Below are 144,179 nucleotides of genomic sequence, written 5' to 3'. Positions count from 1 at the left end.
CATTTTAATTCCTGTATTGTGAAATTCTTTATGTATGTTGCTGCCTCTGAATTTTCATGTATAATATGAGATGATATACAAGCATGTGTGTGTGTGCCTGTGCGTGTGAGTGCGCATTTGTGTGTGAGTGCGCGTTTGTGTATGCATGTGTGCGCACACTTGTGTGGGAGCGTGTGTGTGCTTGTGTGTGTGTCTGTTTATGCGCGCTCGTGTGTGTGTGTGTGTGTGTGTGTGTGTATGCACGTGTGTGCATGTATTATGTGCGTGTGAATGTGAGAGAAAGAGACGCACGGACGAGCATGCTGGGATAGCGAGACGGGTTAATTGTACGAGCGGAGCGGTGTAAGGGCTGAGGAGAGACAGAGCGAACGGCGCAGCAGCCCTCCTGCACACAGCCGTGCAGATGCGCAGAAGACCTCGCCGTCCACTAGGGCTTATTTAATATCACCTTGTCATTGAGGAGGTAATGAAGCATGGCCCCGCCTCAGACAGAGAGGGAGGAAGGGGGGCGGGGGGAGACACTCACAGAATGAATTCCTCCACTGACCCGTGCAATGTGACACTAACATCACGTCCCCCAACCAAACATATTTCAAAAATAAAAGGCAAATAAATAAAATAATTAATCGATGAATTACAAGAGCGTGTGCAGGGACGTTTACAGGCCAGATTTTAATCAGCCCTGATACTGCCTGGAGGCTTGTCTGAGTGTTTCAGTTCAGCGAAACGGCAAGATTTTAATGGAGGGTCTCTGCTGTGAATCTTTATTTATTTATTTATTTATTTATTTATTTTTATTTGAGCCACCAAGGTATGAATTCTGTGAAGCAGGGGCCTCCCATTAATTAAATCACATTTGCGTATCGTATGTTTATTTGCTTAAGATGTCGGCGGTGTACGGAATCAGATTAGGCAGAGATTCGCATGCCGCCTTCTCCAGGTTCGTTAGACTACCTAAGCAGCGATGAAACAATCTCTCTGGCCGCGGGGCACCCAGATGGCATTGTATGTCTGTTAATTTGCTCCTCTTTCAAGGTCATGAATTCAGTGCCGTTTGTCATGGCAAACTATCAAAAAGTTCAGGCGAGGATGTCAAGTTTGAAATGCCATTTCTCTTTTTTTTGAGAAGATATGTCAGCAATTAAAATTTACCCTCAAGTCATTTTATTTTGTACTCGGTTGCTGATTCTGTCAAAGCCGTAAAGTGACAGCTAAAGCAGTCTTTTAAAATCAGTCACAGAATATTCTAGGCAGTTTCAGTTTTAATATGGCTACATTGCAGTAGCTTTACTTTTAGGGGAAGTCTGCAGAGGCTATGTTGGGACAGAGCAAAGTTACCTGGGATTTTGATTTCGGTGTATCAGATTTGTGTTGACTAAATCAGCTTCAGAATGATTTCTGTCATGCACATTTCCTAAAACTCGCCCCGTCTTTCTCTCTTTCTGCACTCCCCGTTGTCAGTCATTTTATTTTTGTTCGTGTCAAGGTAATTTGCATTTTTATGACATCAGCATTAAAGAAAATTAACTACGAAGCAAAATAACCAAAAAATATGAAAAGTGACAAGTGGAATAAAAACATATTTTTTGCCTGCTGTGTCTGGCCTTAATGCTCGTTAACATATGGTTTTATTTGCTTCATTAAGAATTCCGGGACTAAAAAATACATATTTAACATCGAGAGAACTCACAAGAAAACAAAGCTATCACATACGTTTACACAAGACTTGTGTTTTACTGATTGTTTATTTATGTATATGTTAATATTTTTACATTTTTTACTGAAATAAGGAAAATAAATAGCAGCGAGCACTGTAAGCAATGTAAATATTACGATTACATGTGTTCCCCTTCTTCATGGAGGTCTAAGACTAAATTATTTCATTCTTAAATGCGCAATTTTCTCTGTGTTTTTTCTTCTCTCGCCTCTTTAGAAAGGGCTATTTGCTTTCCGAGGTACAGGAAATTGGTTTTGACATAATGGATTTTTGCCCACATTGCACAAACTCTTACACTGTTAACATAATGCAGGTGGCATTACACTCTGTTTGTTCTAAGGCTTACAGATACTCTGTCAGTCAAAATGTGGTAAAATTATTTCAGTTGCTTCTTTGGGGAATACACATTCATTCGGAATATTTACTTCCTCAATGCAATTTTCTTAATGGCTGCATACATTTTTCAATTTATTTTCTTTGTGTGTCTTCCTTGTGTGTTTTGTGTGTCTTATTTGTTCCCGCTGACTTATTTTGGGCTGGAGCTGGAGCCTATCCCAGCATGCATTGGGCGAGAGGCAGGAATAAACCCTGGACCGGGCCGCAGGGCACACACACCATTCACTCACACCAACGGGCAATTTAGAGCCTGCAATTCTCCTAACCCACATGTTTTTGGACTGTGGGAGGAAACTGGAGTACCCACGCAAACACAAGGAGAACACAACTGACTCCCTCACGCCACAGTGCTATCCACTGCACCACTGCGTCTCCCCTACACCAATGTACAGTAATTGGTGCACATCAAGTCAAACAGAAAACCAACAAATGTCTTCTCCCACATAATGAAGAATATCACTGTATCTGCACATAATATAATTTGCAGTGATTAAAAAAATTAGTCAGGGCTACTTTAATTACAGTTATACATTGGACTACTTGGAATCTGTAAAAAATGGCTGAGCAGACTACTTACCTGATTTTGAATGAGTGATCTTTGCAGTAGTGCGGAAATAAATGTTTTGGGCTACTCCTGTGTCAAATGTGTGCCTTGTTGGATTAGGGTATATTGGTCTTCGTGTGAAATTATGGTCGTTTTTTTTCAACATTTGCAATTCAATTCATTTTTTAAAATTATTATTAAATGGGGAATATAAAAGTTTTGAAGGGAAATTAAAACGTCCCCGATGCTATTTTGAAACTTGATTAATGACAGCTCTGTTTCATATGAATAGCAGATTGCAAAAAAATGTAAAATGTAATAATGTTTGCTCATTTTAATACATATTTTCCCAGGACTTCTGGACCAAAACAACCATTGTTTCACAAACTGCTGCACTTAATGATATTTATGATCACACCCTCTCCTCTTCTTATATGCGCTCTATGGTTAAGTTAAACAAAATCTAGAAGTGGGAGAAAACCTGGTAAATGAAATTCAATATATCCACATGTAAAAATCTACATGTAGGAAATAAAAACATATGGCAGGATTGTTTTATGGGTGAAAAATGTGCTCATTTTGAAAAAGCCTTGGGAGTAATGGTTGATCAAAGCCTTTCAGTTTCTGGGTACTGTGCTGTAGCAGTAAAAAAAAAAAGACTAACAGGATGCTGGGATATAAAGCCAAAAGTAATGAGTATAAGTCCAAGGAAGTTATCTTATATAATGCATTTGTTAGAACACAGTATTGTAGTATTGTGTGCAGTTCAGGGGACCGTACTACGAGAAAGATATAGAGGCTCTGGAAAAGGTTCAAAGAAGGGCAACCAAATTGATTCCTGGTATGAAAGATAAAAGCTAAGAGGAAGGACTTAAGATTTTTGATCACTTCAAGAAAAAAGAGATGCAGGGTGATTTGATTGAGGCTTCATAAAGGGGATTATTAACGTGAACTACAAGAAGTTCTTCAGGTTAAATTCTGTTAGTAAAATGAGGGGACATAAATGGAAATGAGCTAAATTCTAAGATAAATTCTGTACAGACATTAGGAATATTTTTTTCATGCAGAGAGTAGTAAATGTGGGCAATAACCTGCCAGGTCATGTAGCAGTGGCAGAAACTCTGGGATTTTCAAGACGAGGCTTGATAAAGTGTTAGATACTATCCAGTCTGTAGGTAATCAGAGTACTAGGTACAATTTTGTTAAGAAAATGGTGAGCATTGTTGGTCTGAATGGCCTGTTCTCATAATTTTGTTATGGTACAGTATGTTATGTTATATTATGTTAAATAATCAAGAAGAGTGATGGCAAAAACTATAGAAAACAAGATAATTGTTGAAAATAACACAAATTTTAAGGACAGAAACATTAGCTTAGCCTTCAAAATAGGCCTGTTACCATAGTAAGATTTACAGAAAGAATATATATTTCCTGTAAAGTTCACCTGCCATCAAAATTTGGTTCATTATACAGTAATATTTCTGTGAAAACTACAGAAATCATGTACAGTACTATTGTCCTTATTATTTTAAGATTTTTCTGATATCCTAACTAATGCTAAACTAAAAAAAATAAAATAAAAACAGAGCCTAACAATTATGCTACCAGCATAATATGTGCAATGCATATTGTATATACTTATGGATATAAGGAAGAGAGAAAGAAAAGAAAGGTAGGGACATTCAATACCATGTTTATGAATCATTAGATTTTAATGGTAATTCAATTGCCCCCTACTTTAGATTCTGTATTGCATTTACAATACACAACAATTTTTTTGGTCCTTTTCTAATGACACTTGAACTAGTTCCCACAATAGCTTTGTTTATACAATGACGTGAATGGAAAAAAAAAATGTTATGTATTTTACATAAGCTGATATTAGGCAGTATTTTACAGTACTGTTAATAAAGCATAATATTCTACAAACTGAAGTCAGTCATGGCCAGGGGCCAAACATGTCACAATCTTCTTCCTGATTTGTCAGCATTGTTTTTAATCTTTTTGTTCGCTATTCATTTATTAATGCACAGACGTTTGATTTCTATCTCGATGCCCGCTTCGCGTTTTGATTTAGGCTATTTCACAGCAATTTGGCCACCGTAAAATTGACATTAAACAAGGTGATAAAATCAGTCCTGTGAGAGCACTAATTTCACAGCAAGCTCTGATTGGCTGTCCCCCCCATCCCCGGAGAGGAATAATTTAAGACAGGGGGAAAACAGCATTCCACGATTTCCCTTGGTCATCGGAATCTGGAGATTTGAGAAGCCCTCGGACTTTGATCTAGTTCTGTGCCCCATACATTTCGACAGAAAACTTTGCGTATCATAAAAACGAAGCCCATTTGCCGCATTTATTTATTTGTTAAGCATTTATGTAACATTTCACTCTGAGCCTCGTGGCAGAACGGTGTTGGTAATCAGTCACTGCCGCTCTCTGGAATGGCCTGAATTCAAGCAACATGAGCACTTAACTCTGTCTCGCTACTACATTCAAGTGTTGCTGGTTTTTTTTTTTTTTCCTTCAGAAAAACTAGTCCAGAGAGTTCGTTTTTGGTGATTGCTGAACTGTGCTACTGAAGAAAAAAAAAAAAAAGAAGAAAAAAACACTTGAACTTAATGTGTGTCTGAGCTAGCGGCACCATGCTAACGGCACAGCGCTGATTGAAGCCCGGGCCAGTTTGCTGCTCGGCATCGTGGGTCGGAGAAAAACGTGAGCTGATGCTGACGTGCGGCTCCACGGGCCCCTCCCGCTCATCCGCTCACCTGTTTGTTATGAGATCGCTGATCCATTGATGGCCGCCATTTCCGCTACGGCCCCACAGGTCCATGAGCATGGCTGCTCTTCCCCACTGACAGCCCTCCGCCGATGCCGTGCTCTGCCATCAAGAACTTTCTAAAACAATGTTTTCTAACGGACGTTGCTATTGCAGCAAAAAGGTTTGAACGGGTGGTCTGAACCCTTGTCTCCAAACAGTTTTACACAAAAAGACAGTCTCCACTTAATATGTGCCAGCATTGACATATGAATTCAGTGAAGCATGATACGATGGTGGAACACGTTTGTTACTGTACATTTTTCTGCCGAGACCTCAGCCTACAACAGTGAATCTCCAGAAAAAGAAAAATTGAATTTGTTATAAACTATAACAAATAATCTGTTTTTGTACACTGCAGATTAACGGGAAATGCAAATGAAACTTCATAATTTCATATAATATTGTGACTAAGACATTTTATTATTCATATGCCCTGAAAAGTCTTTAATGAAGGCATCTGAAGATCTTAATATCTTGGGATTAGCACATTTTCTTAAAAGCCATTATTTAATGTCTACTAATGAATGTATTGTATTTGTGTTATTTTTGGTTGCATCTTCACACTAATTGGCTGTTTTCATATTTTTCTTTTCTTTTTTTTCAAAATAGGACATTGTAATTACTTCCATTTTCAGCTGCATAATTTTATGGTTCAGTTTTTAAAGTAACTTGGCATAATCCAACAAAGCAAATGGTTAGACCTCATGTTGGTGTCTGTACAACTGGGCTTATTGAGGGCTCAGAGGATTTCAAATGTATGGAAAGGTCAAGGCCTTGACCCCTCAACCTTGATTGTGTGCATGCTAATATGTGTTCAGATGTGCACGTGTGTGTCCGTGTGTATGTGTGCGAGTGTTCACGAGTGCGTGCATACCTGTGTTTGTGTGCCTGATCTTACCATATTGTTGGACTAACACTGCTGCTTGAAATTCATTCTTTAACCTGTTTATTTGGAATGTTTTTTTTTTAAATTCTATGTCAGTGTTTTAGAACTTAATTACCAGTAGTAGTAGTGATGTAGCCAGATTGTTACATCAGCATCAGAATGTTCAGTTTAGAACATTCTAATCACATTTGTGATCTTACAACTTAAAGGGTTAAGACGATGCATCTGATTGCTTGAATGCCCACACAGACCCCGTCTTCCGCAGTGCCACCCCCCAGTTTTCCACATGTCTCATTCTTTCCCCTTCTTCCTTGTCTCAGCTCCAAGTGGACCACACCCTGACAGCTGTGTGCCAGCTGATCCTGTTCGGAGAATGAACGATTGCAACCAAAGCTACATCTGCTAATTCCTCAACCAGCTCCAAATAATGTCAAACCCTCCAGTACCCATGAACATAGTGATTGACAAGTTCAGTTAATGAACAGGTATAGAGAGTCTGACTCGTTGTTGTGTTGGGTGACGGGGAATGTCAGGAGGGTGGTATGCCTTACGCAAAGCTTGTGTGGCTATTATACTCTAGCTTCTTTACAAGACAGCCAGGTTATTATATCTGATTATATTAATCAATCAAACTGGAAACATAACTGACAGGCAAGTGAAGAATCGTCTTACATCGTTTCCTAATCCGGTGGCAACGACTCCCAATGGGCTTGATCCTAATGTCCACCCGCTCAGCCTTTGCAATTTGCAAAAAATCATCATCGGGCACAGGAAATAGCTATCATTAGGGGGCCGTTCTGTTTTTCAGTTCGGGTCAAAGGTTAAGTGTCGTTCGAACTCTGCCGCTACGGGTTCAGACCAAACAAAGGAAGAGACACCTCGCGGAAATCCGCGCGGAGCGAATGAGCTCATGGACCTTAAAGAGATCTGATTTATATGTTTATTTATTTATGCGTTTCTGCAGAACGGCCTGCAGCGGCAGCTAGGCAGCCGCAGAAGCGGCGGGGGGCGCCGAGGCTGGGAGCTCCGAGGGTTGGGATTCTGGGAGCTCGCGGGCAGCCGAGACGCCGACGCTCCCCCCCCCCTCCGCCCGCTTGGCGGGAAGCGCGGGCCGAGCGCGGCTCCGGGGGGCCCCCGCAGTAATAAACCCCCTTCCCGCCTCCTCCCGCCGACGCCCGCGCCGCGGCGGGTTAGCGGGTCTAATGGGCTCGGCGAGGACGGGCCGTCCGCCGTCTCCGTGACAGCCGGGGCGGGACGGCGCGGGGCCGGCGAGACGAGACGAGACGAGCGGCAGCGGCGGCGGGCCCCGGGCCCCGGGAGAGGAGCGGCGAGACTCATTATCCCGCGCGCGGCTTATCTGGAAGGCGTCAATACCGCCGCATCTGCCGGCGCCGTCCAAACCGCTCACCCCCCCCTCCCCCCCCTCCCCCCACCCCCCTCCCCCTCCTCCCGTCCGCGGGAGAGCGGCCGGCGTCGTCCCCGCTGCCTGTCACGGCGGCAGATAATCATCCGTCACGCGGCGCGGGCGACCGGAGACCGCGGCGTCCTCTTAATGGCCGGTATTGACAGCGCTCGTCCGGCTTTCCCTCCCACCTCCTGTCAGGGTTTCGGGCTGGCAGCGGGAAAGCGGCGCGCGGGCGCTCCTCCTCGCGTAGTTAGAGAGCCAGCCGACACCCCTCTGAGCCGCGCGCGCTCGGATCAGACGCCTCGCGCGGACGTTTAAGCGCTTGTTTTTCGTTTGTGTTTGCGACGGCGTTTTGCGTGCGCGGCGCTGGGTAGCATGTTTGTAATGAACAGGGCTGAATGCAGGCTTTGCCATTCTTAGTATCTCTGGAAGGACCTCTGTGCCTCGTAGAGAGATTTTTCTGGTTGAGGTTTTTCTTTCCCCCTGGTTAATTCCCTAATGCTTCTATTTTTTTCTGGCTTTTTAAAACTGTCCATCAAAAATTATATCAGGCATGAACTCCAAATACATTGCTTCTTATTATCATGTTGGGCTAGACTAGAAATGTCTGTCTGTGTAATCCATGAATGATCTGTTTTATACTTCTTTTTCTAATAATTTATTACATTTGGTAATTTATTGTAAGTATATATTTTATAAAATAAAAGGTCCATTAGGACACATTTTGGAATATTGTGCTGTATATGAAACGGGTCGTGAACCTGTCTTTGACACCAGCACTTAACTCAGCGGGGTCGTGATGCAGACGCGCTGAAAGACGGCGGGAGCGGGGGAGCGAGTGAACGGGACGGCCGAGGAGGGAGGAGAGGGAGACCGACGGGCGACGGAGCGATACCCCTCGCCAGTCCGGCTCGGACACAAAGGCGCGACTGTGCCGCCCGATCTCCGCCTCCCGCGTCTCCCCCCGAAAGCTCGCCGGTAACGCGGGAGCCGGCCCCTCCGTGGGGACGGCTCGGCCGCGGCTCGCCGCGGGCGTCGGCGCCGCCGTGCTAACCCGGCCGTCCCGTACACGACGCCCGCGTGCTAATCCGAGGAGGATTAATCCCTCGGCGGGCGGTCTGCAGGTGCGCCGGGGCGTCCGGACAGGAGACGGGGGCAAGGCCGGGGCGGGTGGGGCGGGGCGGGACGGGGCCGTGTTTAAAGAGGAGTCCCGGGAGGTGGCGCTGGAGAAGCGGTTTCCCGGCTCAGGATGATTCTAGTTTCAGGTGACGCGCATCACGCTCTATTAGCAGGCTCTTCCGACCGCAGTTTTCCTTGGCAGCCGCCGTGCTCTGGAGCCGAGCGGCTGGACCGCCTTCCGCACGCCACCCCGCGCGCTCCCCACCACGCGTGTTCAGACTGCGGAAAACGTGCCTGCCTTCACACGCGCACGCACAGGCACACACACACACGACACTCACACGCACAACACAACCACATATATACACACATTATACACATGCACACACACACACACAACCACATATACACACATTATACACATGCACACACACACATACACACATACACATACACGTGGATACATGCTCTCACACACACACACACACACACACACACAACCTCATATATACACATATATAAGGATACATGTGCATATGCTCACACACACGCACACACATACACACAAGCATTCACACACTAATAAACTAATTTGCACTTCTACTCATTTACATGCAGAAGCACGCACACACACACACACACACACGCACACTGGCGTGCCTGTACACATTCAAACACACATGCACTGATATGCACTGTCCCCCACACACTCACCAGCACCAGCATGAACACACACATGCACACACACACACACACACACACACACACACACATATATATATATATATATATATATACCGCATGCACACTTTCTTCACACACACTTACACTGGCCCTTTTTAAGTCAGACATCTCATAAAGTGGGCAACCTCCTGACACCTTCATGGGAGAAAATAAGGTATTGTCCTGTGTGATTGATGAGCTCTGTGCTTGCTTAGAAGGCCATTTCCCATAACAGTACAGTATGTGGCTTTATTTCACATTGTACATACTCAAACATTTTTACTCAAAAAAGGTTTCTTATTAAAGAAAATGTTTTGCGTTCTAAAACTCGGAAGCCTCGGTTTGTGTCATTTCCTTTGGGAGGCAATTCATTATGCGAGATCCGCACACATTTCTCATTGACATAAAAATGAACTAATAGCTCTGAATCCTGTACCTGACGTTGTAGCAACAGGGGGTATTATGAACCGGTGTGTGTTTATGAAATTAAAAAATGCGCCCAAACATCCTGGATGGTTTTCCGTAAGAAGTGGTCGGACGTTGGCCTTTCTTGCGGTTCGGGCTGCCGGGTGGCTTGTAGGCTCACTTCACGGTTTTGCTTGAGCGAAGGAAGTTTCATGCCCGAGACCAAATGTGTGTTTGCGTCCCAAAACACTAGGCATCGAAAACAGACTCCGCGCATTGCCCAGCTAAACAGTGAACATCAGCGCCTAGTCCCGCGAATGGAAAGTTACAGCCGGAGGAATTCAAAGGCTTTTCCTTTCATTAGACTCACTCGGTCGAGCGGGCTTTGGGAAGGTAGCAATTTGTCCCCGCTGTACCCTGCCATACCCACCCATACCCTCACACGTATGTTGCAGAAACTTGCCATAGAAAAAATTAAAAATATTAGCATTTTTTATAGCCGCAATCCCTATTCTTAGTGTGAATATAAAAATTAAATCCGTAGTTATAGTTATACTCAAACAAACCTTGAGTACCAGTCAAAACGACAACCTTCACAAAAGAGAAATAGCATGGCGTTTAGCCTATGTGAGCTCAATAGCATGCAATCGATCCTGCTGTGAGCCCAGAGCTCAGTATAACACAACTGGTCCAAACAACGGGAGTCAGCAGCAAACAAAGAAAATGGCAACTTTTCTCTAAGGTGCTACTCGCTCTAGGTAGCAGAAGGGTATCTATTTAAACATGACAAAGTCTGTATTCTTGCATTGCGTGTTAAAAGCAAAGAATAACTGTGAATGAATGAGACTGTATTCTGAAAGGCATTGAATGAGATGTTTAGTCAATACACAGATTCCTAGCAACCATTTCTGAAGTTAAATAGAACTGAATTTTATGCTCTGGACAGTGCCCAATGCACACAGACTAGGGCATTGCGGTTGTGTGTAAAAATAATTCATTCTGGTTAGAAACTTTGGCGAGAATCTTTTAATCACTCAGAAGGTCTGTCAGTGAGACAGTTTTATTATTTTTTTTATTCAGTTGGATCCTGCATAAAATGGTCATGATAGATTTCCTTATGCTGCGTTACACGTTGAGGTATTATGAGATTTGAGGAGAAAAAAACAACAACGTTTGATTTCGCGGAAATTAAAATCACCTAAATTATTTGTGACAAAAGGTTTAGACCGTTATGCAACAGTTCCGTTTTTGGGGAAATAATATTTTGTAAAAATAAATTAAAAGAACCCACACAACGAGCATGGAATCATATGTTTTCAAGGATGTGATTTTATACAGGGCTACAGTTTTAATGAAGGAAATCTGTCAAAATGAAAGATATCCTAACCAGAAAGCTAAGCTAAGTTGAGGATTAATGTTTTTAATGTTAAGTTCTGAAGTTACAAAACAAAATCAAGTATATTGCTCAAGTCATTTATTTTTTCAAATTGTATTCTATAAATCTGGTTTTTAAAGACAGTATATAGTATAGTATGTCAATAATAACCCTTTTTGAGTAGAATCTGTCAAGAGTTATTATCTTTTCATGATAATACAATATAAATGAAAAAGGTGAATCAACATCAGAATCTCATTTTCATTGTACAAGAAATTTTAAAAATAAAACGATCATTGTGATACATGTACCGCAGAATGGGTTTTGGAACATCAAGTGTGTTGACTTGAAGATGACATGAGTTGGATTCATGAGCGCGCTGAATATCGTGATTGTATGAAAAAGCCACGAAAGTGGTCGGCCCTGCATTCGGGCTCATTAACCAACAATCCCAGCGCCCACAACCACCCCCCGCCCCCCCCCCCCCCCCTCCCCCCGCCCCCCACGCCACCCGCACACCATGTGACCAGGGCAATAATATTTACATTCGGAGAGCGGCGAGATGTTTGCAGAGAGGGATAATTTGACGGTCAGATAAACCCAGCAGACAGATAGATAAACAGTGGGCCCGGCACGAGCCACAGACGTCCCTCTGTCAGGTGAACTGGACACTTGTTTTCCCTCCATCATAACGGGCCCTCGGGCAATATTTGACCCGACAGTCAAAAAATCTTCCAAATATTGAACAAAAAAAAAAAGATGTTTTTATTTCTTGCTCCCCCCTCTCTCTCTCTCTCTCTTTTTTAAGTGCCCACAGAATCCCAAACAAACAAAAACTAGAACTGGATGTCTCTCTCTCTCCTCCGCCCAGTTCAATCCCCCGGACTGCTGACTCATCGGCCGGGTAAAGGGGCACCTCTTTTAAACCGCTATCGCCCGGAGACGCCGCGGAGCCCGGCTAACGGGCTCCGGTCAGACCACCCAGGCGCTCCGCCGACCCGGGGTTCCTGGCACCGGCTGGAGGTGTGAACCGGAAGGCCACGCCCACTCTCCGGCTTTCCCCACCCACCCCTCCCGCTGCTTTCCCCATTCAGCAGAGCTCCGTCTAAACTCTTACAGGATGTTATTGAGAAGCGGGGCGACGGGGGGGTGTGGCGACAAGAGCTCTGCCCTGTGGAGCACTTGGGGGGGTGGGGGGGGGGGGGGGGGTTGTGGGATCGAATGCCATGGCGACCTCGCAAATGGCTCGTGACCACAACTGCTATGGTAATAAAGGGGTCTGAGAAAGTGAAAAGGTAAGCTGTCCCAAAACAAATCTGCCTGCTAAGGGAAACCGGGGTGGGCAGACATTTCAAAAAGGCAGAGGTACATTCCTACTCTATGGGTTGGGTTATGCTGTCCTTCAGGAGTTACTACTAGGCCCAAATTCAATCAACATTTCTCCTTAACAGGCAATTTATCAGCATTCTCAATGCTAATGATATTGTTTTTGTGTAGGCCTAGACTCAATAAACATTTTTCTTGAACTTTGATTGTGACAAATGTGTTTTTTTTTTCTTCACTGACACTGTGTGGTGAGAACAGTATTTCTGAATGAGTCAAATTTAAGGATAAATGCTGATTGAATCCAGGCCTTAAAGCGGGGTGTGTGCAGTTCATATCAGTTTCAAATTTGTCGTGGGACTGCTGGATTTTAATCAGGACTTCTTGGTCGAGTGGCCCTTGTGCAGGGAGTAAGCCATCCTGCTGCCCATCCCGCTAACCCCACCCCCTCCCCCAACCCACCCACCCACCCACCCACATTGCTTCCCGCTGCGTTCCCAGGAGCGTAGGTCCCAGATGTCGCCGCGAAGATAAGGCTCTGATAACACGACGCCTTTCCCAGCCACGGATCCTGGGACCCGCTCCACAGGCTTCCAGCTCCCACCGCTGATGATCTCCGCACGGCTCCCACGCGTTAAATTGACCAAACTGGCAACCGGTGTTACATCATCGACTGCTGTTTGTAAACGCAACCTGTTGCGGCTGAAAGAGACTCTTAAAATAATCAACTGCGGTCTGAATTCAGCAGTCAATACGATACCAATCAGGGCAAACGCATTGATTTTATTACTTCCTACAAAGAAGTGTTTTCAAATCCTGGGACAGATATTTATTCTGGTGCAGAACTTTTCCCTCTTGTATTGTGCTTATGTTTAGTTATTTAGAAATGTCATTGGTATTCCTCTCTTTTATGGTGGTGGCCTTTGGGGGAAAGGCTAACGCCATCTGTGTCAATTCACAGCGTGAAAACTTTTAGATCTGTATAAGGTTATTCATTTCAAAACTTATGTTCTAAGAGAGCAAAAAAATGCATTATGTATGAACATATTCCCAGTCCATGGTTAATTGTTTATCTTTTCACAATTGCTTTGATGTAACAAGCAAGACACATACTATGAAACAAGAAGATTTTTAAAATCAAGTTTTCAATATAATTATTATATGCTGTATGTTATTACTGCATTGGTGTGTATATACTGTATATATATATATATATATATATATATATATGTGTGTGTCTGTGTGTGTGTGTATGTGTGTGTGTATATATATATATATATATATATATGAATGCATATATTGTAAAAAAAGATATAACTAGTTAAGTTAGAATTGTTTTTAATTATAAATGTAGATGTAATATGAGTTTATTTATGCTTATGATAAGCCGACTCAATCAAAGCCTTAAACCTATCAACGTTGATTATTTGATAATTTCTGTTTAAGTCCTGTTTACTTCTTTTTCAGATGAAATTCATACAAATGGGTTGTGGACTGAGTTCTGATATGACATAACTAACCTTACATCTCCAAAATATAAACCAGAGAAAAAACCCAGAAGTGGTGAAATCTGTAAACGCACTTGGGCACTTTTACTACACGTTCTGTAATTAACTCACAGAAGCCTGAAATTCTGTGGTGAGCATTACAGACAGAAAAATGTGGGGTCAGCAAAGAGATATTTTGGGGCAGGATTTTGGGGTGGAAAAGAGGGGACGAGCCACAGAGCAAATGAAACGGGGAGGAAACGAACCTTTTATAATTAATATAGTTTGTCTGCTTGTCCTGTCCCTGCTGGGGCAACAAACAGAAACTGTGCTGAGGCCATCTCTGCCATGAAGAACATGACTTTGCACTTGCCCCCCAGTCTCCACCTTGTGCTTCTTGACCCTGACAAGCACCCTTTGTCTCTGAATAAAATTATATCCGATTTTGAGTCTTATGCCACAGTGACGTGCAATTATTAATACATGTTAAAATCAACATTTTATTTGATATGCAAAAACTAGCTACAGGAGGACAGCAAGTGCTTTGATTGAAAGATTGAATGCAGGCGGAGGCTGATAGCAGACAGACAAGTTGATAGCAGCAGGTTCTATATTGAGATTTTACTACAGGATGCTTTCAAGGGTGAGGTTTACCATAGGAACAATGCGAGATTTACATACTAAACTATTTCAAATTCTTACTAGTATGCTAGTTTTCTGTCAGTGCTCATTGATGCATTCTTTGTAACAAAGATGTCGAATCTCTTTTGTTTGAATCATCCTGTTAGCCACCGATGAACTATCCATTCTCATTTCTAATTGGTGTTTCCTGTGAATTTTCCTCCATGTCTGTACCAATCACTGATGAATTGTGTGCTCCTGAGTTTGTGGAGAAAGTGGAGCCTGGTCTGAATACGTGCTTTGGCAGCAGAGATGCTGGCCCCTCCCATTAGCAGACAAGCAGGCATGTGGCCACACCCCCCCGGCCCCGTCGCCCTGGCACCTGTGTAGACCCGAGCAGTTGAGCTGGTCTTTTCAGAGCATGCTCAGAAGGGTTTTTTGGGGGGGGGACCAAAAGCATTCGGGCCAGGCTTCATAGCTGGGGATTGCTTTACACGGGATCATGGCTTTTCGCCGTAACACTATCCCAGGGGAGTGGCAAAGTTAAGGGGCCCCCGCGGGTGCGAGAGGGAGAGCTGGGAGCACCGGTGACCCCCTCAAACAACCCCCCCCTCCCCCCACTCCCCCCCTCCCCTCAAAATCCAACACCCAACACTCCTCCTGCTCGCAGGCCCCCTGGAATTAACCCCAACAGCTGCGCTCCCCTTCCCCCCCCCCCCCCCCCCCCCTGACTTGTTTACGCGCTCGCCGGTAACCGCCCGCAGCGTCCTCGGAGATGAGAGCGGGGCGCGCCGACTCTGCCGAGCCCGGGAGCCGGGAGACGCTCCTCCTCGCTCCACCCGCGCCGTTTGATTCCTCCTTCCTCTTCATCTTCCTCTTCTGCCTTTTATAACCCCCCAACCCCCCCCGCCCTCACCCTCCCCCTCCACCACTTCACTTCTCCTCAAGGTATTACCGCGGCAACTCACAAAGTCGCGGAGCTGAAAGAGGCCTTTTTTAAGCACAGGGGCTCATTAAGGAAAAGTGTTTGGATATGAGCTGTACACAGTTTTAGTGTTGTTGTTTTCTCTCTCTCTCTCTCTTTTTTTTTTTTTGTTGCTGTCTGAATTTCCAGAATTTTGAATTTAAATAAAGTTGCCGAATCCAGCCCTAAATTTCGTAAGGGGGAAGAGCGCTCGACTCTTTGTTTCAACTGATATTGTTTCAAAAGTGTCGTGGCGCAGAATTTTTGTTTATATATTTGTTTATTTTTGATGGCGGTGTGCGCTATAGCTGGCCGGTCTTAAATTTGTGTGTTTGTCGATCAAGGTTTCTTGACAATGTGTGAGCGTTTGACAATGTTTATCGATATCCAAATGAAGCAAACCGTTTTGAAAAAGACGTCGGATCATCTGTTCAGATCGCATTGATTGGAATAGGGTGAAATGCAAACCTCACCCCGCTCACTAGTTATACATTTCAAAATGTCGGTTGCATTTTAATGCTGCAGTTCTCCGATTTATTCCTTGCAATGAGTGTGAGTGTGAAAGCTAGTATATAATTGATATAATTTAAGTTGATTATGTTAAAGTGGTCAGTCATTTGTTCGTCTCGCAGTGGAACATGCTGCATTCCACTGCAGTGATTGTTGAGCCTATTAATTATCCGTCTGAAGCGGGCTCTGAATCGGAATTGTGAACGCGTCGTGCCGGTCTGAGCCGGACCCGTGCGGAGTAGACATCGTTCGCCATGGAGACGCGGCAGAGCGCCCGCCCCTGGAACACGGGAGCGTTCGACCCGTTGACAGTGACCAGATCCACCGCGACGCCCCCATTCCTTTTTAATTGGTGGGCCTGGCTCAACGGGGAAGGCCAGACCGCGACGCCCGCCTGTATTTGGGGCGCGCATGATGTCACCACCGTAGTCTGGCCCTTATTGCAGAACGCGTGGGTGTGCGGCCGGGGTTTGGGCTGTCCGGGGCGGCCAATGGCAGCCCAGAACGAGCCCTTGTGCTTCTGCCAGACCTCTCTGGCCCTGTCTGTCAAAGTCGGTAATGAGGTTACCCCATTTTAGGCCAAGCAGTATGAGACAATAACATTGCAAAGCTGTATAGGGAAGCCACTATAAAAAGGCCTTTGACCGGACGCCATGTTTACATTGTGTATTAAAGGGAGATCGAGCAGGAGCCAGTGACCGTATTAAGAGCTGGCCAGCAGAACGTATTCTCGACTGCCATCGCATTATCCTGAAATAACAGATCACATGATAGGCTCCCCCCTGAACAGACCAACGTGGAGTGCTGGCAAGTGACCGGCCGGCTGAGGATCGTGGTTCTGACCAAAATGACCGTTAAATGCAGGCCTTGGATTTTTTTGAGAATATCAAATTGCTCATGTGGGGATTCCCCCCTCTACCAGTTTATAGATTGATATTGTGTGTGTGTGTGTGTGTGTGTGTGTGTGTGTGTTTGTCTGTCTGGCTGTGTTTGTGCGTCTGTGTCTGACTGTGTGTCTGTGTGTACATATACGGTGTGTGCATTGTGGCCCTCCTACTTAAAAAAAAATAATGCTCCCAGTTATTTACATGTGGAAAGATTATTTGGCCTATGCATAATTTACTGATGGATTTTAATTTTTGCATTTGTTCCCTAGGCCTTTCCTGCACTCTGCTCTGTTATTTCTTTCCTTTCTTTTTTTTTGCTTTTGCAGTACCCGCACCTCTAAAGCCATTCCTGATATCCCCAGTAGTACATCCTGAGTGAACACAACTTAATAAAAAATAAAAAATAAAAAATAAAAACTCTTCCTGAACCAAGAAAAGCTTCGCTTGCCTTGGGCTAGTTGCTTTTAATCAATACGGAGGTACTTCTCCTGCAGCTCTTTAACACTGCACAGAGGCAGTGCAAGTTTGGGAGCCTCCTGATCTTTTCTCTGATCGAGTTCCGGAGCAGAAAGACGAACGGGGTTACGACACCGCGAAGCTTCTCGGCCTCAGAAAAATCGCTCGTAGAAAGATGGGCTCGGAATGAAAGAAACGACAGCCTTCATCGTTTTGTGCTATTGACAAAGCTTTCTGCTCGAGTCAATTTACTGATTTCTGAGACAGGATCGAACAGCGAGGCAAAAAAAAATTGTCCATTTTACTTACATAGAAAGGTAAGAAAGCATTTAACGCAGGCTTTTTTTCCAAGAATGGCCCGTGTACCTACAGCTGACCTGGAAGAAAAGCCTGAAACTGCCTCTGCTGCTCCATGTAAGATTGTGGACTTGTGATTCATAGGAAACTTGAACTGTTCATGCGGTGTTACATGCATTACTGTTAACATAACTTTCAAATCAAATCTTACTGTACAGACCTTCATGTTTATATGGAATTGAACACACTGAATATTTGCAGTAAAATCAGAAATTTGGTATCTATGTGAATCTGATGAATGTGCTTCAGTCTTAGGCTCTAGGGTCTTTCCCATTTTCTGTTTTCCCATCCTGAAATTCTCCACTGTGATACAGGAATTATCGTGTTAGACGCTCAATGGTCATTTCTCCACTTAAGTTAAATCTAATCTTAATTTACAAGCCTTAAATGTTATGTTATTTTCCAATGAACACAAAGCAGGTCTTCAGTAAAAGCACAATGGTGGTCACTGCAGACATCTGATTACTGTGCTGTGATGGCCACATCTAGCTTTTTAATGCTGAGAGAGTGCTCTGTAGAGGCATGAATCCAATCGGCATTTGTCCTAAATTCTTCCAGCTTACCTTTTTTCTTGTCAAACACAAAATGGTAAATTAGCTTATTGGATTGTGAAATTTTAGTTAGATTTGATTGTGAGTCAAAGTTAAAGGCAAAATGTTGACTGGGCCTCAGGAATGAGGACCATCGGGTATGGTATCAGGACCAGTGGGTACAGGATCAGGACCAGCGGGTATTGTATCAGAACCTGCGGGTATGGTATCAGGACCAGTGGGTACAGTATCAGAATCAGCAGTATGGTATCATGACCAGTAGGTACAGGATCAGGACCAGCGGGTATGGTATCAGGATCAGTGGGTACAGGATCAGGACCAGCGGGTATGGTATCAGGACTAGTGGGTATGGTATTGGGGCGATTGGGTACGGTATCAGACATGTCTTCTGCAATAGAGCAGGGCTAATCTGTGTTCCTTCCTTTTAGGTCACATTCAGGAGAGCCATAGGTGGTCTTCCTGTTTCCACTGGCTCCAGCAAACAGCCTGTGAAAAGCAGGGGTGGGTCGGTGGAGCGCGGGGGTGGTGGGGGGGGGGGGGGGGGGGGGGTGTGGGCGGAGGATGAAAGGTGCCTATTGACATTTGGCATGGGTGGAGCCCGGATCAGTCTCCGCTCTCCCGCTGCGGCGGTGCGTGTTGCACGGCCGTTCGAGAGAGCTGTCTGTCGTTCCGCCACTCCTTCGCCTCTCCCCCGTCTGCTCCTCCTCTGCTTCCTCGCCATGGCAACGCATTTTTAAAAATATGCTGTTGTTATTGAGTGTTTATTTTTTGTATGTATTTTTTTTTTTTTTACTTTAAAGTGATTCTCAAGATGGAGGCTTAGGCATTAAGAGAGCTATCCAGAGCTTTCTCTTGGACCTGTGGTCCTGAGCGAATGTGTATTTGGAGTTTTGCGAATGTGTACTTGGAGCGTTTGCCACTGGTCCACGTGCGTTTCCTTATTCTAAGCTATATCAGCACTGCTGTATCCAAGCAAATCTTGACCATCAATTTAGTTTAGAAACATTTGCAGAAACTTCAGAAATAATATCAGTTGTTTTTTTCAGTATCAATTTTACCCGAACCACAGTATAAGTAAATTTACATTCAGTATTCCATAGACCCGCATTCAGACGTACATCCAGATTATTACGTAACGAGGCAGCTGAATGGTGAAGTGTAATAAACAGCACATCCTCCTGAGACCTGGTAGAAAAATAAGTTGGAGTGTCTGCATTTAGAATACAAGTGTCTTGGATGTCAAAAAACATGCTGCAATGAAATTTTCTAAAATTTTTTTTTTTTTTTTTATATTTATTGAATGTCCCTTGTAGTATAGGTTCCAGCATAGTAGAATATACAGTTTGAGGGTGGAAATTTGTTTTTATTATAGTATATAATGTATAATTTATATAAACTATTTATTTTGATTCTTATTAAATAAAATTATGCTATTATAAACATAATGCAACACAAAATGGAGGTCCAATGAAGAAATGTGATGGAGGTCCAATGAAGACACACAATGGAGGGCCAGTGGAGACACAAAATGGAGGCCCAAAGGATACACATGATGGAGCGGTTGTTTTAAGTCTGCACACAAACACAGCAAGCTGTCACGGTTGAGGAGGGTGGGACGCAATTGCGGACCGAGGGGATCTAAAAGTTAACCCCGAGGGGTAACCACAAAATCGCCGAGCGATAGAAAGGGAAGGGGAAAAACCAAATAAAGAGCCAAGTAATCGCTCCCTCCACTCACTGAAACTTCTGTCAGCGGGCTCAAAACTAAAAGAAATGAAACACTGCCGCAGCGTAGCTACCCTGAAAGAAAACCCCCACTAGAAAAACAGAGTGGGGTCACTTACAAAAGAAAACGGATATTCGCAGCCTGGCGGGTAGAAAACTAAAGAGAAGAGGGCAAAATGTCCTCCACAGCACGAAGAGATAAACAGCTTGAGAAGAAACTAAATGGTGATCAAATCTGGCAGATAGGATCAACACGGTAACTTCTGCCAATTCTCACACCCCTACACACCAAGAGTCTGACAAACAAAGAGTCTGCGCTGAACCCCAGAAATCAGGGGCTAGATATAGGCCTCCCACACCTGACCCTCATCAGGGACAATTAGCTCAGAGCAAATGCCTGTGAGGTGCCATCACCTCACCATAGCACTCACACACCTGCCCCTCGTCAGGGTCAATTAACCCGCAGAAATCAGAGTGAGAGGTGCCACCACCTCACACAAGCAACTCCACTGCTAGTTATACTTGAAGGTGAGACACATCACATTTGAAGCAGGGTAGGGGCCAGTTCCATTTTGATCAATCATGTCAGGAAACAAATTTAAACCGAATTCACTAATTCCCAAAATGCCCATAGTATCCAATAGAACAGTGGTGTCAAACTCGTTGCCATGGAGGGCCGTGTGTATGCAGGTTTTCATTCCAACCAATTAATGCTGCCTTAATTGAGTCCAATTACTCATTCAGCCATATGCGTTTAACTGCATTGAAGCACAGAATATAAGAAAATTTTTATTTAGACAATGCGGGTCACCATAGACGTCGGGTCACCATTGTGCACAAACCTGCATCCCTAATTCAGCAAATAATTTAACTAATTATATAATCAAGAACTGAGGCTGGAATGAAAACCTGCATACACACGGCCCTCCATGGCAACGAGTTTGACACCACTGCAATAGATTCTTCAATTCATTCGTTGAACTTGACTTGACCATGACCCTGAATTCTGACCATGTAAGAAACAAAAATGATAATAAAGCTTCCCCTGCGTAAGTAAGAAGAAGCACAGTCGTTTGCCCATTGTGACTTGTCAGAGGATTCCCATGCTTAAATTGAGTGATTTTCTATTGCATGGGTTGAATACAGATACATGGCATTGGTTGGAATGACAAAAAAAAAAAATCCACACTTTTGTTTTTTCTATGCCCAGATACTGTGAAATCTATGATAAACAGCTGTCTGGACTGTCAGTTCAGCAGGTTTTCACTTTGATTGTCAGATTTTTCTGTTCCCTTTTTTTTTTTTTCTTCTTCCCTCGATTTCACTGACTTGAATGAAAAGGGGAGCCTCGTTACACGGATTCCCGTTTTTTAAGGGAAAAAAAAAGTGCTGAAACCCCCCTCCTCTAACAGGAGGAAAATTATGACTGACAGCTCTGCTATTCTCTACCCATCTCTGCTGGCACTTATCTGGCCCTCACACACAGATAGATAATAAACACTGCGAGGGTGTGGCTATGTGTGTGTGCTTACATATGTATGATGTGTGTCTGTGAGTAAACTTGTCTGCGTGTTCTTATGTATTTGTGGGCACATGCATATGTGTGTACTCTGTGTGTTTGTGTGTCTGTAATTGCGCAACGTCGTGTGTTCTCGTGTGTGATCGTGACTGTCCGTGTCTGCAGATGTATGCGTGTGTTTGCATGTATGTGTGTTAACGTGTATGTGGGAGTGCGTGTAAACATTGTGTGTTAGCGTGTGCGCGTTCGCATGTGTGTGTGTGTGTGTGTGTGTGCGAGCATATGCACTGCCAGGGTACTTGGCATTTGAATCACCTTGAATGCCGCCATTTAAACGGAGCAAAGGGGCTGGCGGCTAGTGCCAGTCTCCCAGCAGGCCATCCTGCTCTTTACCTGCCGACTGCAGCCGTCTGCTAGCGCCCGCCCCCCCCTCCCCCCCCCCCCCCCCCCCCGGACACCTGCCTGCGCGCCGCGGGGACGGCCCGCCATCCCGGGAGGGCCTGGAAGGGGTGGGGGGGGGGAAGGGGGGGAGGCGGAGGGTGTGGAGAGCCGCTGACTGATTAGGTCCCGGGTAAAGCACCGCCCAGGGAGCCTATTACGAACACCGAGTCAATGACGGCGCAGACAGGAGACGCACCTGGGCCGCCGTTCGCTACCTGCGCTCTCCCCCCCTAGGCTCCTCCGACAGCTGGTCACCCTCGCGCCGCCTCTCCCCGCCTCGCTCCCGAGCCGCTCGCTTTCCTGCAGGCTGGGGGAGCGCGGGAGGAGGGGGGGGAGGGCGGGGGGGGGGGGGGGGGGGGAACAGAAACACAGCGCGACATTGGTTTGGCCCTGAAATTTTTTTTTTTACTTTCAGAGAGGGTGGTGAAAGACTGTTCTTTCACCCAATAAATTATTTAAATAGGGGGATCAGAAAGATACAAAACCCGAAAATGATGGTGATGTGCCATAGAGCGTACCGCGGAGGATTTTAGCAGGGTGCCCTTTCTTCTCCGGAGAGAGGAATCCAGCCGTACCGAGATCCTAGCGACAGTCGTACGGCAGATTCGGCGAGCGACACAACAGCAAAGCCCGCTCGCTTATTCGGAAACGCACGAAAACAGCAGAGCCTCGTTCTATGTTCCTCAAAAAAAAAAAAAAAAAAATGAGACATTAAATTGGTTAATTTGTGTTCACAGACACAGACCGGAAACCTCCGGGCTATTCGCAGCCACTCTGGAACCTGTTAGTATAACGTGCAATTAGAGGCCTAACAGCAGGCTTAATTCTAAAACAATATGGCATCCCCTTTTATACCGGGCGGTCAAACAACTTGCCCGCGCTTAGGGACAGCCACGGAGGGTGAGGACCGTTTGACAGGGACGCGCAAGCTGTAATTTTCGAGAGCCACTGCGCTCGGCACTTTAAATCTGCTCGACACTCTCCTCTTGTTTCTAATTACCTCCACTCTGGCTTATCAGCAGAATCGTAATGATGAAGTATAATCAAGTCTGCCCTCGGTGGCTGGGCGCGTATTTCACGGCGGGCTCACAAGTCAAACCGGGGAAGTCAAAGAGAAGGAAGCAAAAAACGTTTCTGCCACAGAGCGGGTCCCCTGGTTTAGTTGGAAGCGTGGGGAGAATGAAGTACAATGTGGCTTGTGCGTGATGGATTTGCGGAGGTCAAAGAAGATGGCAGGATGCTCGTATTTCCATTGTGTTTCGGAAGGTACCGGAATGCCGTAGGACACTCACGTTTCCGCGTCAAAATCCGGTGTTATTAAAGCCTATCCTTCCACTGCTGCCTACTCCCTGCGACTGCTGCCATATTATTTTTGCTCCAAAAGTTTTTTTTTGAAAAATGTATTTGCGCCATTTATCATGCTAATTTCCATTTAAAAATATGCACTGGGAATGGGTGTGTCTAATTTGAATGAACAAATCCTGTAGTATTAATGATCGTGCGGCATTTTTACATTATAAACCAGAATTTACATACAGAGTTTTTTCTTCACATGTATCTTTATATATTACAGCCTTTTGTCATAAAGTAGTTTGCGTAATGGCAACGACACAGTCTTGGAGCGCAATCAGACATAATGGAATACATTCGTACAATGAACAAAAAGCCCCACCAAACAGTTAATCACCGCAAAGTCTGTCTGGGAGTTAATGTATCAAACTGGCCTAGTTTTGGGCTGAATAAATACACTGTTCTTGTGCAGTGCATACATTAAAAGGTACATACTGTGTTCAGACTCACAAACTCGTAAGTTTCCTTCTTCAGGTCCAGGCTACAGGGCCACTGCACGCAGAGCGGATAACATATTGTCCAACCTTAGTGTAATCATTAGCAAATGACCTAATGGGCCATGTTAAAATCCTGTTAGGTTCCCTAAGAGCATAAGAGGCTAGATAATGCTTAACAATTCATTACTTTACAGATTTTCTGAGACTGCGCTCTCTTAGAGAAGAGCTGTTCTTCTGCAACACTTGGAAATATGAAAACAAAGGGGGAAAAAGCATTTTTTAACGATACACGGAAAGTCGTCCTTTGCATTGTACGTATTCTACCACCACGGTATATGAAATCTGTTCTCCAGAATTAGATTTCGCCACAATAAATGCTAGAAATGTGAGGGCAACCGCAGTTGTTTCCAGATTGAAAAGTGCGGTAGAAAGGGAGTTCACAACAACCCTGTCTTTTCGCCCCGGCAACAGTGCGGACTGCGGGGACGTTCGATTTAGCCGCTCACGATTCGAAGAGGAAATGACAAATGGCTATTTCAAGCAGAATGGAAAGGGAGAAAAGGGAGGCACGGAGAGGTAACCGGCTTTATGACAGGAAGCGTGGGGGGAAATAGGCTTCCACAAATAAAGAACTCTGTGTCTCTGGAACACACTCCAAAGTCACAGAATGCAGAGACTATTCAGTTAGAAATGTTGAGAGGGAACTGATGAAGGCCCTTTATGAAGAAGCCGGCTAATGATTAAAAACTAAAGGACCAAAAAATATTATTATTATTATTATTATTATTATTATTATTATTATTAGGGGTCCAAGTAAAAAAGAAGTGCTTGCACCTTATTGTATTTGTTGGAGTTATTATTATACCTTCCAATATTTAATTTCTGGCAAATGTTTCTGATAACTTTTTATGAAAAATTTCACACCTATTTGAAGGTTGCAAGCTTTACAGAATTAGTCATTTTGGACTGGAAAAACTCATTTTGAAAAAGGCATAATTCCCGACCCATTTGGCCCGGAGACCGGCCTACGCTAAGAGCTAAAGGCAACGGTGTGTTATGCAATCGATTTGTGTGCAGTCCCTGCTCACACAAACAACCAAAGCTGTGCATTCCCTGTGGAATTGATGAGTAAGAGAAAAGAGACAGTACATACGTAAAAGCTCAATCGAAATAGAAGAACCAAACAGAAGGGAGAAGCGAGCTGAATTTGTTATGACAGAATAATTTTAAATAAAATAAATTTTGCACTGTATATTTCTTCAACTACTTTCTCAATTTAGTTTTTTTTTGCTTGTTTTGCACATTGTAGCGCTTTTCTCAATGTGTCTGTAATACGCCTTGGTGCATTTTCCCTTACCTATATAACAAAACCGATATAAATTAGAAATACTAATGTTTAAATTGATGCAATCATGTCCTTTATTTCCTTTATTTCAAGAATTTAGTTTTGCAACATAAGGTTTTATAATCTTAATGAAATTAGGTCACTGTGGGTGCTGAAATCAATGCTGAGCGTCAGGCTTGGCGGTTTAAGGTAGTAAAAAAATGTGACCTTTCTAGTGTTAATGGAAAATCATATGATTTATATCAGTAGATACTACTCTTTCAGATGAACAACTTTGCCTCATGAACCAACATCTCCTACCAATTTGATTTTGATTAGGATGCAAAGAATCTGTACAGCCTGAAATGAATCGTGAACGCTTTGTCCGATCATTATGAAACTTGACGTGTGTATGCAGTGGTCACCCTTGAGGCAGTGTACTCATTTTGGTGGCCTTCTGCTAAAAGCTGGCACTATAAGACAAAAATAGAGAAAAATGTCTGTAACTCTTCAGTTGCTTGACCAATCAAGTTTAAACATTGCATGCTATGTGTTTGTGTCAGGCTCCCGTTGGACATACAATCTATACAATCATAAAGTTATATCTGACAAAAGTATGACCGCTATCAGCCAATAAGTTGTCAGTGGGCATGTGACAAGCTTAGCAATGACTTAATCATCATGACTATTATTATTGACCTCAGGGAATTGAAGCCAGGGAATACAATGAATACAATTTTGAAAATTTTTGCACCATTCAAACAATATGCGTGCTTTACAAACAAAAAAAAAATCAATATTTATAACAACAATAATAATTAGTATTATGATTGGATTTCCTCTTGTAATTATTTTTATTGCTTATGAAATGTGTTCATGAAGTTTTTGAATCCTGCCATCTTTCAAAAAGTATATATTCTATACATATACTGTATGTATACTATAAGGATATGTTCTTTGGTAGACACAATCTCTCCCTAGCTGGCTCTTGTTATCCAGGTGCACTGGGGTCTGCCAAGCTTGTGCTTCACCCAGGTCCATGCCATCAACGGATGAGTGGCTGACAGTCTGCTTTTTCGAGCCACGCTCCCAGAAGAGACTGCCACTTCATGCATCCAAGGGCTTACGCCATTTAATAATACGCTTATTTTCCCCTCCCCATAGGGAGGGGGTCGGGGTTAAAAAGTGGAGGAATTATATGGTGCGTTAACTTTAAAAGGAATCATTCGTCAGTATAGCATGTTGTAATGCGACTGTTAATATATTTAAAAAAATAATACTCCAGACTCCATACTGAAAGACGCTGGGATCTGGTTTGATTTGAAATGAAATGGAACCAAAGGGTTCAATCCCTGGTTCCACATTATCCTTCACAATCCCCAGTGGTTATCTGCACCCCCATCCCAGAGCTGGATGTACTCTGAGGAGGGTCTAAACATTTGTTGTCCGCTGTACCAGTTGTCTGTTTGCTATCTCCTTTAGCCAGGACTTTGTTCATAGTGCATATCTGTCCTAGGTAGCTGATACATTTTAGCACTATGTTAAAGCTACCATTTTGCTTTGGGGCAAAACACACTTCAAGTATGCTTTGAATATTCATGGTGTGAACTCGCCAGTTTTACGTACAGGGATGTCAGTGTGGATGAAACACATTTTCATTCCTTTAAGGTGCCTCTGTCAGTGCAGGCTTTGAGATGCGATCATTCCTCAGTTGTTCACTGTCTGTAACCCTCACAAACACGGCTCCTGACCCATGATCCATGACCCCAGGCCAAAGGGATCAGCCACCCATGACCCGCTGTTGGGATGCCTGAGATAGTGACCTTGTTGTCAGGGTTTCTCATGCAGTTGTGAGCCCTGCTACACTGTAACCTCAGAAATACAGTCAACTGATTTAAACCCCATTTGATTTCCATATGTCGAAATACACTATAGTATCCATTGACCACTTATATAACCAAACATAAAAAATATAGCAAATTCACATGTTGACAGAAATGTACTTAATAATCCAATATTGCCTTTGCCTATAAACTGGATATGACAATTTGTAATTTGAAATTTGTATATTTTTGTACATTTTGGAAGGCAATTTGTTATGACATGAAACATAAAATGATATCCCATGGAAGTTTGCATTTCTCTGAGCTTGGTCTAAGTTTGGTTCCAGCCTGCCCAAAGTTTATTTTTCATGAAATGAGAAATAAGGTGCACTTCTTCCAAAAATGTAAATTCTGTCAAAACTGGTTGACTCTTATGCATAGTGCACAGAGTACATGTTTACATTTCACTTTTACCAGGATATGATTGGAAATTTAGATTAAAATTCAATTATGTTCCACTCCACATAAACTTTCAACGCTTATTTTTCCAATGTATCAATTTAGCACTGAAGTAATGAATAAAACATAAAAAAAACAAATGAAAGATGTAATATCCGTGCCGCTGAGCTTTATTTATATAAAAATGCATAAGGTACAACCTGATCTTCATGAGATGTCACTTAGGTATCACGTCTGCAGTAATTTCATATTCTCACATCAGCAAATATGCTGGTGGCAAGGAGGGAAAATGAAGGCATATAACTTAAACAACTTCCTCTCAAAAGCTGCAGAAGTCTGAATTATGAATATGCTCACCACACTTTATGGCTGCTACTTTCAGACAAGTTTGAAGAATTGTGTTGAGTTGGAAGTAGCCAGTACATTACTGAATTGGACTTGGTACTCCAAGGTTTGGGGCTCAACCTTTGTACTCTTGGGCAAGGTTCTTATCCTAAATTGCTTCAATACATATCCAGCTGTATTAATGGATTATATGCAAAAAAATAAAAATTAAATACATAAAAAGTATGCTGTGTAAATTGCTCGAGACAGCATTGTCAACCAGACCTGGGTCAAATACATACAGAAAACAATTAAAATACTTTTTTTGTGCTCTATTTATCTTGCCGGGTGTAATTGAGCCTGCCAATATGACCAGGAGGTGGGGTTTGCCATTTTTGAGAGTATTTCATTGGTTCCAATACACCAGACAAGATCAATAAAGCATAGAAAAGTATTTGAATCCCAAATAAATACGTATTTGACCCAGGTCTGGTGTCAGCTAAAATGTAAATGTACAACAATAACTTAGGGGGTCACATACTAGAAAAATACTGCTCAGAATAACATGACTAATATATTTTGACATTTTTGTTTGGTTTATGAATTGGAGAGATTGTTGTGCTGGTTACAATGAGAGCTTTTCTTCTAGATCTTTAACACTGCATATATTTTAACCTCCTATTTTGAGACGTATGATGATGGAGTTTCAAAAACAGGTGAGCACAGATGTTGTACATGTTTTTAAATTCTTTTCAACACTTCTCAAGGCTGGCTCACCCTTGCATGCTTCTGTTTATGTCCCTCGCTGTAACATTGTGAAAGGGCAAGTATTAAAAATAAATAAATAAATAAATGAATAAAATATTTAATAAAATAAATAAATAAAGAAATAAATAAAGAATTTATTTTTGGCAAAAACAAAAGGTAAACATGTGGTTCACCAGAGAGCAATCAATTCTTGAGAAAACAAAGGAAACCACAACGTCTTCCACCTGGTTTTGTTTTAGTTTTTTTTTTTTTTTTTTGTCTGTTTGCTTGCTTGCTTGTTTTTCCTACTTGCAAGTTAAGGCTTCAAAATAATTGATTCAAACTATCCCCGTGTGATTATGTAATGGGTTCATAGTTTTCTGTTTTTTCAGCAAGAAAACAGCAAAAATAGTCAAAAAGAAATTCTGAAGAGGGCAAATATATAAAAGAGAGGAACTGACAGGAAGTAATTTGTGGAAAGATGAAAATTTCTCTCTATGTCAAAGTTCATTTATTTTACTAATATATATATATATATAATTAGCAAATTCAACAAAAACATAGCTTCTTTTGTCAAAGCCAACACTCCCTGTTGCTTGAAGCTAGTAAATCAAGTCTGGTATGTAAGTGTGTAAAACACCAGTGTTTTTCCCAAGTGCAAAGATTAAATAAAAATAAAACCATCATTAATGCCTAGTGCATTTAACACGTATTTCAAGCCAGCTTCAGAAACGTGAGAAAAATATCGCTGGAGTTCACATCTCTCATCTGCTCCTGTGAAATAGCAGGGCTGCAAAAATGTCAACTTGAGAAGTGTTATTTATGTGTGTCTGAACAGTTGCAGAGGGCATGGTTGTTTTTAATGAGGAGAGTGAGATGTGGCCCCTGTGTGTACACGCAAGTGCAAGTGCATCTCTGGGAGCGTCTATGGAGTTGAGTTTCCGAGGCAACCGGGCAAGTCAGAGAACCAACCGTATCGCTCGGCTTTGCAGGGTCATGGTCGATGCCAGGTGCTGATTGGTCCTACGAATCAGCCGGTCACCTGGTTGCTCTCCGGATCCCTTGCGGATGATCCCGCATGTCTGGTGGACCGGCGTGATCACCCCGTGTAATGGGCGACAGTTTTGAAATACGCCTGCGTCCTTTCTCGACTTGGCACAGCGTGACTGACCCGCCCACAGTGAGGGTCAACATCCAATCCGAGTGTTCCTCATCAGGCACATAGCAAAAGCAATACGGAGATATTTTGGCAAGCCACAAGCGAGACCTGAAGCCTCTGTCTTCAACATAGTGTCACGCCTCCTTGTCAACTGTAAGATCTGCCATTGGTTGTTTCATCTTCAGTTGAGGTAAATTAAGTTCATATTCTGTTGTTAAACTTATAACAGTGAATCTGTATTGGTGATGCTTCCTAAAGTCATTATTAATAAATAGTGCTAACACATTTTAGGCTAAATACAATTTATTTGAAATAAACGATGCCCAATTCAAGAAACAACATAAACATACTTTAGATTCTGTGGTACACTGACATATGAATACAGTATATCCTAGGAGCGAGCAGTGCATGTTTCTGTGGAGGATGTGCAAATCAAATGCCTTAGCACTAATCAAACACAACTGGTATTTAAAGAATTTATTTATTATTGCAAGATTTAAAAGAATTGCTAAGAAGCAAATTGAGATCATCCCCCATGACCACCAAGGATTTGCAGATAGGAGGCAGAACTAAGTTTATTTCCAATCCAGTGCTTTTATCCCTGTTAACGAACCGTTTAAAAGGATAAACCATGGAAGATAACCACGTACTGCACGCGTCTCCTCTAAAGATTCCCAGCAACCCCCCCCGCCAATATAATTGTACTAAAGTTCCCTCTGGGTTTTAGAGTTTGACCCTGCAAAATGTGCTCATATTCCCCACTGCTCCTCACTTACCAGACACGATATCTTAAGAAGAAAAAGGATGTATGTCTAATTCGCAAAATTTATCGTTCGGTAAAGTGGTGCATTAAATGTGAGAGGACACGCTCCCGATTTGAAATGCTGACTTTAGAAAAGTACAGATTTTTCGAAAACGAGTTTTGGGTGGTTCCCCCTCCCCTTCCCTCCCTCCTCCACCCACATATCTTCCCACTGTGTTCTCTCTTTCTCTCATTCACCCCCCCCCCCCCCCATTACTGCACTCTGTTTCTCCCTCTTTACTTTTTGTATTAAGGGGCTGTTGGATGGCTGCCTGGAGCAGCAAGCAGGCACCTTTTAGCATGTAACCCAAATGGAACTGAAATTACACCCTGTGTGGCGGATCAAAGGTTATATTTCCTCTTTCCTGTCCTCCCCTGAGCCACGTGAACTACCTTTCTTGAAATAATATATTAAAGGACGTTAATTACTCTTCATATCTCTTGGCAGTGCCATCTCTTGTTCCCCGCTGTCTGCGTCCTCGTCAAAGTTCAGCACTTCTCTATGTGGCTATTCAGGTTAGTGCCACTTAATGCACATAATGATACAAATATATATGTATAAAATAAATAAATACATAAATAAATGAATAAACAACAGCAACAATGACAACAACAATAATAATAACAAAAAATAATAATTGTAATTATAATAACAATAACAACAACAATAACAATAGCAATAATAATCATCGACAACATGGACAATGTGTGAACATTTCTGTGATTGTGTGTGTGTTAGGAAATTAAGGTTTCTGTACGAACTACCTCAGTCACGTTGCAATTTTCCGATGCGGTTCTTGCTGCTGTGCTGCGGTTGTCTATAAGAAGGCGCATCACAAGAACTGCTAATTTGAAGTGACATCTTGAAAACGTGAAACAGGTCAGTTTCAACATCAAGCTGGTTTTCAGTTTGAGGAAAAATGTGTCAGTCAATTGCCCATCACTCAGTCTTGCATTCTGTAATGATGGAATACTTAAAGAGGTTCTGTTGTACATGGCTAAAACATGCTTAGGCCTACAGATGCTTCCAGAAGAACGCAGCGTGACAATCCGGTTCTTACCTATTCGCAACCCATGCTGTTTAATGGACTCTCCCCGGAGAATCCATGCAATCTGTTGCGTGGAATATGTAAATAATGTCTGCTGCCTATGAAAAGTAATGTACACTGAATGCACACATCTTATCTGTTATACGGAATAAACTCTAGTTATCTACCAGCCCAGAATTGATGCATGCTCATGTTACATCAAGGTGGTTCATTTGTGATGATAAGTAAAGTGACACATTTTATGATGTATCTATTAGCACACCCGGCAGGGTCATTGGCAACAGAAACAAAAATGATGTGAATGTACTGGTGAATGAAACATCCCAAGATTGCAAAAGTATTTGTCTTTTCGTTGGATGCAGTATTTGGATTCCAGTTTAATTGCAAATTGTTGATTTATTCATTTAATGTGGTAGATCGGGCCATGTGTCGGTCTACAGGCTTGTAGCATTTGCCACAAATTCTAAATAGGGAAGATAATGAAAAAAAAACAAGCATAACAAAACCTGTTTACCTGACAGATCTTCTGTCTTCCCAAAACATCACTGTGCTAAACACTTTTCTCATTATTCTGACAGTTCAAACAAAGTGGAATCACATCAGCACACAAGCTCATCTGTCAAATATACTGAGCTCAAGTGAACACAAAGTTCATCTCTTTTCAAAGGGTGCAAAAAAATCATCCTCTTGCATTCACTAACATGAACAAAGTGCAAGAGGCCAATACGTTGTTTCATTCCACTTCCACTCCATTTTTTGTTTGTTTGTTTTTTGGGATGGTTTCGCGATAAAAAAGTACCGTTCCAGTAGAACCTGTTCGCGTTTCAAATGACACTCTGGGTCATTTTGATTTACATTACATTTCTTTTCAAAGCTTATTCCACTCTGGTTTCATTATCATGGATTTCAGGCACGTTGACTGTAAACATCAGCTGGTTGTCTTACCAAGCATGCATCATGGCCAGGGTTCGAATTACACTGTGTCACTGACTGGGGGGGGGGGGGGGGGGGGGGGGGGGGGGGGGGGGGGGGGGGGGGGGGGGGGGGGGGGGGGGGGGGGGGGGGGGGGGGGTTAATGTGGGAGATTGTGATTGTGGACCATTTTCAGGGGGCTCAAGTCACTTTTTGGGGAGCTCAGGTCTGTTTTGGGGGTCTAAGGTCCCCCTGGCTTCCTGTATTTCTAACACCTATCACAGCCGTCTCATAGATGACCACCATGGCAGACAATACAAGGTAATTTAATCTTCTGTTCAGTTTAACCACAATGGTCTTTGACTTTGAATTTCGGCAACGTGCTGCACTGTGTTCTGTTCCTTTGCTTTTTCACAAGTTTTAATGATTTCTTCTTTAGAGCACATAAGAGCCTGTCAGTGTCCCTTTTAATTGAAAAATTGGTTTGATTACAGGAAATATAACATGATTCAGAAGGCTAGTTTGTATCTGCCAAGTAGAAAAGAAATTAGGCTCTAAATTTATAATTTATAAAAATCATCAAAAGTGACCACAAAATCTTGTTCATGGGAAGTTATTCAGGCATTATCATAGTTTAAATACTTAAATACCTGTGCACAGTGGTGTTCAGTGGCCTCTACTCTCTGCACATGCTCGTGGGAAGAGGAAGTAGTGTAACTGTATCAAAAGGCAGTATTGGCTCCTTCACTTTAAGCCTCTAATCCAGATTGGCCGGAGCGCAAACCGGCAATTTGAAGAGTGCCGTTTTTATTTGGCAACCCTGGAATTACAAGGATTACAAGGAGGCCTTCCTCGCTCCCCTGACTCTAACAGAAGTCCCCCTCCTTGTCCCCCCCAAAACCCTGGCACGAGTCAACCTGTAAAAATACGTTCGGCGGAACGGGCCGACGCCCCAGGGGAGCGATGAGAACACGGCCGAGAATTGATTCGATGACAAGCGTGTCCTCGCGGGCCCGGGGCCCGGAGAAAGGGCCGCTCTGTTTTCCTCTAATGGGGCGTGGGCCCCGGAGTGCGGCGAGCTGGTTAGGGCCCGCGCAGCAGTTTCCGCGCACCCGAGCGGGTACGGGTCACGTGTCGTTTCGAGAACCTCCCTCCCCCCTCGTCTAGTCCCCTCCGCGGTCGCCGGACTGCGATGAAACAGCGCCTGCCTTTTAAAGCAGACGGGCCGGGCAGGAGGACTAAGGACCGGTGCTGTGCTGTACGCTCGCCTCCCTTCCTCTTCCTCGCCCGCTTTCATTTGCCGCTTCGTGGCGGCTTCCCGCCCAGAGGCCTCTGTCGCTTGTTTTGGGCGGCGAGGTTGCGTATCGCCCCGGAGGAGCGTGGCCAGCGCGCGTCTGTTGCCAGAGGCGATGCTCTGAGCCACAGAAAGAGAGAGAGCGAAGCCTCATGGGATATTTCATTGCTCAGACCAGAAAACACGGGAGTACTGCAGGTCATCCGGCAGTATCTGGGCTCTTTGTGCTAACATTTTTGTTGCGCTGACATTGTGAGTGCAACTGGGGTGAAGAGTAGAGGCTAGCGGGCTGGATTTGTGACTGCATCATAGGGATGGTGACTGAGGTTGACCTCTGAACCTCTTGCCCCACCTCATCCCTGCTCCTCTTGTTCCTGCAAAGAGCGTTACAAGATTAACCTCTGAACAAGACGGCCTGGTTGAAAATGACCTCTTTGTTCTCCCGTTGTGTGTTCTCCTGGTGTGTCTATCATTTCAATTATTATTTTGCTTTACTCCATGATTGCAGTATGGTTCTTGATGTAGGCATCTCCTGAAGAAACCTTAAACAAAGGTTCAGCAATGTCCTGAGAAGAACTGTAACCCACAGTTCACTGGTCACATGCACTGTGAATGCTTAATTTTAATTGGACGCAATAATGACACAGCATATGATTCCTAATTAAGTGAACATTATCCATTATTGTTTTTTCCCTTGTTTACATGGAAAGCAATTCTCCAATCTCTGTACAATTTGCAATTACCAAACGCTTTAACCCTGAACCAAATTATTAATCTGACATATGCCTTTTACCAGTGGCACGTTCTTAGAAAGGTAAAAAAAAAAAAATAACCAAAAAAAAACGTTAATTGAAAGGCATTAGCAGAACTGCTCTCTGTCCTTTTAGTCCTGTCTACGAAACTCACATGTACACAGAGAACAACAGGGCAGTCTTTGGAAAGGGGAATGAACTCTGATTTGCCGATCTCTTTTTCAGAGAAAGCAAGGTGCGAATCCGCTTAACGGGAGGAAAACAATAAAGTGTTTTTGTTTTTTTCTTTGTTTTGTTTTTTTTTTTTCAGACTGTTTTCTCCACCGGGAAGGTCCCGGAGGGCTGGGGTCGGCTCTCACTCCTGCCTTTCTCGCCTGTTTCTCAGCTCAAAGGCCTGGGCTCTATTTAACTGCTTCTCTCTCTCTCTCTCTCCCTCTCCCTCTCTCTCTCTCTTTCCCTCTCTCTCTCTCCCTCTCTCTCTCTCTCTCTCTCTCCCTCTCTCTCTCGCTCTCTCTCTATCTCTCTCTCTCTCTCTCTCCCTCTCGCTCTCCCTCCCTCCCTCGCTCCCTCCGAAGGAGCCCGCTCTCATTAGCCACGGCACGCTCAGGCGGCTGGGCTCACCTCAATTATAGGTGGCGATGGAACTGCGACTGCTGGAGGTCGCGCGGCGGGGGTGCGATCAAGGTGAAAATTGATGTCACCGCCGTCCCGGGGACACGTTGCCGCGACGATCCTGCGCGGGTAGGCCCTCCCTGAAAAACACCCCCCCCCCCCCCCCCTCCCCCCGCACCGGGCCTGAAGCTGTTCACCTGTTAATGTAAAGTGCTGGGTAACACTTCCTAATTCTACCTGTTAGATCCATGGGTTAAACAAACGGCAAAATCAAGCCAAAGGTCTGAAGCATTTATGGTGGGTCGGCGGAGCGGGGAAAAGGAAGAAAGAGTGCAGTAGATTGCAGTTCAGTCTACTGAAGTAGCAGTTTATTCTTCAGGATTTTGGATTAAAGTTTTTTTTTTGGCTTGGGGGGTGGGGGGTTGGGAGTTAGGAAGTGATCTTTTTGAGAGAGTTCAGTAACCAGAAATCATGACCTCAGCACTCCCCCGAAAATAAAAGGAACCACATTTTGTATGAACCCCTATAAAGGAGAATTTAAATACTTGCATGAATTCACTATTCAGAGTCAAGGACGAAGCACCATAGGGGGTTAGATTGAATTCACCCCCTCTCTCCCCCCCCCCCCCCCCATTCTGAACTGAAAATGGAAGCCAAGCAAATGTGCTTTTTTTTCAACTTTTCCCCTCCAGCAAAAATAGGGTTTCAAATGGGAGGTGGGTTTAACTCCTGTTCAGTTTCCAACATAATCACTCATGCCTTCAGGAGTATCGCTTGCTTCCTTACACCCGAGTGACTTCCTACTGTTTTCTAAGAGACGCGCTGAAACATCTGAGCTCGACTGTGAGCTTGCAATGCCAGTTTAACTCCCTCTCATCCTCAGTTCCACAACCCTTTGAAGCTCGTATTCACTTTTTCCAGTACAAAAAAAGAAAGCAAAAAAAAGGAAAGGAAAGGGGGGGGGGGGGGGGGGTGAAAGTGAGATTAGGCGGGTGACTGAGCGCGGAACAGTCCCATTTAAATTAAGTTCATTGTTCCTTCCTGCGAGTTCAACAGCTCGAATCTGAGGCCAACCAGCTGCGTGAACAGACAGAACGGCGGAGACAGGCAGATAGGCTAATTAGGCAGGGCTAACTGTGCTAAATAATATCCTATTTGTTTGTATCGGAATTCATCTCCTTTCATCGAGGCCGAGGGGAGGAGCGACGCGGCGCGTAATTGCTACATTGCACTTTTGCCGAGACACCGCCGGAGTCTTTTCTGAACGCGGTACGGGGGAAAAAAAAAAAAGTATCCCCGGCAGTTTGCCACAGGGACGGGGGGGAGGTATTTACTCCGCGCGTTTCGGTCAACGCGAAAGCTCTCCGGTGAGGCAAAAGAAAAACGTTGGCGTCTAGACGGTAGTTTAAGCTCCCGGCGGGTGCTCGCACCTGGCTAGCCGGCGCGGCCTACGCGCTAGCCTGTGCGCTCCTGACAGATCCGCAGCATCACTTTAGAAAACGATAAAGGAGGGGAAGAAGAGAGATTAAAGCTATTTGTTGGGGAACTCCAGGGCCGCCTGTTTTTCTGAGCGCCGTCCGCAGGTCGAGCCTCGATAGCCGAAAGGCCGCGGGGCCGCGCGGTTGTCGGTAGCGCTTAGCGCCGGGTCTAATCCCGCCTTAACGTTATTTTATGTTATTTATTCCACCGCTGAGCGGAGAGCGCCCAATGCCGCGGCGCTTCGGTTGCGAGAGCGCAGCTCTGGTTCCTTCCCTGAGAGCGGCGAACTTCACAGTCGACGCCGCGACGCGGAACGCAGGTGAGCATGCTGATTATTTTGCCTTGCGAGGCTGCCGCGTGTAGTTCACATAAGTAAGCGTAAAAAAAAGAAGAAAAGCGTGTTGACAAGACTAAATCTAACAACCTTCTCGGGCTCTGTTCCCCCCCTTCCAAAGCAAAAAAAAAAAAAAAAGAGAGAGAAAGGGAAACATTCTCCATTTCTACATTGTGGATAACATAAAATGGCCTTTTGAAAAAAAAACACAACAAAAAAAAAAAAAAAACAGAACAACTTATTCAGAACTTAGTTGGACACTTTGCCAGGGTTGAGAAAACACGCTTGACGAAACTTTTATTCCTTAGCCTAGTTTGTTTTGCTGGTTTATTTTTTCCTATGAATAGATCACCCTGCATGATCATGCTATGTTGTGCACGTTTTTTCTGCTTAGCGTCAGAGACTGAGCAGATTGTCTTCAGAAGCCACGGGCATGTCAAGTTCACAAACTACGAGCAAAGCCGCAAAATACACATCTACGCTAGCGCACGCTGGCCTGTTAGCCCTACGCCCAAACCATGGCACGGTGTTCAGCAGGGACGGATGCAGAAGCTTCGTGTGGCTTTGCAAAGCCAATAATATCTCGCTCTGGGCCGGGCCAGCGCTCCCTCTGGCTGCGGCGCTCCCGCCGCTGTGTCTGCCCCTGCGTCTGGGCGGGTCGGGGATCGGGCCTGCAGCTGCGGGGGTTCTGAAAGGGCTCGGCCCGGAGGAGCTTTGTGTGAATGTCTACATGCTACGCCAGACACACACACCCCACAGATCATATTAAACTGTGATCCTAGAGAGAGAGGGAGAGAGAGAGAGAGAGATAAAGAGAGAGAGAGAATAAGTATACACATTTTTCATAAATGTCACATCAGTATGCAGGTTAATTATTATTATTATTATTATTATTATTATTATTATTATTATTATTATTATTATTATTATTTGAAAGCTCCTCTTTCATAATTTTGGAAGAGCTCAGGACATGTGGAATTCAGTGGGAGTACAAAAAAAAATCTAGTACAGTTTAGCTTTGGCTCTCTTAACCCTTGAACCCAAGCTTGTAGGCTATATTCCATATAACTTTATCACATTGGCTAAGAAATCACTCTTGTTTGCCACTCAGTCTTACGCAACATCGGCATAGATGATAGATTTAAAGTTCAGGTCAGTGTTTGCAAACCCGTAGACAGACAGCGGTACAGATGGACCATGCCTCCCCCTAAAGCTGTGCCTCACATTTTTATGTGATGCATAATTGATCTACTGACCACAGAAGTCCACCATGTGCTGTCAAGCCAGTCCTGTTGCATTCGGATGCCACAGATATGCACTGATTTTCTACAAGGCGCTGTGAGTAAATCCATTTTCATGTGCTGCTACCCCCGACAGCACAAATAGCATGTGTGACATTTTTCAAGCATGGCTGCTGAGGTTTTGGTAGTTGTTGATCACTTGGGAATATAAGAATTTCCACATCTATTTTTCTCAATCCTCATAAGTCAACTCAGCAGTCTACAAAAACCTGTTTCTCTCTCTCTCTCTCTCTCTCACTCTCACTTTCTCTCTCTCCCTCTCTCTCCCCCTTTAGATATGCATTGTTGACATCATGTCCTAGTTTGAGGATTTTCGGTGCAAAACAACTCCACCTTACAAAACAGGAAAAATATCTCTGCCCGTGCACACGCATGTGCTAATATCGGCGTTAGCGCGCAAATGCGACGCGCGAACTGGGTCTCAGCGATCTCGCCTGCCGTGCAGTAAACCCACGAAACGCCGCGAACGTCGCAAAATGACATGTGAAACAAGCCCCTCGCGAGACGACGCAGAACATATCAGGCGAGCAGTCGAGCAAGTAATTAGGAGGAGTTAATTACATCTTTTTTTTTTTTTTTTTTTACCCCGTGTGTTTCCAACAGGAAAGGAAAGAGTGAGCATGTAAAATTATCCCGACAGGTGTTAGCTGGGATAATCTGCACGTACACCATTCAGCCCCGGTTGGAGAGGATGCTGTGACACGGCTGTCATGTGGGATTTAGCCGGAGAGCGCCAGCCCGACCGCCCGCCTACGCCGACGATTCGCCGGGCTTTCTCCTTTTGCCAGGTCGCCGGGGAACGCTCCGCAATTCGAACTCTCTCGGACGCTTGAGCCGAACGGGCATTCCGGACTTCCGCGAGTGTTCGCGAATTCTGTTAAAATTCACTGTCACAAAAAAGAGAGAGGACAAAAGAAGATGTGGTTCATTGTCAATACAGTTTCTTTTTCAATTCCACTGCGCTTTAGAGGGCCTCAAACAGTTCAAAGCAATTGAATTGAGTTGTTTGTAATTCCTTGAGTTGAAGACTAAGACAAGTAGCCTCTAATATTTTGTTATTAGACTTCAGAGTTCATTTGGTGGGCACCGGTTAGTACATGGGGCAGCACGGTGGTGCCGTGGGTAGCACCGTCACCTCACAGCCTGAGGGCCCTGGGTTCAAATCCGGCCTGTGCCTTTTCTGTGTTGAGTTTGCGTGTCTTCCTAAAATGTCTATGTGTTTGCTCCAGCTCCCCTGTGACCCTGCCCAGGATAAGCGGGTAATATAATATATCCATTGTTAAACATTAAGGAAAATGACCCTTAGTGGTTAAACGGAATGCTCTCAGTGGCTTATCTGTGAAGAAAGCAGACTCAACGTGTGAATGTGAATTACACAGTTCACAGTCTGTCTCTCACAACAATATGCAGGTATATTTTGGATGTTTGCACGATGTTCCATGCATGTTGTTTTTTCGACATGATGATATTAGGCCATCACCAGTTTACAAGAGCGCCATAGTGGCCATTTGTATATCCATTAGAAGTGTAATGAGTGGTTTTCGAGGCAGTTTCACTAATACTATAGATGGCGTGGGTGCAGTTGTGACTCATTTAAATTGTACTAGATTACAGTACGTGCAATGCAGAATATTAACTGATATTCTCAATGTGCCATATCTCTTTAAAATAGGAATGAAAAATGAAACTGCGGCTTCTGAGAGAGAAAATGAACCAGGAGTGGCACACATAAACTCAGTTGCTCTTGCAGTGAATCACTGCATATACATATGAAAGGGGTTGGTACAAACAAATAATTACTGTACGCTGCCAGTGTGTATTGGCTGCTGGTTGATTATAACTATGGTTCATTTCAATCACACATTGCATTCCTGTGTAATTATTCACAGCATTAGTTTGACAAATATTTTGTTTCAAAAAAGGGGAAAAAACGAGGGTTCATCATGCTGTTATGCATTTCTTGTCAAATTACTTTTTTGTTCTTGCGCACAACACATAATTACAACCATTTTGTACGGGCTCGAACCGTATCAAAAATGAATTAATACCATATTATATTTAGGTTATCCATCGCTAATGCAGTTTTTCTTCCCATACTAATGCCGAACGTTTTGATGTATCCCTGCAATTTAATTACTTGGGAATATCATTAAAGGCAACAAATTTACAGTTTAATTTGTGTAAAATATTTTAGTCAGTCCCAAGCAACAGAATGCCCCCCTTGGTAAGTGGATTAATTAATAGAATCAATAGTCTCTTTTTTTTTTGCACAGCACTTGCCTAAATAACAGAACTCCGCTGTTATCTGTAGCAACAAAAGCCTAATGTTTGCTTTATCACACTTTGCTACAAGACAAATTAAAGACTTGGGATTGCCTGCTTTTTTTCCAGTTGCACTGATTGTTTAGACGGTTTTTTAAACATTCTGTTTTGTTGCAGCTCCTTAATTGATTTCTTGTTGTTAGTAAAATCAAACAAGGACAAGATTGTCTTCTTTACATTTGAAAACCAGAATTTAGATATTTTATATTCCTTAATTACTCATTAAATAGTGCAGTAATATATGGTTTGAAGGCTATGTCTCTTTAAAAATGTGACATTCCTTCATGTCACAGATGTAAGAAACCTGTTACATTGTAATGTGAACGGCTCATGCTGGCCATTGCAATTTTATCCTTTGAGTTGCACTGCTTCAGTGGTGTATGCATGAATGGAAATGTTCAGTTTCAACATTAATGGGAATAAAAATGCAACATAAAAGGAACAAGGATGTCAATCTTGATTCAATTCACTGAGACATTCTGTCCAGTCACCTTGCTCCTTACTACTGCAGAATATGAAAATGTAAATAGAACGTGTGCACCAAATAAATTATATGTTACGGACTAGTTGCACAGCACATGCTGTCCGCGTCACACATCCATGTCTTACACAAGCTCCTAAAGATCCTTAAGGTCTACGTGCGCACTAAAACGTGGTAGTATGTTAGCTTCTGTGAATTGCCTTCTTTTCATTAGCAAGCTCCATGCTATTAGCTCACTTCTCCAGCTAAAAAGCCAAAGTTAACAAAATCCTACCTCGTCGGGCCTGGATACATCTTGGCTGTGATCGTGACCTACTTCCTTCCCATTGTTAGCTCTTTTACATTGTTTGAAAGTCATTTGTTCAGACAACAATTACCGGCACCATCATGTGTGAATGTTATCATCAATTAAAATAATGGATAGTTGTTTTTGTGTGAAAAAGAGAAGTCACCAGTGTTGCTAGAAAAGCTATTGCTCCAAGCTCCACGTGCTACACTGTACTTGTAATACTGCTGTCCCATTAAAGAGGCAATTAAAATGTTACATATGTTTTGGTAACAATAATGTGTGCTTGTGCTTTAACATTACTGCCATTTCAAAAAAATGTAAAAAATTGTTTGACCAGAATATTTTGTAAACAACAAAAAATGGAAACCTTTGCGCAGTTTAAAGAAAATGCTGTTTCTCGCACATTCTCTGGATGGTTGACACAGTTATAGATTTCCTGCTAAAAGTGGTAAATGGATAGTTTCTTCATGTGGCAGTTGGCCAGAATTTTAAAAATATATAAAGAATTTTGACCCAGTGAACCAATGCAGTTGAGAGAAATGAATAAGTTGAACTTGAGGGTCTTGTTCTTTGGTAATCAATGATGTACTATCTGACTGTTTAGCTACCCACAGTAATAACTGTTAAATAGGAAGAAAATAGCCCTTAATAATGAATTACATTTCATCTTTATATATATATATATATTTATTGTTTTAATATTAATATTAATGTATGATTTTGTGTAATCCCTATACATACCCTATGTCCTTGCAGGACTCCTCTCTTTCTCCAAATGACATCATAGCGTGAGCATAATGGGATGATAAAGAATATGGATACCCCCCCCCCCCCGCGCCTGGTATTGACTACATTGTACAAAGTGTTCTGTCGGTCCTGGAGATGTATCGACAGGCCTGTGCATTACCCTGGGATATTAGCAGTCCCAGCTCAGCACACTCACACACTGTAGGTCACCCTTCACAGAACCCCGATACCCACATTCCGGCTTTGATCCTTTTTGGCTGATACGGTGACCCTAATGGAATAAGAAATGGTGGTTGGGGGGGTAGGGTGGGGGGGGTCCTCTTTAAGCCATGAAAGAGTCATTACAAAGATCAAAAACCGGCAAGCTTCTGGGTTCCGTGCAGGAGGCAGAAGTTCAGGGTGTGTGCAAAGAATAAAACGAGTTCTAGTACGAAACAGGTTGTTTCAATCCTGGATGGTGATTGGTTGAGAAGGTGTTCTACAGTAATTGTAAATCCAGTACAGTAGCAGTTAATTAAACTCCCTGTTTGTAATCGATCTGCACACAAACCATTCCTTACGAATAATATTCCAAAATAAATTGTATTGTGCCATCAGTTAATTGTTTCTATGTTGTAACCACTTTGCGTTGTGCCTAACAACACCCCTGTAGCCATGACTGTATTCACAATACAGCACAGCCCCTTGTTAATAATAATGCTTGGTTAATTATAATTCATATTTTTGTGATTTTCCATTGGAGCCCATTTGTAAAGTCAGGCCTCAGGCCTCAGTGGAGGTCATGCTGCTCGGAGAGTGGATAGATTTTGCTGGAGCCCCAGGCGCTTTGCCTCAGCTTATGAGGGGCGGAGCAGCTCACCTTCATGGCTGCCGTGGTGCCGTACATGCTATCTCATTACCAGAAGGAAATCACTGCCAAACACACGCGTATCCACCAAACGTGCATCTGGTGTTCCTCTATATACATGTTTCAGGTAGTGATTTGATGCCTTTCTGTTGTCTGTCTGTGCTTGCATTCTCCATAGACGGAGCTCAGGAGAGGAGTAAATGATGTGCTTTCCATTTCTCTCTCTCTCTCTCTCTCTCTCTCCATCTATCTATCTATCTATCTATCTATCTCTCTCTCTCTCTCTCTCTCCCTCTCTCATGCAGAGTGAGGAATTGGATATGGATGTGGGGATGTGGGGATATGGATGTGGGGCATTTTACTTTGGGTCTCTGGAATCTAACGCAGTCTTGAGTTAACTCGAGCAGCAGCAAAATTCCACATCTCTGAAAATCAGTCGCTCTGAATCATACTGACCACAATAACAGACCAGTCACTCATCTGACATTTCGCCACCGATCCCCAAATCTGGCTGAATCACCTCACTTGTTTCATAAAGTGCTTCAGAAATGATAGATGGTTTTCTTTTAAGTGGTGAAATAAACAAAACCTCTCAACACCGCATAAAGACTCAAACAAGTCTTAACTCTAACTAAAGACAGTAAAAGCCCATTCTCTTTAAAATGCCATCTATCGCTCTGGCTTAATAAATCAACATTCGCTCAGAACATTTATTCAAACTGAAGGTGTTCATTTGAATACATTAAAATAAAAATCATTTTAATGCATTAATAAATTAATAATTCATAACGAGAGATGTTATAATGGTGCAGGAATTAAATTTACAAATTCATAGAAAGTGGGGTCTCATCTCTCGAAATGTTGGCTGAATCAGTTTTGCAAATTACTCCGGGTCTCTTTTAGCACTAGCACTAGCTTTGAGGCTTGATTTTTTTAAAAGCTTGGGGAAGGGGGGGGGGGGGGGGCGGGGGGGGGGTTTATGTAAATATTTTAACAGTTGCAGCTGTCGAAACAAATAAATGTAACAGGTTGTGATAGTAATTAGTTAAAAATATATATGAATACATTTTCAGAAGTAAAATTTTCAGACAATAGAAAAATAAATTTATTTAAAATTCTGATCAAACATGAAAGAAAGTGAATATTTCTACAACAAAAGGAGATAATAATAATAATAATAATAATAATAATAATAATATCCTACTTTGGACTGACTTCAAAAATAACAGATTAGCCAGAAGCTAGAAGCAAGAGTGGTTCTGTTTTGTCACTTTGCTAATCCCTCCTTTGGAAAATGAATATTCAGTTCAATATAACTGAAAGATTAAATTACAGTTTCAACCAGTACCATTCCCCTATTGAAGGAAGCTTGGGTTCAGTTCTGCCTTTTGGATCGAATGAACTGAAACGACTGTTTATCATAGCTTAAACCCAAAGTACAGGTTTTCAGGAAAATGAACTGAAAAGACACATGCGTGTTTGTTCTCTCTCGCAACATCAAAGTGCTCTTTTTAAAATGGCTCTAAATATAATACTCTGCGTCGGTTAAAGTTGGTTTGCACATGGTTTTACGAGCAGAGGGGAGTTTTTGAACGGGGCAACCACAGTTTACATTGCTCGAGCTTCACGTCTGTGTAAAGATTTGGGAGTTTGGAACCAAACCTGCTAACTAAATTGAAAGAAAATCAATAGTGGATGCTGTGCGGTTCAAATAAGAAACTGAAACTGGATTCAAAACTCTGTGGGACATGTGGTATATATACGGTATAATGTTCAGTGTTAACTCAACTCCAGCATGCAGTCTATCAGAGAAACTATACACTGTGTTGATTTTACACTGAAAATTTTACTATGTACAATCTTAGCAGTGGTGGAAAAAGTCATAAAAACACTTCTTAGAGTGTGCAGATACGTTTATTAAAAAAAAGATCTGAAAAGTACATGCTTTGTGAGGACTCTGGTTTGACACAGAGGGAGGAGGCATACGTCACACATCCACCCTATTAGCATGGAGCCGCGGTGCAATTGGGCCCGCGAACGGAGTCCTGATGATGTCATCTCATTTGTTCACCTTGGCACGGGCCCGTCTCGAGAACCGATGGCTCGGAACAGGTATTTGGTCGAAAACAAAAATGCATCTGTTTCACTTCAGGCGATCCCTCAGATGTTTAATGAACCCGAACGTTAAGGAACGCTCGTCCAAATCCCGCCGTTTGATTCGCCAGGGGAAATGGGCCGTCGCGCTCGTAACGAGCTGGGATGACCTAATCGCCGCGGCGACGGGCGCGAGAAGCACGCCCCCGGCCCAGGGGGGGGGCCGAGGACGGCGGGACACAAAAGGAAAACGATCGCTCTCCGGAAAGTTCTGTCCTGTTTTATCTTGGACGCCCCCCCCCCCCATTACCCAGCACCCCCTACTCTGTATGTGGTGAATGAGTCACCCTCGTTGAATTCACCACAGAATCCAATTGAATTCTCATTTCCGTATTAAACTGCTGTTCTAAAAAAAAAAAAAAAAAATCTTTCCAAGGGGCAATCAGTAAGATGCGGGAGGAAAAGCACACATGCGCGCGCACGCACGCACACACACACACACACACACACACACACAAAGCTGTGAGATCATTATTCAGGCATGTTGTGTGCTTGAAGACACTAATTGGACCCAGACCAACCTTGAGAATTCAGCCACGACCCCATGAACTTCATTACTTCGCATTGCTTTTATGTTGTTAAACCATGAATACAGTGGTTTTCAGTAGTTTCTGAGAAAAACAAAGAGAAAAAAAAAAGAAAAAAACATAAGCAATAATTCATTTACGCTTCCAATGGTATTTATAGAAATGTTAATAGTGTCTTCATTCATTCTTTTAACACCCTCAGTATCACAGATGCATCTTCTGCACAAGAACAACTATCCTTTCACAGAAACACATGCCTTAGGCTGGGGCATCGTCACCATTTGCCCTTAATTTTCAATAAAACTCACTGTGAAGAGAAACATTATTGCTTTTAAGTTTGCTTTTCTTCACTGTGAGTTGCTGAACTTGAGTTTGTGAAGGAACAGTGTGACTCTTACAAGTTACAGAGCTCTTACAGTTAATTTTTTCTACATTTTTATTTTTAAATACATTTGTTTTTCTCTTCATTACATTTCGCCATCGGAAAGGTGTATAAAACTTTCAGTGTAACTTGAAATGTGACAAAAATCATGTGACTATGAAAGGGTTAAAAGGTATTCTGTGGGAGTTAAATGTATAGCATTAGAGTTAGTTAAACACTGGCTTATTGAATGTACATAAATCCCAGACACTTTTTGCACTGAGTTAAATTGAGAGTCTTTGATTGGCAGCTTTTGGTTACAGCATCGTTTGCATCATTACAGCCTGGTACAGCAGTACAACAACATAACGAGTGCAAAGACGTGAGCACCTGAGAAAAAAAAAAAACAAAATAAAGAAAAAAAACCTCACAGGATGGAGGTTTGCTGTTTGTGTGTGTGTGTGTGTGTGTGTGTGTGTGTGTGCATGTGTGTGTGCGTGTGTGTTTGTCTTTTTAAAGGGTTATAGGCACTTTTACCTAACAGACCATAATGTACCACCCTTAGGACACATAATTGCACTTCAGATCCATCTGCTTTGACCTTCCTCACCTTATCCGCTCCAAGAGCTGGCCTTTTAGTTCAGCCCGGAGGTGTTAGCACGAGTACTCCACTTCACACGGACCGAAAAAAAAAAAAATTAATAACAAGATTCAAAAATAACCTATTTAGACCCGAAAACGTGAGGGGAGCTGACACCGACAAAAGAGGCGAAACAAAACAGAGGCGATATTTCCCCCCTGCTTCCTGAGGTACCGCGAGATAGCGATCGCGCTTCTCCTCTCGCTAGCCAGAGCTCTCTGCCCGCGTTTAATTCAATTTCACCTGCGGAGAGCGAGAGGGGCGAGGGGATCGGGAGAGACGGAGCCCCGAAGATCAGTTTACAAGTACAGGACAGCCTCGACGGGCAGGCTGTTGGGGCGAAAGCCAGGCCAGGGGTGAGGTGGAGGGGGGAGGGGTGGTTAGCGGGGGGGAACCTCGCGGGGTCCACGGAGAGAGGAACCGGGACGCGCCGACGCCGCGGCGCGCGGGGACCCGAGGACGCCGGCCTCGGACGGGTTAATTTGTCGAACCCGAACAGGGCGGGGGGGAGCCGCCCCATGCCGGCCTCAGACAGATTAGAAAATGACTCAAATGGTAGGGCGGAGAGGCTGTAATTGGAGAAGGCTCGACGGGAAGACGTTTAAAACGGCTCCTCCGGACGATTAGAGGCGGAGGTGACGCCCGGGACGGGGCCCTTCGGGAGGCGAGGCCTTAAAAACGGCTGCGCTCTCTGACAGAACGCCGGGGCGGCGACAGCTCCGGCGTGCCGAGCCCGAGCGGGCCTCCGACAAACAAGCGGGGACTTAATCGGGGCAGATTAGCACGCCGAAAAACCATGACAGGGAATAATTGAGGGAACACAAGGCACCTCCTGATGAACGCCCTAATTAAAGTCATGTAGCACAATGCGCCCAGGGGAAACTTTGAGAACTCCACACAGGGGGGGGAACCACCCCCCCCCCCCATCCCGCATCCCTCTCTGACAGGGTCCTTCCTTTTAACGAGCGAGCGACTCCATTTACGCTCGTTTATTTATTTATTTTAATAAACTTCGCTGTGATGGCTGAATCTGTCGGAAATCACCAGGTACCGAGACGCACTGAAGCAGAAAGAAGGTTCTGTCTCACGATATGTGTTCAGAGCACTTCACTTCTTTACCCTAATAATTATCATGTTGCTTTAACGACACACACACACACACGCACACGTTTCTCGAACATTGGCAAAAGACTGTTACCTTACTGGCATTTAGCAGACACGCTTATCCAGAGCGCCTTACACAACTTTATACGTAGCATTTACATTGCATCCTATTTTTAAAAAAATCTTTATACAGCTAGCTATATACTAACGCAATGCAGGTTATGTACCTTGCTTAAGGGTTCAATGGCCTACATGGGATTCAAACCAGTGACCTTTACAAGTTACAAGACCAACTCCTCACCTGTTATGCTACACTGCCTTGTTAGTTCTGCAAACATTTGTTCAGCTTGCTGAAGAAGTTAGTGCTCTCAAAATAAGTTCTTAATGGTCACTCAGTCAGTCTGGGTTTTCCACGCAACCTTTTCACCGCAGTGTTCCAGCTCGTCTCCGTCACGTGTAAAATGAACTTGCCACTTGACTGCATCAAATAAACAGTCACAAAACATTTCTCATTATTGATTCAAAGGGTAGTCTTAATTTTATAAATTTTTCATTTAAAATGAGAAATTAACGATCTTGGGTGGGGAGGTTGGAAAATTTCATTTTTTGGTGCTACTGTACCAAAACACAAATGCAGTACATTTCTTTGTGGTCCCAGGGTGAAGTGTCTACTTTCATTTTAAACTGAGCTGACAGGGCAGCCAACACCCAAAACCTCTGTTTCAAACTTTTTCAAAGTTTTTTTCTTCTTTTGAGGTGACAGCAGCATTGCTTGACATTTAGTTATGTTACATTACCATACACTCTTTATATTTTATATACAGTGTCTGGGGGATGTCATTAGTTTCTTTTCAGGTCTAGCAATGTATTGCTGCAGTTCCTTTGGTTGTTTTAACTTTACATTTACAATTATCCATTAAGATATGAGAGTTCAAGGGAATAAAGTAAATATCAGTGGCTTGCTAGAAACACCATAATTAATTTTGTTCCTGGAATACACAACTTGGCTATGAAAAAGGCAGCAATTTGCAAGACAAAGACCATTTTCAGCTGAGAAGATCGCAACTTGTCAGTGCTGTGAGCATTCATTTTTATCACAAATAATCATATAATAGTGTGAAATTAAACCACCATGGAATCATAGCAAAACAGACATGTGTTCAGTCAAATTGAGTTGCCAATCAAATGAATAGCCTGTTAGCAGCTGGATACGCAGGAGAAGCATACAGTCGAGTGAGTTGCATATCCTACTGATATCTACTTATTACCAAGACCGTATTCTGGTTGTCTGAAAAAAACCAAACATGTAATGCTGTTTTAAAGACCAGCCTTCCCATTAATAGGGCCATATTGGAAAATGTAATCAGCCCAGTATCTCAGTTATGGTGAGTTCTCTCAGGCAATGAAATAAACTAGTGGGAAAAGGCAGACAATAATAACCTACAAGCATCGCTGTTAGCAGACAGTTACTTGGCAACCACCAGCACAGAGGGCTTAGTGAAATAAGTGCAGTTTCCAAGTCATTTTCAATTTCATGAATTTTCATATGCACACAGCGAGCGTGTGTGTGTGTGTGTGTGTGTGAATCTGTTTCAACTTATGGCAGAACAAGATCTGTGTATAGAATTGTATGCTCTATTGTCATTTAGTTGATGACATTAATAACATGAAATAGCAGCAAATAAAAATAAAGTTTTTGATATACACAAATTATGATTGAATCCAGGCCCTGGTCCAGTAATAATGGGGTTGCAGGTTTGAACCTCAGGACAATCAGTCTTTTTTTCAGAATTCCATGGTAAATAGCCAGGTCTATAAATGAACAGAATGTCAGATATTTAAGTATATTTAATTGCTTGATATTTAATTGCTTGTACATTCCAAGGCAACGAATGATGTTTATATTAATAATTATACGTCCGGCATTGCGTGACCTGTTACATGCATGGAAATGACATGCTATAACTGATATATAATGTGTCTGTAAACCCCATTCCTTTGGAATGTTTGAACATATATATGAACAATTATCATTGTGCTCAGTGTTCTATGTTCACTCTGTTTTTTTTTTTCCATAAGAAAACATTGTGTATGACCCCACAATAAATAAATGGCTTCATAAATATTTCATAAATAATTATTAGGTTTGAGCAATACTAATTATCACGTAAGGCATGAAATCGATTGAGTAATATTAAATCTCGGTACAGACCCTCACGTCTCTGAGGGAACATTAGAGTTCCACCATTAGTCCTCCAGGTAATTACATTATTATGCAAACGTAATATCAAATTAAAGGCATTCTAATTAATCACTCTTGTTCTGCCAGCCAGCTTGCAGGTAACTTTAAAATGCACACATATGTGTGAAACTTCATTAATGTCACAGGTTTTCCTAAAGTGTAATACAAAATTCCCACACTTCCCTTTTTGTTATCACCATTCAGTGGCACAGAGAGCCCTAATTAATACAAATGAGCAACAGTACATATATTTTGCGGCACCATCCATGTTTTCCCTCTAAATGGACTGCATTTATATAGCATTCATCTGCACTGTAAAATGTCCAGTGTTAATTCAACTCAGTGCATATGTTCTAATCAGGACCATATGCATTTTGCATATGAGTTGAGTTGATTTAAGCCTGAACATTTTACTGTGTAGAGCAAACCCCTGGGTCGAGAAATGGACATGGTTCTTTTTTTATTTAAAATTTGCCCTATTTAATATATAATTATGAATGGAGACTTTTTTAGCACTAGCTTTGTTGAAGGTAACACAAAATGTGTTGTTTTTAACTGGACATGTTAGGTGTGTTAAAAAATGAAATTTTATGAATGTTTTTAACTGTTTTGAGAGTGTATTGCTCACCCTTCTGAAAAGAGGACAGTTCTAACTCTGCACAAAAAATGCAAAAAATAAAATAATAATAATAAATAAAATAAATGAATGTTAGCATACAGGTTTCTCCATTGCACAGAGTTTGTATGTTTCAAGTGGGAAGCAGAGGGCTATTAGATAACTTTTGAAAAGGTCAGAGGTGTTTTGCTGACCAAGCAAACTCCTCTGCTGCTGCCATCTACTTACAGATGTCTCAGCTCTTTCTTAAACACACACACACACACACACACACCCACACAACCCCATTCTCTGTCATTGGGGACACACATCCTGAGTTCATAAGTAAAGGGAAAAGTCTGATCTCTCTATTGTGGTATTTCATTTTACGGTCATGCTTTTGACTTTAGGTCCTCTAAATATCAGTTTCTCCTGCAAGGTTTTTGAAATATTATCCTTAACGTTTATTGGTCACTGTGTTGCCATTCAAAATACTCTAGTGGGGACTGGGAAAGAATATAATCGCATTCTTTCCAATGATAAAATATGCTTCATTAGGTGTATGTAAATACTGCTTAGGCCAGCAGTGCGTGTTAATTGTACCATTTCTTTGTGCTTTCACATTAGTTTTCCATGATTCGTGTTTCATTGGATACTGAATCATTGTTTATTTTTATAAAAAGAGGCAAAAGAAAAAGAATGAATGAAATATATAGTTATAATAACAAATTTCAGATATGATTTACTTTTGAAAACAATGTACTGGGTTGCATTTTGATTACACAAAGAATATATGCTGTGAACACACACACACACGCACCCACAAACACACACACACATTTGAACATTAGTTTTTTGTATTATATTTTTAAAGTATTTATCAGTGAAGAAAATAAAATATTACTTGAGATATAAAGACATTGGACAACATTAAAAAATCTATTTCATAACTGCTGCAATGAAGCAAGATTTTATCATAATATTACAATGTAATTTCAGGAGAAAATTATACAGCTGAATCTTTAGTTTGTTGATGAGAAGTACTATCCACTTCAATGTGCTGTTTATCATTTGCTACACAGATAAATGTCCAGTGTTAATTCAACTCAAAGAGAGCACATATGCGTCCAATAGGTCCACACTGAAAATGTTACTGCGTATCAGTGAACACTTTTTAAATGCTTGGCTTTGTCCTCTGGACTTATCATGTTTTTGAAACAAAAGGACTCTTCTCTTTTTGGTCGGAATGCCATCCTCTACTCAAGGAATGCAAAATAATGGGCTATGAATAATAAGTTACCTTAGCTAATCTGAAGACCAGGTGACCAACAGGTAGGCTACAGAAGCTCTAACTGAGGTGACCTGTGTCAGCTGTAGTCAATTAAATTAGTAAACTAATAAATTATTGTCAAAACTGATTCTTATGTTAAAAGCACAAATTTCTGCTGGTATTGTCTCCAAAAGTGATGAAAACATTCAGCATCCAACATAATCATTTAACTTAATGAAGCACAGTGTGGTGACTGAATGGGAGTCTTCACATAATTAATATAAGCCTACGATGGACACCAAAATGAAGATTCTGCCACAAATGTTTAGTCATGGCCACATACGCCATGAAGATGTGAAAAATAAATCGATTTTTAATTTAATGTCACGGATATAATTATGGGCAATATTTAAAACTTTGAACCACTCCATTAATTGATTTCCGTATTAACTGCGAGCGTTCTTTTTGATTCCTTTATTAAAGCACAAAAGTTTCTTTTTAAATTGCTTCATGAAAGCACACAGAATTAATTTAATCAAAACGTTATCCCAATTTTTGTCCCCCCGATTAAAGGTTAATAACTTCAAAACGTTCCTTAAGTTGAGGTTTTGGAGCCGGGCTTTGCAATTGGCCAGGCCGTCGCTTGAAAGACTGAGCCCGAGGCATACGTTTCTCCGGATTGAAGTGTAACAATTGCTTCCATTATGGACGCCAATATAAAAAAAAAAAATGCAGCATGAAATGGACTTCGGTTCAGTTTTAAATCTCTGAACTCTCTGAAATCCTCCGCCGTCTGATGAATCGCGTCTTCGCTCGTTCTCTGAGAAGAACGGGCCCCGTTTCCTCGGTTACGCTGTCAGAGAGCGGCAGATGCTGTTATCGGGAGTTTGGTTCCCAAGAAAACTGCTAGCGGCTGCAGAGAAAGGATCCGTTCGGGATCATAAAGGTTGCGGTCCTTGAAAGTGGTGAGAACAGGTATATTTCATGGACTAAACAATTACTAACATTGGTTGTTAATGATGATAATAACGGATGGCATTTAGATTTTGTCTCATTTTCAAAGCTGGTAAATACCAGATCCTTTGCCAAAACTATTTGTAGCCAAAACCAATGTACAAATCCTATCCCAAGATGTCCTGCTGTGCGTCATACTACAGAAAAAATCATATTCAGATATTCAGTCCATTGGCTTTGTAAAATCTTCTTTTTTTATTTTTTAGAGAATAAATCAAGGGTAGTAAATCAAAACTCAATTTTGAAAGGCAACTACTGTGGTAGTTTTAATTCTGTTTGCTAAACCGGATCTAGCTTGGGTATAAACAAAGATGATGGGCAAGTTGTGATGCAGGGGTCAATCAAGGGCTTCTTTCTGTAGTCTTGAGGAAAGGGCCTTCTCTACACAGTCATTAGCCAAGAGCTACTCAAGGAGTGCCAATCCTGTGAACTGGAGAAGGGGTTCTGAGAGCAACGGTAAGTGCTTTAGGTAGTTTCCATGGACACCCAAAGATACATGGTGGTTGACCATTTTCTGGTACTCTGAATATAGCCCCCCCCCCAGCCCCCACCCCCACTGCCCCCACCTTGAAATGCTATAAGTGAATTAGATGAAATAGGTTAGATTTGTGTCCTCCAGGATGTGGATGTTTTTGGGAAGATACAAAAAATATAAAATCCCACGTTTTTGAGCAAAGCAACATTTGGGCTACACCTACACCCTTTTGGTATCAGTTTTAACACATTTCAGTAAGTGTTGTTTTCATAGGTTTCTAATCAACTTATTTATCATGATATTTTTTATTTATTTATTTTTAACGAAGGAATGTGTACATGCATGTGCATGTCTGTGAGTTTTTTTTTCCCTTACCACACAGTAGGAACATTTTTTCTTACTGAGTTTGGCATACAAACCTATATCAGAATTGCAATACTGAGTTGCCTGCCAAGTTTGTAATACAAGTTGTAATAGAGTTAGCAAAAAAAAGCTTTATCACATTCCTAGATTAAGAACATTAGCTCAGTAAATCATTAATATTTTTTAGCAATATATACACGTGTTTTAATGGCATACACTATATGACCAAAATTATCTGGACACCCCTTGGTCTGTGGCTGTTTTTCATGGTTTGGGCTTAGTTCTAGTGAAGGAAAATCGTAATGCTACAACATACAATCATATTCTAGACAATTCTGTGCTTACCCAGCAGTGTGGGGAAGGCCCCTTCCTGTTTCAGCATGGCAATGCCACGGGGCACACAGCAAGGTCCAAATAGACATGGTTTTTTCGAGAACAGTGCGGAAGAACTTCACGGGCCTGCACAGAGGCCTGACCTCAAGCCCATCCAGCACCTTTGGGATCATTTGGAAAGCCAACTGCAAGCCAGGCCTAATCGCCCAACCAGTGCCCGACCGCACTAATGCTCAACTGGCTGAATGGAAGCAAATCCTTGCAGCAATGCTCCAACATCTAGTATAAAGCCTTCCCAGAAGAGTGGAGGTTGTTATAGCAACAAAGGGTGAGCCAACTCCATATTAATGCCCATAATTTTGGATGAGATGTCGGATGTCTAGTGTCCATACCTTTGGCCATAGTGTCTATTTCAGTACCATTCCTAGTCATGGGATAAGGATATTCATTCAGGAACTAGACTATCTACAGTCTGCTTCTATTCAACAGGCACTAAAGCTGTGTGTGAGAGAATGTACCAGGAGCAGCACTGGATAAAAATAATACAAAATCACACATGGTGCCAGTCATAATCCAGCCTTCAAAAGGACCTGATGTAAAGACTTACCTTTCATTTAAGCAAAGAAAGAAAATATTGTTTTTGGAATGAGGCGTGCTGACACCCCCACTCCAACTCCAACTCCCCTCCCCCCCCCCCCCCCCCCCCACTTTTTCCCTCTCGGCCGTCTGGCTGTCTTTTATCAAGCCATGGGCCCTTCCTTGAAAACAAACAACATTACAACATTGCATGTGTGTGTGTGTGTGTGTGTATAAATATAGAACAATAATGAATAATTTTGTATTAAATAATAATAATAATAATAAATGATGATGATAATTATAATAATAAATTATTTATTACATTTGTTTGCATGCCATTGGTGACAATTATGTTCTCAGCAGTTATTATTTAATCTTACAGGTATAAACACACAAATACACACACACACACACACAGTGTGACCCTGTGCAGGGGGCAGGTAGGCTGAGGCTGGCCCATGCCACACGGACCCTTGGAGGGGCGGGGGGGGGGGGGGGGGGATCCTCATCCCTCCCCCGACACAGAGGAGCTTCTGTGAGCTGTGCAAGGATCCCAGTTTGATCTGAATCTCTGAACTTTGCAGGGGAAAAAAGGCAGCTGGGGACACTTGTTCAGGGCTGCTTAACAGCACCCTTTCAACACCGCTCCCAGCAGACCTTGTGAAAACACATGCACACTGTCAGGGGTCAGAGGTCACGTGAGAACACATACTCAAATAACTCCAGTGGCCTTTTCAGGATAATGAAACGGTTTCCTCTTTAAAGAGCCCCGGTTAACAGACAGTCAGTGCGTGACTCCGGCTGATTTTAGCTTAGCCCTAGCTTAGCTTCTACAATAGGCCCCGACGCTCACTTGCTGCGCAGAACCCTCTCTGTTTCCTGCAGTCTAGGCTCAGGGCTGCGCAGACCTGCACACATCGCCCCGGTTCTCTGCGCAGTCTCTCGTTGGGGGGGGGGGGGGCCCCGGGCGGAGTGCCCACGAGTTCCCGTTTCTGCTGCGTGCTCTGTGGGAGTCGGAGCGCGGAGCGCGGGCCAAACTCCAATGAGCCCACGGTGCGACGAAGCAGTTCGTTTACAAAGATACGGGTGTGTGTTTAGTCTGTGCGTATCTATTGTTAGGACAGCGGCTCCTGTTCTTTTCCTTTTTAAGTGGAAAATGAAGCAGGCGACCACTACCGTTCCAGCTCCTGTTGTTTTTGTTGTCGTTAGCTCTCCGTCTGTGCAACGCTACACATTTTAACTTCATTTGTTGATTTGCCTTCTTTAGCGTTCGCAAAGGAACAGATCCCAACACCAGTGTCAAAAAACATAACAGATCAGATTTTTATCCCGCAAATATTGTAAAGGAACACCAGCATGTCGATGCTAATGCGTTTATTTCGACAGAAAAGTGCAATTGGCCAAGCTCCAGGGATTGCTTCTGTGTTTGTCTCAATCCATAACAAAACACCAACTGCACTGAAATAAGGGTTTTTTTTTTAGTCCTGGTGGGTAGCACAGTTCACAGTGTATTTAGATGAAGCTGCTGATTTCTCAGTAGGTTGGGTGGAAACCTTAAACTAATATTGTACTTCTTTTCCGTGTGAGAGGCAATGGTCCTTTAGCGTTTCATCTTTAAAACTTCAGAATGCCAACACTGAAAAGTGTTGTTGCCATCTTGACAGCTTAAGGTAAGCTCCATTTTTTGTTTATGTGTTTTTAAATGGAAATGCCTGTACTGATTGTAGCAGCTAACTTAAACATTGTGCAATAACTTGACTATCAAGTTATTGCCAAGCTATGTACTTTGTTATGACTGTGTCCCCATTTGCCAGCCAGGCGTATTTATAGAAACGACGGGTCTTAGATATTTAGCCACGGGTTTTGGGCAGATTTTTAAAATGCCATTGCAATGCATTGCAATACCCATCTGTCTGTTGTTAAGAAAACGCTGTCCATTTATAATGGCTGTCATATTACATAATTTGAATTATTTTGGTTACCTGAATATTTCTTTAAATCCAAAAGATTACTTGACCCTCAGTGTTTTTCAGAAACGTGCCAGTACCTGTTGGAGCAGGAATGATTTGACCAGTAATAGCACAAGAGAATGGAATATGGAAGGGTTTAAAATCATAATCAATTCTGTTTTGTTTTTGTTAAGATTTGCATTTTTATGATTAATGGCTTGCCAAAGCTTTTATGGCAATTCATGCACAATTTGTTTATTTCCTGTTTAATCATGTATTATGCAGATTTATGTTACCTGTCTGCATGTCACTTTGAGCATTATATATTCATAACAAAGAAACAGGGTTACATTACATTATTTTGACTGTTTGAAGTTTAGAGGATTGTCCAAACTGTCCTACTAAAACTCATCAATTCAATCTATTGAAAATCATCTCATCTGAAGGTTTCAAAAGTAGCAAAGTTTGTGCTTTTCTTAAATGACACGAGCAAAACAATAAATAAAATCAAGTTTCAAAAAAATATGTTCACTGGCTCCCATGTTTGACAAATGTGCAAGAGTGTCACTGGATTTCTAATGCTCACCTTGAGTAAATAAAAATAAACTTGTGATTAGAAATGGGCATGTATGTGGGCACAAACAGATTTTAAAAATGCTTAAATATTGCCAGAGGCCACACATAACTCCACAGCCATTTAAAGAATAGCTTGTGATTGTTTAAGAGACCTCGCTATCAAAGAGGATGTCAACCTGCACTTTATAAAGAGGCCTACAGGCATGAGGTCAAACTAAATGATGGTAGTGATGAATACCTGTAATTATTCCACCATGCTCTTGATAGAGCAGGCAGGTGGTAAAAAAAGTAAATGGCTTCTTTCCCTAATGCCAATTTTAATTCAATGAGAAATATTACGGTGTCACAATAATATAGGTAAACATGTTATTTAAGTGAACGAAAAAGATGATTTGTGACCTCTAAACTAAAAATTGTCAGCTGTGTGGTAATTATAGGGTGAAAAAAACATCCCAGGATCAACAAGACAATATTTTCCTTTTATATTATATTATATATTTTATATTAAGCAGTCAAGTTTGCAGATACAATGATAAATACACCTGTTGCTTATTTAAACAACAAGGCATTTTCAGACTTTCTTTCTGAATAGATCACTTAGAGGTTCAGGAAAAAATGTTGGTATTTACTGTAAGCAATGTCAAGTGAGTTTAATTTGCGACGGACTTGGCAGTATCAGACTCACTCTGATTCATTACCATTTACCTGAAGCAGTAAAGATCAAAAAGTTATTCTGTTTCCTGTTTCCTGTTCTCCCAAGAATTTCATGTGTAAACAGAACAGGGTTGGGCGGAGTAAACTGGAATGAATTCTGTAGGAACCGGTGTGGAAATATTATGATATAAATTAGATACTGTAGCGATTGTGCTGACCTTGTAGTTTAATTACACATTGCCGCATAACAAAATATTAACTTAGATAAAATCCACAATTAATTTTTTTTTTAATAATGGTTTTAATAAACAATTTTTTCATGCCCCTATTAAAATTTAAATCGTGTCCACAAAGGCAGAAAGTCTCTTTTTAATTCCTTTGTAATGCTTTTAAAAATAATAGTTATTCAGTGTTTATAAGGGAAGTTCAATCCTTCGGTCGAATAGTCATGAGTACTCACTCACTCTGACCGCAAAAGAAAACATACTGTATGTTCTCCTTAATTACAGTGCGTACATTTGCAAATCCATTTCCAAATGGCCTTTTCAGGAAACCAAAGTCTACTAACACATTAAATTCCTATCAAGACGAGATGGGATTTTGAGATTTTTCGTTCCTCCTGTATTAATGTAGGCTATGTATTTTCTCCCAGAATAAGAAATAATTTGGGTCTAAGGAAATGATGTCTTTTTTAGATAAAGGGTTCTGAAGTCCTACCGTAAATGCGTTTTCCACTGTTAAAAGAGTGTTGGGTATGTGTGGCATTTTTTTTTCTTTTTTTTTTCCCCCTGTGTTGGATATCCGCATGCTTTCAGCAGGGCAGTAATCCTGGGTGCATGTGCTAACGCTGACAAAGGTCTGGGTGTTACTGATACCTCTCAGGGCTAAATATACCTGGGACTGACAGGGGCAGGTGGTTTGGGCACAGACAGACACTTGTGCCAAAGGATCACTGATCCTACGGGTCCCAGCTAAGTGGGGGAGAAATCGTCCCCGCATTCAGTGTGGAGACAGATCGGGACACAACACAACCCAAATCGGGGGTTTCTATTCAAAGCCAGCTGGTCTGGCTTTATTGATGCAGGCCATTTCTATTTTCTTTTTATTTTCTCGTTTCTTTTTTCTTTCCTTTCTTTCCTTTATTTTAATTCAATATTTTTTTTTTTACCTGTGATTGTTTGATAAACTTGGCCCACAGCAGGTGCTGAAGGGCGTAACTTCCTGGGGAAGCACACAACGGCACTGGTGAGTTTTACGGAAACATTTTTCTCCTCTCTCTCAGTCTCTCTTGCTTTCTCTATCTCTCTCTTTCTCCCTCTCTCCCTCTGTTTCACTCCAATGGTATTCTTCCGCTGGAGTTTGTTTTTTAGAAAACTTTTGTGCCTCATTCTGTACGTCAAAGAATAACAAACCAATGCTAGCGAAGCATGTAAGAGGCGGACGGCATCGGGCTATTTCAACGCGTCCGTTTCAGAAACGGGAACGCCGTTGGCAGAGGCCAATCGCGACAGAGGAACGCTTTGTGAGAAACGCTGAAGCCGGCTGAAATCGAGTCAAACAGCTGTCGCCAGTCACCTCTCGCGCATATCTAATGCCTCGCGGTTGCTAGGTATGGATGTCCGAGTTGGTTGACGTTCTGCCTTCAAGTGTAACTCATGCTGCGTGGCTACGTTACCAAGATAAAGGGCAGAACGTGGCGTGTTGTGTTTTTTTTCACAGTCAGTTCAAGTTATCGGTTCTGTCGTGGTTAATTATTTGGAGCGCCTGGCTGTGTGATGTGCGGTGCTCTCTGAGAAAGAAATGACACCACTTTTACATGCTCCTCTCTTCAAAAAACCTGCTCGCCCCCCTAAAGTACCCGCCTAATTGGCCACAGAAGGCTTCAATGCCAATTTACGTCTCGCTACTTACGGATCATGTATGGCATTAGGGGCTAAACCATGAAACAGAGGAAATTTGTCATTTTAAACCTGCCGAGGGAAAGGAATATTGAAACAAATTTTCTTCTGAAAACGGAATAAGGAACTCTCTCTCTGCTGACGGCGAATGTGCAGTAACGGAAAATGAAAATTGATTGAATGGGACAGCGTTTTGTGGGAAATACTTCCCCCGAAACCTTTCCAGTGAAAACCTGTGCTATCGGAAAAGGCCATTGGACAAGGAACACGTCGTGTGATTTTACATCAAACTGGCGAAAGTTCTCAGTGTCGTTCTCTGGGGTAGGGTGGGGGGGTACGTTTCGCAGAAATGAAAAAAAACAGCCATCTCCGAGGGCAACGATCACTTCCCCCCCCCCGAGCGAGGTGGAGTCGTTCGTTCACCTCTCCTCCCTCCCTGTTCACCCGTCTCTCTGTTAAAACACTCTCTGCCCTTTTGCCTCTTGCAGCTGGGTTCAGGCACGCACTGAAAACCTGGCTGTAATGAATAAATCGGGAGATTTATCCAGCAAACTCCAGCAGTAAGAGGCCCATCAGAGAATACAGTGTGGCCATTGGCATTGAGATAACTGCAGTGGCACCTCAAATTCCGTGACCAGAGTTTCAAACCAGAGAGACCCCAGACCTCATGATTCACTCATTCATTATTATAACTGATATAACCTATTGGAGCCAAACCATGGGGTTAATGTTGAGTAATGGTGGCTGATGGGAAAAGATTTATGTTGTTCTATGTTATGAACAATATAGTAAATGATACATAAATAAAAGACAAAAGCAAGTTGTTAAACAGGTTGATGGAAGTGCAAAGACCGTTATCAGCATGCAATAATTCACAAATAATCACACTTTGAATGACAAGTGAAAAGTGGCGAATAAAATATCTTTTCACGGTAGCTTTGATGCAGTCTGCTGGAGGCCAAACTTTTGATTCACAATTTAGTTCAGATGTTACTTTTCATCACTAAAAACTCTTTGCCAAGTTGAACAATCACCAAAATTTATAAATAAAACATTAATTTAGAAAATGGTAATTCATGTGCTTTTCTTGTAAGTCAAAGTTAAGGTTGGTTATTGACTGAATCATGGCCAGTATACTGGGTTATTTAAATTGTTTATTTCATTTTCCAGCTTGGTATAATGCAACTTTAAATTCAGCGCAGAGCGACAAACCTGGGCCACTCTGACCCAGTTTTCCGAAGCTTAGATTCCGCACCAGAATCTTTTGGGGGGAGGAAAAAAAATCCATGGCTTGGGTACAAAGTGGGCACAGGAAACGTGTTGTTTTCCTTCACCGTGGGGTAGCTTCCTCCAGAGCTGTTTCCGAGTTCGCCTTTGAAACGATCCGGCTTGCGAGTCAGTGTTTTCAATCCTTTCTGCCTCTCTGCATCAGAGGCTCATAGTACATTCCCCTTCACTTCTGAGACACATTCGAGGTTTCACACCGATTATATACTCTGCGATGACCTTTAATTAGCAAGAGGCAGCGTTAACTTTAAAAAATATTACCAATCGGAACTGCTTTCATGGTCTCCAAAGGCTCAAGATATCGTATTAAAAAATAATTGGAAAGCATTGAGATGCTGTGGATCAAATAATTGTTCAGTTGCAGCCACCCTTTCTTAACTTCAGTTAACTTCAGCTCTAATAAGCTTCATTTTGTGTTAGCTTGTCCATGCTGGTGTGCTGCATAAATGCCAGTGAAATAAACATACTTTTAAAAATGAGGTAACTTAACTTAACTTTAAATGTGTTTATAGCTGTGATACAGTAGTTGCTATAGTTATGGAGTGTATGGGAGTTCCAGATGCCCACGTCTTAGGTTACACGAGCCATATTATTGTCTTTTTAAAAGTGTATTTCATATTCAAAACAAATTACCAGTGAAGCAAAACATATCAGCCGCATGGAAATAGTTACATCCCTCTCGTACAGAAAGGAAAATTATCTTCATTCTCATAAGTGCCTTCGGTGACTGTGTAACATTTTCTTCTGCTCGTGATTTCATTCCGGCACTGCCGGTTATGGGTCGGCCTTGTTTTCTGGGCTCTGTCAGCGTGGCTACTGTGCGGAACACTGGGACAGGGGGGGAGGCTTTAGCCGCAGCCTGTCTAAAAAAACCTGACAACGCGCTGCGAAATGTTTAGGGGTTCTCATCTGGAGTTAATCTTGGGTGCCTGTCTTCTGTCTGATCTTGTTTGCATGAGGAGCGAGCCGGGGACGCAGGAGAGGTTTTTATATCGCACTTCTTTCTAAGCCTGACTGGGAGAAACTCATCAGCATATTTGCATTCCATATTTTAGCGCTTATCGTTTCGGGTATATTTAGTCGGGCGGCGTAGCTGTCACGCAGTTTTATTGTTGTTTGTGTTTGCGCAGCCCTGCAGAAGCTGGCTGCGGGCGCGGTTTCGAAAACACCGCAGAGCGTCTGCGTTCCCCTTTCGACTCTCATCAATAAGGCAGTGCTGATACACAGAAATATCTCCTTTGTTAAATCGACTTTAAAAAGTGTTAAATCAACTCCAACTGTGTGTATGAGGAGTCATACAGGGACGCTCAGAGTCATGCAGGTTGTCTTCTAACAGAGTCAAAAGCAAACTGTCAGAGTTGATTTTACACTGAATATTTAGAGTTAGAGTGCCAAACAAATTGCTCCCTTTATGATTATTATTATTAGTATGATTATCATCAATAAAGCCCTGATGTATTGGCCTGCCATGCATTCTCGCCTCTAATATGCCTATAGTACACTGTAGCTCACTGCTAAATGACCCTGGGCTTTGAGAACCATTACCATAGATGGAGCATTCATACCGCGGTTTCCACCAATGGCAGCAGGGCGGGCAACGGTGAGTGACAGGCCCTGTTGACGGAGCCGCCGTCGCCGCAAAAAAAAAAAAAAAAAAAAGCTGGCGGAATTCAGCAGCTGCGCCGCGGTCACCGGGACAGAGCGGCGACAATTTGGAGGTGAGGCACGAAGGTCCAGAATAATCTGGAGCGGGGCGCCAAGATGTCCGTCAGGGACGTCAGGGACGGCCCCCCTCTGGAAGGGGCGAGCGGCACAGCGACACGCCGACACGCCGAGCTCTCAATTCCCACTTTAATAATGTATACGAGGGAGAATTTGCTTTCTTTACCTCCTGAACCGCAGCCAGGAGTGGCTGGGACATTGCATTACCGTGTTCCCTCGACTTCCCTCGTTCTTTTCTTCTTCTTCTTCTTCTTCTTCTTCTCCTCATCCATGTGATTTTCATCAACACAGATATAATTTCAGCCTTCTCACTTCTGACCGCCATTTTTAAAAAGAGACATGGTCAGGCTTGCTGTTTGGAGTATATGTGCATGCCACATACACAACACATGGGAGAATTTAATTTTGATCTATGGATTGAAAAGGATTTTGCCATTCCTGGAGTGCTAAAACACATTATGATTATCCCTGACTAGGGCTAATTTATGTGGAAAACAGTTGGTAGATGATTTTTTCCTCGTCACACTCTGACATTTACCTTGGTGCTTTTCATTTCTGAAATTCTGAATTACAGCTATTTTTTTTCATCAAATGCCATGCCAGTTCACCTGCGCAAACTTTTCCGTACCACTCAGAAATGCACAGCCTCTCAGCGACGTCAAACCATGCTGACAGTCACCTGCCATTTTGAAGACTGGATAGTTGAGTATTGGTGTTATTATTTTACAAACTCCATTTAAAAAAAGCTGTAAAAATACATGCTTTAAAATCAACATGGAGCAAATACACAGAGTGAATTATCTTCAAATCTTTTAAATATTAATAATATGAACAAGTTAATAGTATTAATTTATATTAATAGTAACTTAATTTTAATTTTCAAAACTATTTTATGAATTGAGACAAAACTATGCTTGTATATGTACTACATACAAACAAAATATCCTGGGAAGCCCTGGTATACAAGTGTCATTTGCAAGCAAAAATAGAAGAATTAGGAATATTGCCCCTTTCAGCAGTTTTACTTGCAGTGTAATAATATTTTTAAGCAATAATAGTTTTGCAGACAAATAAACCTGGTAATTATTGTAATGCAACATATGCACCGTGTAATCCTCATTACACAGCTATCACTGCTGGAAACTATGCCCAGGGTGTGCAGTTTTGTCCGAACTGGATAAATGTATATCCAGAAATTCTTATAAAATAGAAAGATGCTGACATAATAAAGGACTTGTGAATTACTGTAGGTAAAATATTTTGACGGTTTTAAATATATATATATATATATATATATATATATATATATATATATATAATATGTGTGCTGGATTTTACAAAGACTGCCATATAAACAAATAATAATAAATAACCATAATGAACGTAAAAATTCCGTTTAGTTTTAGCTGAAATTGCGGATGACAGTCTTTGATATGAGATTCTTAGCGCAAGGTAGGCTACTTCTCAGACTGAGCCCCGTGCTGTAAGCAAAGGAAAGGAGTTTCGGAACAAACACGAAAGCAGGCTTTAGAGCGCCCCAACTGGTCAAAGTCGTAAATTGTAAAAGTTCTCTACAGTGAAACCTGGAGTGAAGGGATACCTTAAAGCTTCTATCACGCAACTAATAAATAAATAAATAAATAAATAAATAAAGCGTCCATTAACATAAAATAAAAACCCAGTTGTTTTACAGACATGCTTCACTCCTAAATACGCAAACTGTACACGAGCAGTGTGTTACGGGTACAATGTAATCACAACAGAGAAACGACGCTGTGACAGCAGTCTTGACAGGTAGGCTACAGCTCGCGGTCCAATCGGTAAGGGAGTTTTCCACAGCCCCGCTGCGGCGCTGTAACTGGAGCGAGGCGCAACAAAGGAGAGCGTGTTCAACGCCATGTGGCTCATTTATAATGAATCAAAGGTGTAGCGTTTGGCGCTGTTTGCCCAACAGAACATGCAAATGACCAAATTTGTTTTTTCTCCGGCGACGCTTCAGTCACCCCTTTAAGGAACACAGAGCCCGATAGGGGGGGAAAAAGACTCGAAACGAACGTCCTGGGAAATCCTACAGCAAGGAGAGAAAAAAATTAGATGACCTTCACTGTTAGTTTATAAGCTTATTTGTAAGCGTATTTGGCCTTTATTTGTCCCGATAAGGTTAAAACACGATAATATTAAATACAGGCGATCATTTTATTCTTTGTCTCACAGAAAAAACTATTGCAGTTTTCACTGTGCAAGATGACATTTTTCATCACTTTAAGAGATTATAATGTAATGTCAAACTGGGAAAATGATTTACAATATTTGTTAAACTCTTCATGAGCTGTATGCTTTTGGACCACACCGTGCACGTAGCGTGTATTTGGAGCTAGTCTTGCACTTATTTTGGAGTCTTTCGCCACGCAAAGGTCAAGAGGGAAATCTAGAAATTATTCTTCTGAGTTAAAAATAGTTTTCGTTTATTTTTTCTAAAATATTCGAAAATATAGACCATTTCTTTAAGTTTCACTTACATTTACAATATTTATGCTAAACAATGAAGTGTCAATGTCAATTTAGTACAAGAGGAAAAGATTAGCTGACTAAAAAAAATCCTTATCATTGTAATTATACCGTCAATTTAGAGAATTTGAAAGTTGACAAAAATAATCAGTAATACGAAGGTCACTGAGCCAGTATTTTAATGAAAGAAGCAGATATTCCTCCACATCTGCATGTGTCAGTTTCCCTCCCGCATATGTCCTTCTGAATGAGTGAAGGGATAATTATACATCCCCACACGACCACAGACAGGGAGAATCTGGGTCCCGTTCCGGTGGGAGAGGACTTGGTTGGCAGGAGGAGAATCATTTACTTGGTGTGAGACAAAAGAGAAGTCTGTCTCTGCGTCACATGGTAGTGACTGCACACTAGGTGAAGCATGCAAACACCCGTGTGTGCACACTCCAAGCCTGCCAACACCCACACACACGCGCGCGTGCACACACACACTAATGCACACCTGCAGTATAGCATGCACTCATGACTTTCACCATACTGGTACAGTATATGTGCCTATAGGCAACGCTGCTTCACAAGTGCTTCACAAACGTTCTCTGATGTTCTGAGTAGTCAAATCATTTCAAATCAAGTGTGGGGGAAAAAAAAAACACCTGCCATGGTTTTACACTTTGGGGAATAAGGGAAAGACACAGGAAAATACATCTACAAAAAAAAATAAATAAATAAAAGAAAAAAGATGTGGCAACGATCTCCAGCCTTAAGAAGATATTGAAATATTTACCGCTGCAGTAATTCTCAGGGGTCGGCTGACAACATTATCATCTGTGTCAAGCGCACTGTGATTTCATGTACATCATGCGATTGACAATAGATTATACGCAGCCTCCAGTCTGGCAGAGAAACATGCTTGCGTTCGTCTCCCAGGACAACAGGCCTGTCCTTCCTTCCTCACACATGCAACGCAAAAATAATACGAATATCACACTGTAAAATATTTGCTAGTATGGGACTCATACTGGCAAATATTTTAGAATATTTTATAATGTATGGGCCATTTTGTTATTATTTAACAGATGCTCTTACACACACAGCTCTCTTTACACTGTCCATTATATACAGTTAGAATGTGTTTTTACTGAAGCATATTCAGGTGTATTCAAGTGTCCTGCTGAAGGCTGCAATAGCACTGCAGCACTTTGGAATCAAACCTGCAACCTCTAAGTTACAAGCCCAGTTCCCTAAGCATTATTCCATACTACTGCCCTGATATCAGCATTAGAGTAGAGACTTCCCTGTGATTTGCTTCTCAAGCGTTGCTTTGAAGTTGGTTTATAAGAACAGCTGACACAAAACTGTGTGGAAAAATACTTATGCTTAAACCCACTTACGTCGGACAGTGGTGTTGCATTTTTTAATTCACTGTATAAGCATTTCAGCACACATAATTTTTTCCCCCACATTTAAGTTACTGAAAAGCATCTTGACAAACACCAGGATGCCAAAAAAGTTCACTTTAGGATCTCACTCTACATGCTTGGCAGCTTGAAGGGAAAAATGAACTGGAAAGATTGCCCTTGCGAATGCCGGCTCGGGTGCATGTGTGAGGCAGCATGGGGGAAAGGGGGGGGGGGGGGGGGGCAGTGCAGGGGTGGAAATGAGGAAATGGTCAATTTGAATTAATGAGTACTTATTAAGGCTGTAACCTTCTCTATAAAATTAAAAGTGCAATGAGCCAAAAGGCATGTGTTTATAGTATTCTTAGCGCACACCCCCCCCCCCCCCCCCCCAATACATAAATAAATAAATAAATCACAGACTGAAGGAATGCAGCATGTATTGCTTTAAACTTCATAAACCAAGGCATTGTGCCGTAAATTTAATTTTTGAAAACACTGTATTTTTAAATGTTCTGGATTCCACAGTGCGTGTGCGGATTTAAATGAATACATATCCCTTGTGCTGGTTTAAATACAAATATATTTGTGCTGCATAACTTCCAGTATTAAGAAAACGAAACAAATTCCCCAAGCTTCTGATGAAAACAAATGGTAATTAGTAATTACTTGAGTAATGCAATGTAAATGTTCTAGGATATCTACACAAGAGTACCTTCTAGGAGCAGATGACCAGTGCTTTCTTGAAAACACCATTTGCAGAAAATGAACTTGCGTGTTAAAATTCTGCTGCCCAAAGACACATTTTACTGTTCACAATACCGTTTCAAAGGGGTTTTGCAAAGCAACACACTGAAGAGATTTTATTCCCAAAACTGTACAGGTACACCTAGACAAGGTTCTCACAGATGAAACACAGATTCATTTTATTCAGATGAAAAATTGAAAAATCAAAAGTTGCCTACATTCTATGCAGTGTAACAGGTTACAGAACTGGGCTTTCAACTCTTGAGGTTGTAGGTTTGATTCCGAGACGTGGCACAGCACATGCACCCTGGAACAACGCATTTAACCTGATTCATTTCAGTAAAATTATCCACCTGTATGAATGGATTGCATGTAAAAATTGCTCTGAATATGAGCATCTGTTAAATGCATAGGACGTTTTGGCACAAATACACACAATAAAATGTCCAGCATTGATTCAACTGTAAAAAAAAGTACATATGAGTCCATAGGGACCGTATGTACTCTGTAAGAGTTGATTTAGCACTGAACATTTTACTGCATTGCTGTTTACTAGTTACAGCTACCATTTAAAAAAAAAAAATCTTCTGAAAATATTTTTCTGTAAAGCACTGAGCAGTATCTCAATTGTCAAGAAAAAAAAAGGTATAAAAAAATGAAACGGTGACAGACTAATTGACTGCAGCTGTGCAAATGCATCTGCCCCTCTCCTTCTGTGCTGTGTGTGACCTGTCCGATCACAGCCGACCCGGGTCTTCACCAAAGTTCACCTGGGTATGGGCCCGGGCAGGTCCTGCTTGTAGAGTGCCCGATTTCTGTCAGAGAAATTTGACATGTTGTAATTAAACAGCCTTTGAAGTGGAGTATCAAAATTTTAAATGACTTGAATCAGTTCATATAATGCTATTCTTCTTGGCTCTAAACACTACTGTTGGAGCTATAAGCACTTCCGCCAGTATTTGTATATTTGTTGAGGTAATCAATTATTTTATTGATTCTTTTCTTAATCCAGCCTGGCACAAGTTTGATTTGTTTTGCTCTGTATGTGATACAGGTACATTTTTGGTCTGCTCATAAGTAGTACACCATCATCTTCTTCATCCTCATCATCATAATCTGAGCATCTCTGTCATCGCCATCTGCTTCATCTTCTTATTTCTGCTTTTTTTCCCTAGGTGCCAAACTAATACAGGAAAAAACACCCACTTAAACCTCTGATGGCATTTCTGGTGGTACAGTGAAAGACAAGACTGGACAGGAAGCTCTGGAGCTGAAGCTTTGAACAGAAAGAAACGTGAATGTGGTGGGTAAGACCGTCTGCGCACTGCTACAATCCTCTGCGCTTCCATTCCAAACCGACGTATAGTACGGAAAAACGCAGCAACAACTTTAATATCACAACATAACTGCAGAAAAACCTGCCCTACCCTCTACCCCCATCGTATTTAATAAATAAAAATTTTACAACTATATAAAAAATGTATCGGTTTCGCTTTTGAGTGCCACTATGAAAGCGTGGTCTCTGAAGCGACAAACTGCACGTTTACTCTGCTACAATCTTTTAGACTGTAGAGGCTACTGATCGTGGCGGTTTATGTACAAAGGAAATGCAATTAAAGATTAAAGTCTCGTGTGCCATAAAGGTGGGTATCGCCATGTACTGTAAGCAGACACGTCAGGATCCAATTACCTTCAACGTCCTGCGTCAAGCAGATTAGCTACCTTGATTAATTCATCAACACATCTAATACAATACGACATTGTATTGTACTGTATTATTGCAAGGTAGCATTCAACAAGTGGCATATAAAGTGATCAATATTCGCACCGTGGGAAGGGGTTGAATCGGTCGGCTGCGATGCGTCGCCCAAGACACCCACTAATTGCTGCCAAGAGCAATAACTTTCAGTGTGATAGGCCCACTCTAAATCGTTGTACACGAAAATGCACAATGAGGCTCGAGTAGAGTATAAAGGCCAACAAATAGCTTAACCTTTTATAGAGGTACTGTCCATCGTCAAACATAAAAATGGGTAATATTAGGAGGTCTGTTATCTGTGCGCTGTGTAAAGGGAGCGGATTATATACCCAAACACACTCGTTAAAAGACTCTTTAAAAGTGAATTACTCATTCATTACATCGATGTGAGTTAAGTCGTTTATCAGAAGCGATAGGACTTCTGTAGCCTACTACAGCAGGCAGGTTATGTGAAGTCCCAACACGCAAAATCCCCGCACATATCCCATATGTTATCACTTAAAAGAACGCGAGCTGACTACAGTAGGCTATGTCACTTAGTTAAACAAGGCCAAATTACAGAAATAAAACAAACACAATTAAACAATAACGATCAACTGTATCAATCCAATAACTGAATTAAAGTGTAATCATTTGAGTAATCTTTTAATTGTCGCTGTAGTGCAGAATAGGACAATTAGCCTACCCTGTGCGGCATGGTCCTTGACACGGTTCTCACAGTAAGTACATCCAATCGTCCGTTTTTTTAGCCCTTTACAGCCGCTTTTATTAAAATTTCGGAAACCATTGTGATAATTTAGGCGAGTAAATCTAGCCGACGTGCTGTAGCCTATCAATAGACCTCTAAGTAAATAAAAATAACGCGGCGGGACAAAGTCGTCCTTCCTGTGTTATTTTTAATCATTATTTATAACGGTCCTCGGTTTACTGTTTGAATGTACTGGATCCACTACGGAATGCGAAGCCTACAGCTAGCTAGCTTTTAAATACACATCCATCCGCTATCTTACACAAACAGTCTATACACATGACTTTATCAGCATGGGTTTGAGATAATAAAGTATTAGGGCTATGCTTCTTTCATTAAAATACTTGGGAGTTCTGAGCCCGCCCCCTTTCATGAGTAAAACTGATTATTTCTCGCTGCGCTGGAAGAGGGTGAGAGAGACTCGTTTGGGATTGTGGGAGAGAACAGGAGCAGACCTCATCATCATCGAAAGGCGTTCTCGGTTTAATCCTTTTCCCCTTTACCCCGAGACGACAAGGGAGACCGAAGCACGCTCCTCGCAATCCTTTAAAGACACTGTCGGTTTATAAGACAGACCGGCTAGTTTGTGTTGCAATTTTAGAGCTACTTTTCCACGTTTGTACTACATTAGAGTTGCGCCGCTGCCTTTGTGGATCTAAAGAGAGTTTTCACCTCTTTTTGCGAAGTGCTAGCGTGCACAGAAGGCTTTCAATCGTATCATCCTGCTGGACAAGACAAGCGAAAATCGCACGTGTTAACTGACATTTACCGGGCCGATTACATGCATAATAAAGTAAGTAACGTGCTCCTATTGCAATTAATACGATGTCACAGCCAGATGTTACACGGTAGCTTGCGACAATGTCATCTTTATAAGGGAGTTCAGGGTAAAACAGCTTGACATTACCGGGTGAACTTGTGGGCTTTTCTAAAAGGTGTAACCGTATAGAAACTTGATTTGTTTGTTCTTGCTGACAGATCACTGAACGTTCCTGTGTCAAACTACATAATTGTTGAGTTGGGTGGAGAGCCAGTTTACGGGGCCGTATCCAGAATCAAGGTCTTACTCGTGGAATTGTTTGTATTCTACTGCTGCTTTGACCTTGCCTTATCTCGTTCCCACAATATCGCAACAAACTACCCATCGGGGAAAATGTCAATATGAACAAACGCATATATTATACAGTATGATCTTAGTTTTGCCGAAATGTTATTTATTTATTTACTTTTAATACTTTAAATTATGGATGTACACTTGGTAATGCTTCATTTTAGGTGAAGCAGAAGGGTAGCAAAACTCTTAAGATGTTCTGTGACTATATAATATCAGATTTTCCTGTGTTTATCATATCCAAATGAACATCTCCACTCTTAAAAAGGTGCCGTTGAATTGCATGAAATGCACCTTACATGTAAAGGGTCACTTGAATACATACATATATATTTTTTTAATAATGCCATTTCTAAACATTTGCCTAAACACTTTACATTAAGTGTCAGTCCATACTGGACACTCCATTCATTTGATCAAATAAATACAGATAATTTTTCTCAAATATTTTTACTGATATGGATATATACACAAATACTGTATTTACATTTGAGGTTGTATAAATACAGTAGTATTGTATTTATATTGTATAAATACTGTAGAGATACTGACAGCTCAACCTATGCCACCACGTTCCTTTTAAATTAAACAGAACTGGATATTACTTTGGCTGCCGAATTTATTTACCTGAATGCTTGTGATATCAGAGATGAAAAAGTCAAGTGCCTTTTTGTCTTGCGGTCCTACTAAAATGAGCGTGATTTTTTTGACACATGGCAACTCTTCTACAATTGTGCCGAAGAGGACAACTCTGTTTTACTGATGGTCTGTGCAGACCAGCTGTTGGTGGGCATAACAGATACAATTGAAAGCACTCAAGTCGCTCAGCTTTCTTTCTTGTTATACACAGGAGTCGAGGTGGCCAATGTGTCTCATTATGCCAGACTGAAATCTTGACTGGTAATGTTGTTGCTGGCACAAAGCAGACGGTATTGTGGTCGCAGAGTAAAGATGTTTATTTGGATCATAATAGCTGCATTGCCTGGAGGTTTTGGCATGGCAGCTCAAACACAAAGCACCTGTGAGCCAATCTTCTCGATTGACTTCTTACTGATTCCAGTCATGCCTGCTTCAGAAAAAAAACGTCTCCAGTGTAGTGTATTCTACTGTACCGAACATTGTTTCCTTACACTTGCTTTTGTGTAAGCCAAAGAAAAACAAAGCACTTTTTAGGGAGAGCGAGAAAGAGAGAAATAGAGAGAGTGAAAACTCTCCTACCGGTTCTATTACCAAAATAAAATATAAGTGGTATAAAGATTTAATATATTTATTTATTATACAAGGAGCCAGTACAGTATACTCATTTCAATTTGTTCTTCATATGTAAGGAGTTTAACAATTCTAGATTTTTTTTCCAGGGGAAAAAAGCATATTGGGTTCAAAAAGTAACGCAAAATGAAAAATGAATAATTTAGTGACTAATACTTAATATTAGACTTTTTAAAGACCGGAGTACAGTAAGTTTGAGAGCCAGAATTTCCTGAGCAAATTGAGGATTATATATATTTATTTTTTTAGCACATTAAAGAAAATCTCTTATTATCATTTTATATATTGAATATGTGAGAATTCTGTATCATAACAAAAAAACAGCACGTCCTTTAAAAAAGTGATTCACACTAATATTATGAAACTAGCCTTTACAAACTCACAGGCTTTTAAATGCTTTTTGTTATTATTTTTACTCACTGTCAGTATCTTAAATAATAAATTCGTTTTGCTATTCTCCTAAATTTTGCATAGAGCATGTTTATGATGACTAGCTTCGGTATTCGTGCTTAAATTACCTAACCTTCCAAAGTTTCTTTCCTGCTGTTATGACATCAAAGTGGGCTTCATCATGGAGTTATAAAATCAAACACAGTAAGCTTTTAAAGATAAATAGCCATTTAAGTTGTTTTGTTTGGAAGCGGCCTGTTTCTGCAGCGGGGATTCACTTGCAGTTAATCTGCTTAGATTAGAGGTGAACGTGCTGCGTGCGGACGGGTGATTACTCGTGAGCCCTTCGGCTAAGGGCTGCGAGCTTAGAGTAGCTACTGGCAGCGCGCGCCGTGCCGCTCGCGCTCCTGTTGCCGGGGACCTGTCATCTCCGGGTAATCACCGTGGATTGCCCCGGCCGATTCACAAAACCGACAGCGAGGACGCACGGAAAAAAAAGAGGAGGATTATAGGGCGGTTCACGTGTCGGCCTGATAGGCCGGGCCCCTTGAGGTAAGCGTTTTGGGGCGCGGTGCGCGACACCCCCCCGGAGCCTGGCGGGCTTTCACAATGGGAGCTCCGGCACCGTCTAGCGTAGCTCCAGATTAACCCCCCCCCCCCCATCCCCTCAACGCCCCTACTGCAGATCACCCTCTTTGCAAGTGGAGAGATGAGTGCGGGAATCTGAAAAGGGGGGGGTGAGGGGCTCCTGTGCGCGCCGGTTTAAAACGTCTGCTCGAGCCTACTTTTTGACCCTCTGCCCATACACTGTCTGCCCCCTCATGTGGCGTCACACTTTGTGAATCATCTCCCTCGATACTGGCTACCGTTATAGTTCTCCATTACCTGACAGGATTTTGCCAATGATTTGTTATCGGTGTGCTTTTATATGAGAGTAAATACAGTTTTATTATCACTAAAGGGGAAATACTGCTCATTGGAATTACATAAGACAAATATCATTTCTCAGAAAAGTCTCGACAATCTGAAACACGTAGACACATACTTTTGTTTAAATTAGGCTTTTAATGCCTGTGTATATTGTACTGTGGAAGCCAGCTTAGTCATAGTTGTAAAATACTGGGGAAAAATGTGTGGTTTTCTCCATTAAAAAAAAAAAAAAAAAATTAAATGCTTTCATTTGCAGATCTCTGATCGGCAAGATCAGCAAATAGATGCAGAAGAAAGTGAGCATTGTTCCTTTTTTTTTGCTCCTCAAAATGTGTATGGCACATTTCACCTCCTGGAAAAAAAAGGTGCAGGAGCTATGCTTTACTTACTTTCCTATAGTTAAACAATTCCTCTCAGATATATCCTTTGTTGTGTATTATATGTGGGACTGCCTTTAACCCACTATTATTTGAACTTCCTTTTTCTGCAGTTTTGTCTGTTGATTTTAAGTACATTTCAGAATTTGGTAATGTGCACAGCAGCATCTGTACTCTGTATTTGTATTGCACTGTCCCACCAGATGTTAATAATTTAATTTTATATGTAGTGAGCTTCACAGGATTTTAATTTACCAGCTTTACGGCAGGTGTTGGATCTGCTTCTGCAATTGTAAGAAAGTTCTAAGTCGGCCCTGTTATTGACATGATTACCGTGGTGAAACCCCGGTTCTTGTGACGTATATGTTTCTGGATTAAAACTAAAGTGAGCAACGATGACTTCAATGTTTGCGGAGAACACTTTCTGAGAGATACAGTTTTTGCCTTTACTTTACATCTAAAAACTCCAAATTGGGACCACATCGTCACGATGACTTCGTTTTTAAAGCTGCAGTTATTAAAATAAACAAATAATAAGACTCAAACAACTCTTTGTTGTTTATGCATAGCTAATGGTTTATTTGTATAGATACTCGTGCGGGTCCTGGTTAGCATAACAACACAAACTCTGCAATCTCTATCTAGTAATTAACAGTGACGTTCAGTAACTTTTTATTCTGCCTCTAAGTGGGGAGGGATGTGTAGGTTTTATTCACAGGGGTACATGCGATCACAGTGGAATACATCTGGCTTTGATGTTTAATTGTAATTGTAAAATACATTTTAAAATATCTCTGCATAAAATCTAATGCTACCAATATGGTGGGTGGGTGGGTGTGAGTGTGCATATGCAGTGTGTGTGTGTTTGTGTGTGTGCGCGTGCGTGCGCGCGTGCACACATTTTGTTTTAGTTTTCTTTTCCTTTTTCAGAAGGGGAAAAGGATACTAAGTCTTGTAATGTGCTGCAGTCTGGCAGAACTGGTTGAAAGAACCTGTATCACGCAGCTAGGAAAGTCAGTCAGGCAGTCAGTCAGGCAGCCTGAGAGAAGAGAAGAAAGAGAGAAAGAGAGAAAGATAGACAGACAGACAGACTGACAGGCTCGCAGGGCTGGGCCTCGTTAACCCCTCTCCCAAAGTGAGAAGCGGTGTGTCACAAACAGCTGAAAAAGGTGAAGGAGGCGCCTGTGAGGGCCAAAGCTGGAGACCTGGGTGGTCCGGAGTGGCAGACCTCTTGGCTGGCCGCTGTTGGTTTATATCTTCAGCTGTAGCCCTGGCCAAGAGACATCAAGAAAAAAAAAAAGAAAATGGCCCCCACGTCTGGATGAGAATTTAGACTGGATTTCCTCATGGGATTATTTCTGAGCGAGGGATGGAGAGAGCGTAGAAAATTGGCGAGGGAGGCTAGCGTGAAAGTGTGTCGTACCGACGAGGCGCCCGTCTCTTCTGCCGTCGCCGTAGCTCGGTCTTGCACTGTGAACTTAAAAAGAAAAAAAAATAGCCTCCTCAGAAATAAACTGCTTTCGCTTTTAATATGAAACGATTTGCGCGGTCCACGCACGCATGTAGCATGTCAGAGACAGTCAGTGCTAGGTAATTACAGACCGGCTTCCATGGCCGTGTGTGTTTGTTGGCTTTATTTTCGGCAGTCCTCTGGTGAAGGTTTTTTCCCCTCAATTTAAGTCTCCACGCTGATAAAGGCCAGAAACGTACTGCTCGGATTGAACCCCGGTCAAACAGAAATCTGAACCTTCAAGGCTCTTTACTTGATTAAAAAATGCGGAGTGTTAAAATAGTTTGGAATTAAATGGGAGTTTTTGGCTGGGAGGGGGTGCGCGGACTGACTGGGTTGGAGAATATTTGCATTTTTTGTTCATTCGACGCTGTGTAAATTTTGGGGGGGGGGGGGGTTGGGGGTAAGTCGTGATGAAACGGAAGGGCCTGCCCGTGCCCTTTTTGGTGTGGTGAGAGTGCGCGTGGGGGGTCTCGCTCGTCCACTTCTCCAGACCTGTCCGCAGGCCGGCTGGACACTAGCCCAAAAAAGCTCAAGTATTTTCCAGCCGGCGTAATTCATCTCTGTCGCTGGGGCAACGCGGCCGATTCCCTCAGTAACATCTTCCAGCCAGGCAGCTGAGGACAGAGAGGCTTCTGTGCGGAGCTGCAGGTAGCATCAATCTGAACACTCTCTGCCCGAGTGTGTATTAAAGAGGGTATTTTTAGTAGTTCCTGTGTTCACAATGGAGAAGGAGGTGAGGTCATTCAGGCCCACACCAATGTATTTCGAGACTTGCTCTCCATTTAAAAAAAAAAAAAAAAAAAAAAAAAATGGCTATGGCTTTTGTTTGTATTATTTATTTATTTTTTTGCAGTGTAGTAAGTAAATAAAAACACTCCAGGGAAGCCCTTTCGTTTGTAGTTGCCGTTTTGTGTTTGTGTCAGAACATGGCAAACAAAAGCACAAAAGCAATTTTCTCTATTGTTTTTGTTTTGCGTTATGAACGAAACCCACGGCCCTGTCACAGCAGGCAGACCCTGTAGGAAGTTGTTTGTGAGGCCTGTCCTCCGCAACTCAGAATAACATCTACGCAGAAAAAAATGTAACGATACAAATGGGGAAAATACTGACGCAGGGCGATTTCGAGCAGGTTTCTCTGCCCCCTTTAACAGCGTACGCGGTGGGTGTCCTGCCAAACAGGCGCTAAGTGTGTTTTTTGTTTTTTTTCTCCCTCGGCCCTGTCATCTGTCCTTTTCCCAGCTGACGCTGAGAGCCTGCTTTCTCGTTTCAAACGGCGTTCAGCCCGTGGAAACGCACGTGTCAGAAAGGGTGGTGGTTCTCGTCACTCCCGCTTAAGAGCGAGTCAGCGTCCGTTTGACGGAACGGCTTCATCTGTGCACTGCAGTTCTGGGGGTGGGGGTGGAGGGGTGGGTACTTAACCCCTTATTATCCGTCTTAATCCTTTAAGGTGTAAGATCACAAATAATGTTCTTAACTGAACACCGTAACACTGATGTAACAATCACTACTGGTGACTGACTAAAATAAAAAATAAAAAAAACATTTTTTTTAAAAAGACATTCCAAAAAGTCTACTCTTGAAATGGCTTCCACCTTTCTGTCTCACTTTTGTAGCGCTGCCTGTTTACTGTGTGTAACCGAGCTGCGCTCACGTCACAGATTCATCTTGAGCGTGACAGGCGGGGAGATCTCCATATGAAAAAGAGGTTAGATTTCTACCGATCTGAAAGGTGTCATCTACTTTGCGCTCGCGCTTGGAGACAGTCGCCGCCGCGCGCTTCAGTCAGCTTCACAAGCCTTTTTCAATGAATAAATACAGACGCAATCCAGTCAGCTTTTTTTGTGCCTGCCAGAAAACAAAAACATTACAAAATATTACATTTTTAAAGACATTCAATTGGATGTAAAGACAGTAAAAAAAGAATGATGCACATAATTATGCATTCTAATATTTTGTTTAAATATTGCTTTGATAATACATTTTGTAAAGTACTTATAATTTGCATGGTTAATCAGAAACCTATTGTTTAATTTTTCTGAGTGACAATAACGGGTTCTTTACAATGTGACAAGCGGTAATGTGACTCTGAATGTGTTTTTGTTACGGATATGTTGTTCTCCAGCTTAGCGCAAAACAATATAAAGGATTGATCTCATTGTTTGCCGAGCATGTGCATTATCAGTGATGGTGACCTGAGGTAAACCTGGACCATAGCCATTCCATATGCATGAAAGGTATACTCTGCTCTTCTTTAAGAGAGTGTAGGAATTCTCTTTCCCTCCCTCCCTCCCTCACACCCTGTCCTAACATCTATCGATCTATCTATATATCCTTCCCTCTCCCTATATGTTCGTCAATTAAATTTTTACATAAAAAGTTTGAGAGGAGGGTCAAAGTGGTCCTTGAAAATGGCTGAATAAAACCATTTTACCAGATTAGGCCTTGTGTACGTAGTGTGTGTGTGTACTTGCGTGTATTCTAATGGTCGAAATTAGTGTTGTCTCCACCTTTTCCATTCCCTCTGTGTGCCGACCACATCACACGGGCCAGAAGAAGCGGGCGACCGCAGTCACTGAGGGCAAACGGGCTATTAAAGATTTTATTTTCTTCTTGAAGGTTTTCTGTTTTTTTTTTGTTTTTTTTAGTCATACTTCACAGATGCACCGTCTAGAAAAGAGAGAGAGAGAGAGAGAGAGAGAGAGAAAGAGACAGAGAGAGAGAGAGAGATAGAGAGAGAGAGAGAGAGGAAGTAAGAGAGGGAGAGAGAAACGAAAGAAATGCGAGAAATGAAATTTGCGGTAGCGCGCTGCATGTATAATTAATAAAGGCGCTGCGTTTGAAACTTCAGACCCGGTCCGCGCTTCAGGGCTCGCTGGATTGGGAGGTTGCGCCTTTCCTTGGCATCCTGGGGAAACTCAATGGAAAAGCAAATAACCTTGTCTGGGCGTGTGAGTGACAGGTTGGCAGTGGGCAGCGATGGGGGTGAGCTCTCTGTGACTGTCTGCAGCCCCTCCAAGGCCATTTGGCCTTCATCCTACACTTCCTAAAAAGTGTCCTCACAGAAATGGCTTAGCAAGATTGATTTTTGTGTCTCTGTGTGTTTGTCTGAGTATGTGTGTGTGTGTTGGGTTGTGTTGTGTTGTGTTTGCCTCTGTGTGCGCGTGTCTGCATGTTGTTTGTGTGCGTTTGTATTTGTCTGTTTGTGTTGGAGGGGCTGGGGGACGAGGGCTGGTGTGTGTGTGTGTGTGTGGGGGGGGGAGGGATGGGGGTCAGTGAGTGTGTGGGGGGCTTGTGTGTGTGCATGTGTGTTGGAGGGGTGGGGGCGGGGGCAGATGTGAGTGTGTGTGTGTGTGCATGTGTTTGGGGGGGCAGGGATGGGTGTGTGTGTCTGTTTGTGTGGGGGGGCAGGGGGATGGGGGCTGGTGTGTGTGTGTGTGTGTGTGTGTGTGGGTGGGGAGGGGGCGGTTGTGGCGGTATATGTGCCTCTGTGTGTGTGTGTGTGTGTGTGCGTGCGCGGGAATGCGTCTGAGCGCGTGTGTGTGAGCGCCGGGCCGTGTCGCTGCGCTGGAGCGTGTCGTCGCTGCGTTCGCCCGCGCTGGGAAAAGAAAGGTCATTCTTTTATTTGTGGAAGTGCGCTTCCGTTTATAAATAGTCGAGGAAGTGCGGGGGATACCTGCTGTCCTCTTATTTCAGTTCACAACAGCCTCGGAGCTCTGATGTCACATCCTGTCCTCCCACCCGCTGGTCTCATTAGGGCGTGTCCGGTTTCTCTCCCACTGTCCAACTCAACGCCCCCCCGCACTCTCCCAACAGGGCACCATGAACATGTTACATAACCTGTGGAGTAAATTTAACAAAATAGCCAGCTCATTTAACAGCTTTTCATTTGACTCTCGCCATTGCCACGTTTAATCATTAAGTTAGTTTGCTTGCAGTATTGGCCATGGTAGTTCAGTGCCCAGAGACGCAATGCTGAGTTCACATAGGCTAGAGCAGACAAAGATTAATCTCAGCAGATCTACATGAACTAATCATTTTTTACTGTTTTTTTTTCCCCCCATTGAAATCAATGCAAAACGGCCAGCTTTGTAATGACTGTGAAAAATGACACCGGCTTCTTTGGTGTCAAGCATGTAAATTCACAGGGCCATGCCTATTTGACATAATTTCCATCAATGTGTTTCCCCGCGTAATTTAATTTCCTCTTTATTGATATATGGCCTGTGAGATTGCAGCAATTAACTGAAGTCCAGATTTGTTTCCACCCCACCTAAAGACACTAGATTTTGCACACAGTAGAAGGCACGGGAAATATGTGTGAAGGGCTCACGTGAAGTGCGTTGGTATTCTGAGTCTGTTTTTTACTTTGTCACTTGTCCTTAATATTGTATGATAAAATTGTATGAAGTGTAGGAAACATTACTGTAAGATTGAAAAGAGAGTCTCTAGCTACAGGGACTGTCAGTTGTAGCTACAGCTGTAAGGATTGCTTTTTTTAGCACCGAGCTCTGTGGCTCTGTGCTTGTTCCACGCACCCCGTCGGCGTTCGTTTTCGAGGTTCGTCGTCTAACCTTTCCCGTCGAGCCGCGCGACTGAACACCGCTGCGCGCTAAGGCGGCGGCGGCGGCGGGGATCAGGGCAGGCGAGGACAGGGCGCCAACCCGCCGCGTGTCAGCTCAAATTGGACCTTTCGTCGCCGGGCTTCCCCCCCGGTCTGCCTTGTTTGCCTTCTCTCCTCCCAGAGCGCCCCTTTTAATTAGAATTAACGACGCGGCGCGATCGAATTTGGTCCCGCTAACAGCGCCCTCGCTTGTCCGCGGCCGCTGCTCCAGGCCCCGCGAATCGGACCCGGACGACTTGGCGCCCCCTCCCCGCCGGCGGCGCACTCCCTGGAGCCGAGCTGGAAAGGGCCCTGGATCCACGCCCGGTTCCTGTCCAATAGGATCCTTTTCCTGGACGGCGGCGGTGGTCTGCCCCAGAAGCCTCTCAGGTGGCGAAAAGGTTGAATTAAAAAAAAAAAAGTTGCCAACAATTCATTAAATCATTTTTTAAAATTCCCGGCCCTGGTTGTAATCGCGTCAGCGAGGGTGGGTATCGATGCCCCAATCAATGAAAGAGAAAAAGATGACGCCTTAATCAGATTAAGGTCCCGCATCTGAAATTCGGTGTTCATTGTGATTATTCAACTTCTTTTTCAGTTGTGAGTGCATTATATGCTGTATGCTGTATATTTAGGGAGAGAAACATCTCAAGAGGATTGGCTACAAATGCTCCCGTAAACCTTTCAGTGCTTCCTCTCAAGTTGTATTTGTGGTGACTGTTCAATCCATAAATGAGCGGTCGTCTCTCTGTTCTGTGGTCCACTTAATGCAGGGCCCGTAATCTTATTAACTAGGACATCCTAGGAAAGAGAAACCGAGGCTGAAGTGTTTCCTGTGGTACGCTACAACATTAGCGAATTAAACACTGAACGCTGTCAAAAAAAAAGAGAGGAATAGCATTGCAGGCTATTAATACGTGCGCAAGCTTCTGATGGCCGTCGTGGCGGCAAATGAGCAAAGTCTTTTTTGTGCTGTGTATTCATTTTCGAAAAGTAATATTCTTCAAAATTAGGCCACGTAGCGTTAGCAGCGACCCACTTCCGAGATGGCGGCGAACCAGGAAGAACGGCACAAAAAAAATCGAAGTGGGGGGGGGGGGGGGGGTTAATTTCTGTGGGAAGTAGATTTGAGAACACTGTCTCTTCCCTCCCCTTCCCTGGTCTGTCCGGCAGTCTACCTTTCCCACTCTCCCCCCTGCGGCATGATGGGAAGGGAGGGCCGGGGCGCGATAGGCAGGATTAGGTTTTTCGATGCTCGCCAGCCCCTCTTGGTTAATTACACATGTAATGAGATGTTTATTTTGGATAATGCTGCAAGAAAAAAAACACACAGGAGAACTCCCGGAGAATGCCTGCGTGTGTTTGTGTGTTGGTGCATGTGTGTGTTTGAGTGTGTAAGTGCACGCATGCTTGTGTGTGTGTGTGTCTGCGTTTGTGAATGTGTGTGTGTGTGTGTGTGTGTGTGTGTGGGTGTGTGTGTGTCGTTGGGGGAGTTGCTCTCCACCAGCTACAGTCCAGGGTCTCCCGGCCTATCTCAAGGTCATGCGACTGGAGACTTTTCCCAGACGGAGAGAAATCCAATAAACGGGGGGGAGCTGTGTGTGGTGCTGTGTGTGCCCACCAGTATGGGAGTGGAAAAAGCCGTCGGTGCTCGAGCGCCGCGCTCGGCTATCATTAGCCAGGGGACAGCTGAGGTTATGTGAACAGTGCAGCTGCGAAGAGAGCCCTGGGATTTGGGGAACTCAAGGCGGGTCCTGTGCTCCATGGAGGCTGCACAGGACCCTGTGAAACGACTCGCACCCCCCCCCCCCCTCCCGTTCCCGCTCCCAACCCTTCGCCCTCCCAAACCAAAAATGTTGATGTTCAGGATAAGACTGCAAAGAAAACACTTTGTCTACGCCCGCGTCTTTTTTAAAACATATTTGCTGTTTTTTTTTTTTTAATTCAGTTAGCGTAGAGATTATTATTAGAATAACAACAATTATGAAGGGTAATTATTTTCCAATTCAGAAATTATACATTTAGAAAAATATCCCCCTGCAGTCTTTTTTTCCTCTCTTTTTTTTAACGGATCGAGTCACGAGCGAGCGCTGTGTTTTTCTTATTGAGCCGTTGAGATACAAAAAACAAAAACAAAATGTGCGCAGTTTAATTTTTGCATTCGGCGGTGGGGTGACAAGAAGCCCGAACTTTCCTGTCACCAGTTCTGATCGTTCACCGCAAACAGTCCGCCGCAGCTGTGAGACACGCACACGCACAGCGAAGGAAGCTATGCAAATTCGCCTGCGCTCGGTATCGAGCAACGAAAGGGAGAAGAAGAAAAAAACACATCTCGATTCGCACGGCTCCTCTATGAATGCTGCTGAGCCGAAGGTTGAAGTGTAAGGGGGGGGGGGGGGGGGGAGAAGAGTATGAAAGTTGTGGAAAGGTTTCTTATTTTTATTTATTTATTTTCTGCCAGGGGTGAGGGTGTAAAAAAAAAAAAAAAAGCGCTCTTGTAAAATGGGAGCGGGAGATTAATTGAAGGTATCTTATGGCCGTTGTCAGTCATTCTGTTTGAGCAGTGACAAAAATAAAAGTGAACGTCCGCGTACGATAAACCACGTCGACAGACTCTCTCGAGACCGCGTCAAGCGCGGTGGCATGCGACCATGGTTTAAAAATAGGGCCTGACTGACCCGGCGTTAGCTTTCTGGCACGATGGGTGAGCTCGTTGCGATGCTGTGGACCGCGCACAAAGTCATTTGGAACAATAAGAAATGACTCTGCCCAGACTTCATGCCTCTTGCAATGCAAAGCGGCTCGTTTGCCAGTTCTTACCCCCCCCCCACCCCCCCGCCCCCCGCCCCCGTTCCTCTCTCTTTACCGAAGGGTTAAGCGGAGAGGGAGCGAGCGGGTGAGGAGCTTTATCGGAGCGACCATCTTCTAGCCTTGGTTGAGGTTTCCTTGAAAACCCTGCCGTTTTGATTTTCCACAGCTGTGCGCGTTCTTTAATCATATGCTATCTGTTTTGGAGAGTTGCCCCCCCACGCCCCTCCCCCTCCCCCCACCCCCACCCCCACCCCCACCCCACACTCGCACACTTTTAACATATGTTAATTGGCGGCTTTCTGTGGCAAATTATGAGCCTTTACTCTGATGAGGTCGGATTGTGATGGTGTCGGAGTGGAGTGTGCGGCTTTGCCAGCCCCTGCTGGATCTTCAAACCACTACAAACGCGGCGGCCTCGCTGGGCTGCTGAGTAATAGCAGCGTGCAGGAGACCATGGTAGGGCAGCATTTTCCAGTCTTCTTACACACTGGGCAATATATCGTAGCCTTGGTCTGTCCCCAACACACACACACACACACACACACACGCGCGTATGCACACACACACATACGCACAAACTTATGCACACACACGCACGGAAACTCACGCACATATGCACACATGCACACACACACACACACATGCACAAACTGCTGCACACACACACATACACACATTAACAAAGAGGCCTGAAATAATCTTTCTTTCCTGTAAATGCACATGCTAAGAGTAGGGATACATTTAGACAGAACTGGACCTGCACACACAAACAGGATCAATTGCAATTTAACCTCTTTGTGCAAGCCCCCTAGTGGCCAGGATACCGCCATTCTCATATTGCTTGACTCAGTGCTCCTGCGACCAAACTATGAACGGAAACAACAAACTCTGTGGTGTAGCTTTATGAGTAGACCATATACAACAACTAAGCCTAAATAGCCAACAATAGCCTGAATAGTAAGATAAACAATGATGTTTTGTGTAATTATACCATGTCATTCTACTATCAATATCTGAAACTAAATATGGAATAAATATACAATCTTACCATTAGTTTTACACATGTCCCTTTCAGCATTCAGTGGCCATTTATTGTCTTGAACAATCCTTTTGAGAAATAAACATGTAAATAGAAAGCATGGGTGGGCATTTACATCGGCCATGCGTAAAAACCCACTTGCATTTTACGCCATTGTAACTCTTTTAAATTTGTTATGGTTTGATTGATAACTCATTTATACAGTAGAGGACAATATAAGCTTTCCAACAGTGTATTGTACATTATGTGGGGTATTAGTATTATACTATAATTGCATTAGTATAATGCAAAAGTGAGTTTGAGTCAAAACAGTAGTAGTTCCACGTATCATCCTCAGATTTGCACACTTGTGGTCAAAGAGTATGTGTAGTGTTACCTCTATTGTGTGATCTTTCAGTATTTAATTTCAGCCTAAAGGAGAACAACTGCATTTTTGCATTTTCACAAAGATATTTGCATTTGTGACACTTTCCCCATAAATTATGAATATAAAATAATCTAAGTATTCGTGTCTTGCTTCATTTAAGCCAAGTCTCTGTGATGCTCCCATCTGGAGCTATAAAGCTTTAAATAGAACACCCCCTAAATGGGTGCGGATTGGCCAGATTTGGTATCTGCACGAAGGGGTTAAAAAGCAGTAAAACAAGACCAGGTTAAAACCTAGTATATGACTGGACCTAACACATGTGATCCGGCCGACCAATGGTGTAACATCATAACTCGGCCGACCAACGGTGTAACTTCATCACTCAGTCAGTCAGTCAGTCAATCAGTCACTCACAGACATTCGCGTTTGTAGGGCTGGCCCCGCTGTTGCGGTCCAGCCAAAAACAAAAAAAACAAAACATAATATAACACATAAGCAGTGATTGGCTTTCGCTCTTTGTGGCTGTATTAAAAATGGAGTCGCTCTGGGTGTCGCAGTGACATAGCGATGAACAGGCTCGGACTCGCCTACTTTTTTGTGGGTTTTTTTTTCTTTCTTTCTTTTCTTCGGTCTGGGCCTGTTAGAATCAGACTTATTTTATTCCTCTCACTTTCCTCTCTACATGATCTGGGTTACTCCATTTCCTAATGGAGCGCGTGGGGAATGTAACCCTCCGAAGGTCGAATTTGTGAAGGACATCCTTGCTGAAGTGCACAGCCCTCTCCAGCTCTCTGCGAAACGGCTCTCCTCCCGGAGATGTTCACTCAGCACAAGGTCACACAGTGTCAGTTATAATTGAGTTCTGTGCCATTGTGTTATGGGGGGGGGGGGGGGGGGGGGCTGTGGTTCACTTGTTTGTTTGTTTGTTTGTTTTTTCTGTGATGTGGAGTATTAAAAAAAGATTATGAACAGTTTAGATGGAGATACTCGCGTTCATCAGACCTGTCAAATAGAGTAGGGACACGTGTACTAGCAAGTACTGGCATGAAGTTCTGGTAGTGCTTGTTTGTGATCACATTTATTCTCAAGTAGCTACTGGACAGTGCAGTGGCATGCGAGTGGGTGCTCGTGGTCTCCGGGCCTCTTGGGGCCACGCCCCCTCACACTCGCGACGCTGGCCCCTGTGGCCAATTTATCGATACCCCCCGCGTGAGGTCAGCCTCTCTCTCTCTCTCACGCGAAACGTCCGCGAAAAGGCTGGAGTAGAACCCGAGGTTAAAAAGGCTAACTCAATCCACCCTTCACCACTAATCGGTGTGCTGCGCTGTGCGGAAATAGCTCTGCAAGGAAAAAAAAAACGCCTAAAAAACTGAAAGGAAGTTGTTTACGGTAGTCTGAAAAAGAAAAATTTACATTTAACAGGGAAAGTAACTGACATGATGACTGGCATAAACAATAGCTGGCTTACCCATATTTGAACTGCGCATACTGCAGTTTTATGATGTTCCAGAAGTAAGTAACGACTGTCTGAGAACACTTTGAGAAGTCATCAATTTTGACAGATATGTATATTTTTTTTAAATTACATTTTCTTTAGTGTTTCTTGTAACAGTGAAATGCTGCAGCTTTGGCCAAAGCAAGCATGTTCTACTTTCTGTGAAACTGCTGATCTGACTGCTGTCTGTGTTTCACAAAGTCTGAGAGCTTCCTCTTTTGTCTGCATTGTATTTATTTTTCTTTCTCTGTCTGTCCCCTGTATTTTCTTTGCAAACCACAAGCAGGGGGAAACATGTTTCTCTTCCAATCATTGTAGAACTACATTTCCAATAAACAGTTGAGGCGGGATTAATTTACTGTATTTGGTTCTGTGTTAAAATGGAATAAAAAAAAAAATGACAGAGAGAAAGAGGAAGTAATCTGGCATTCAGATGAATCTCAGAGTCCTGTAAGCCTCTAGGCTTAATTGGGGCCAGTGGGGAACATTTAATAATTGCTGTCAGAAGATCAAATTTAATTCTCTTTTTCACAGGATTGCTGGAGGGTAGAGTGAAACAAATTGTCATCTGAGATTTAGAAATGAACAAAGCTTTAATTAGGCTGATTAGAATGCTTGAAATGTGAGATGAAGTAATCAGCGGATCATCTAACCATTCCATTTAGTGTTTGGGGCCACATGGCATCTCCATTACCCGCCACCTCTCTCTTTTACACACACACACACTCACACACACACACACACGCGCCAGCCCCCTAAGACACACCTAGGACACCGGAAGTCATGGTTATCCTTGACAGATGACACAACGCTGCGCGCGCGTCGGCGTTGTGTGTTTTCTCCCCCGCGCGCGCTTCCATTAACGTCGCGGAGCGGCTGTTAATCTCACAGGAGGCGAGCGCTTTCCGACGCCCCTTTCTAGCGCGCCCTCAGAATTAAGCCTTTCGACTCGTTCGCAAAAGACAGGAGGACCTCGGAGGGACGGGGGGAGAGATGAGACACTATCACAGACCGGCGCGTTGGGTAAAGACCCGCGGTTCTCGGGTTAAAGCGTGCGCGTCTTTTTTCCCTCTGTGTGCGGAAGCGCGTGTTCGCGCCGCGCGGCCTGGTCCCTGTCTGGCCATCTGCAACGGGGAAGAGTGGCGGTCGAGAGCTAACAGCGTAGAAACAGTTGCTTGGAAATACTTATTCAAGCCATCTTTAGCTTCTCGGGTATGTGTGTTTTCATACTTTTTAAAATATATATATATATATATATTAGGGCTTTTTAAGCTTTATTGGACAGGACAGCGTAGAGAGACAGGAAGAACAGGGGGAACAGGAAGAAAGGTCGCGCGGCTGGATTCGATTCGCTCGCTGATGTCGCCGCTCAAAATGTGGTCAGTACTCTGCAGGCTACAGGAGACGCCCTTCATATTATTTTTTGGCCCCTCCCACCTCCCCTTTGGTTTCAGCCTGGCAACCCTGTCCTCCCCACCAGTGTGTCTTATCATCAGGGCGTGTCCCAGCTGCTCTGCAAACAAGCCTCCTGCAGCCTCCGAAATCAGGAAGCAGCACAAACATTTAACGTGGGTCTGGAGGGAGGCCTCGTTCTGTGCTGGAAATGATTTAAGGTGTGTTCAGGAAACATAAGCTGTGCACAAGCTTCACCTGGGAAAAAAAGAAAATAAAAAGGTTTACCTGGACAAACCAAGTGCACTCAATTGAAAACATCTCACAAGGCCCATTTTTCAATTCCTGGCCTGTGCAGGCAGACTCTTTTCCTGAGTTTTATTCTGCAGTTTGTAGACCTGAGAAAACCAGGTGAGAGGAGGGTTGCAGCGTTGAACGCTAAACCGACTGGGCGGCTCTTCTGCCCCCCCCCCCCCCCCCCCACACACACACACACGCACACACACTCACACACACACCTCCCCTCCCTGCCACCCCCCCCCCCCTCTTTTCTGCAGCTGTGCAGCTGGTCTCTGGAGCACTTCCCTCTTTTCAAAAAGGGTTGACATAAGGTTTCGTCTCCTTTTGTCCTTGGGAGGGTCTGCCATGGCTAAATGGAAAGACAGATTTCACCTGTCCCCATTTCGGCTCTGATTGATACAGTCGCAGGGTTGCCAGTGCTCCTCTACACTGCCAGGGCGGCAGCTGTAAAGCAGCAGAGTTCTGCACAGCAAGATAATGTACAGATAAAGTGCATCGATGCACAGAGTGCGTTGAAAGGAGGACGATTTGACAGAGTGGCTAGCATGACTTTTTCCTCTCTGAATATATAACACACGTGGGGCCAATATATCTCAGTGCTGGTGATTTTAAATGTAATATTGTGGAATATTGCAGTTATCATTAAAATCATCGCAATATATCATCTTATATTTAATTATGGAAATACGATTCATTGCGGGAATAATATGTTCTAGAACAGTACGTTTTCTAAGGATAATATTTTATAGGTTGTAATTCAGCTGTTTATATGAGCTATTTATGATGGCATACCGTTTTCAAATATGATCAAAATTGAAAAGTGCAAATTATATTATTTTTTATGAAAGGAACAGATCAAAGCAAAGTGATTTTTGCGGACCGAGTGTTGTGTGTGGGGAAGTGTAGGAGAGGGGTGTGTATGACTAAGACGTCTGACTTCTTTTAATCGCTGCTGAAAAAAAAAAAAAAAAACTGTGAAAAATAAGCGAGGCAGAGCTCTTGTTCCGAGCCCTTCAACCAGTTTGCAGTTTATCAGAGGAGCGGAGGGGGGGATAGCATGGCAGTTTAGCGTCTGAAAGAGAGCCTTGTAATGCATAAATAAAAACCCTACGTCCCCCCCCCCACACCCCCCCCCTCCTCCTCCTCAGTGCTTTAATCTAGCATAGCACCTCAAAAGAGCTATTCACAGAATGTAGCCCAGCAGAAATGCACTTCTTCCGTAATTTCACACTCTCGAGCGTAAAGCCTTTAGTTTTACTGGGGGAATTGTTTTCACTGCGGAAAACACGCACTCCGATAAAGCATGTCTTGTGCTCTGCAGTAGACCCCAGCACTATCTGCCCATCCTAACATTTTCGTGACGGTGGTGCGTTTGGGCTGTAACGTCACGGGAAAATCAAAACCGGCCTTTGTGCAATTATCGTTTTAGCTTTTCTTTTTTCGTTTTTTTGTCGCTAAATGCCTCCAGCGGTGTTTCCAGATTCCCGACTCTTGTGTACATTCCTGTCGGATGAGGTTTTTGTGTGTATCCAGTGAACAAACAACAGTAGAAACATTGGCCCAGATTCAGTGTGTCAACGACGCAATATGGCTATGACAATAAATGTGGAATTTGTTTGTTTTTTTTACTAACTACAAGTTTGATGGCTTCTGAAATTAGACAGAAATGTGGTTTAAGAGTAAAATGAGAATGTGGTGTCGGCAGGAACTCTAGTTGCTGGGGGTGATGGAACAGAGGGCATATGAGCCACACTTCACCAAATGGTTTTTTCTTGAGGTCTTCTGTCACCGATTGGGCGAGCCCCAGAAAAATGGCGGTTTTGACGATGGTCAGCTGAAACGGCGGAGTGGGACAGATTTCTTTGCCGGGAGGAGGAAGTGCCGGAGTTTTGGTTCTCATTTTGCCCTCAGTTTTGGGAAGGATGCACCTTAGCACCTTTTATTGTCTGTGGTCTGTGATGTCACATCCTTCCGTGAAAGCTTGGCGCATGTTTCCTGCCATTCTGTGTGGCTCTGAGAGCTTTGGGGAGGGGGGGGGGGTGGATGGGGGGTTGCTGTGGGGCTCCATGTGGCCATTCCACAGTATTCCGCCCCCAAATGCTTTGGGGTGCAGTCCCCAAGTAGGGTCTCATTAATTGGTGATTACTGTGAGATCTTATTCAGCTGAAAGAGAATTGACTACAGTCTGCCAGAGAAGCTTCATTTTCCTGTGTGTTCATGCTTCTTGATTTGGAAAATGAAGCCCTGAAAACATCTTTTTTTGTGTGTCTGTCTGTATTTACTTCTGTGTACAATTCTGGACTGAAAAAAAGAAACACAAAAAAACGCACACATATTTGCACACAGGCGTACACGGGCATACACGCATACCGAGAATGAACGCACTTATGCGCAAACACATCCACATCAACTCACTCAAAAATGTGCACGCATACACAGACAGGAACGGCGTTGGAATTTCTTAGCAGGAACAAAAAAAGGAAGCTGAAATGTGTTTTGATTTGCTGGCTTGTATAACGTCCTGAAGCGTCTGCATCAAGTCAAACTCTATCAAACGACCGCTCCCCTTTTGTTCTGCTGGAGTTGCTTCACTGAAAACAGTCTCAGTGTTTGCGAGGGAACTGTTTGAAAAGCTCACATTCCAGCGCAGAGCAAAGATAATTCAGGTTTACATTGCTTCTCCCGTGTTATGGACGGGTGTACCGAATGCAGGAACATCTCGGCGATAGCTGTTTGCCACCATCGAGCGCTCGTACAAGCAGGCTGGATTAATGCATGGCACACTTAAGACTCTGACTGTAATGAGATGAGACACGAAGTGAGTCACCTACTGTTCACTTTGTTGTGGCCCTTTTCTTCACACCCCTACATTGCCAGAGATAGGCAGCTAGCTGTGAGCTTCAAAGGATATTCTAAAAACTATATCCACAATCAAATAAGGGAATATGAATTTAAAATTTTTTAAATCAACTATTATTTTAAATCGTTCTAGCCAGATGCAGATACGAAGCTATGGTTAGCATCAACATTGTGCCGTGCTTAGATTGATCAGAAACTATATCAAAGATGTTTTTTTTTTTCCTTCAAGGAAATGGGAGTTTATTTTAAAAGCGTGTGGGTTTATGTAATGTATCATGCACCCCCTAAAAGGTTTACTTACGGCTCTGTAATATGTTATTTCAAATCCTTATAACCACATATCCTATGAGGATAGAGGGTACTGCTTTTCTGAATCATACATTATTACTAAATGTGTTGCAGATGTGTTGAGAGAATAAGGACTGCAGTAATCGGCCAGTAAGGGACTCGCAACAAAAAATAAAAAAATAAAAAATTACACATCCTACGGTAATAAATCATATTCTGATGCATTAAGGTTGCTCTATGCAGCGTTTTACAGTGAGAGAGAAAAAGACCCACAGGAAATAGGATCCTAATATCCAAGAACACAGGACTTGGGTCACAACTGTATTGGGATGGGGAACTAGTTTCTCTCATTTAATCCCATATTATGTTCTGGTTTGTTGATATGTTGAAAATGAAAATAGACCTTAGTCTCTATCTCTGTTCGTCCTGATGTGAGCTCAGTTTTAAAAAAGAAGAATTGAAACGGGGACCCAAAGTTTGGTGTGTGTGTGTGGGGGGGGGGGGGGGGGGGTTGTTTCGTAGTACAGCTCAAAGCATTTCAGTGTTATATTACAACCCTAAAAGGGAAGGAACTTTAATAAACACTTGAAGATTGAAAAAATATATTAAATTCATTGGGGGAAAGTTTGTGTGTGTATATATTCACACACACTCCCTCTCACACACACACACTCACACATATGCGCACACACACACATTTCCTCCCAATGAATTTAATATAAATTTCAATCATTTCTTAATGAATTTCTCATTGAACAAACAGAGAGAAATGAGTCTGGTGGAAGATGATGACACCAAATCAAGCTCTCATTGTGTTCGCGTTCTAATGAGCCGCTGTGTTTCCGAGCACAGACCTGGGCTGCCCGGGAAGACCGAGTGTGTTCACATTCACCACTCTTTTTTTCCACCGGTCTGCGGGAAATATAAAGGGACTGATTAACAGATGGGAGTGACGTGGTGCCCCCCCCGCCCCCCTCCACACACACACACACCACCATAGGCACACCCCAACACATGCACACACACACACGCACACACATACACACACACAGCTCACCAAGAGAGCCCTAGAGTCTGCCTGACTCCAGTTAAAACTCCTCTCTCTGCCTGCTCCCCCTTCCACCTAGTTCATGAAGGAAGTGTGTACAAGACCCACCCCACCCCCCCTCCCACCACCACCTCATAGTGTTCTCGAGAAAACCTCCAGTTCACTGCTGGAGTGTGCCTTGATAGGGAAGTGACATCAGGCTCACTTTAGAGAGAAAGAACATGTCTCTTCTTCCCTTATTCTATGTTTTCCCTCCTCCTCTCTCTCTTTCTCTCTCTCTCTCTCTCTCTCTCTCTCTCTCTATCCCCCCTTCTCTCTTTCCCCTGTGTAATTTGGCTGTGGATTAGTGAATTGGCTTAATGCTTTTGAGAAAGCTTGTTAGACTCTGGCATGTGCTGAGATTTCAGCTTTCCCACTTGCTCTCGTATGGGGTAAGTGTTGATAACACTTGTGTGAGGGAATAAAAATGGAAAATAAAAAAAAAACAAACAAGCAACCTTTCAACATTTTTCGGACTCTATTTTCTCTGTTATGCAAATATATAAGTTCTTTTGTCGCCTTAAATGTGGCATCATGCTCGTAAATATAATTTAAATCATCAGTGCTCTGGTGAGCCTCCTGCCTTCAAACCGGACCCACGTCCACAGAGCTGTGCTTGGAGGGCTGGAAGGAGTTTGGAAGGGAATCTCGTGTCTCTGTGGGGGAAAGATCATAGGCGTCCGGTTAAGTAGCACTTCACCTCGGTATTACGGGGCAGGAGCCAAATCCGGGATTAAACGTTCAGGACATCGGATTACTATTATGTAAGGTTTTGTAGGAGTTTGTTGACATAGGGAGCAGCCGTAAGGCTGAAGTGACTTTGATTTGGGGGTGGGGGGGGGGGGTGGCTGGGGGATGTTGGCCCTAGCGGTAGCTGCACACCGCTATCTCTCCACCGGAGGTAGCCCACACGCCTCTCACTGAATATATTATTGCTAATACATCGAGGCCCAAACCCAGTCGTGGCGGTTAATATGATTTTGTCAGTTGACGTAGGCTGCATTAATCGGAGTCTTTGCGTGGTAGTAGTGGCTTCAGTCCAGGGGACTGCCAGTTCTCATTAGAAATTATACTGTAAATCGGGTGCTTAATCCGCTCTACATTAGCCCAAAATATAATGGAATAACTTCATGTTTATGCCAGTTGCTTTGCAAACAAAGCGTAGCATAAATATGTATTTGGAATATTATATTAGACTATCAGATTCCTTAAAAAAAGCGCAGTTGGGTCCAGGAGGCTGTGCGTTTTTTACAGTGAATTAATTGCATGCTATAACATATCACCCTATGATAAAATTACTACTCGTACACATATGTTCATTTGAATATACAGCAGTCGAATCCCAAAACTGTTAATTTAATACAGGTTTTTTGATTTGCTTTAGATGTTTTGTGATAACTAGCAGTATTATTAAAAACAAAACCAACCCCCTCTCGTTTGCCGCGCTGCTATGACATCTTCATTTGCATTTTGACTTATCTCTGTGCTGTCTTATGCGCTCCCTAGGGTACGCACTCATTTCAACAGCGTGGTCAACACCCATTGGGTGAAAAAACATCCCTCTTACAGTCTTTGTTTTTTTCAGTTATGTCGTCGAAAAATATGAAATTCATGAATAAATTAGTTTTTTTAAAGAAACATGCACGTCATCCACTCAGACCACGCAAAAGTTCCCATGGCCTCACAGTGTAAATAGTTTATACCGTGGCGGGGAAAATGCATACGTTTCTGAAGGCAGCCTGGTTCGCCACAATGATTCTGTGCTTTGCTCGCACGTGTACGTCACTCCGTGCGAGTGGATAGCTGATGATGAGAAAGTAAAAGAGCAAACGTTTCTTGTTGCGCGGTGCAGTATCATCTGCACATCAATGTTTCTGGCACGTGTTGTTTTTCTTAAAGAAGAAAGGGCGACGCATCTTCAGGCGAAGGCATCGACAGCTCTCGAGCATGAAACAGATCTTAAATAACGGAGTGCTCATTTGCATAACGGGGGGACGTTATCACCTCTGCTGTCACACAAACCTAACAACAGCTCTTGTTTTCTCCGAGACGCATCGGCTGCCCTACTTAAAATGCGCAGGTTCAAGAAGAAGTGCGGCGAAACTACGATTCGCACCGGTCTTTCACGCGCGCTGGTGATTCAGTCAGAAGCTACTGAGAAGACGTGAAGCAGCCACTTCAGTTTAGTTGGGATCCAGTCCTCAATCACTGCCCGATCTAGACCCGAACCGAACTGCTCCAAAATATCTAAACTTGTTTGACTATGCTGTGATATGTTGTGGTAGTAAAAAATGACAGGGAGAATACCACATGCAAGTTTTGTCTCTTAATTCCTCCCATTTAGTTCATCTTCAGGATGGGTTCTTACTAGTGAATCCACTATATATTCTTTGTGTGTTCAACAGGGAAATACTAAATGAAGTGTAGATTTGAAGACAGGAGTGTCGTTGAGTTTTTACTCTCTTCTAATGGTCCAGGGGCATTTTCTCATCGTTCAGACTTCGGGGAATGTAAGAGTAAGGAGGTGATTAGAGTGTTTAAGTTGCTAGTGCCTCCAAACACTGTCAAATTCACTGTAAACTAGGGGAGCTCATGACAGTCCTGTCTCTCCTTATAGTCTACAATAAGATACAACAACAGATTTGCATGCTATTGACAAGAAGAAGAAAAAAAATTCCACTGCACTTTCACACAAAAAGTTGACATTTTTTCTCTTTGTTTGCTGTCTCTTGTGGCTGCTCGGATTTATTTATTTATTTATTTATTTATTCTCAGAATTTAGAGCTGACTTATTTTTCTCTCTCTCACCACCTTTCTCTCTCTCTCTCTCTCTCTCTCTCTCTCTCTCACTGTCTTTCTCATGCTATTAGGAGTGGATGCTGGAATCTGTGAATTGAGAGGAGCACGTGTGTAGAAGGACAGGAAAACTGATTGGAGGATACTCGGAAAGAAGAAAGGAAGCACAAAGAAGTTTGGGGAGAGGACCGAAGAGAAGACGGGGACGATGGGGAGAAAAAAGATTCAGATCACGCGGATAATGGACGAACGCAACAGACAGGTAGGCAGGCAGGCTGGGGGACGGGGGGGGGGGGGGTGCTCTTACAGGTACCCCAGTGTGTGTGTGTGTGGGGACAGATGGGGGGTGGGGGGGTTTGGGATTTGCGGGCGCAATCTCCCAAACACAACCGGGGTCTACCTCCTCGGTGTGGGTTAGTGGAAAAATACAGCCAAACAGACTGGTGTTCACAACCTTCAGTCCTCAGGAGTGTATCTGGGGACGGGGGTATTTCGGGTCTCTGGTTTTTCGCTATTTTAGGGGCTGCGTTTGCCCTGTACAAAAATACAGCTGCCCATGCTTCTGAGAGAGCACCAGCTCTTAGGTGTGAATCTTTTTTGCTTGTCAACCGCTTGACATCATTTTACACCTTTGGAGAGGGGAGAAAAACCATGCCAACCGCAGACAATAGTCTGACTTGCTGGTATCACTCGTTTTTTTTTTTATAAAGGTTGTTTTTCATAAACACGCACTTGACTTCGGATACGCGGTTAGTGCGTCTGTCCCAGCCGAGGTGTGAACGTCAGAAATACCCCGAGCGGGAAACCAGAACGAAAGGTGACGCTGGACCTGTGGTGGAAAAATCCGACGATTTGAAATCGGCGACAGCGGAGGAGACACGCTCGCAAGCCAGACTCAGAGTCATGAAAACGCGAAATCAATCGCCTCTCTTGCGTCGGCTGAGACCGCAGTTCTCCTGTGTCCCGTTGTTCGAGGTGGATCCGCGCGCGGACGCCGCCGCCCGGTAGCGTTCTGTGAAAGCTGCGGTCGGAAACAGCGTTCGGACCCAATCTTCAGTCTCGTCGATGGAAAAAGGAGTAAAGTGGCTTGTAATAAGCAGTAAGCCACCGCTTATTTAGCAGGTCTTCTTTAAAGGAGAGTGACTGATGAAGCAGCAGCACACTTCTTAGCCTAGCCCTCTATGCAAAAAAAAAAAAAAAAAAAAAAAGGTGGCTGCAGATGACGCCTATCTTAAAATAGCAGGTTAACGAACAGCACGTTTAAGCCGCAGAGCTCGGTCTCTCCGCGACCCGCGGTAGCTGCAGCAGTTCTTTTCTACTGCCTGAACCCGGCTCGGCCGTTCTTATGTCTTGAACGGGGAGGTCAAACAGGCCCTGAATCCTTGCAGCCTTTGCTTACCGTTCATTTCTAGCGAGGAGACGCAAAAGCTGCGAGCACGAAAGTGAGGCGGGAAGGGGGGGAGGGGGGGGGGGAACCCACGTTGCAAGGGGGACGGATTAACGGCTCGGAGTCCAGGAAACCGAACCGGTGGCCAGACCGTAGAAACCGAAGCGCTTTTACCGTAAATGCGAGGGCGTCTGGAGCGCGCCGTATCAAGGCTTCTGTGGCCGGCAGGGAGATGAGGAGAGATCGTTTCCTAGATTGTTCCGGGGGGTGGGGTGTGTCAGGCACCACAGGACATGTTGGGTAAAACAATTAGTCCTTTGCACAGGCAGGATGGGTATATGGGTATCACTGGCGGCCACTGTCTGAAAGAAGGTGTGGTCTCATGTGTGTATATTATATATATATATATATATATATATATATATATATATATATATATATATATATTCCATTTAGCGTATTTTACCATGTTAACCTTGTAGCTCACTTCGGATGATACTAATAATGTCTGCCAAAATCGTTACCTAGTAAAATATGTTTGATGTGACCCATTTACTCTTCAGTAGCTTTGCAGATTTTCTCAAATTTTGACAAAATGGTAAGAATTAGAAACATTCAGACATAGGACAGAGACCGTAGACCATATCGCTGTACAAAGTGCTAAATTAATACAGAACAGTAAAATTTTAAAGAGAATATAACAAAAGTTATGAGCAGCCTGCTGTTTGTTAGGTTGTCAGCCGGTTGCATACTACTGGAGCGCCAGACCAGAAAGCTGTAAGTCAATCAGGTCTAAACCGACGTGTTTATTTTTAATCGGTTTACAGAATATAAGCTGAATACGGACTGAATCGCTCGCCTGTACTCAGAAAGTGCTACAGCATAGGGAAGCCCTTGAGCCAATTTATCCTTTTTTGGCAGACTTGCTTTAATAGAGAAACCTTTTTCCACCTAGATACTATTTATATTTGAAAGTAATTAAAAACAGTTCTGAATACGTTTTCTCTTGTGCACGGGGAGAATTATTCATACAGTAATGTGATTATCTCTTGCGAAATATGTCGGAAATAATCATAGGCATCGCATCAAGGTAGATGGGAATTACCTGGCGCTATAAATTCTTTTTTTTTTTCACGTAGTCAGAGTAAATCTAGGTTAAAGTTAAGTAAATGCGTACAGGAAAGAAGAAAGTAATGTGGAGCTCGTCTGGTTTTTTTTTTGGGTGAGTGCTATCGGGTTGCAGTGAGAAGATCCTGTCAAATGTTATCAAACCCATTTGTGGTTGTACCACAGCGACGTCTCCACCCCCCGCTCCGGGAGATTAAAGATCGGAACAGGAAGGAGACCCGATGGAAATCGATGCGGGAGCGCCAGCCCCCCTCGCTCACCGCCGCGGCTGGGGGAGCCCGCGGCATAGCGCCGGGGAGCGTCGACCCCGCGCGGACCCGGGGAGAGAGAAAAGCGTTTAGCGCTTCGTCCCGCCTTAGCCTCCGCCGCTCCGCCTGCGCGTGCGTGCTCCTCTGTCGGAAGGAAACGCCGGCGGGTTCCCGTCCTCTCCCCGCCGTCTGTCTCTCCTGTCAGGCGCGTCTCTCCGGTTCAAGGTTGTCACTGGTGTTCCTCACGAAATATATTATTATTATATATATCGTATTATATTATTTAGCAACTTGTAAATATGCTTACTTCGTGTCGGTGAATTTGCGTACGTGTTTTAGATCTATAAATGCACGGACACGAACGCTCGCACACACACACACACACACACACACACAAACACACGTACATGCGTTGATCATGTACAAATATTGGCATAGTAGTCAATGCTAAAATGTTTGTTCACTCTATAAGTTCACTATAAAAAAATCCTAAACAATTTGGCTAAATGTTGTCATTTTAATGTCATGTCACATCAAGTACTCACAGACGAACATGGCTTAATTTTTTTTGTTTCTCCAGAGAAGCACCTTAGATGCCCTTTAAAGGGGGCAATACCGCTAACCTACCTGCTAGCCTAATTGCACACATTGCTGTTATAAGTGAGATGTGGACCTGGAGAGAATACCTTGGCCTCATAGAGGTACAAGGTCGTTTTCTATTTTTATTTTCTTGAAATAGTCAGGTTTTTAACAATTTCACTTCCTCTTTCCTCACCAAAACAATCACCTCTTGACTTTTAAGGTGTCACTTCATGTTTATTAAAATCCTGAACCTGACTTTCAGCCTCAGTAGCGCTTCACTAATATTTATCTTCGGTCTTCCGTTCGTACTCGAGTTACGTTTTGTAGTCAGGAAAAGCTCTCCTGCTAAAATCAACATCGTTAAACCTAATAAAATAATTGAATAATTAAAATATAAAATATAAAACACGTTCAGAAGTTCACACCCTGTCATTTTTGAGATGTCAGGAGTGACAGTCATTCGCCGAAAGCCAATAAAGTATCCAAAACGGCACGAAAGTAGATTTTTCAAATCTGTTTCAGTGTTTAAAAAAAAAAAAAAAAAATAGAACACTTGGTGGAATTGTGAAAAACAAAAAAAAAACGAGCCTTCCGAGTGTGGTGCAGCAAACAGACGAAACGCACGCATGGCTGACTGGCGCCGAAACGTTCGCATGTGTCAGACATCTGACATCTCTGCTCTTTTTTGTTTTCCGATGGTGTCATATCCGCGTCCGCGCGCCGCGCGTTTCCCCGTCGTGCACCTGGGAAGGCGTCAGAAGTTCGACGCGATGTTTTTAGAAACGGCTTCGTCGTTTCCCCCCCCGAATCCGAGGCGTCGGAAGGGGGTTCAGGGCGTCCTCCGGCTGGGCCCCCCGGGGGCCGGTGTAGGCGGGGTTTCTTTAACGAGGTTCTCTGTAACGAGGGGCGTGGCTTTATTGACGCCTGCCTCCTTGGCCGCGCTCGTACCGGTCCTTTCTTTATCTCCGTTTTCAGCGAACGGGGGGGGGGTCGGTTAGCGTTAGCCCTCAACGCTAGCGTTAGCCCTCAACACAAACACAAGCCCGCGCCCCCGGAGCCGAGCACTTGAGCGGGAGTCCTCTCGCACGCTTTGGTAAAAAAAAAAAAAAGAAGCAGTTGGTGGGAAGGGGCGGGGGAAGGTTCCGGCAGTTGGCGGCGCGGGACTGCGCGACCCCGGGAGAAAGGTTGTCGATAAAGCCCTCGTATCAGAAAGGAGCTTTTATCAACTATGGCTCCACCCCCGTCCCCCCTCCCCCCCATCCCCGATGGTGAGATCCCTCAGTTCTGCCCGCACAAGGCTTGGCCCTGATGCGATGGGGCTTCCACAGACCGGGGCCGGGCCCGTTTATCCGGTCGTTCTGCCTGCCTCTGCGACGCCTCCGCGGGCCCCGGGGTGGCCGTGGCTGGCCTCCCTGGTGCCGGGCGATCCCGGGCCTAGCTGGGCCTCCCTGGTGTTGAACGGCTGCCCAGAACACACACACAGCATCAGTGTGCGCTCTCCAGAGCGCTTCCTCAGAGCCACTCAAACACTTTCCCAGGGACATCACATGAAAGGCCCCCTGTGCTATAAACGCATTAGCCACAGCCGGGGAGCTCGCACACACACACACACACACACATACACACATACACATACACATGCAGGCACGCACACGCACACACACACACTCACACATACACTCGCACGCACACACACACACACACACACACACACACACACATACACACATACACATACACATGCAGGCACGCACACGCACACGCACACACACACACACACGCACACATACACGCACATACACACATACACATACACATGCAGGCACGCACACACACACACACACACACTCACATATACACTCGCACGCACACATACACACGCATACACATACACATGCAGGCACGCACACGCACACACACACACTCACATATACACTCGCACGCACACACACACACACACACATACACACATACACATGCAGGCACGCACACGCACACACACACACATACTCATGCACACATACACAGGCACACACACACACTCACATATACACTCGCACGCGCACACACATACTCACACGAACGCTCTCACATACATACTCACTTAATGTGAGAGCAGAGAATTTCACAGCTCAGGCCTCTGTGGCTCAGTCCCTTGTCACACTGCAAGGCGAGACGGCCATCTTGGAGGGCGGGTAACCGGGTCTGGCAGCAGACCTGCGATACAGTGCCGCAACACGTCTGCTGGTGTGACAGGGTGGAGGGAGGCAGGGCAGGGCAGGGCAGGGCAAATTTTCTTCTCATTTTTTTTTGGGGGGGGGGGGGGGGGGGGGGGTTTACAGGAAAAAGAAGTGGGCTCCACGCAACTTCTTGCTGGGGCTTGTCGAGAAACTGCATTTTTACTTTCGGTGGGCTCGTGGGGGAGAGGGAGGAGAAGAGAGGCAGAGGGAGAAAGAGAGAGAGAGAGAGAGAGAGAGAGAAAGAAAGAGAGAGAGAGACAGAGCGAGCGGGCGGGGCATTTCACGCCACACTGTGACAGCGAGCGTCTCCAATCAACAGCACGAGAGTGAAGAAACAGTTCAAGTTAAATTAACAGCAGGAAAATAATGAGGCCCTTTGGGTGTCTTACCGCTCTTATCACTCTTCCTCCTTTCCCACCTCCTTCGCGATCGTTACCTCTTCGAGCGGCTCATCAGCGGCTCCCGCTCCACGCCCCGATCCAGAAACAGCCGCGGAACATTGCGTCTGGCAGCCGCGGCAGCTTTCCTTTCCACTTAAACGTGTTCCGCCCTTGCCTAGCTTTTCAGAAGTAATGGGGAAAAGAAGTGTTTTTTATTTTATTTTTATTTTTTTTAACCGTAGAACACTATCGATTTTTATTTTTGCTGCTATCACCTCATTTTTGTCTTTTACGTCTGTTTAAGTTCACCACTGTGCCTTTCTGCATTTCTGCAGACTTACAATTCTCCTTGGTGATCTGGAACAAAAGGAGAAGGACAGAAGTGTCTTATGAGGCATTGGCTAGCATAGGCTAATGTCAATGTTTTCACTCGCTAAGATCGACACGTGTAACTTGTTATGAACTTAACGCAGGAGCCTGCGAGGATGTCGATGTTTTATCCTTCAAGTGCTCTGAGTTTGCACATACTTGAGTAGCGATAGTTTGCAGGGAGTAGCGACTTGTAAATTGTAAATCGGCCTGCTTATTTTGAATAATGCAGTTGGATATTAGAATGAAATAATAATAAATAATAAATAATAAATATGGGGGTCTTGCAACCAACTGAATCTTTTCTAAGTTAGTGTAGTGTGTTCTGCAAGCCAGGACAGTTTATAAAAATGAAACGCTTTTGGGAATTCAGGATGTCAGGGGTGGGGGGAGGGACGGGGGTGGGTGGCGGGGGGGGTGGAGGAAAAAAGAGATATGGAAGGAGAGGGGGGAAAATCAGAAGATCTACAGAGTGCACTGCAGAAATGAGGCGAAACAAAGGCCCTGTTGTCGTTGCATCTCAATTAATTAGCCGGCCCAGCGAGGAGTTCAGGCCCGGTTCTTGTGCTGCTTTTTGCCTGAGTCGATCTCCTCCCATCCCTGGTCGTCCCCGTGGCCCGTGACAATGGGACAGTGTTCATGCGAACGCACGCGCGGGGCGGAGGGGACAAATGGGCGATTGTCATCCCCGTTTCTCTGGGGGAGGGTGGGGGGCGGTTGGGGGTGGGGGGGGGGGGGGGGTGGGAGGGGGCAGGAGGTGGGAATCAGAAGCAGAAGTGAAGGCTTTGTGAAGGGGAAGCAGTTGGGCTCTTCCTGTTATGAGAGGAAATGCATACAAATGTGCTTCCTGACCTCTCGCATGCCAGGGAATGAGGCTGTTGTTGACCTCTCTCTCTCTCTCTCTCTCTCTCTCTCACACACACACACACACACACACACACACACGCACACGCACACGCTCACTCTCCTACGGGGGCACCGTCATGTTCTGGAAGGCCTCTTGGTAAACATGTTTATCCATGGACGTTCTTGCATCGCTGGCCGAGTGTGAGGGAGCAACGTCGGGAAGCGCGGGGGGGGGGGGTGGTGGCTGCTCCCCAACTGAGCGCGCTCCCTTCCGGTTTAAAAAACGAGAGAAAAAAAAAAAGAAGAAAAAAACCACCAGTCTCAGAAGCAGCGTATGCGGCCGCCAAAAGGATCAAAACACACCAGGTTTATTTAATTAGCAGCACATGCACCAATGAAATTTACACACCCAAGCCTTCCGGCTTCCAAAAAGGTCACCTCGGGGGCCCTGCTGTTCTGGAGACATTATCCTAGTTTCAAGACTGGGGGTGATCAATTCATTAGGAGGCTTTTGAGGGGGGGGTGCAGACTGGCAAGTACAATAACATATCAGCTACATTTACTGTGTGCTGACGTGGAGGAGGTTGGGGTTGGTTGGGGTCTTTGGTTTGTGGTCAGAAACTAGCAAGGAGTTTTGTTGTGCTTTCACACTTGCAAGTGAAAAATCACCCATTGTGGCAGAGGTGATTCAACTGATATTTTTTGAAGTTAGCAGACTGTACATACTTTCCTGTGGCAAAAGAATGTGTCAGTTACTGTCCAAGTAACACTCAAGAAGCAGGCTCCATTGAAAGTGAAAGTTCATAATAAGGGCTGGTAATTGCAGTACGTAATTGTCGGCTAAAACGCTAGAGAGATTTTCACGTTGCGGGCATAATTGACCGATCAGCGTCAGAGCAAGTGTCTGTGTTCTGGTCAGCGGTATACTATTGACTGAATCCCGTTGGTGGGAGATTTAATGGACAGGAAGTGCAATAGCTCAGGTGACAGGAGTAAAGGGGTAGCCAGGCCTCATCCAGCCACTCAAGTTCGACCACTGTGGGTTAATGTAGCAAGTCCAATACTGGCCAATGTTACAGTTGTTCTGTACTACTGACTTTTCGTTTGTCGTCACAGATCATTCTTCGATTATCATATCAGTGGGTTTGTGGGAGGAAACAGTAGATTTGTTTGATTTCCCTGCTTATTCTAGATATTCAGAAAAGCATATGGGGATATATTCAACTTTACCACCTGATAAAACTGCATGGGGCTTTAATCTTTTAAGTTTAATTGGAGTATGAGAGCAGTACATGTCACATGCTTTGGGTTTTCTAATGATGTATATCAGTATGTTTCACAGATCAAATTTTAGGTGTGATTGTACATGTGTGTGTGTGTATGTGTGTGCGCCTGCGTTTGTGTGTGTATACTCGTGTGTGGGAAGGGGGTGCAGGCGTGGATGTGTGACTTTCTTTTAGTGTGTGAATCGTGGTTTCCATTCGTGCCAAATTCACTTCACCAAGTACTGAGCTGATTCTCGAATGTGTTTGTGTATGTGTGCCACATAGTTTGCGTGAGCATGGTTTTCGCTGTTTGTATACGTGTGTATTTGTGTTTCGTGCGTGTCGGTATTTGTGTGTCTGTCTACAGCTTATACGTGTGTATGCATTGGAATGTGAGTTGGTGTTTGCTTGTCTGTATGTGTGTGTGTTTGTGTGTGTGTGACAGAGAGAGAGAGAGAGAGAGAGAGAGAGATGGAGATAGACAGATATCCATACCTGTATGGGGAGCAGGTACACTGAGAGCCTGCGTGTGCCGTTCCCCTTTGAGCCAGCCCTGACCCCCCTCTCCGGGGATTAGAGACCCCAGAATGCCACGCTTGAATGCCGTGACCAGCTGGGCTTCAAAGGCGAACCCGGCGCCCGGCACGGCAGGCCGGGAGCCCCCCCCCCCGCGCACGCACGGTTTAAAAAATTAATTGCGCAGTAAAGCGACGAAAAAAACAAGCGTGAAATACGCCCTGCATTCAGTCAGTCTCTCGCGCAAAACAAATATTTTCATGCGTTTATTCCACTGTCAGTCCAATACACGGATTCTCCTAACGGGTCGGTTGCGTATACACAGTGTTCTTGTCTAAATCCCTTTGTTGCCGATGCAGTGTGGGTAGGATGAACACAGACCCCTTCAGCTGAAATAGGTGTGACAAACTGTTACGCAGTGTGGACATTAGTTGCCAGAATTCTGTTGGCCTGATTTATTCACTTTGAAAGTTTTTTAGATGGAGTTCTGTGGTGTTTATATGTGAGCCACGGTAGCAATACCGGATTGGATTATGATGCTCAAACCCAAGAGAGAAATGACAAGAGCTTGTTCTTACAGTGGAGATCATTGCAGCAGTAGTCTGAGCGGACAGACAGTGATGGCTTTTTTTCTTTTATTTATGTATTTATTTATTCATTCATTTTGCATTTATCTGCGCTGGAAGCTTTGTGGTTCGTTTTCGCTTGCTCTTCAGAACAGGTAGATTGTCAAAAAAGGGAAGGGAGGAAAGAAGATCTGATATCTGTTGCTGACAATTAGTCATCCTGCCGTGGTTCTTGGTCATTACGTGCCACGGGCCTTTGTTCTATGTATGATTTATTTCGTCGCATTTCTGCGCGAGTCTCACCCAGGGACCAATCGTGTGCGATTACGAGCTCGAGTCTTCAGGAAATGGTGGAGAGGACGTGGATGCACTTCCGTCAGGTCAAGGGTCAAACGCCCGAAAGCTGCCTGGCCTTCCCTCACCATTGTCTCCCCTTATTGATAACATTGTGAAACGGGACTCCGAGGTGATTGATGCGTGTTTCGGGCAAGTTTGAAAAACAAGGCGGGTCAGGTGACATCCTGGGCTTATATTCATAAATCACATCAAGAGTTGGAGAGCTGGTCTCGGATCAGCTTTCCCCTGTTGGATTGTGGGACGTGGAGTTCTCGTAGGATTTGGAGACGGTACATAGCGCCTTTTTCTCGAGCGTTTCTTTTACGAGTCTGTGCGGCGTTCGGTAGCGATCGGCTCGTCGCGCTCGGCTCGCGCGGGCGGCGCACAGGCAGGGGAAGGGAAGCGGTGATGAAATTAATCAGTCAGACCGTCTTGACCGCCCGAGGGTCGCCCGCCCCGCTCCGACGCCGACCTCTCACGGCTTTCCGTCGGGAGCGCGCGTCAAGGAGAACCGCGGCCAATCGAGTGCCCGGCGGCCCCGGAAACCGTCCACGCGCCACGTTGACGAGCCCGACGAGGTTCCGGGCGCGCGCGGCTCCATAAAACCCAGAAGGAAAAAAAAAACGGCGACGGAGCGCTCCGTCGATTTATGAAAAGCCGCCCCGGGCGCGATCTTCACCTTGGTCTCCGTTTCTAAATTTAACGGGGAGTGCGGAGCGCGCTGATAAATCGTAATCCCATTACTTTTACAGAGAGCCCCGCGCCGCTGCCGTAATGGACGAAACGCGTAATTTACAAGGTGTTCATTATAACACCGGGGGATGTGCTTTTTAGATCCATTCATTCGCGGAGCAATCATAAAAGGACCTGACCCTCCGCGTGTTACGCTGCCCCTGACCTCCGGTTGCGTTTAAAAAAAAAAAAAAAAAAAACGCGCGTCTAAGTCCGTGATTGATTTTCCTGCCGGGAGGTCCTTAAAGGACTGTTTTCAGCCGGCTGCGTGACTCTGGAGCTCTCTTAAGAGCAGCCCATCATCCTGTTAGAAAAAGGAGCCGGCTCGCGTCAATTAAAGGCACAGAAAAGGCAAAAAGTGTCAAGTTGACACGCCGCGTACTTTTCTTTTCTTTTTTTTTTTGTTCGCGGCGGAGAGCGAGGCGCGGTGTCTTTCGAGAGCGCCGGCGAGAACGCCGCGCCCCCCCCCCAGCTTCCCCCCCCCCCCCCCGCGCGCGCTCCCGGCTCGAGCGGGTTTCTGCCGGGTAGATCGGCCTCGCTTTCGATGGCGCGCCGCGGCCCCGCTAACTTAGCCCTCGAGACGACCGAGGAAGGGACGCTGTTCAGCGCCCGCGCCCGTGACTCGTCCCCCCTTCGCCCGTTACGCGACCGCGATTTGAAAGGAGTCCAGCCAGGTGAAAAAACAGACCTCAGAGCAAAATAGGATGCGACGTCCTGGCCTCACACCGCGGCACGCAGCGTTCGCAGCTGCGCCGTGCGGTTCGCAGATCCTTTCGCTTGCTTTAGTTTCTTCATTAAAGCAAAACCGGACCTATTCTAATGAAAGCAGAAGAAAAAAAAAAACTACAACGTTTGCATTACCACAATTTGGCAGTCACTGTCACCCAGAATGACATAGTGACTTTCAATGTAAGCGCGAGTGCAAAGATCAGGGTTTGAAGCGCAGTGTTTATTGGGACAAATTGTAGTCCCAAGAGAGACCGACCACTGCTAGTTGAAGAATCAAATTGACCCTTGACTTTTGCAAAATTGTTTCGTGCAGTGCGTGTTTCGTTTTTCTAAATAAACACACACGGACATTTTTTTCTTGAATTTTGGAAAGCAAGTCAAGGCATTTCTACTGATAAGGTTGTAAACATGACAACTTGGTTAACCAGGTTTTATCTGTTAAAGCATCTGGTCAACATGGTCCTCTTACCACAAAGTAACAGAAGGGAAGATAGAGTAACCCCCCCCACCCCGAGTTTTACGTATTTGTTGTTTTGTTTTGTGGCTTTAGCATGGCGGCTAACCACGATGTTGTTTTTCTCCATTCCTCCAGGTGACGTTTACAAAAAGGAAGTTTGGTTTGATGAAGAAGGCCTACGAGCTGAGCGTACTGTGCGACTGCGAGATAGCCCTCATCATCTTCAACAGCACCAACAAGCTGTTCCAGTACGCCAGCACCGACATGGACAAGGTCCTGCTCAAGTACACCGAGTACAACGAGCCGCACGAGAGCCGGACCAACTCCGACATCGTGGAGGTGAGGCCGCCCCCAAAGCCAAACCGCTCAGGTCCAAGTTTAGGCCGTGGGTCTGTGTGTACTTTTTTTTTTGTCTAACAGACTGAAACAAATCCTTCAGTGTTACTTTTGGTTTACTTCTATTTCTGACATTTTCAGAGGTTGCTGATCTGTAATCATAAATGTAATACAGGGTGCACTTAGTTATTGCATAATTTGCTTTGAATTGCCAGATCCCGAACCATTCATTCCATTTTAAAGAGATTGCATATTTACATAAAGCATTATCACATATTTCAGATATTTTCATGCAATTATGTCCAGTTACATCACATAATAATCTATAAATATGTGTTAAAAGTCGGCAGATGCAGCGTAAATCAACCGACAATTGCTTTATAAAGGCACAAAACCACCAAAATTTACAAAGGTAACCGATTTCTATTCCAATCGCTTCCATAGCGGATGCCTGAATGGCATACATTGTCGTTGTTGATGTTTTCAATTTAGTGTGTCTAAGGTTGCACATAAAATTCTCAAAGTCAAAACTTTAAAAACCTTGAAATGCAGTATCATTCATGACCAAATTTTACCAAAAAAAAGCATGGATAATTTCTAATTGTTTTATAGGTTTTTTTTTCGCGATTTCCCCTATAGCCGGCGTAAGCGGCTTGAAAAAACACTTAGGCGGCCGTCCTAAAACATTTTAATGCAGGAAAAACCCCGACGGTGACATCGGAGCTGCTCTTGTGTTTACCGAGCCGGTTCCTGTGCTGTATTCCTGTTAGCATCGCGCGCGCGCTGTGGCGGCCCTGCTGGCAGACACCTCGCCATCTGGTAGCTGCCGCGCGGGTGATGCGTGCCACGCTGCGATCCGACCCCACCCGACCTGTAAGCGGGTTTTGGGGAAATCGAAGTTAAACGAGAGTGTCAGGGCCGGTACCAAAGTCCATATCCTGCAGGGGAGCCTTAAGTCCGACCCAACCCGGTTGCATAACAGGCTTTAGCCCGCTCTCCCGGAGCATCCCCCCCTCACCGGAGAGTGGGTTGGGCTGCTGAGGGATTTGACTCCGCCCATCTCCCGGCTCACTGCTGCTTAAACGACAGAATCGGGCTTTCCTGGACATGTGAGATACGGGAAAGGAGATTGGGGGGGGGGGGGGGGGGGGGGGGCGATGTGGACTGGCCCCATGGTGCTCAGAGCAGGGCGGGGCTCCCAGATACGCCTGTGCTCTCCCGTAGGCGGATGCGCAAAACCAACAGAATTACGCTTACTGAACGTTAGCGTCTTCCGCTGATTACTGAACGTTAGCGTCTCCCACTGATTCCTGCAATCGATCTTGAGGCAGTGCGTTTTATTTCCAGGCAGCGAGCAGGTCGGACCATTCTAGTCAGAGCGATAAAGGCAAGGAGGACTACATAGAAGAGCTGTAGATGAAAGCACGACCTGACCTGCCTTAAAGAACAAACAACTTCCTGCTTTAATAATTAAAGCAAAATAAAAGTCCGCGCATCAGAGCTGGCAGCATTTAGCATTGTATGCCAGCTAACTTTCTCCAGCCATCAAGCATCTCCCGACCATCTACGCCGCAGTTCTACCACATTTCACCAGTCATAATTTCTTCCTTTGCTCGTTTTTGTTTATAAATATTATCGGTCTGACTTCGGTTGCCATAGCTACTGTCCCTTAGCGCCGGCCGCGGCGGGGGGAAACGGTTTCCAACGCTACAAAGTAGCTTTTTAAGTTTGGGTTCTTCCGTGACCCCTCCCCCCCACCCCCCCCAGCATAAAAGAATCTCATGTTCGGGGAAGCGTATTCCTGCAGGCGTCAGAACGCGCTCTCTTGCCCTCGCCGACGCCCGCGTACGAAAGCGAAACCGAGGGGGCCTCGGCGTTGCAACACCCCCCGGAGGCGCCGGGGGGCCTCCCCGTACATCCTATCTGTCGCTCTTGTGCGTGGAAAAAGAAGAAGATCTCGCTGCGTTTTTGCATTTCTCCACGGCTCCGCGGGTGAAGTTCTCTTGACCCGTGAACGCGAGTCGTTGCGGACCGGGGGGGGGGGCGGGGGGGTTTGGGCTCCTGATGAGAGGTGCATTGGGCTTGTCACAACAGAGTTTTGAAGCAAGAAGCATAAACCTCAGAAGGATTCATAATAATAATAATAATAATAATAAAAATAATGATAATAATAAAAATAATGATAATAATAGTAATACATTTGTGAAGTTTTTAGTATAGAAGACTGTGGTTTTATTTATTAAGAGTAATGGAGATTCACAAATCCTTCAATGGGCGGGGCTGCGAAATGATATCAATGCCTCATACCTGCCAATCAAAAGACTTTAGCTGTTCATACAGTATGATTGGGTGAAATCGTGAGTGATAGGTTCTTTGCAGCAGGAGTTCACAGTGTGTTAGACCAGTGTGGTGATTAAAGAGTTTATAAGAACCCATATCAGGGTTGGAGCCATGAAGTGTAATCCACCAACACAAAAAAAGGCGTTCGCCGTAATGCTCTCAGTAATGGCGGCCAGACAGCAGGGCCACACGCTCAGCTTCTGGCTTACGTCATCGCCAAACAAACAAAGCAGACTTCCTGTTGAGATCTGTGCCCTGTGGGTGGGTGTGCACAGGAGGGGGGGGGGGGGGGATTTTGAAGAGGGCACAGGCAGAGGGTGCTGACGGTGCCGGCTGTCTCCGTGTGGGAGATGTTCCGGCATGTTCCGTCAGCGCGTTCAGGAGCTACTGGACTGGGCTGCGAGGCGCGGGATCCGCCTGGAGACTCGAGGGCCGGGGGGGTGGGGGGGTTGGGGGGTGGGGGGGTGGTGGGGGGTGGTGCGAGGAGGCTGCGCGTAGGCGGCTTGAAAGGCAGCTTGCTACATTAGCAGCAGAGCTCTATATAATTAGCATGTCTTGGGTTGATAATTAGCATTGTTGGTGCAGTGGCACATAGGCGAGGGGGGGCGGGGGGGGTGGGGGTGGAATGGGGGTGGAGGTGGGGGTGGGGGCTGATGTTTACTCGCTCTTAGAGAGCTCCTGTCCTCTCACTGTTCTCTCTCTCTGAAGCCTGAGAGCCCTTCAGAAAGAGAGTCTAGGTCGAAACCGCGCACCTGTTCTCCTTTCTGATCCTCTGTGCAAGCATGTGTGCGTGTGCGTGCGTCAGTGTGTGCATCAGTGTGTGCATGCGTGTGTGTGTATGTGTGTGTGTGCGTGCAAGCATGTGTGCGTGTGTGTGTGTGTGTGTATGCGTATGTGTGTGTGTGTGTGCGTGCATGTGTGTGTGTGTGTGTGTGTGTGTGCATTTGCATGAGGTAGCAGGAGAAAGAGAGAGAGAGGGAGCAGTGGGATGATGCACGCCCTTGCAAAGAGCCTGAGCAGAGCAACCATCCTCTGAATCGAAACCCACAATCCTCTCATGTCTCATCTCTCCCAAGCTGAGCCATTAACTCTGTTCACTCCCTCGTTTTTCCCCCTCCCTTTCCAGGGGGTGAACGGTAGGGGAAAAACAAAGCAACAACGAACACCCCCCCCCCCCCCAAAAAAAAAATTATCCGATATCCCAAGTAGCGCTTCTCGAGGCCGATCGCGGTGTTTATGGAATCGCGGGGCTGAGTAACGTGTCCTTATCGAGCGAAAACAATGGGGATTGGGTGCGCCGAGCGGGGCGTTGACGTTTGTTTGTTTTCCTGCGCGTTTCAACGGGCAGCCCGTCGGCCTCCAGCGGCGCGCTTCGGGCTCCGCGCCGCTCGTTAGCAACGCCCCGCCCGGCAACGCCGCACAAAAAGGTGAAATAAGCCCCCCGGTAATTAACATTACGCTCTGGAAAACAACGAATGATTTGCCCTTTACGTGGTGTAAAGCAGCTTTTTTTAAATTTCTGTTGCCGTTTCTTCGCCGAGGGCTCCGGTTGGCAGGTCCACGTGACCTCCGCGAAGGCTCTGGCGTTTCACCCGGCGGCGGGTTTAGCGGCTAAATCCCTAGCCTCCGCTAGGTCTTTCTCCTCGAGGCCGGGAAGATGAGAAACGAAGCCGCAGGCTCGCCTTTCTGGTGCCGGCCGAATGGCGGCAGAAGAGGCGTGCAGGCGTGGCAGGTTCATACCAGGGCACGGCGTTGGGGGGGGGGGGGGGGGAACTGAGCCTCACGAGAAGAGCCGCGTGGACCCCCCCCCCCCCCCTTCCCCACCGCCCTTAGGCCCCCACCAATCCCATTGGCCAGATTATCTTAACGAGAACATTCACCCTTTAATCTTAAAAAGCAACAGTAGGGTTCGTCTGCTTCTCTCTCCTCACCCGCCGAGCACTTCTGAATGGGATGATTGGGGGGGGAGGGTGGGTGTGTTGGCGGTGGCGGGGGGGCTGTTAATTATTTCCAAAGGTCACGCCGTTAATGACTACCTGCTCGGCTAATGAGATTCTGAAAAGCTCCCTCACGACGCGCTCGGGACCCACTGCGTTTCGTCTTCAGTCGAGAGAGAAAAAAGAAAAAAAACCCGCGAGGAAGAATATCGGCGGGCGACGTCGGCCCCGTGACTGCCCCTGGAAGGAGGAAGGGGGGAAGGATGTTAAAAAACACAGATGGATCCCTACCGGTTTTGTCGAACACCTCGCACGCGTTTAATTTGGCAAAAGAAGAATGCTTGTTTCGCACGTTTATAAATACCAAGCTAATTAATTGGGCCGATTTCAGTTTTGTTTGCCCCCGAAACTATCGCTGCTGTCGAGGCAGCTTAAATATTTCTTCGCTACGCTCACAAACTTCAGTAGGTTCTGAGGCAGGTTTTTAGCTCGAAACTGCTAGGTTACTTCTCGTTTTGCTTGTAAAAATGTTTTTGAGTAGATGTGATGTCTGTCTGCTGTGCTTGGATTATAAACAGTGGAGGGAGCATTGACCTAATGAACATTTCTCTCTGGATTGGTGGGGAAAGGCTTCTTATTTTGTTCATAAAACATTTGATATTGCAATATACCGTGAGCTCCATAATGCTTAGGACAAATAAATATATCTTTTTTTTTGATTTGGCTCCACAATTTTATATTTGACATCAAAGAGGCATTTTTAGAGGCATTATACATAGCCCATACATCGGGACATTAATGTTATGTAAATGAAAGCAGATATGTTTATTTGTTACATATTTATTATTTTGCATGCAATGACGGTTTGAAGTCTGTGACCCATAGACATCTCCAGGTGCTTTATGTTCTATCAGGCGTGTACTGCAGCTCCTGCTTGTTTTGGGGGGCTAGTTGCCTAGTTGTCTTGCCTTCAGCATATGAAACGCATGTTCAGTTCGATTCAGTTCGGGTGAATGACCTGGCCATTCTGGAATTTTCCGGTTGCTGGCTTTGAAAGACTCCTTTGTGGCTTTAGCAGCATGTTTGGGATCGTTGTCTTGCTGTAGGATGAAGCACCGTCCAGTGAGTTTGGAAGAATTAGCTTGAGCTTGATGCTTCTGTAGACTTCATACCTGCACTAAGCAATTTGACACACCCGCCTAATCAGAAACACCTATAAATCCATTTGTTCCAAACATTATGGAGCTCGCTGTACTTACCCATTTGCATGCGCATTTGGTTAATTCTCATATATCAGCGGTGTCATAAGGACATTATTGGGAATTTGCCTTTCTGACATGAATTTTTTTTTTTTTTGCTTCTTGCTTCTTGTTTTGTGTCGCGTGTATAAAAACCCTTTGCCGGTCCTGCTAGCTTGGAGATTGACTTGTTTTCCTCGGTTAGAGTTAAGCCACATCGGTTGGCTTTGCCAGGGACTTCAAGGGATTTAAAGGAGAATCAGCTTTGTGTGGATAAGTCAATTGACCTTTCGCCCTCTGTAACTCTGGGACTTGGAAAGGTGAACATGTTTGCCTTTTTTTTATTTGTTAATATTACCGAGAGATTAAAAACCAGAGTTTCAAAGTTGCTCATTTTCACCTCGTATCTACCTCAGCTGTGACACGAGGTGCTGGGAGATCATCAGATAAATCGTCACTTGCAAAGAGAGAAAAAAAAAACTCCACAGCTAAGACGTGACTTTATTTACGATGGGTTTCGTTTCGTCAAAGGGAAGCTGAACAAATTTGATCGTAGCTCACCCATAAGTGCATTTCCGTAAACGAAATGTGAGATTTTGTATGTCAGTTGGTTCTTAGCATCCAAACAAATTTCTCATGCGCTATAAACTGTTTGTACTGTGTGCGTAAGTAATAAAAATAAAACACGGTTGTTAAACTTGTTTTGCATGTTTGTGCTTGTAGAATTCCATTTCTTTTATTCAATTCCATTTGTGTTTGTACTTTTTTATTCCAAAATTATTTGGATGAATTATAAGTCAATTGAATAAATCTGTGGGAAGCTGTCAGTTCATTTCTGATTATGTGTTTACACGGTTTTGTACAAATATTGATAAGTGAGGCCCGTGGTCTTTACTTGCTATAAGAATATTGTGTGTGTGTGTGTGTGTGTGTGTGTGTGTGTGTGTGGAGACACCAGTTATTTGCTTCCCATTCGTCCTGGGTTCAGGAGTGCAGTTACAGAGTATTGTAGTGGCATTGTATTCTCGGTTTTAACAAATGAAGATGGCTGAAAACAAACTTCTACGTGCGCAAGGAGTGGAGAGGGAAACGAAATGCGTTGCGTGCCCAGCTAAACCCCGGCCAGTCCCCGTGGAGCTTTACGCATCACAAAGAGAGAGAGAGACCCCCTTTGTGTTGGGTCATTTTATTTCCTCCTTTTGTTGCCCGGCGTTTAAGATAGAAACAGCTTGTTGTACTTTCACCTCGTGTGCCGGAGGGCACGGCTATTTATAGAAACAAGAACTTTTGAAATCTTTTTTTCACTCTTTCATTCTGTCTTTCTGTCTTTCTTTCTTTCTTTCTTTCTTTCTCTCTCCCCCCTCCGTTTCCGTTCCCCCCCCCCCCCCCCCCCTCACTTCTCGGGGATTGAAACCAGCTGAGGCCCCCCCGCAGCGGAGCTTCGAGAGCTGGGATTCGCTGCGGACGGCCTGTCCGTCAGCCCCGGGAATCGGGGGGCTCCGCCTCTTTTTGTGTGTGTGTGTGTGTGTGTGTGTGTTTTTTTTTTTCTTCAGTTGCGTTCTTTCCCTAATAAACGCCTCAAAACCGGTAGTTGGCTAAAAATAGACGGCGGCGGGCTCTAAAAATAGCTCTTGGCTCGCTGCGGCGCCGGGGAAAATGCAGAAAAATAGGCGTGGGATGGCTGAGCAACCCCCCACCCACCCCCACCCACCCCCACCCCCTCGGCTCCCTCCCTCCCTCCCTCCCTCCCTCCCTCCCCCCTCTCTGGCCGTGCCGGAGCACCCCTGGTCGTTGCGGCCATGGGGCTGCGCCCCCATCGGGTGCCGGGGACACAGCTCTCCGCCTCGGCTCCTCTTTACTGAGTCCGTTAATGACTCACGAGCTCCCGGCTGGCTGAATGCAGGGCTTTGTTTCTGAGCGCTTCTGATGGCCGAGGGAAAAAGATGTTGCACACGAGCGTGAACACAAACGGACACACACTGACACGCACACAGGAACGTGCGTGCGCACACACACACTACATACACTGACAGTCAAATGGAAGCACACACACCGGCAGACACGATATGGCACATAATACTGGCACACACACACCCACACACACACATACACAAGCAAACACAATACATATGCTGACAGGCAGGCAGACAGACAGACAAACAGACAGTCTGGCCCCTACACACACACACACACACACGCACACACACACACACATACATACATACATACATACTAGCAAGCGCAATACGTATGCTGACAGGCGGGCAGACAGACAGATAGTCTGGCACCTACGCAGACACACAAACACACACACACACACACACACACACACGCAGACACACACACACACACACACATACATGCATACATACATACATACTAGCAAGCACAGTACACATTTTGACAGGCGGGCAGACAGACAGATAGTCTGGCACATACGCAGACACACTCACACGCGCACACACACACACGCATACATACACACACACCCTAACTCTTTGCGTTGCCCATATCCGTTCGTAGTCGTTAGAGCTGATAACAAATCTCTCTTCAGAGCTCCTAACAGGCCTGAAGGACCCGCGGGGCGGGGAAATAGAATTAAATGGCGGGAGCGGAGTGCCTGTGGAGCCGCTCGCATTTGTCACGGTCTGTCCCCCGTCCAAGCGCGTCCGTCCCACGGACGAGGCAGGGAGTCGCTATCCGCGGGCTCCTTTTCTTCCGGCGCGTTCCGAACGACGCGAGATCGTTAAAAAAAGAGCGCCGAGCGGCGGCCCGGGAACGAGGAGAGAACCGCTCGCGGGAGGAACGAGTTCGCGCGTCGGCTCGAGCGCGAGAGAGCTCCGTTTCGGAAAGCCTGCAGGTGCCAGCCGAGGCTCGGCTCTTTAACCGAACAGACGGTTTCAGTACAAAGAGAGGATTCGGTTTTTGCGAAGAGTCTGCCGTATCGCGTTTGTGTAGACTTAAAGAGTCCGGAGAATTGAGCGCTCTTAGTTTTAAGTGTTACCGAGTGAACAAGTCGCCTCCGGCGAATGTAGCAGTCTTCGAGGACGCTTCTGTCGAGAACGTCTTCTTCTTTTATCGAAATGCAAACTTGAGCAGACTGTTGAACGATGTGCAACAGTTTTACTTTTTCTTTTTTTAAGAGATTAATTATGTCTTTTGACCTTAATTTTATGTATTTTAATAAGATTAAATAGAGGAAAAGCTGCATTTTTTAAATTATATTGAATGCAACTTTATGCATTCAGATTCTGAAGTCTTAAAGCAGATGTTCCAAACATTCAATAGGATGCTTTTACAGGGTCATTTATTAATTTATCAATTTATTTTTAGTTTTTATATATTTTTTAAATTTTGATTTATTTAATTGCTGTGAAGATCGGTCCCCTTAAAATGTTGCTGGCCAGACATTCAGGCCAATTGCTGGCATATTAAAATAGACCGTACAAAAACGTATTCTTGAATTTAATGCGGAAAATTTTGAAAATAACAAGGATCTATTTTTACAGCCGCGCTCATGGGACACCCCCCTCCCCCGGTCCTGGTCAGCATGGGCGGGGTGTGGAATTGCCAGGGCGGGCCCCATGAGGTCAAAATCCCCATCATTGTTACCCTCTGACTTGGTCCCCTTCCTGCAGTGCTGCATGTGATAAGGGCCGGTCAGACAAAAGCCGATAATTGATGGGGTGGGGAAAGGGAGGGGGTGGAGGGGGGGGGGGGGGCGTGGGGGTGGCCCTAGACTCACCACCCGAAAGAATCACTGCCCTTGTGTCGGCCCCCCCCCCACGCCCCATCCACCCCCCCCTTCGCCCACGAGGCAGACGGGTCACAGCCTGGCTGGTAACTTGGAAGGATCTGGCCCACAAGTGCCCTCTTCATGCAACCACACTGAGTGGCATTGTGTCCCTGTGGTGGATTAGCAATTATCCTGAGATGAATAACCGCACTGTCACCCCTCTCTTCTGCCCCGGACAGATGTGGCCGGCAGTAAACATCGGTCGGTCACATGGGATTAAGGGACTCGCTTCAACGGGTGATCCCAAATGTGAGAAGCGCGAGCCCGTGAGAGTGCTTGTGAAAGCGTAAGAGTCTGTGGAAGCTGCCACGTGTGTGTGTGTGTGTGTGTGTGTGTGTGTGTGTACCTCATCAAGGTTTTGGGTTTTGACCTCAGTTGAGTCATGTCTTCAGCCACAGCAGACTCAGTTTACTCCTACAGCATATATTCCTAACATTAAAACGGTCTGTCTCCCAGCCGACTAAAGCTGAGACATTCCAGATTGATGCATGTTCTGAAGATTCATCAAGGGTCAGACGTTCAGTTCTGTAACGGGGCACCAGAACCTCTGGTGAGCCTGTAGTGGGTGCCTGGGGGAGGTGGGGGTCCTGTAGAGGGTGTCTGGGGGGGGCCCATGGAATCTGTGGCCTTTCTAAGTTCAGGGAAAATCATCTCTTGAGAAAATAATTGATGCAAAGTAAATTCAGCTATGCGAAATCCTTGCTGTCATTAACGGTGCTTGGGTCTCATTGGAGAGGCTATGTTTTATCAGCCATGCTGCTCCATGGTGTACCGACACACGATGTTTCCTTTAAAAAATAAAAAGAATAAAAAAGGATATTTTCCAAGTGCCACCACTGTGACATCACTTTTAGAGAGATCTCCCAGCCCTAGTAGTGTGACAAGGCCGGCGTTTCGTCCGAGCAGCTTGGACGTCAAGGCGCTTTATAGGAACTAGTTTGAGCTCATGACCAAAGGAAACACCCAAGCGAGGACGCATTGAAACGGCACCCGTTAAAACCCCTGATGTGTGTTAACATTTAAAGTGCTCGTGTCCGTCCGAGAGCTTCAGAAGACATTGGACTGTAGCCGAAGCTGTAGCTGCGCTACTGCGCTGCTACCGTGCAGTGCTATGCGAATCAGCGCCGCTATTTTATCAGTTTCTGAGCTGATAATGTTACATTTTATCTCTGTCTCTCATCACCGCATGAATGTTCAGCCTCTCCGAATTACAGTAGCTGGCAGCCGCTCTGAGACCCTGTCTTTGTGCCGGGGATTAGCAGGGATCGGGCAGACCCTCTCCGCATTAAATATCTAAAGCTCTGTTTTTTGTTTAGCTCATCCTACGAGATCCACAGACAGTTGTAATTACACGCCGGAGTGCGTTATTATGGGATGCGCGGGCCCTTTGCTTCTGGGCTGTTAGATCACACGCTCCAGCCTTTGATTCTTGATTACAGTGTGCGGGGGTCTTCAAAATGGGGGGAATTACGGTAAAGGCACCCCCCCCCCCCCCCCCCGACACGGGATGATTTTTACGAGGGTGCCAGGCCGCAGTGGTCTAAGTCAGAGTGATGGCCCCAATTTGTGTCACGACCAAACGAGGGGTAAACCGAGGGGATACCCACCCCCCCCCCACCCCACAAGGCTCTCCTGATGTCCTCCCTGAACGTGCCTCTCGCACGGTCCTGGCACGGTCAAACCGCGCTTATTAAAATGAAAGCCTCCCACTTTGGATTCCCCATCTGCTTCCAATAAACCCAGCCACGCTTGATCTCCCCAATGCCCGCCACCACACCAAACAAGCAGCCGTCCTTCAAACCCCTTCCCCCTCTCGAAATCCCCCCCCCCCCCCCCAAACACACCCCCTCCAGGAATACGCTTAGAGTGCACGTTAGCGGACTGCGCTAGAAGCGGCTTTTTGAAGTCGCAGGTTCTCGGTGACGCCGGTGGTTCCTCTCGTGACGGGCGATCCGGGGTGGTCGTGCGGGCCGGGCTCTGCTTTAAAAATGCATGACCGTCGAAACGCGCTAGCTCGCACGCGTGCGCTTTGCACGAGCGCGGCCTTACCGAACGGCGTCGCGGCGCGATGCGAAGCGAAGCGGACGTCGGGAGAAAGAGAAGAAACGTCTGCCGTTGCCCTGACGAAATTTCGCACGACGACTTCGACAGAACCGCCTCCAGTTCCGAAAAGGAATTAATGGCTGATTGTCTGCTTTGTTTTCCTGAAATGCGAAACTCGATTCACTGCTGAACAGTGATGTTGTTAAAATTGTTATGAGCCTGGCTCTGGCCAAACCGGAATTGAGGACAAAAACCAACTTGCTGACAAGTGAAATGTAAGGCAAGTTTTCATTAAGAGTCTTTTCTTTACCCCCAGTCCATCGTCCGTTCTACATGGCCGGAGTCTGTGGCATAGAGTTCAGAGGCTCAGAGACGTTGTCCTGTTCCACACACGATTGCCAATCGTGTGGCTGAAGCAGAGTAAACACGCTCGGCGGACCCTGTAGGCCGTCCTGTGAAAAGCCGTCGGTGGTCGATCTCAGTTCTCATTAAAACGCGTACGGGATATCTGCTGGGAGGTTTCAGTGTTTCACTTTCAGCCAAAAAATTTCCAAGTATTTAAAAATTAGTCCCCCCGGGCCATAAGTTTTTTAGATAGACAAAACAAGTTCACATCTAGGTCAGTGGTGCATACAAAGATGATTCGTTCAACCAAACCAAATCAATGGGTTTAATTTTCTCGTAGAGCGACGTTCACACATCCAGATATTTTTGTTTTACTAATATTTTTTGTTGATATGTTTCAGCCTTTAATATTCCGCGGTAGGGCCGCTGCGAGGGGGCATGTTGGGTAAAGGGTATTTGCCGTGCCGCGGCGTCATCGGAATGGCACATAAACACCGGGCGGGTGGAACGAGCGGCCCCCGTCTCCGCCCCGCGCCGAGAATCTCCATATAAGGGCCTGGTGGGCGAGTGGGGCGTGGCCACAGCTGAGCAAGTTACCTTTTTTAAAAAGGGTCCAGAAATAGCCCGCCATGCTGTGATTCTGTCTCGCCTGAATTTCTGGGGGTGCCCGGGGGGTGGGGAAGGGGGCGGGGGGGGGGGGTGGGTTGTGTGGGGATCAGCGACGCGGGGGAGTCGTCCCTTAGCGACCGATGATTCGACGCCACGGGTACGCGGTTACCCCCCTCTGAACATCGCGGTAATATCGGAGCACAAGGGGGGGGGGGGGGGATGGATGGGGATGTGCAGCAGCCACAGTGCTGAACGAAGGCGGGGGAGGGGGGGGGGGGGTTGGGGTAGAATGGCAGAACGGAGCGGGTTAACATGGAGGGGTCCCGGCTCTGTATCCCGATACCGACGGCAGGGGCGCCCGGGGGGTGTGAGGGGGGGCGGGGGTGGGGGGCACGTAGACCAGGGGCATAGCGCAGAGTCAGTGGATGTCCACAGAAGGTAGAAGGTATGGGGGGGGGGGCTGAGAGTCAGCTGTCCAACCAAACCCCCACCCCCCACCCCCCCACTCGAGCCTGCCAGTAATGCACACGGCACAGTTCCCAGGCTGAAGGTTACTGATGATGAAGGTATGTAGGACGCTGTGTCTACATTCTGCCTGGCACCGAGCAGGCCCCTGACAGGCCCAGCCGGGAGGGAGAGTGATGAAGAAGTGGTTTAATTAGGAGCGATCCTCAGAAGGGGGAGGAGGGAGGAGAGAGAGTTTTTTACCCTCTCTCTATCTCTCTCTCTCTCTCTCTCTCCCTTGTCTTTCTTTCCATTCCTGCTCTATTCTCTCTCCTATTTTCTTTCTCTCTATCCTCTATCCTCCCTTTTCTTCCCTTCCCGTGCCATTCTGTTTTTCGCCCGCTGTTGCTTGCTGCTTTGTTAGGCCGGTCTCACTTCAGTCAGAGCCTTGGGTCACGGCGACTTTCCCCCCCTAGTGCTGGGAGATGTCAGCATCGTCGGACACAGAACTGTTTACCGCCCCCCCCCCCCCCCTCCGAGTCCAGCTCTTTCTTAGTCACAGTCAGACTGGTGACGTTTCTTATGATGGAACTTTCAAAGGCAAAGCATTTATATTGCTGAGTGGAAAGCAGGCACAATGCGATCAATGTTATTTACATACACTGCATTGCCCAGAGACCTGTGTTTCTTTGAAAATCCTTTGAAAAGAATTGTAGCCATTTGATATTCAAATGCGATTCTGTGCTTGTATGTATTGTATTGTATTGTGTTTGAACAGTGTCTGTATGACAATTCTGAAGGCGCCCTTAAGTTCTGAGAAACAGTGAAATAGTAATGTGCGTTAACTCCTACTAACCACAAAGTAAGATGCTCAGTGTTAAATCAACTCTCACGGAGTACATATGGTCCCAGTTCCAGTAAATTAACACTGTAAATGAATACTGGACATTTTACTGTGCAAAGATGGAATTTGACTCGAGAAATGTGGCTGTGCTGGCCGTGTGTGTGTGTGTGTGTGTGTGTGTGTGTGTGTGCGTCCACATGTGTATTTGTTGTGTGTGTGTGTGTGCGTGTGTGCGTGTGTGTGTGTGTTTGTCTGCGTCTGTTTGTTTGTGCTTTTTTCCCCTGAGCCAAATGTTCCCCCGTTGAAGCAGTGATGTCAGAGGATGCAGAAAAAAACCCCAGCCCTGATTGGGTGGGGTGAAGGTGGCAGAATGTTGTTTGTCACAGATGGCAGGGGGTTGGGGGTTGGGGGTTGGTTTGGGGGGTGGGGGGTGGGGGGTGGGGGTTGGGGGTGCAAGTCTGTAACCGTAGAGAGGACCTTCTATGGCCATCCCCTGCTACCGGGGGCTGTGATTGGCTGGATACAGAGCCTCCGGGGGGGAGGGGGTGGGGGGGGGCATGACAGGTGTGGGGGGAGATGACAGGTGCGAATGTCTTGAATGAGTGGAATTGCTCCGGGCCGGGCGAGGCCATCGCTTGCCCCGCCCCCGAGGCGCTGAGGCGCGCCGGAAAGCTGAGCCAGGGGCCGCGTGCCTTCCGATCACATGACGCCCCCCCTCCAAAATTTTCGCTCCGAAGCGCCACCGCGACGCTCTCCCCATTTTCTCAGTCTAACCCCCTTCTCCAGTCTTCCTCCCTCGGGTCCCTGATCCAAGCTAGGACAGCCCCTGGAGCCATCAGTCTGGGCCCAGCCATGCATTACCCCCTCCTGTAGATAGAGGGCAGCATTTCAGCAAGTTGTTCTGAAAATCCATGTTGACTGTACACCTAGTTTTAGGACAGCTGACTTCATTGCCTACATTAACTTCATCCCAGGCGTTCTGTCACACAAAAAGTTTTTGCTATAGTTTCTTTTTGTCTGTTTTTTTGTGGCTTGTCAGGAGTAATGTGCAACATGACCTTTCATCACATGAATTTACAGTTAGATATTACACAGTGAAATGCCCAGGGTTAATTCAGCTCTAACTGAAATAGCCAGACTCAGACTCCATGAGAGTTGATTTAACACTGAACACGTTATGTGTAATGCCCTAGCTGTCAACTTGTAAGATGAAAGGTCATGTACATAAATATACTGCCTTTTTCGGGTGTATTAAAAAGTAATTTTTAAAAAAATGTACTGTTGGAAAAATGTTTTTTCCTTCTTTTATTAAAAAATTTGACAGCAGTACAAATCATAAAGACGCACGAAATTAATAATAATAATGAAACAAAAAAAAATAAAAAATCAGGTGAAGACTTCTCGGGTTTAACCGCCGAACATCCTAATTATTAAGAGTGTCACGCAAACGAAGAGATTACGGCGTCGCCGTGCCGACCTGTCTGAGTTCCCTCAGTCATCCCGGGCGGAAATATGAGCGGCTCCAAAGTAAATTTAATTACTGCGGTCTGACGCCGGCGCTCGCGCGGAAGCCTGAACGCCGCCGTCGCGCGTGAGAGACGATCGAGCGCTTCAGTCGTCGTCGGCGACGGCGGCGGCGGCGGCGGCGGCGGGGGGGAAGCGCTAATATTCGCCTCCGCTAATCCCCTTTTATTAAACCCAGTCAATCTGGTAGGAGAGGGCTTTGATTAGCCCCGATAGCTATCCGCTCCCCCTCGCCCTGTGAGTGCGGCACAAAGAAAATCGGCACAATTCTAAACTCTTCTTCTGCCCGCCCCCGCCCCCCCCCGCCCCCCGTCCTCCGTCCTCGTCCGTCGCGCGAAACGGAGCTCCGTCGGGACCCGGAGAGAGGCGGAGGGGCGTCCGCGCCTCCGGAGGGGAGAGGGGTTTGGGGAGGAGGCGCCCCGGAGCCCTCCGGAGGAGGTGCCATTTCTGCTAGAATGTGGCCATCAGGTGGCTGCGCGGGGATATTGCTCCCCGAGCGCAATTCAGGGTCCGCTGCCAAGGCAACGGACCTCGCAGGGGGTGAACCCTGAACGTTCCTTTTTAAATACCCAACGTGGTCTTCTTCCTTTTTCTTTGTTTTCATCTACAAATTAGCAACTTTTTTAATTTTTTTTTTGCGGTTGAATTTACATAGCCGGGCACCTGATTCTGTCATCGTGCTGACGTTCGTTTCCTCGGGGGACGGTTTATTTGCGCGGACGCTGCTTTTTAATGCGTTTCGCCTTCCGGGGGGCTTCAAGGTGTTATTTTGGCAAGGTTCCCGACGTCCCCCTCTTTTTCCGCTGCCTTCTATGCGTCCCACTGAAAAGCGCGCGACTGTTTTTGTTTTTGTTGTTAACCCCCCAGCCCGTCCCCCCCCCCCCATGTTTTCAGACGTTGAGAAAGAAGGGGCTAAACGGCTGCGACAGCCCCGACCCGGACGCGGACGACTCGGTGGGCCACAGCCCCGAGTCCGAGGACAAGTACCGGAAGATCAACGAGGACATCGATCTGATGATCAGCCGACAGAGGCTGTGTGTAAGTACGCTCAGACTCCCACCCCAGCCTAATTTCGCTCCTCTCTCTCTCTCTCTCCTCTTTCTCTGTCTTTTTTTTGTTTTGTTTTGTTTTGTTTTTTTTTGTTTGTTGTTGTTGTTGTGTGCGTCTTTTCTGTGGAAATTTCCGGGCTGGGGGGGAACGCCCGAGCCAGGCTTTGAGCAAGAAGGAGAACAAGGGCTCAGAGAGCCCGGAGCTTGACTCCTCCTTCACGCTCACCCCACGCACCGAGGAGAAATACAAACAAATTAACGAGGAGTTTGATAATATGATCAAGACCCATAAGATCCCTGTAAGTACCTCACACAGAGAAAAGAAGACCCTCACCCCCCCCCCCCCCCCCCCCCCCCCCCCCCCCCCCCCCCCCCCCCCCCCCCCCCCCCCCCCCCCCCCCCCCCCACCGCAGTAACCCATTTAACCCTTGCCGTGTGGCCTTTTTTTGGAACATATTAATCTCCCCAAGAAACAAAATGAAAGCCTTTCCCGTAGTCCGGGATGGCAACTTATTTAAGTGGTCAGTAAAGACAAAACAGATGTGAATGTGAATCCAGTGGTTTGCATTGTAAAAGACAAAAGCATCTCAAGATCTGGCAGTTGAGGGGTTTTTAACCATGTTTTTTCAGTTCTGTGTTCATGTGCCAGCAGTCATATTCTAGCATGACTGAAAACGGTACCAAAAATAAAATAAAAATACAAATTTTTTTCATTCAGGTAATATGGCTCCCTATCAAATTGACTGTCTTAATTATTCAGCTAGTTCACCACACTCAAAGGGTTAAAGCTCTGAAGATTGCATGTTGGGTGCCTAACAGAAGAGCTGGAACCGTGTTATGTATTTGAACATACGCAGTGGAGGAGGAGGTGGTGGCTTTTCAGCGCTGCTAACACTAGATCAGATCGACTGCTTTGCTTCTTGGGTCCCGAAGATCTTCCCGCTCTTAACCCACAAGCTGCACTCACCACATCACTCTCAGCTGCCACCAGCCTGGCCCCACCGATCAGGAGAGAGAAAATCCTGCCTTGCATGTTTTTCCTGTTGTCTTGTCCAACATTCCGGAACCCGCACACACATGCGCGCACACACACTTACATACGCGCGCATACACATACACACACACACACACACACACACACAACCATGCACATTCACATACACACACACACACACACACACACACACACACACACACACAACCACGCACGTTCACACACAACCATGCGCATTCACACACACATGCACCCATCCATGCTGTCCCCACTTAAAAGCACGCTTCTCACCTAATCCTGATTAACACTTCCAATGTTTGGTTCAGAAAAACGATTCAGCTCGTTGCTTTAATATTTTGTGTGGGGTCTGGTTTTGTCACCTGTGGAATGGATGTTCTTTTTTTTCCCCCTGCTGTGTTGTTTCTGATGTTTCTACACGCACAGCACGTGGTGGAGGTCATATTGCGCCCTGACCACAAGAAACACCAGTATCTGTTGCTATTTATGAGGAGGCCCGTGTCCTCGGTGTGAACTTGTGTGAACTAAAACAAGCCTAAAACAATGTGTACTTAGTTTATTAAGAAAACAGAGCATATTTGGGAGAATAAAATTCAGTTATGAGCGCGGATTGAAAGCTAGTTGCCGCAGGCGGAGAGTTATTGGAGCGATGTGGGGTGGAGGTTGGGGGTTTGGATCGGTTGTGGTAACGACTGGGGCAGATTTCTCTTTTATTTCGGAGCGGGGCGGAAGGTGGATGGGACGGAGTGGGAGGGGCCGGTGGAGCGTGTCGTTCGAGGGACTGGCAGCGGTAATAGAGCCTCTTCAGGGAGCGAGTGACAGTTCGGAGCGCGGTCTCCGTGGTTACTGAGCGCCGGGCTGCTGGATTTCAGAGCTGGGGAGGGGCGGGGGGTGGGGGGGGGGGGGGGGGCATCAGCGAAAACAGGAAGGATAGCATAGTCCAAATGACAGCCTGCCTCACGTTCACAGGGGTGTGCACCCTCCCAGCCCCCCCACCCACCCCAACCCACCCCCCAGTGCATTTCAGTTTGGGGGCAGCCAAAATGGAAGACATCATAAAGAAAAGAGGGAAGCTCTTGCCAGGCGGTAATTAAAGAGCGCTACTCAGAGACCAGACCGGCGGGTTGCCGTTAGAAGAACATAGAGGCGGGGGGGGGGGGGGGGGGGGGGGGATGAACGCTGAGCCGTTAGTGGAGAGAAGTTTGCTCCCTATCCCTTCAGAAATAACATTTGCGTAGACAGCCAGCAGTAGCCTCATCCGTCACCAGTACATACTCTTTTCGCAGAGTATTAACATGTATCTGGAACACATGGTCGCAGATATTGGGGTATTCGTACTTCCCAAAGAACATGCAGAGGGGGACTGGCATCTAGAACTTTCCCTGGGTTAAGCCAGTTTGTCAGCAAACAACTGGCAGGCAAACATGTAAACTTGCTAAGATTGGAGGCCCGACCTCTGTGTAGCCGATGTATTGACAATTGGCCGTCTGTCCCTAGAGTGCGTGTCTGTCTTTGGGCTGTATTTCAAAAAGGATTAAGTCGCAGTGCATGAGTCAGCATCTGGCAGCGGCGTGTCCTAGTGGTTGAGGCGCCGGGTTTGTAACCAGTACATTGTGGGTTCATTTCCCAGCTGGGGGGGTTCCCTGCCACTGTGTCCCCTCAGCGGGACTCCCGTTAAATAACCGGCTGTATAAATGTTAAATAAGTCATGTGTATTTATATGAAAAACATTGTTCATATCCTGACCTGATTATTTTGCGCTTTGTGTCTGTGTTCTTCCAGCAGGCTGTCCCTCCCTCTAACTACGAGATGCCGGTGTCCAACCCCAACAGCCTGATCTACAGCCACTCCGGAGGCTCCCTGGGGAACCACAACCTGCTTCCCCTGGCCCACCACTCGCTGCAGCGCAACAGCATGTCCCCCGGTATCACCCACCGACCCCCCAGTGCTGGCAACGCAGGTACGGCCCAGTAACGGTCACCGCGACAGCCTCAGCAAGGGCACTGACCTCCACAGCGGTGAAACACAGGAACAGATTAGTCAACAACAGCTACACACACGTACAGAAACCTTTAAAGAGTAGGTTTTTTGGAATGTTTTTTTTTTCAAAATTTTAAGTCAGTGTTCTAGAACTCCACTATGTTCAGTTACCAGTAGTGATTGTGACATCAACTTTAGAATCTTCAGTTATGAACATTCTAATCACATAATTGTGATCTCACACCTTGAAGGTTTAAGTGCTGATATCACAGGTATGGTCCAGCAGCTGTCACCCCAAACATAATTACATAGGTTTGTCATCAGTACAATCATCCAATCATCATCATCCTCATCTCAGAATGGAGATCACATTAAAATCTTGGGAAACACAAAGGAAGCGATAATATCAAAAGGAAAATGAATGTAATATGGATATTTATGTATTTTAATATAATCGAAGTACTATGTAGGAATGAAAATAAATGTTCAAATTTTCACATTTGTTCTATATTACACTATTGAGATCTTGAATATGATTTAATTTTTTTTTTTTCCACCAATAAGCTCTGCGAAATCACTCAAGGTTTAAAATGGTACATGTGGCTGACAAGGTTTCTGAAGTCGTCCTTTCAGAAAAGAACAGAGGATTTGAAGGGCGGAAACACAACCCCATCTCCCTCCTGTGGAGTTCTGGCCAACGATATAAGAAAACATCATCGAGCCTTCCTGGTCTTGTGGTCCGACGTTTTACCGAAAGGAAGTTAGCTTAGCTCGCTATTTAACTTCGAACATTACCCTGAGACGTCGGGCCTTATACATAAGTGTTGAGTTTCCAGTGACATAACTATAGCGCAAAAGTTTAATCCTGTTCTGGGTTTGCTATTATTGTCACAAGGCTCTGTTTTGTCCGCCGGTCAGTTTGTGAGGTCTGTGATTATCCTTGGCTTCCCTGTACAATTTGATCCACATTACAGGAGCGAAGCTAAATATGATTCTTGGCGAGGCACGCGATACCCCAAAACCGCACGGAGTCCATCTTTAGAAATGTGTCGTTTTTCTTGGACGGCGTCGCCGGCGCTACGAGGGCTTTTTGTAGAAGGCGCGGCGGGAGGAAGCCCCCGCTTCTCTCTCGCTCCCGATCGCCCGCCCTCTCTCGCGCGTGCGGACGCGCGTCGTGAGGCGAAAAGAGCACGGATTCGTCTGTCCCCCCCCCCCCGCCCCCTAAAAACGTGTTCTTCTCCTTCTCTTTTACATCCTAGGAGGCCTTATGGGTGCTGACATGACGACTGGTGCAGGCACCAGCGCCGGTAAGAAATTTCCCCCCTCCCCCTTTCACCCCCCCCCCCCCAAAAAAAATAGTATTTTTGATCAGAAACGCGGAAAGGCCTACGGCCCGCGAAGATCACGCGTTGATTTAGCGGTGTGAGCTTTCCCTCGGAGTGTTTACCCAGAATGCTGCTCTCAGATGTCCTGAGGAAGCTTTGCAGCCTGAGGAATTTCAGGTGTTTGCCAAAAAATAATAAAAAATAATAAAAAATAAAAAAAAACATTAAAATGCTGAGAAAATATGGATTTCTAAAGAAGGCGTGAGAATTCATCGTCGTGAACTTCTGCGATCCTTTAATTGTACGCTTGGGTGCGGACGCGTTGAAGACACAGTTTTTTAGTCGCTCTTTCAAACTTTCATGAAGACAGTTTAGATTAAAGGACATTTGAAAAAAAGGCTTCTGAGTACCACACGCACGCACATGTGCAGCGCCGCAGTAAAACGCGTCCGTTTTTTCCTCCGACAGACCGTGAGTTCTTTGGACAGAAACTCTGCAATTCGAGAATTTATGAGACCCTTCGCCTTTATCGCCACGGCTTTGATGTCAACCCTAAATGACAGCACAAGATGGCCGCCATTCGATGGAGTCGTTCCGCTATTTAAAGCTCTTCATGTGGTGTGACGTCATGCCAAAACGAGCGCGCGTTTGGCGGACCTCGCCGCACCGTCTTGCGTGGAACCCCCGTGCGTTTAAAAAATAAATAAAAATTTTTATTTCCCTCCTTTTCACTTTACTGTGAGGCTCTGTCTGGTAGGTTCCGTAGCATCCCGTGTGTGGACTCACGCGCGTGTTGAATCGTCGGCGTGGAGTAGCGGTCGGGGGGGGGGGGGGGGGGGGCGGGGTTGTTGGGGGTTCGCCCGGGCACAGCTGGGTCGCCCCGTCTGCCCTGCGGTCGCCGCCGTCCGACGCGGGGGTCACCCGGGGGTGGGGGGGGGGGGGGGGGGACGGGGGGCGTCCTGCCATCTGGGCTCGGCCGTCGCCCCGGACAACGTGGGCGATTGTTGCGGCCGCGCGGCGTGTCAGGGGACACGGCGGGGGAGCGCGCCTCAAACGCGGCCTTTGTCCCCCGCGGCGGCCGGCCAAACAGACGGCCTGTGTTTCCCCCGCCGCCGTTCGCCGCGGCTCCGCCGGATTCCATTCGGGCCGCTTTGTAGCGAAGCGCTGAGAACGGGGCCTGCTGATTGGCTCCGGCTTTTTTAACCCGCCGGTTTGCTGAGCGTCTCCGGTCAGTGTTCTGAGAGAGAGAGAGAGACAGAGAGAGAGAGTGAGAGAGAGAGAGCTAGAGAGAGAGCGAGAGAGAGAGAGAGTGAGAGAGAGTGAGAGAGAGAGAGAGAGAGAGAGTGTGAGAGAGAGAGCTAGAGAGAGAGCGAGAGAGAGAGAGAGAGAGAGAGAGAGAGAGAGAGAGAGCTAGAGAGAGAGCTAGAGAGAGAGCGAGAGAGAGAGAGAGAGAGAGAGAGAGAGAGAGAGAGAGAGAGAGAGAGAGAGAGAGAGAGTGTGAGAGAGAGAGACAGAAAGAGACTCGAGATCATCAACCACATGTCTGGGATCACTGAAAAATGCTCTTGTTCTCCCGTCTCACAGACAGATGTCTCATGGTGACAGAAACATGCTGTCATTCACATGTCATCCGTGTCTGTGGTTTGTCTGGAATTGTCCGAATGACCTCACGTCTGTGCTCTTTCGCTCGGTCTGTGGTCGGAAGCCTGGACTGATTTCAAATCTTGTCGGTTGGATCTTGCTCAAATTATCCCTACGTGATCCTGCCCAGACGTTGGTTCTGTTCTCATTACGCACTGGTTTGTGTGATTCCATCCATCCGTCCATTATCTATACCCGCTTACGTTGGTCAGGGTCATGGAGCCTATCCCAGCATGCATTGGTTGAGTGAGAGGCAGGAATACACCCTGGACAGGTCGGTTTGTGTGATTCCACACAGTAAATGACATTCGGATGGTATGTTCATCAAAACCCACCATTAATTGTTTATTTTTGTGAGGACGCCCAGAGCTCGCTGACTTCCACGGGCCACTGCCCTATCAGAGACCTAAACGGTGCAGTCTGTTTACTACTGGTGAGTTTTTATTTTTTCAACGAGCCACCCATCCGGGACCAGGCTGCAGGAGTGTCCCATGGACACTTCCTGTCGACACGCTTCCGGCAGACCTGCCCTCGCCCTAGCGTTTCCTGTAAGGTCCAGTCTTTTTGGGGAGTAGTTCCTGTCCCGGATGCAGGTACCTCCTATCCCCTCGTATGAACTGTAATCCGTTTTCTTTTTTGTTTTTTTTTACATCGGTAAGTGTGTGGGTAATTTCAGCGAACCCTCAGGTTTTCATTCGATTCCGCCTGAATTGCACCTGGTGTGCCCTTTTACCATTTTACTGAAATTGCGATGTTTTTATCCCCTATTCTAAGAAAAATAAGTCAGCAGGGTTGTTTTCATCGCATACGCTCTCTGAAAAAAAAGGTACAAAAAATGCCTTAAAAGGTACAAATGTCACTGGGGTGGTACCCTGTAGGCAAAGTTGTACCCCTACCCAGCAATACACAATACATTTGTGCCTTTTTTGCTTGTAAAAAGTACTTATTAGTACCCAAATAGAACGTGACTGTACCTTTCAAGGTACATTTGAGAAATTTGTTCCTTAACTCCCTGACCCCAAGCACTTAAAAAAACAGTTTCCACTTGCTTTTTCACTACTTTCTGCATGAAAAGCCGTACGACTTGTGGCAACACGCAGCAGAGACATGGATTGTAGCATTATTTGCAGGGTACAAGTGCACCATCAAGACTGTGTATCAAAACTTATAGTAATTATTTATGGTATACACATAGTGTACGTAAAAATGCAACTTTTATTTCGTTTTTTCAGTTGCCCGCAGTTAAAGATGAAGCCTCAACGGAAAGTTTGTGTGCACGGAGAATTGGATGGAATTGTCCGTTAGACCACAAGAAAAATCTGAAATTGTACATCGAGTGCGCACTTGCTAACCGCACCTGTTTCAAGCAAATGAGGAGAAGTGAAGACAGGGGTCTTCTATGTACGCTCGTCTGATTCACAAGTGACTTGAACTTACCCGGCTTGTAGAATACAGTGTAGGTGCATTTCAACGTGCAAAAATATCATTTTGTTTATCAAATTAGCAGATCTTTCTTTTTTTGAACAGCAGACAAATCTTATCTAGATAACCTCAGCATGCTTACTTCCCCAATTCAAACGGACAAGTGCATCCTCTTCGCAACTGCGTTCCACACTACAGACTGTGAGAAGAATATGCCTTCTAAAGACACACATGCACACCTACACACACACACACACACACGCGCGTGCGCGCCAACACACACCACCATTAGACGTCCACTGGATCATCACATAGTTTTTTGCCGGTTAATTGGCTTACCTTTTTTTTAAAATAAAGCTGGCTATACCTCACAACGGCTCAGTTTGTATAGCAGTACAGGTCTGAGACTCAAAAGTGTAATATCTGCGCTGTTTCTCTTCCCTGTTTCTGTTGGCCTTGATAAGGGTGAGCGGAGTGCTGTGAAAGCCGAGCGCTTGACCTGTCGGGTCCTTCGCGACACAAGGTTGAGGTTCAGTGCGTAGGTGCTGCGTGTGCCGCACCATATCTTAAGCACTCAGTATGCACTTGAGAATTAAAAGAAAGAAATAGGCACGTTAAGAAGAGCAGACCCAAAATCGGTTGCCATGGTTATCGGACGCCAAAAGGTGAGCGAACGGCTAGAAGGGGCGAAGCGATTTAAGCCGGACGAGGACCGCCGCCGCTGTCCCTGTAAGACGTCGGCGGCGGAGAGGGGCGCGACGGCGGGGTTGGAGCGCTCTGCGTCCGAGACGGCGAAGAAGCGAACCCCGGCTGTTCCCGGAGGCGCCGGGGAAACCTCCAGCTGTGCGAAGTGTCGCGCGGAGACCGCCTTTTAAGCGCAAGCCGTTAAGCTGCACTCCAGCGCCTGCAATCTCGCAGCGCAGCGTGCCGCCACCGCGCCGCTGCGGTCTTCCAGGCGTCAGGCGCAGCGGGGGGCCCCGCGGCTGGGAGCGAGGCTGAAAGCTTTTAGGCGGCCATATTGTCCTAGGTGTTTATTTTCAGTTCCCGAGGTCAGTAGACCTTCAAATCAAGAGCCTTTAAGAGCCTTGATCCGCTCAGTGCTTGTCCTTAACCTTTGAATATATATCAAAGGGCCAGAGGCTGAGACTTTACTTTTGAAGCTCGCTTCGTAGTCCTGTTTGGAGATGTTGCTATAGCGGCAGTGCGGTTGGCTCCGGTATTGGTCTTTCATTCAGGTCATTGTAAGTAAATGGTACCCATGTGGTCAAAATAGGAAGTCGATTTTTTTCTCACAAGAGCATAGTCACAATTTTTTTTCTTTGTCTAATGTCTCCCCATGTGCTCCATAGGTGGATCATTCAAGGACAGTTTGAGTCACGTCACGGGGGGTATTCCACATGCTTAGTAATCACACACTGTGATTGACAGTCCAAGGGTCCCCCCTTTACCCTACTGCACAGTCTCTAGCTAATTTTTCCAAAATGGAGGCACAAAAACTGCACTCCATTGCTTTAAAGCGCTTTTCCCAAACCAATAGATAGTCAATGGGTGACATCACAGTCATTTCGTCTAATTTGTTTTTACAGTCTAAACTAGATATATACAATAAAGACTTTTTTGTAAGCCTTCACAAACATTGGTTTGGCAGGTTATTTTTGTCATTGCTGAGCTCACCAACTCCCTTTGCAAAGAAAAATCACCAACGCCTCCCATTCCTTCCCAAGTCAAAGTGAAGGACCGATGTTGATTGAATCCAGGCTGTAGGCCAGCAAACCCCCACACGGGCCCGCGAAGCCGCGCTCACATTCATACGCGGGAGAGTGAAAGGCCTCGGTGATTGCCGAGCGCGTTGACTGCTCACCCATCTGCGCGACGGCCAGGACCGGCGCTTCAGCTGCGCCGGAGCCCGCGAGAAGGGGCCCAATCGCGCATCTGCGCCGACACCAGGAAGCGCTTTACAGCACAAAGGCGCCGCGCGCGCGCGGTCCCCGCCCACGCGAGCCCTCCGTGCCAGTGCGGCTGGCGGGCCCTTGTGTCCCTTTTGACTGCGCAAATTGTCGCCGTCGAGCCTTTCATTTCGAAAACAAAAAAAAAACTGCCGCCTTTTACGTTTTTTTTTCTTCTTCTTCTTCTTCTTCTTTTCGCCGAGTTCGCCAATTAAATCGCGGAGGGGAAGAGACATCTGTGATTCATTCTGCCCGAGCATGTGATTAGGGAATTCATTTAAAGCGCAACGTGTAATTCCAGGCCCTCTTTTAAGCGGGGAAAGGCCGGCGTAGCGCTCTGGCGCTTTAGCCGCAGAAAGCCGGGGGCTTTGACTCCTTGAAAACGCGCGGCATCTTCGAGGAGGGAAATGACGGCTCCGTCTGCACAAGCAAATTCTGCTTTACGAAACTGCGAGCTGGAGGAGCTCAGTTTAACCCTTTGAAGAGCACGTTTTTTTTGGAATGTTTTTTCAACATTCTATATCAGTGTCCTAGAACTCCATTTACCAGTAGTGGTTGTTGCATCAGCATTAGAGTGTGCAGTTGAGAACATTCTAATCGCATATTTGTCATCTAACGTCTTAAAAGATTAATGCAGTGGCTCTGTAGCAGTGACCCACAAGCCATCCATCCGTATGTTTATCATTTACATGGAATGACGGCACCATAAAATGTTCAGCGTTAAATAAACTCGTACAGAGTACGTATGGTCCCTGTTGCACTCACACGTACTCATAAGTACATACTCTTACGAGTTGAATTAACACTGGACATTTTACTGTGTGGCTTTCAAAACCACAGTTGAGGCTTTCCTTATTTAGATTTGCACAGCTTGCTGTCTGGATCACTGGAAAATGGCAGCCCTTGGGTCCTACAACCAAATAACAGACAGAAACAAAACAGAGATTGTACTGTACACTTCCACTTAAACAGCAAACGGTTAGAGTCTTTAAATAGCTCGACTATAAAGTTTTTTTCCCGCCCCTTTTTTGTCATGGCAACAAACATTCTCATTCACATCGTCAGCGCCGAAAGGAGAAGGTCCAATTGAAAGCGGGCGAATTTGGGCCGGCCTCGCCCTTCGAAAAAACTGCACTGCGGTGCCCGCATCTCGATTCACAAAACACCTGCTCCCCCCCCACCCCCACCCCCACCCCCACCCCCCCAGAAAAAAACAAAACCACAGGGGGGAACAAGTGAGGCTTCACTCTGGGTCTCGAGCGATCACGTGACTCGTCTAAAGATAGCTAAAGGAGCGCGAGCGCCGTGGGCCGCGGAGTTTCGCGAAGGGGTGCCGGTGGCGCTGTCGCACCGCAGAACTTGCGTGCAGCACCCCCTGCTTCCTCCTTTCAGTCGCGGTCGGCGAAGAAAGCGCGCTAATGCTGTGTAGCGCGTCCGCAGTTTCGCTCGTTCGCTCAGTTAGCCTATCGAGGTGGATGCTCTAGCAGACGCTTAGCCCCGCCAAACCACAGCCGCCGTTGCGACTTCTTCAGGCTCCTCCGTGACATCAAGGCATCAAAACCGTTTGTCTGTTAGTTCGAAGAGAAGCAGAAAAATACACGAGCGAAGAGCGGTTTGTCAAAACATGCTATTACGTGCGTCCCCGGGCATGGTTTATTGCCATTCCGCTTCTTTAATTGTGTGCTGTGTAACGGTGGATGTCTTTTGTACAATTGATTTGGAGGTCTGAAGCAGCTGTAAATAAAATGCGCTTTTTGAAAATTCCCACGCCTTGGCTGCTTGTCTCAGGAAAGCTCCATTTGTTCTTAGGAGTTGTGAAGTTTTTTCTACCCACTTCTTTTTTACGAAAGTGACCAACTGCAGTGTTTTTCATCATTCAGGGCTGATTTTAACAAACAACATAGAGTTCTGTGTGCACTTATCTACCATAGAACTGTGTGTTTGAAAAGAGAAGAGTGAATCTCATTGTATCTCCCGTACAAGAAAATGGGTAAAATAGTGTGGTGGAGTTATACACACAAACACACACACACACACGTAAGTCAATGTGTGAAAGTGGTAAGGCTTTTCGATGCATTTGAGATGTACCCAGGTTTTCCCCACAGTGCAGAAGTCTTACTCTTCCCGTCTCTGCTTTCCTCCCTTTCCCTCTCTGCAGGAAATGGGTATGGGAACCACCGCAACTCTCCCAGTCTGCTGGGCTCCCCGGGAAACATGAACAAGAACCTGCAGGCCAAGTCCCCCCCACCCATGAACCTGGGAATGAACAACCGCAAGCCAGACCTGAGAGTGCTTATCCCCCCCGGAGCCAAGAACACCATGCCCTCCATTGTGAGTTTCTCTATCTCTCTCTCTCTCTCTCTCTCTATCTCTCTCCTCTCTTCTCTCTCTCTCACATATTCACACCCATACTCCTTTGTCTTGTTTCTCTGTCTTTCTTTCTACATTCGTTCATACACATCTGTCTCTTTCACCCTTCTTTGTTCATCCTTTCTCTCTCTCCCCATTCCATTTTATTTTCCATCCTCTTTTTGAACATTCCTTCATCCTCTGTCACTTTCTCTATCTTTCACTCTCCTCCCCATCTCTCTCTTTTTCTGATAGGACACTTCATCTTCTTCTCCTCTGTTTGTTCCGCCTCCTTTTTTGTTCTCTCTCTTCTTTGTCTTTCCGTCAGCTGCTGTGTGCAGGTCTTTCCATTTAGAGGCTCTCAGCCTGAACAAGTTTCGTTTCTTAGCATCAGATTCAGTATATCTGCTCCTTGTAGTGTTCATTCCATCTACGTAGCCTGCTAGCCCGTCTCCTGATGTAGTTTCACACTCAGAAACGTGCCATCCCTAGAGCCACGCCCATCCACACCCTTACACCTCACCCCCAACTACCGATGACACTAATTTCAATTTATTACCCCCCCCCCCCTACCCCCAATGCCATCAGTCTGAGGATGTTGACCTGCTATTGGTAAGTGGGACTGCCTCTGGCTGGTAATGTAGTCGGACAAATAGGATATCTAGCAAAATCCACCCCATCCTCAACTGGGTGTCCAGAAAGATCATTTAAGGACAGTCTGAAATGGAACCGAATCAGTACTAGCTGTGCTCTTACAAGAGGCTAAATTGGAGGCTCATGATCAGGTTAATGTGGTTCACATTTTGACGATGTTGCACTCTCACAAGAACTGAGGGAGACCCCTAGTGGCGCACATGGATAAATGCATGGGGGGATGTCATCTGTCCTTTGTGATCACTGCATTTATTTTTCTCCCTCTCTTTTATAACAGATTCACAGTAGCAGTACAACAGTACATCGCACATCTGTTTTCATTTTATGTATTTATTTGTTCAAAATAAGAAAAGGAGAATGCAGCCAAAAAAAAGGGAGATGTTTTTTGTTTCATCCAACCGCCATTACTCCCGGCTCCTGCCACAATGAAAGAACCCTTTCCCTTGTTACTGATCCTGTTGCCAAGGAGACCATGATGCAGGGGTTACTATAGCGACAGCTGGTTCTCAGAAAGGGGGTTGTAAATGATAGGGTTGGCAGAGTTCGGGGGGGGGGGGGGGGCGCACGTTAAAATATTCATTTCGAGATGTATATATATATCGTGTTGATTCCAGTCCAGTTCCTACAGGCACATTTTAACGTCTTGATTAATTTACAAATGCGTGTTTGGTCTTTCTTTTTTTATTTATTACAGAACCAGAGAATAAACAACTCGCAGTCCGCTCAGTCATTGGCTACCCCCGTGGTTTCTGTAGCAACGCCCACCCTGCCCGGGCAGGGGATGGGAGGATATCCGTCATCTATCTCCACTACGTACGGTACTGGTAGGTATCGCTGACCTCAGGAAACGGGCGTGCGCACGCGCGGGCGCGCGCCTTCCTGCACGCGAGAGGCCGCAGCCTCTCTCTTACACAGCAGGGTCGATGAAAGCCATTAGCGGCTCTGCGCTTTGCTGGAGCACCGTGTATAATGAGTATCCAGCATGCGTAGGCTAAACGGACATATGTTCGGCGTACGTTCAATATGACCTACATCAAACAAATGTAAACAGTGTATTTTTTTATATTATACATGCAATTGTACGCGTTTGATTTTGTGTTTATTTGATTGATGCAGGAAAATAACTTCATTTTGATTCGGTGTTCATTTTATTTGAACACCTGAGAGAGGCGTCTTAAGAAACTGTTGGTTGGGTGTGCAAACCGTTTGTGTGTTTTGTGACCGGATGCCTGTTGCATCGTGCACAATGCCCTTCCCCTGAGTTAATTTTGCTTGGCAGATGCTGCCCCAAGATCATTTTAATCTCGGGAGACAGAAGTGACAATTCAGATAAATCCATCCTTACCGTGTATCAGATACTGTACTCAAATAGGCCAGCTGCGCTCGGTGTGGATAAATCAGCTGTAATGACAATCTGCCAACAGAAGATGGTGCTATGTGGTCACGGCTTTTTTTTTTTTTGGTCGCCCGCACTTTGTTACATTACATGATTTAATTCCTTATTTGGCGGACACCGCACATTAACACAGGTGATTTGAACGGCTTTTCCCCTCGAATTTGGAGCTGCTGAGGTTAAGTGCTGGGCTCAAAGGGACAACAACGGGTGCGGGGGGAGGGGGGGGGGTTTACCTGGACGCACAAATCCTGTAACCCCGAAGTCCGGGGCTATTGCTCTAAATTAGCGCTGCCGCTCTTGTGAAACGGAAAGGGGCGATATTAAGTTATGACCAATTGCGCTGTAGCCGCGGAGGCCCGCGCGGGCAATGGACTCCCACTCTCCCGCACCCTCTCCGATGCTACGGCCTCCACCGCACCGCCTGTCTCTCAGAAATGGGTCAAATACTTTAACCCTTTAGACACCGGTAGAATTCTGCACATTACTGACATTGTTAAAACAATTTTTTTCACCTATATTCAGACAATTAAAAAAAACTGATGGGATGTCTTTTGTATTTTTTATTTGTTAATTTTTTTATTTGCCAACATTCTTTCAAACCCACCCATACAGTATGAGAGTGCTACTAATATACGGATGTAAAATATATTCAGATATTGCAATACTTCTAAATATGGGCACATATACAAATTATTGTCATTTTTAGATAATCCAATATGTTTTTTTTTGAAGAAATATACTGCTGTAAAATCTATTAAACACAACATTATCAACGATGTCCACACATTTAGTACATTTCCGTAAGGGCAGCTGTGCTGTGTGTAATGGATGTAAGGGGCAGAAAGTGATGGAGTGTTGTTTCCTTTACAGAATACTCGCTCAGCAGTGCAGATCTGTCCTCCCTGTCGGGCTTTAACAGTGCCAGTGCCCTCCATCTTGGCTCCATGACCGGCTGGCAGCAACAGCACCTGCAGAATATGCAACACTCAGCCCTCGGCCAGTTAGGGTGAGTACACACACACCACACACACACACACACACACGCTCACACACACACACACACACACACACACACATACACACCACCCACATGCACTCACACACACACATACTGTACACACACACACAAACGCACTCACACACATATACTGTGCGCACGCACACTCCTACACACACACACACACACCCATGCTCCTACACACACACATACACACACCCACGCTCCTACACACACACACACACACACACACACGCACACCCATGCACACACACACACACACACACACGATTACACACAGACACACACACATGCTCATGGAGACATATGCAAAGGCTATAAATAAAAGGCTCATATAACTGCCAAGGCTTTTTCATTATGCAGCTTTAAGAGTGTGCCCTAAATTGACCATATTATCAAGTGATTATTTCTTAGGCTCATTCCATGCTACGCTTTATTCTCTGGGTCTCCATGGGGCCTATTTCCAAACCTCTTACTCTTTAAAACACAGTATGTGGCCAGCTGAATTGCCATATTGTCTCTACATATTGAACAAAGGACTTTAGGACAATAGCACAATTTCAGGTTTTCAAATACCTGCTTCCTCAAATGAGGAAGACTGCAGGGCATTTAATATCAGCTCCTGACTTAAAGTAGACTAATTTCAACATCACCAGACAGCACATTTCTGTCATTTTCTAAATGCAGAATGAGCCTGGCCTCTTTCTGAAGAGGGAGTCACTCCTTAAACCCTGAGATTTCTCTGATTTTCAGCGGACCTGGCAGGCACAGTTCTGTTTACGTGTAATTGAGTGTGCGTTTAAAGTTGCAACTGCATTGTACATGATACTTGATCTGTATGAGAGCGTGCATGCGTGTGTATGCGTGTGGGAGCGTGGGTGCGTCTGTGTGCACGTGCGAGCGCGTGTGTCTCTGTACGAGTGTGTGTGTGTGTGCATGCGTGTGCCTGTGTGTGTGTGTGTGTGTGTGCGCACGCGTGCGGGTGTCTTTCCTCATCCTGTAACCACGTTTCCTTTCCTCCTACAGAAATTGCACTAGCACTCACTTATGTCAGAGTTCAAATCTCTCCCTGCCTTCTGCTCAAAGCCTGCACATCAAGTCCGAACCTGTTTCTCCTCCTAGAGATCGCACCAGCAGCACGCCGGCGGGCTACGGGCCCCAGCAGGCCCCGTCGCGCCAGGACTCGGGCCGCTCGCCCGTCGACAGCCTGAGCAGCTGCGGGAGCTCCCACGAGGGCAGCGACCGCGAAGAGCACAGGAACGAGTTCCACTCGCCCCTGGGACTGGTGCGGCCCTCCCTGGACGAGCGGGAGAGCCCGTCCGTCAAGCGGGTGCGCCTGTCCGAGGGCTGGGCCACATGATAGGCTCCTCCCCCAACCTTCCCGCCCACTCCTAAACCCCCCCCCCCCCCAAACCCCCACCCCCCCACCCGCAATTACCCCGGCCCCCCCCCCCCCTCGCCGTCTTGCGCGGTCGCCCGCCCCCCAGCCGGACCCGCCCCCTCTCTCTCTCTCTCTCTCCCCCCCCCCCAAGGCTCGTTCATTGGGGAGATCTCCCCTCCTTTTTAAAAAAAATTTAACTTTAAATATTTTATTATTATAATTTTTTTTTTTTTTTTGCAGAGTGTGTGTGCTATACATATTACAGTGGGAGGGGTTGGGAACTGGGGGGAGGGGTGTGGGGAAAGGAGAGGACGGGATTGGATGATGTCAGGGTGGGGATGGGGTGGGTGGGGAACTATGCATTTTTTTTGTGCTGTGTGTGGATAAAAAAGAAAAAAAATCACATATACATACATGTATATACAACCATGTATGTATATGTGTGAATATAAAAAAGAAATAAACAAAAAAAGTCAGGTACTCTGTTTTGTAAAAATACTTACAACTTGCCTCAGTGATATACCGTAAATAAATGAATGAACGATAAAAATAAAAGCATATATTGCTGAGTTTAACAGTGTAGCACTTGAGTTGTACAACTAATACACGTGTACAGATTTGCTTTGATTGCTACCTACCCCTTTTTGCAGAACTCCCTTGCAAAATGTATGTTACTATAGATAATGTCATGTTGCAGGTTCAACGTATTTATGTAAATAGAGGGTTGTCGAAGGGGAGGGGGGGAGGTGGGGGGCAGGGGCAAAAGCCGCCAGACTTTGCGGACTTATTTACCACAAACAAAAGAAGAAAGCTGTTATGCAACGTTTTGAAGGATTGTACAGGTTTACCTGCAGACCCATTGATGACACAACCGAGCCCCCTATTACCCTAAATGAATATTATACTCCCCTTGAAGTATGGAGCTTATTAATACCAGGATTACCAAAAGGCATTCAATAGACCATGGACCATACTTTTACTGAAGAGCCATGTTAGTAAATTCAGAGAAATCCGGGTCTTGCATTAGATATTTAATAAGGATGTACAATACATTTGCTTATATTTTCTTATGAAAGGAATACAAGGCAAAGCATTTGTGGCTTTTTGTAGTTTATATGAGCCAGAATGTGTTTTTTGATAGCTTTGCTAATATTAAAAGAAAAAAAAAAAGATAGGCTAAAAAGAATGAAGAATTATTTGGGATTTTTTTTCCCCTCGAAGCCATGGAACGGACACTGAAACCCCTTGCTTTGATGAACTGTTTTCTCTTTGTAGAGGTTTTGTTTTAAACGTGTATTTCTAATTATATATGATAATATTAAGAATCTTTAAAAAAAAAATCTGTGAAATTAACATGCTTGTGTATAGCTTTCTAATATATAAATATATAATAATTATGGTCATAGCAGACATTGTTTTTATCTTATTAGTGGGGTAACATTACATGTATGTGCGGACGCACATATTGTCTGTGCTGTTTCGGTCAATCTCTTTGCGGAGGGTAATATTTAGTTGAACTCTGGTAACCAATTAATTAATTTCCCATATCTGTGTTTTTACAACAAACAAAAGAAAAATGCCTCTTTAAAAATGATGACGTTTCATGAAGTTTGTCTGGTTGTTGACGGTGGGTGATTTCTACAGGAGAGTAGAGATCACAGCACTACTCACATGTATCTTGAAGCTTGAATCAGAAGACGCTTTTGTTCAAGGCTTTTGCCAACAAAAACAACAACAACAACAACAACACGAAAAAGAAAATAGTGTTTCCTTTGTTTTAAACCTACAGTATGTTTTAAGAACTTAAAACCTAAATGCTGCACTTTTTGACAAACAGCCTTGAATCAAAACCGTTTTGAGTGTTTGTCCGATTTAACCTATTTTGGCAGAATATTGTATGTTTAGAGCTCAAACCCTCAATCACCTCGTTTCTCTGAGCACAGTTACGAGCTGCACCTCCGAAGTATCTTTTCGGAAAAACTGATCTGAGATACTGAAGATTTTACCTTTCTTGTACAATCAATATTTCATGATTTAGCGGGTGTTAAAGGTGCGTTGATCAGGAGAGGTGTTGTATTTTTATTTGACGCAAATAGGTGGTGAAAGAAAACTTAGGTTTAAATGGCGACTTGAGCAGAAAATGTGGGGGGGAAACCCTAAAAGCTGGTTTGAACAGAAGCACAACTTTTCATTTGATAAGTCACTTTTTTGTATGAAGCTATGAATCACACTGTATCTGAACCTGTTGTTGCTCAAGTGTTATGGCTACACGCAGAATAGATGAGACAGTGGCTGCCATGTTGTTCCTGTGTACATGTGGTCTAGCAAAATGGGGCAGAGCCCCACTGATTTGTCACCTATTTTTTTTTTAATTCAAGAAAATTGCAAGGCCAGGGAATACAAGCTGATTTTAGGCAACAGTCTCTTAGGACAACCAAAGCCAGTGGCATTAAATTAATCTAATCTTTTAATTTTAGTTTAGCATTCGTACATTATCAATGGTGAAGAAAATCCAAACGTGCATTTATTTGTATTTTTAAATTTGAGCCCTTAAAATCATCTTTCAGAAATCACATTTACAAGTAGAATAAGAAAAACTAAATGAATCCACATATGAGGAGCAAGCAACCAAACATTTTGTGACATATAAATAAATATTATGAGACGCTCATAAAACATTTTTTTTTTTTAAATGGTCTGCAATTGCAGTTCCTTCCATTAATGTATAGTCACATGATTTTGCCTGCACATGCTCAGTTTGGTGTTGCCTGGTCTTTTGGGAGCATTTACCTAATGCTGCAGTCCAAAGGCCACTGGATGGTAATTCACTCTTTAAGACTGGCCTGCTTAAACATCTCCACTGTCTGTTCCCTCTTGTATTGTTCTCCCGCTCGCTCACTCTCTCTCTCTCTTTCTCTCTCTCGCTCTCTCTCTTTCTCTCTCTTCCTCAACAAAAACATGTCCGTGTTTCGATGATGGTTTCCTAAAAACTCACATCGTGGGACACACTCACAGAACACCTGTATGGCGCTGCAAAGGGTTTAGGTAACAGCTTCTCTTTCGTTCATATTTTCAACCAAAGACACGGAGCAATCTTCTTCTTTTTTTTCTTTCAGATTACCATCAGTGTCTCACTAACCTAATCGATTTTTTTTGTTTGTTGTTGTTTCATTCTGTAATTTACTGGTACCTCAAATTGACCCACCCAATACCTCAGATTACCGTTGATGTGTCTGTTTGGTGCCAGAAGGTATTCAGCTACCCAGTTCTTGTAAAGCAATGTGTAGAGCCATGGCTTTTGGTGGGTATTTGGTCTTATAACCTACACGGGAAACTTGGATTGCTCCACCTGGTTTGCAGTTTTCTTTTATCCTAAATGAATTGTTTCCATCGATTAAAAAAATGAAAAAGTATTAAAAAAATGTATAAAAAGAACAGTAGTAACAAATGTAGCTTGTATTAAAAAAAGACAAAAAAAAAACACAAAATGGAGAACATGTGAAGTAAATGTTTTGAAAAAGAGGCTCACAGCGACACAAGCTGGACTTTGTCGCCACTTGAAAAGCAAGATGTTATTAAATGAAACCACATCTCTGTATCTCAAGGGACTTAATTCAGCTGTCTGTAGTGAAAGAAAATATGGAAATAAAGATTCTCCTGCTGGAAATAAAAAAGGTATTTGTATTTTGCAGAGAATTCAGTAAAGTTTCTGGCTTTCTTAGTTATCTGCTGTCTGGGTGTGATTTTTGTCACATTGTCTATGGCTATTCCTCAGTATCAGTACATCCCGATATCAAACTGATATATGATGTTATCAATAATAGATAGTTTGAGACAAAATTATATTATGCCACCATGTAAAGCAGATTACATATCTTGGCATTAACAGCACATTCGACTGAGAAATGAATCATAAGTTATTGCATTGCCATTTCCTTAGTTATTTTTCACTGTTCACATTTGTAATCATTTTGGTGCATCACTCATGACATCATGAATCATTTCTAAAGCAATGGAGTACCGTTTAAATTGACCTCCTGTGCATTGAGAATTAAAAAAATAAAAAATAAAAAACATCAAAGGCATAAAACCGATAAGGTTTTATGAATGATCACATGCAATATAAAAAAAGAAATAATGAGAATTTCACGTCCAGAGATTAGCATTTTATTCACATCGGGGGCTTTTCAATCCAGTCAAAAAGTGAAAATGCACGGAAACATTAACTATTCGATTGTATGTGTTCATGACCTGTTGCACACACTGACAGCATGCATACATACTCAGTGTCCCCGGTTCTTCAGTCACTCTGCAACTGTCCTGGGGTGCTGCTTTATCAATATTTCAGGCTCTGGTTTTATTAGATTGAATATGACAGTGTAAAGATCGCAGGCTACACTGCCCACGCATAATTTTATGCTGCATTGGCCTATTGTTGGGCGCGTGTCGCTGTGTGTGTGTGTGTGTGTGTGCGCGCGTAGCTTACAAGGTGTAGGTCCATTCATTTGTCTGAAAACGCAAACTACATTTACCATTAACTCGTAATAAGTCCACGTTTTGCGCTCTTAAGAGTATATATAGAAGTTTAGCTTTTTCCTTGCGGAGTTGCTGTCGTTGACATTTTACGCAGAGCGTGTCATTATCAGAGTTGCAGGGTGTGCAAAAAAGCCACACAGTACCAACCACCTTGTCCTCCGCCCGCTCCTAAGGCTTGCGCCCTGAGGTAGAGACCACACAACTGGAGGAGACCACGGCGGTGTCCTCCAGAGACGGGGAATTGGTCCGACAGCACTAAACGCACAGCCCACCCAAAGATGAGCGCACGTGTGGCCTTGCGCAATCAGGCCGCACCAGGGAAACAGCTGGGGCTGGGGTACAGGAGACCCACATACAGTGCCCAGAGAGCGAAGTCAGGTGTGTGTGCGTATCTATGTATATCATTCGGCAAAACAATAATAATGACTCCTTCATTGTAAATAGCTACTTTATTATGCATATTTTCTTACAAGGCAGTTTGCAGGTGTAGGATAAATCAAACACGTTGTGTTCCCGTTTTTAATTCTTCTTTTTTATTTTTTTTATTTTTAGTCAGCCCGTTAATTATAAAGAGGCTTTGTAAACTCGAAGAGGAGAGCCCCGGGACAGAATCCGCAAATTCACACAACCAATC

General features: G+C 44.8%; 1 protein-coding gene across 7 annotated transcripts; it reads left to right on the top strand.

Moving 5' to 3' along the window:
* The first annotated feature begins 58,893 nt into the window (after window positions 1–58,893).
* mef2cb (myocyte enhancer factor 2cb) lies at window positions 58,894–139,039 on the top strand. Of its 7 annotated transcripts, none has more exons than XM_035379259.1 (10): window positions 58,894–59,157; window positions 68,644–68,771; window positions 94,674–94,861; window positions 106,516–106,719; window positions 123,047–123,184; window positions 125,683–125,857; window positions 134,370–134,542; window positions 135,909–136,038; window positions 137,481–137,616; window positions 138,655–139,039. In XM_035379259.1, exons 3-10 carry the CDS (start codon window positions 94,808–94,810, stop codon window positions 138,986–138,988), a joined length of 1,344 nt encoding a protein of 447 aa, XP_035235150.1. In that variant the 5' UTR covers window positions 58,894–59,157; window positions 68,644–68,771; window positions 94,674–94,807; the 3' UTR covers window positions 138,989–139,039. The 7 variants fall into 7 exon arrangements, with proteins under 7 accessions (XP_035235150.1, XP_035235149.1, XP_035235148.1 ...); XM_035379258.1 differs by having other exon boundaries at window positions 125,680–125,857; XM_035379257.1 differs by lacking the exon at window positions 123,047–123,184 and adding an exon at window positions 122,731–122,874 and having other exon boundaries at window positions 58,895–59,157.
* Window positions 139,040–144,179: the final 5,140 nt, after the last annotated feature.

The sequence above is a fragment of the Anguilla anguilla genome, chromosome 10, assembly GCF_013347855.1.
Source record: "Anguilla anguilla isolate fAngAng1 chromosome 10, fAngAng1.pri, whole genome shotgun sequence".
Classification (NCBI taxonomy): Eukaryota; Metazoa; Chordata; class Actinopteri; order Anguilliformes; family Anguillidae; genus Anguilla; species Anguilla anguilla.
Note: the sequence above shows the minus strand (reverse complement) of the source record. Positions and strands in the feature narration are given on the sequence as shown.

Bases quoted from the DNA above. Each gene is read 5' to 3' on its own strand.
- mef2cb (XM_035379261.1), top strand. From the start codon at position 94,808: ATGGGGAGAAAAAAGATTCAGATCACGCGGATAATGGACGAACGCAAC. The intron at 127,185-134,369 runs GTAAGAAATTTC...CCCTCTCTGCAG, and splicing joins TGGTGCAGGCACCAGCGCCG to GAAATGGGTATGGGAACCAC. The intron at 136,039-137,480 runs GTAGGTATCGCT...TTTCCTTTACAG, and splicing joins CTCCACTACGTACGGTACTG to AATACTCGCTCAGCAGTGCA.